The following is a 131,462-nucleotide window of genomic DNA, read 5'->3' on the forward strand; positions in this document are numbered from 1 at the left end:
AAGACCTGGAATTTACTGCTAGATCTAAATGGTAAAGGTCTAGGAGGATAGATGAACTTGAAATACACAAAGTAGGAGGTTATTTCCTTAGAAAGCTAGAACAAAAGCACAAGAACCTGAGCTCAAGGCTTTGAAGCTTTCACTTCTGTTGTTAGCTCTATCTCATTTCTTATTTATTTATTTACTTGTTTGTTTATCATATGTTTTTGGAGGGAGAGAGCAGAGTAAAAGGGCAGAGGGGGAGAGAGACAAAGAGAGAGAAAGAATTCTAAACAGGCTCCACACTCAGCCTGGAGCCCACCTTGGGGCTTAATGCCAGGACTCTAGGATCATGACCTAAGCTGAAATCAAGAATCAGAGACTCAACCAACTGAGCCACCTAGGCACCCCTAAATATTTAATTTTAATTCCAGTATAGTTAACATAAAGTGTTATATTAGTTTCAGGTGTACAATTTTTTTGAGTTTATGAAAGCCCAGATTCTCTTCTAAGAATAATAATGAATATGCTCATTGTACACACACACACACACACACACACACACACATATGGAATTTTGTGTGCAATAGAAAAGTACATATATCCATATACGGTTTTTACTAAACGTATATGGCTTTTATTAAAAACCATATAATTTGGGGTGCTTGGGTGGCTCAGTCAGTTGAGCGTCTGACTTCAGCTCAGGTCATAATCTCACGGTTCATGGGTTTGAGCCCCATGTCTGGCTCTGTGCTGACAGCTAGCTCAGAGCCTGGAGCCTGTTTCAGATTCTGTATCTCTCTCTCTGACACGCCCCTGCTCATGCTGTCTCTCCCTCTATCAGAAATAAATAAAACATTTAAAAAATTTAAAATAATATAAAATAACATATAATTTTTATTAAAATTACAATAAAATAGCACTTTGAATTCCGTGAATGGTTCCCACAGAAGTCTTTGACACTCAAATCAGTAATTCCTCAATTTATTCCATTAATCTTCAGATGAAAAATTCAGATTCTCAGGAGGTTGTAATTTAGTCCTTCTTGATGGCTTGCCTAGGTTTATGATAACAGTAATCCTTTACTCAGAATGCTGAATGATAGGTCAGTTGACTGTTAAAAGAAGCAAAGTCGGTGAACTTCATTTTCAGTACTAATATATCAATAATCACCTACTTGATCATCCTTTCTTTCTTAAATCTTTGGTTTTAAATTTTGACTTTTCCTCTTACCTATTCTGTTTTATTGCTGAACTAGTATTTATGTGATCTCTTTGATCTCTCCCATAACTCCTGTTTGCAAGCAAAACTTTCCTCCTTACCAGAATTACTGCAGGCTAACAGTTGACTCCAAATAGGAACAGTAACTTACATGATAATATATAAAACTAGATCTTAATTATTTAAAAATGTACATTGGTGGATAATGTGACCCCCATTATGCATCTGTATCACTCAACGTGGACTATCAGAACAAAATACTACAGATTAGTTGACTTAAACAACAGAAACTTAGATTCTCACAGTTCTGGAGGTTGGAAGTCCAAGATTAGAATGCCAGTGTGGTCAAGTTCTGGTGAGGATTCTGTTTTGGGCTTGGAGACAGGCTTGCAAACCTGCCTTCTTTCTGTGTCCTCATTTGGCAGAAAGAGACAGCAAGCTCTGTGATATCTCTTCTTTTAAGGGAACTAATCCCATCATGAGGGCTCTACCCTCATCACTTCATCTAAATCAAATTATCTCCCAAAGGCCTCATCTCAAAATATCATGACATTGGGGGTTAGAGTTCCAACATAAGAATTTTACGGGGACCCAATACAGTATATAGCAGCATCTCTGAAAGAGGAATATAATGAAAGGCATATAGTGACCAACTCTGCAAGGAAGACTGGGCCTCCAGCTTTGACTTGTGTCCCTACAAATGTAGGAGAGAGAAAGGGAGGATAAAAATCATAGATCAGAGGAAAACAACAAAGAAATAGAATAGAATTTCTAGGGGTAGAATTTTATGGGACACATATCAGTTTGAAGAATAATCTTTGTAAGAATCCAAAGTGGACAGATAGGGGACCCAACCAAGGAAAGACCCTGTTACGCTGGAGGTGAAAGATGTATTTTATTTTAGTAAATTGCTCAGTTCTGGATTTAGGGTAAAGGTAAGAGAGCAAATCCAAGCATTGGCCTAGAGTGCTACTTAACTAACAGACAGTAGTAAAGACAAGTAATATTTAAAAACTTTTGTTTAAGATTTCAAACTTAGCTCTATCTACCAAGATGAAATTTGCTTATAATTTGTTCTAGCATGATATATATATAGTACCCAAGAGGGTACCCTTATTTAATGAGTTTGCTTATACTGCCCTGTATGAGTTTTAGACCTCACTGGAAAGCAGGGAGAGTTCATGCTACTGAGAAAGAAAGCGGAGTTTGACAACAAGAGCACCCCAAACCCAGTAGGAGAAGAGAAATAATAAAAATCAGGGCAGAAATAAACAATGTAGAATTAACAAAAAAACAAAACAAAACAAAAAAAACAGTTGAACAGATCAATGAAAACCAAGAGTTGGGTTTTGAAAAAATAAACAAAATTGACAAACCTTTAGCCAGGCTTCTCAAAAAGAAAAGAGAGAGCACCCAAATAGACAAAATTATGAATGAAAATGGACTTATTACAACCAATCCCATGGATATACAAGCAATTATCAGGGAATACTGTGAAAAATTATATGCCAACAAACTGGACAACTTAGAAGAAATGGACAAATTCCTAAACACACACTCACTACCAAAATTCTCACGGGCAGAGGTAGAAAATCAGAACAGACCCATAACTCCTGAAGAAATTGAATCAGTTATTAAAAATCTCCCAAAAAATAAGAGCCCTAGGCCAGATGGCTTGCCTGGGGAATTCTACCAGACATTTAAAGCAGAGTTCATACCCATTCTTCTCAAGCTATTACGAAAAACAGAAATGGAAGGAAAACTTCCAGACTCATTCTACAAAGCCAGCATCACTTTGATTCCCAAGCCAGAGACCCAGCAAAAAAAGAGAATTATAGACCAATATCCCTGATGACTACAGATGCAAAACTCCTCAACAAGATACTTGAAAATCATATGCAACAGAACATTAAAAGAATTATCCACCATGATTAAGTAGGATTCATTCCTGGGTTGCAGGGCTGGTTCAATATTCGCGAACCAAATCAATGTGATGATACATCACATCAACAAAAGAAAAGATAAAAACCATATGATCCTGTCGATAGATGCAGAAAAACATTTGACAAAATACAGCATCCCTTCTTAATAAAGACCCTCAAGAAAGTCGGGATAGAAGGAACTTACTTAAATATCATAAAAACCATTTATGAAAAGCCCTCAGCTAACGTCATCCTCAATGTGGAAAAACTGAGAGCTTTCCCCTTGAAATCAGGAACACGACAGGGATGTCCATTCTCACCACTGTTGTTTAACATAGTGCTGGAAGTCCTAGCATTAACAGTCATACAACAAAAGGAAATAAAAGGCATCAGAATTGGCAAAGAAGTCAGACTTTCACTTTTCACAGACGACATGATAGTCTACATAGACAACCTGACAGACTCCACCAGAAGCCTACTAGAACTGATCCATGAATTCAGCAAAGTCTCACGGTGTAAAATCAATGTACAGAAATCGTTTGCATTTTTATACACCAATAATGAAGCAACAGAAAGAGAAATCAAGAAACTCATCCCATTCACAATTGCACAAAAAACCACAAAATACCTAGGAGTAAACCTAACCAAAGATATAGGAGATCTGTATGATGAAAAGTATAGAAACCTTATGAAGGAAATTGAAGAAGACACAAAGAAATGGGAAAACATTCCATGCTCATGGATCCGAAGAATAAATATTGCTAAAATGTCATTACTACCCAAAGCAATCTACACATTCAATGCTATCTCAATCAAAATTGCACCAGCATTCTTCTCAAAGTTAGAACAAACTGTCCTAAAATTTGTATGGAACCACGAAAGATCCCAAATAGCCAAAGTTATATTGAAGAAGAAAACCAAAACAGGAGGCATCACCAGCCCACACTTTAGCCTTTACTACAAAGCTGTAATCCTTAAGACAGTATGGTATTGGCACAGAAACAGACACATAGACCAATGGAATAGAATAGAGAACCCAAAATTGGACCCACAATTGTATGGCCAACTAATCTTTGACAAAGCAGGAAAGAGTATCCAATGGAAAAAAGACAGCCTCTTTAACAGATGGTGCTGGGAGAACTGGACAGCAACGAGCAGAAGAATGAAACTAGACGACTTTTCTTACACCATACACAAAAATAAACTCAAAATGGATGAAAGATCTGAATGTGAGACAGGAAGGCATCAAAACCCTAGAGGAGAAAGCAGGCAACAATCTCTTTGACCTCAGCCGTAGCAATTTCATACTCAAGCCATCTCCAAAGGCAAGGGAATCAAAAGCAAAAATGAACTCTTGGCACCTCATCAAGATAAAAATCTTCTGCACTGCAAAGGAAATAATCAACAAACTAAAAGGCAACCGATGGAATGGGAAAAGATAGTTACAAAGACATATCAGATAAAGGGCTAGTATCCACTATCTATAAGGAACTCACCAAAGTCCACACTCATAAAACAAATAATCCAGTGAAGAAATGGGCAGATGATATGAATATACACTTTTCCAAAGATATCCAGATGGCGATCAGACAGATGAAACGATGCCCAGTGACCCTCATCATAAGGAAAATACAATCAAAACCACACTGAGATACCAGCTCACGCCAGTGAGAGTGGCTAAAATGAACAAATCAGGAGACTCTAGATGCTGGTGAGGAAGTGGATAAATGGGCACCCTCCTACACTGTTGGTGGGAATGCAAACTGGTGCAGCCCTTCTGGAAAACAGTGTGGAGGTTCCTCAAAAAATTAACAGTAGAACTCCCCTATGACCCAGCAATAGCACTGCTAGGAATTTACCCAAGGGATATAGGAGTGCTGATGCATAGGGGCACATGGACCCCAGTGTTCATAGCAGAACTCTCAACAATAGCCAAAACATGGAAGGAGCCTAAGTGTCCGTCTACTGACGAATGGATAAAGAAGATGTGGTTTATATATATAATGGAATACTACATGGCAATGAGAAAGAATGAAATCTGGCCGTTGGTAGCAACATGGATGGAACTTAAGGATGTTATGCTGAGCAAAATACGTCAGGCAGAGAAGGACAGATACCATATGTTTACTCATATAGGTGGATTAGGAGGAACTTAATGGAGGACCATGAGGGAGAAGAAGGGGAAAAATAGTTGGGGAGAGGGGAAGGGGGGGGATGAGCATAGAGGAGGGCACTTGTTGGGATGAGCACTGGGTGTTATATGTAAACCAACTTGACAATAATATATTTAAGAAAAGAAAGGAATAAAAAAAAAGCTGAGTTTGATTTGGGATGCTCTCATTGTGATAACTTCGTTGCTTATTATATTGAAGTTGTTGACAAAAAGTGATCTCAAGATAGTAGCTGACTAGAAAGCACACTGGTATGATCCCAACTGAGATGTTCAATTGCATCTCAAAAGAATGGTTTTAAATGATGATATGATTCTAGCATTTTTCTTTCATGGGGATGTTTTTTGTTAGATCAGGAAGGGACAAGCCTAAGAAATGCACATCAGTGGTTTTGATCTTCTGACAGACTTTCTTCTAGTCTCCATCAATGGGGAGAGAGTGGTTTAGAGTATGAACCCTAGTACCAGACAACTAAGGAATGAATCTGGCTCTGTCATTAATGGGCTATTGTGACCTTGGACGAGTTACATGGACTTGTCTAGTTAAGCTTTAGTTTCCTAATTTGGTGTTTGTGAGGATTGGCTGAGAAAATATAAAGAAAGAGAGGTACATATGGGACTTGGCACCCTTAAGCTCTACAAATAATACCTATTATCACACTGATAATTCATCAAAGTAATGATTGACTATCAAAGTTGGAAAGAATTTAAAAATCACTATTAATCCTAGTTTTATTATACAAACTGCATTGCTGACTTGTAATAGCTAACTTCCCCTTTCCAACCAACTAATGGTTAGTCGTGACTTTTGAATCTCCATTCTCAGAAGGCCAGGGAACAAAATAGATATGTATACTTTCCCCATCTTTTCCTACAATAAAGATGCCTGTAAAATACAAAAAGTACCTGAAGTGGAATTCAGATAAGAAATAGCAGTACTCATTCACCTTTTGGGGGAACAGTCAATTAATTTTGGTTAAGTATGTTTTAATTGGACCTGACCATACATATCAGGGCTTATTTTTGTGTACATTACTAAAGTGATTCAAGATGCAGTCAACTCATTAGGTTTTATTATTCAGCCTATTACCTAAATAGGGTTCAGTAATTTGGGTTGTTTCTCGAATCAGGAATATTAGGCATAAATTGAGAAATATTTCTATATGTTGGTATATTAAGCAAATTATGTCTGATGGTATACTGTCCCACTGAAAAAGAATTAAAATCCAAGAACTTGAAGGAAAAGATCTCCATGCAGAGAACCTATATTTTTAATGGCACGTTTAGATAAAAGTTGTAAAGTTGGATTTTATTCTGAGAGGATGAAGTACCCGTGGCAGCCACTTCTAATAGTGGGTATTATGACCAAATCTGGTACAGTAGCCAGACCACAAGAGAGGCAAAAATGTTTTACTATGAATAAGGAAGGATAGTTCTGTTTCATTCTGTCCTTTTCCTATTGCTTTCTCACATACAGATGTGTGGCCTCAGATCAAAATTCTACTTCGATTATACTGTATATGAGTCTAATGAGACTCAATAGCTCCATTGTGCATGATTTTCTCAACATCTGTTAGCCACAGTTCTGAACTTAACTTTAAAGCTTTGTCCTTTGCTATTAAAGTACTATTCATTTTCGATTTTTTCAGAACCCAATAAAACCACTCTTTTGCAGCCCAAATTTAAGTTACTTTTGGTTGCCTGAGGCCGACTATGCAGACAAGCTGAGTGGTCAGCTAAAGTGTTAACAGGTTATTCTAGACTCTGGATTCATAGTAATTGCCTAAAAACGCTAGATGGCACAGGAGAGATATAAATGGATCAAGTAGAGCCCAGCCCTCAAACTTTTATGTGTTTTTGAAGTATTGTTAGGGTTAAAAAGAGGAACATTTTAAGATATTCTTATATATTCTTTTCTATTAACTTTTGTATGTTGTTTTGAGCTTTATCCTTGGATTTTCAGAACTGGGTGATGTAAGGTAAATTCTCCCTTTACCCTGAAGAAAGTACTTAAAAAATTACTGGTTGAGCATTGCCTTTATTTCTGTTCTTTAATTATCATAGAAAGTACACACATACATGCAATATGTATAATAATATGTGTGTGTTTGTGTGTGTGTTTATGTATATGTTATCTTAATGAGGAATTAAACATGTGCTGTTCCAGGAAACTTAGAGATAATGCACACCATGGTATGTATAAACATGCATGTGCTTCAACTTACTGTTTTAATTATGTGACTGACTAAATAGAGGCAAATTAAGAGAAATGCTTTTCCAAGAGAAAACATCTAACCAAAGAAATTAGTGTTATATAATTTCTATTTTTTCTCAGTTTGTAGTGAAAATACATTCATCTCACGAAGTTCCATATATGTTTTGTTTACTAAACATGAGGTTAATATACTATTTCCTTTAATGGAAAATGGTAAGGATGAATAGGAAAGTATATTTAGTAAGTACTCAATATTGGAATTCAAAGCTAGTATAGATTACAAGAGTACTTTTAGCCTTAATTATAAAAATTCTGATTCATAGGGAACATTTTCCATGTAAAACCATAAGATAACCAGTGGTTTGCCATTGAACAGTTTCTCAAATTTAGTGGAGTAAAACTATAAAAAGGAAGCTTATGGCTAGCTGTTCATGCTAAAAAAAAATCCTTATATAGAGAAAAGCTGACATGACTATCAAAGAATGAATAGATTCTCATTTAAAATAGATCTAGATTATATGAGGTTTTTAGAAAGTTCTTTGTCAATTATTGATAATTTAAAATCTATAGAAGCTGGGGTTTTTTTTTAATGTTTTTTCTTTATCTCTGAGAGAGAGACACACACACAGCATGAGCAGGGGAGGGTCAGAGAGAGAGGGAGACAGAATCTGAAACAGGCTCCAGGCTCTGAGCTAGCTGTCAGTACAGAGCCCCATGCGGGGCTGGAACCCATGAACCATGAGATCATGACCTTAGGCAAAGTCAGCCGCTCAACTGACTGAGTCACCCAGGTGCCCTGAAGCTATTTTTAACATGTTATTCCCCAAGCCTTTCCAGAAATTAGTTGATTGTTTTCTCTGTAATATGGAGAAAATAACACTTACCCTGAATGGTTGTTTTGAAGATTAGTGGTAATGCATGTAAATGTATATAGATTTAAATAACCTTAGGCTTCATAGATTAACAACTTTATTGCAGAATTAGGTAATTGAGAAATAAACAAAACTAACCAGAAACACAGAACTGCCGTATCATTTCTAATCATAATTTAAAAAAAAGATGTGAGTCCACATATTTCTCATAGTCATCTGTAAAGAATTGATCTGCAGCTGCTTTTAACTTTTCTGTATTTTATTTTGGAAGATATGATTGTACAATATATCACAAATCACATGTGAGATAGGTATCATTATATTTAAAAAATGATAGTTACTAAATATTTTGGTAGAGGTATCATATTGTACTGAGGAAAGTATGAATTTAGGGTTCTGCAGACATGGGTTCAAATTCTGGTTTCACCACTTATTAACAAGTAATCTTGAATACTTCATTCTCAAGGTCTTATTTTCTCATTTGGAACGTTAGGATTAATACCATCTTATCCTACAAGATTGCTCTGTGTTAAACAGGATTTTTCAACTTCGGCACCTCAGCACTATTAATACTTAGGGCTGAATAATTCTTCATTGTAAGAGCCATCCTATATTCATTGCAGGATGTTCAGCAACATGCCTGGCATCTACCCACTATTTTCTAGTTGCACTTCTCCCACAGTTGTGATAAGCAAGTGTCTCTAGACATTGCCAAATGTCCCCTCGGAGGCAGAATTGCCCTCACGTTGAGAACAATGGTATGTAATATTGCATAAAACTGACTAAACACTCAAGTAATGAAAACTATTAATTATTTTTTTTTTAGCTGAGCAGGCTCATAAGCTTTGACAGAAGTTTCCAGAGTTACCTAAGTGATCTAATTTATGGACCTTTGTTTGAATAGGAGCCCAATAAGGATATTTTCATAAAGTTACTGGTTTATACTTGTGGGTTAACTCAATGAGTCAGTCCATTCAATACTTTAATTTTTTTAAATGTTTATTTGTTTTTGAGAGAGCAAGAGCAAGAGAATGGGGGAGGGCCAGAGAGAGAGAAAGAGAGAGAGACTGATAGACAGTAGACAGACACAGAATCCGAAGCAGGTTCAAGGCTCTGAGTGGTCAGGACAGAGCCTGATGTGGGGCTTGAATTCACGAACCATGAGATCATGACCTGAGCAGAAGTCAGATGCTTAACCAACTGAGCCACCCAGGTGCCCCTCAATACTTTTAAATCAATCAGTTACAAAATGTAGATGGTATTAAATAATCGGTAGAGGCAAAATTATAGCCACTGTTACTTTTATAGAGCCAAATCCTTAAAGGACATATATTAAATAAAGTGACTACTCAGACCTCTTTGTGGATCAATCAACAGGATGCTAAACAGCTAGGTACTTAGGCATCCTCTTTATCTCTCTAAATGTATGGCAATCACTCACCAGGCAACTATGTATTGCCCTGTGAGAAATCAGTGCCATTTCTTAAGGAGTCTAATGGGAAAGACAAGACATATAAACCAACAATTCAGCAAGATCTGAAAGGTGGACTGCATTTTTTGGAGGGTTTCTGAATCCCTTAGGAAAGTCAGGGAAAACCTCTTGGAGAAGGTGAAATCTGAGCTAACTGGTGAAAGTGGAATAGAATTATGTAGGGTAGGAGTTGGAAGAATGGATATTAAGTATGTATAATAGCATGTGAATAGGGTGTAGAGAGTATGACATATTTTTCTTTCTTCAAGAAAATCAGTCCTTTAGGTGAAAGATGTGATTGAAGAGTCAGGTGGTAAGTTCATGAAATATTTCATACACATTTTAAGGAAGTTGGAATTTACCCATTAAATCACTATAAGCTATGCTTTGATTCATTTAATTTAATTTTTTAGAACATTTTGGTATTATATGTAGGATGGACTGGAGGGAGAAGGTAAATTAAGAAATAGAAAAACTAACTACTTAGAATATTGCAGTAATCTATATAAGAAATGAGGAGAGCTTAAAACTCAGGTAATGGCAAGAAGAATAGAAGGCAGAACTAAAACACATTTAGGAGGTAAACTTGAGAAGGATTATTTATCAGCTGTAAATGAGGAATGAGGAAAATGTACTTAGAATGAAAGCTGTGGTTCTGATTTGGGTGATTAGGGAATAGTAATTTCAATTTTAAAAGTAGAGAATAGAAGGGAAGATGCTAGGTTTATGGAGGTGGAGAAGTATGGAAGAAGACAGATGTTGGGTTCATCCTTGGTTATGAGTTGTCAATAGGACATCTGACTGGATAGTACAATCAGTTGATAGATGGCATAGTTTAGAGATGAGGGAAGGAGTCAGTCTAGAGATGGAAATACAGGAGTTTTCAGGATATAGATAGTAATAAATGAGATCATCAAAAGAATGCAGACCAAGACTTAAACTGAAGACAAATCATGGGCAGTATGAATGCTTAGGGTCAATAGAGAAATTGGAACCCCCAAAGTAAACTAAGAAGAATGGAATAGAAGACAGTAGATATCTATCAAAGAGTAGAATCAGAGAACTCAAAAGGAGGAAAAAGTTACCAGGATATAAGGGGAAGGATGCCCACTCAACTGATAACCATTTTTCTTGCTAGGGCAATTTGAATGAGAGATCTATAGTAGTGTGTGTTTGGGGGTGGGGGTGTATGGGACAAAATATGCATAGTATTCTTCAAGAGTTTTAATTTTGAGTATGTGTAACTTGGGATATTCCTTTTCTAACTTCCACATGTTTTATCACTTTCTACTGTCCTAGAGAAGGTAGAAAATGGGGTCAGACTTTAGGTCTCAGTGATGTTAAATAATAAATATACTGGTATTAGGAAACAGAAGGAAGAGAAGACCATATATTTTGATAATATCTAATACTAATATATGATCAAGTGGTTGTTTGTTGACTGAAACTAGTATCAGGCACATGAATACTGCCTAAACAGAAGTCAGTAATTTGAAGATATATGTAGTAGTAGAACTGGTAAACTGAAATGAAGCAGGTTGGTAAACTCTCAAGATGTCAGTTTAGAAAAGAAATTTCTGGGGAATTAATAATATGTTTTATTGTCTGTAATTTAAAACACTTAAGCAAGAGCAGTGTGGTATGTGTGTGAGGGGTGGTGTGTGGGTGGGATGTGATTAGTTAAAACTTAAAAAGAACCAGATAAGAAGTATATATGCTTTGGGGGGAAGTACTAGCTAGCATTTGAAAGGCTTCAATCAAATTCCCATACTTTGGAGGTGTTGAAGTCAAACTTTAAGCTCTCTTCATCTCAGATCAATACCAGACGGTATGGTGATTAGTGCATTGGGTGTAGAAATATTTTTCAGTTGTAAATTAGTTATGTTCAAGATGTTTATCTGTAATTGGATAGGTATATTGGGCTGAGACTCCTGCATAGAGAGGATTTCAGAATATAGTGTACTTGACAGCCTATATCCCTTAAAAATGAGCCCTCAGTTTAGGATCCCAAACCCATCTGATATAAGTGCATTCATCTGAAGGTTTTAGTTTGTTTTTTGCCCAGCTCCTACTGGTGTGGCGGAATTCTGCATCTAGGATATTGCCTTTTCTGCCTTGTATTATCCTTCAGTGCAGGATACTGTTGTATACTTAAAACAGTAGCTTTTGTGGCTTCTTACAGTTAAAATTTTGTGTGTGTGGCAGGATTTGGCCTGAAACTATGTTTATGGCATTACTGTATTCAACATCAAGGCTACAAATGAGGAAACCTATTAAAACCACCAATAACTACCCAAAATAATGCAGTGTGGATTACCAAATGAGGTCAGTTTGCAGCCATCTGATACTCATTCCTCTGAATAGGATAATGTAAAATTACTTGTTCCTTCATGGGTACCTGAGAAAATTTTGACAAGTCAATGACTGAGCTGTGATTTTCATGTATAATAGGTCAAAAATAACATTCACTTCATGAGTAATAATAGCTAACATCTCTGCTCTGAGAATTTACATACATACATTTGCATTTAATCTTAACGTCACCTGAAACTATTATTGCCATTTTTGGGTGAGAACATTAAGGCACAGTGAGGTAAGTAGCTTTTGTGTTCATGGTTATACAATTAGTAACTAAGGAACCTGAGATTGTGAGTTGAGGCAGTCTGGTTCTAGAGACCCTGCTCTTAAGCACAACTTTCCATTAACTTTCTCAATTAACTAAGATAATTTATGTGAGAAATAGTTATTAAGGTATCTGTCATTAGATAAACACTCAAATATTTGTCAAATATAAATTGGTCCTAGAATGATACAAACTTCATGTATATTTATGTACTTGTTTTGTCATAATGGACCTGCATTTATGAATTAATTAATTAATTAATTATGAATAAACTTAAAAAGATACTTATGGGATAATGAATACTTTCTTAATATGTGTTAGTGTACAACTTATGCATGTGTAACATCCACATTTTACTTGGCTTTATTTTGAACACAGTATTTCCACAGTTGAAAAATTCCAGTATTTTAATAGCACTTCTTCACTTGACAGTGATTTTTATTCCAAAAAAATTTCTAGATCAATTAAGGAAAGAAAAATCAACTTACCTTTTAGTTAGAAATTCCAAAAAGCAATCCTGACTTTTCCACTAATTGTTGATCAGACCTTGAAAAGTATAATTGGAAGCAAGGTTATTTTTTTCTGTATACTACTTTCACATATTAATTTTTACTGACTGAAGTATTTTCTTGGCTAGGTTTCATTGGAACTAGGCAAGAGATTAAAGAGCTTACTTTTCTTTCTATTTTTTTCTTTCTTCCTTTCTTTCCTTCCTTCCTCCACCACCTCCTCCTCCTCCTCCTCCTCCTCTACCTTCTCCTCCTCCTCTTCTTCTTTGCATGAAGAGAAAATACAGTGGTTTTTTTCCCCCCCTGGGTACATGTCAATTTTAGATAAGCCTTGTGAGATTAGGAACGCTATAAAGGAAGGTAAAAACATTGCTTCTCAGATTTAGAGTTTCCACAAATGTGTTCAATTCACCTAATAGCATCTCAATAGAATGGCCAGGGGAATATGGAGGAAAAATGGGATTTCATTCTGAGTTTTAGAGGCAGAAGGAGAGAATGTTTGTTACATGTGTTCACTCTTTGGAAAGCAGAGGATAGTCTGTTTGTCATTAATATTAACATGAATTAATGTCACTTACCTCCCATTGTAGTCCTCATGATATAAAGACACAATGGGCCAAACTGAGTCCCAAGAAAAATGGGTAAATATTCCAGAAGAGCTATAGACCTCACATTTGAAAAATGTGAACAGGTATGAAACAGCAAAGTCTGTAAGAATGAGGGAGACTTTCTTCATTTCTGCCAATGTGCATTCAGTTGAGATACATTCTCTGTGGGAAGCACAGTGAGGGAAAATAATAATGAGTTGGATGGGTTTTCTGTGTAAATTGAATTGATTTGCTATTTTTTTAAAACATAAGTCATTAAATGAATATTATATAATAATTGTGCCTATGTTTATAAAGTGGGATTTTAAAAACAAATTTTTTCTCCTTATACATGAATTGGATATGGTAAATTCTGTAAATTAATAAGGAGAACAGATCTTCAACAAAGCAGTCATTTAAAGACACAAAATCCAGGAATTTTAAAACTGTAGAAATGAAAATAAACAGTAACTTTAACAGTATATACTCTCATAATGATAGCAATATTTATGATTATAGTTACTATAGATTAGCTATTGTTTATAATTTTGCAGGAATTATTTCATTCAATCAAAGCAACTCTATTAATGTCCTTCTCACTTGCATTTGAAGGAACTGAAGGTAATAGTGATGTACTCTTCCAAGATCTCATACTAACTGGTGGATTTGGGACTTAACCAAACAAACATAATACTGGTTTCCTTTTACATAGTGTTGTTTTCTGACCTGGATACATTTTTATGAACTTTTTCTGTGTTTTTCCAGAAAATGTAGAACAGATGACTCCAAAAGACTGAATGCTCTGCTCTTGTATTAGAAGCTGGTCACTTAATTTCTATGGCATGTGTAATATATCAGGTAGAAACTTGACTTGTCAAATGTATTTTAGTAAATGTTGTTGGAGGATTATTGTAAACTCTTAATTCTGGTCATTTCAGGATTGAAACAGGTTGTATAACTCTGCCTGTTGAGCAACAGAACTCTTGTTAGACTCTGAATGTGAAATATGTTATGGTTAGTGCTTTTTAAAAGTTATTTTTCTAAAGGTCCAAGAGTTAAGGTGGAATGGTAGATAGAATGGGTTCTAAGTGATCATGGGATATGCTTTTGGGCTTTTTGGACTGTTAAGAGGCATAGCTTTCCTCTGGTCAGAGCACTTTGTTTTGATTATTTCAAAATAGAGTGAAAAACCTCTCTTCAGGCTAGTATCAACATCTTGAATTTGTCTTCAAATAAAAAAGCAAGGATGTTTAGGAGTGTAAGACAATGAAGAACATTAACAATGTCTGATTTTAGCTAGTTTTCAAAGTTAATATTAATCTTATTAAGTGCTTACTCCTTATCAGAAGCCAAGAAGACATTTTCTATTAACTTTTCCTATTAACTTTTAAAAACCCTTTTAACAACTTAGGAAATAGGTACTATATTTAATACTTCTTTTATAGAAGAAAAAACTGAAGCACAAAATCTTTTCTAAGGTCATACTTATTAAGAAGAAAGATCAGAGGTAGTTTGCATTCATGGGCAACAGCATAATCTTTCCCTAGGGCTGTATTAACTCTCCTGCCTTTTGTCATAATATAGTCCAAAGGATTTGGAGTGTCTGGACATTCCACAGATCATCTTACTATGTTTTATTGGTCTACTATACTGATGATACCATAGAAATTGAACCAAATGAGCAAGAAAAGGCAAGTATGTTGGAAGGATTGGTAGGGGGAGGAAGGGGAAGAACCCTATAAAGATTCAAGCACCCATAACATGAGTGAAGTTTTTTTGAATCTAACAGATTAGGACATGTTGCAACGTTCCCTCCAAAGTAAAGGACAGATTATTTGCATCTTGTCTTCCCCTAAGAAAGAAGCACAGTGCTTCATTAATCCTTTGGTCACTTTAGGCTCCTGTAGCAAGGAGGCAATAAGCAAGAATGGAGTCATCACATAGGCAGTGGTAAATGACCCTATTCATCAGGAAGAGGTGGGGTTGCTAGACAAAATGGGCGGGGAATAATACGTTTGGTATTTAAGTGATCCATTTGGACATCTCTTGGTGTTTCCATACCCCTCAGTTATAGCCTGAGGACAGCATAGTAACTAGGAATTCAGGCCCACACAGAGAGAAAGGCAAAGTCATTCTATCAGGCAGACTGTCTACTCCATACTCTTAGTGTCTCATTGTAAATGGCTATGGGATTATAGAGGCAAAAATGTGATTTCCTTCTAAATTTTAGAGGCAAGAGGAGAGACTAGTGTATTCACATTTTAGAAATCAAGGTGTTGTCTGACACTAGAATTAGCATGAATTAGAGCTACTGGCCATTGATTAAAGGAATCTATAAAAGGAAATGGAAAGGGGGATGCTGATTAATAGTTACAGCTTTAGTAGTTGATTCCAGTAACACCTCTTTGGTAAGTTTTCTCAGAACTTTCTCAGAAGACAAGACCAATCAGAACATGGTGGAAACTCTTTCCACATGCGGTGAATTTACAATGAGAAGAAATCAATCTCAGGAGTGCAAGTGGCAGATTCTAGTAGATTCTGTTGTTCTCCACGCAGATTTTCAAGCTGATGATTCACAGCCCTGTCCCTCACTGAAAATTCACCTCACCCCAGGGAACTTGCCTAGTCTAAGGCTATTGTATGGAAGATTTGGTTTGTTTCTACTTCACCCTATTTGGGCCTCTGCTAGGAAGACAAGAATTCTGGGGATGATTCTGTGGCTGGGATTTGGGAACCTTTGGAGGCATCTACTCACATATCTGGATGTTGATGCTAGTTGTTGGTTGATATCTTTGATGTACTCTCTGCTGAAATATCTACACTGCAGCCTCTCCATCAATCTCTCAGATTTCTCTAGTTTGAACTTCACAGCCTGATACATGGGTTTCAAGAATTACTATCCTAAGAAAATGAGGCGTAAGTGCTTAACATTTTATGATCTAGTTTTAAAAGTAACATACCATCAATTATGCTGTATTCTAGTGGTCAAGAAAGTCAAAAAAAGTCCACTGTGCTTCAAGGAAGAGAGGATAAGGAACACACCAATTGATGGAAATGTCAGTGACATATTGTAAGAAGACCATGGGGGATGTGAGATGTTGTAGCCACCATTGAAAAATACAATCTGCCAAGTCAAAGAGAAGACTAATTGCTTCTCTGGTCTGCGGATTCTACCTTTTTTTTTTTATCGCATCCTTGGTATGTTAATTTTCTTAAAATAGTATCTTGAACAAAGCCGGCTTTTGAAAAACAAAACAGAACATAAAACTATCGAATTCTCCTTGCTGCTTATTGAATGAGGTCCAAATTCCTTAAGTTAGCATTCAGGCTATTTGATAATGCTGGTGAGCCACAGAGTCACTATTATGAAGTAAAGTCAATTGGAATAAGTGGCATATTAATTTCCAGGGAATAATTTTCAAATGTATTATGCACAGATATAAACATTTTTTTTATTTCATAGAATTTATTGAAGACCATGAATTTAAACAGTTTAGGATTTTTACAGCTTTAATGTTGCTTATATGCTTTGTGACTCTCTAAGAAGGGTCTAGTAAGGCAGCATTTTCTAAATTTACGTAGTGCACCCCTATGAGATTATACGCCCAGAGCTCCCCCCAGGAATTACTTCTTACATAGAAAGAAGTGGCTATGTTACAGTGTGACTCTGCTTTCTGTTGCTTTGCCTGAGGGAAGACTAGACTCAGTAGGGCCAGTGAGTATTTGTTCCAGAATTTCTGAATTTGCAACTAAAAGATGATGGAGCCAATCTTGGTTGGGTGTTGGACTATGGGTAAATTATAATACTGAGGAGCTGTTAGTAGCCTTCCTTCCCACCATGTAGAAGTGAAAGGAAATTGATCTTTTCTAAGGAAGAGAAGAATGAAGCAGAGAGAAAGAGAATGTGTTATAAGAGCACTTGGGGCCTTGGATCTAGCTCCTTCTGAGTCTAGTCACATTTCTGACCTTAGGTTTGATGTGACATTTCATATTCTTTATAAACATTCTTTACTTTCCCTAATCTAGGTCTTTTTCTTTCCCTACTGCAACCAGAACTACAGTTAAGCCTTCAACAGCAGGCATTTGAACCGCATGGGTCCACTTATATGCTGATTTTTTACAGTACAGTACTGTAAATGTATTTTCTCTTTCTTATGATTTTCTTAATAACATTTTCTTTTCTCTAGCTTATTTTATTTACTGTCACAATACACAATTATAATATGTATATAATACATATAAAATACAGAATATGTGTTTTTTTAAATGTTTTATTTATTTCTGAGAGAGAGAGACAGCATGAGCAGGGGAGGGTTGGAGAGAGAGGGAGACACTGAATCTGAAACAGGCTCTAGGCTCTGAGCTAGCTGTCAGCACAGAGCCCGACGCGGGGCTCAAACCCACAAACCATGAGATCATGACCCAAGCTGAAGTTGGACGCTTAACTGACTGAGCCACCCAGGCACCCCCAGAGTATGTGTTAATTGACTATTTATGTTACCAGTAAGGCTTCTGGTCAACAATAGGCTATTTAGTAGTTAAGTTTTGGGGGAGCCAAAATTACATGCAGATTTTGAACTGTGTGAGGGTCTGTGCCCCTAACCCCTGTGTTATTCAAGGGTCAACTGTACTCCAATTAAAATGCCTTAGGGCCCTTTTATTTTTCCAGAGTATTTTATGTTAAAGGGTTAATGTTACAAAAAACTCACTTTGGATAATGTGGCTGTCAAATGGTAAAAATTAGAAAGAAAAGATGCAGCATGTGACAGACTGGACAAAACTCTGTTTCCTCTAAATTCTTAATCTGTAGCACATTATCAGTTTTATATTTACATGTCCACGTTTTAAACATAGTCATAAAATTTCAGAGCTGCAGGGGTCCTTGAAAATATTATTGAAATTTTATCTTTTATTTCTTTTAAAAAATTATTTCTTTTAATTCACTATAATAGTTTTTTAATGTTTATTTATTTTTGAGAGAGAGAGAGAGAAATAGAATGCAAGCAGGGCAGAGAGAGGGGAAGACATAGAATCCAAAGCAGGCTCCAGGCTCTGAGTTGTCAGCACAGAGCCCCAAATGGGGCTCAAACTCACGGTCTATGAGATCATGACCTGAGCTGTAGTCAAACACTCTACTGACTAAGCCACCCAGGCACCCCAGGTTTTAATAAATTTTAAAAAAGAAAAGAAAAAAGTATTATTGAATTTTAAAATTTTACACAGTAAGAAATAGAGGTCCAGAGAGGGTTGGTGTTTTACCAAAGATCACACAGATAAGCATCAGTGATTAAAATAATATATTTTCCATACATAGCAATCCAGGGTAGCCTTATTACTAAGGGCTCTCTGCAATCAAGGACACCTCAGTGAGCCTTTCTACATCTTGCTTGTTTGCAGGAAGTGATGTGTGCAACTTCCTGCATACTTTTCAGAGGCTTACTACTTGCCTTGAACTTTTCTGTTTCCTGTTTCATACCTGCTCAATCATGGTGACAACTTAAGCAGTCACTTTGGACACAGAGATGGAACCCAAAAGTTGAGATAAGTAGAACTGCCCCAGCAGCAGTTCCTGAAGAACCTCATAGAGTAGAAACCTTACCTGTCCTGGAATTTTACTTGAGAGAGAGATCAACTTTTGCTTTGAGTCATTGTACTTTGGCTCTTTGTTATAGCTGCTTATCTTATACCCTAGCTTATGTGTCTCCAAGAATAAGCCTTCATGAAGTGGTTGTAAGTTGAAACAAGTAAATAGAGTAAGAAATGAGTACATAATAGCTGTTATTATTTTAATTTTTACTGAATACCCGGCCTCTTTTTGTAATTGAAACATCAAACACTGTCTGGTTCCTAAGCTCATGTTTGTGTGTTTTCCTCAGTAACTCATTTTATCCATGCCAGTAACTGTAGACCAGGAGTACCCCACTCTAAACCCATCCTAGATGTGGGAAACCTGGTCTGAGTCAGAGTCCTAATTGTCAAGGAAGTAAATTTATGGAGTTACAGAGGTGATACTAGAATCCACATCTCATTATGTATTGCTCTCAGAGAGAAATTAGGTCATTTTGAAGACTAAAAGGTGGTACATTTTTTAAAGTTTATTTATTTATTTTGAGAGACAGAGAGAGTGAGCGCATACTTGCAAGTGGAATAGGGACAGAAAGGGAGAATCTCGAGCACTGACAATGGGGAGTCTGATGCAGGGCTCGAACCTCAGAACATTTCACCCACTGAGCTACCCAGGCACCCCAAGGTTGTGCTTTAAAAATTTTTTTTAAATCTTTATTTATTTGAGAGAGAGAGACACAGTGCAAGAGGGGGAGGAATAGAGAGAGAGAAAGACACATATTCCAAAGCAGGCTCCAGGCTTTGAGCTGTCAGCACAGAATATGACATGGGGCTGAACCTATGAACCACCAGTTCATGACCTGAGCTAAAGTCAGATACCTAATCTACTGAGCCACCCAGGTGCCCCCGCCCCCCAAAATAGTGCTTTTTATTTTGTGCTCATCGTTCAAGTTGTTGTGGCATATATTATGAGACAGACTCTATGTATTCATTTACTTCCTTGCCAGAGATCTTGAAATATGGTAAATCTCACATAAGGAGGTAAGAAAGTGATCTGCCTGCTTAATGTTCCACCAAGCCCCAAGAAGTATATCAATTAGTACCCAAATGAGCAGTGATTTTATGTCTGGAATGGTGCCCAGATGGTGATGGTCCAGGATGATAAACTCATTCAAGTTCCTGAAGTCTCACTAGTTTTCTTTTTATTAATGTCATTTTCAAAATGTGCAGATATTCTATCTCTGCCAACAAATCAGATTTCAAAAACGAAAGAATAGTGAAGATAAGAAAAGGGAGTGGGGAATGACAGTGTATATCCTGTAGTAAGTTAGGTCATATTTTATTTTTGAATTTTAAATGGGACCCAAAGTGCCTTTGTACTGACATATGAAATAATCTGTTCTTTTGTGAATGACTAATTAATATCACACAGTGGTAATGATCAGGAAGACACAGATACCTCAGAAATAGGACCTGTTAAATTAACCTCAATACAGAGGATGCTGGCTTTGCTTGAAAACTCAATGGTTTAGAGAACGATTACTGGAGAAATGCCTCCTAGTCTTGAGCCAATGCAGATCTGGATAGGGATATATAAAGACATTATTAATTTGGATGAAAGTTTTGTTTTTGCCAATATATCTTTTATTTGGCTCCAGATGAGAGGATTGTTCAGAGCTTTTCAAAAGACCTTTAGTATGCTATTTATTAGAGAAACATTCATTTAATCAAATAACACTCACTTTATAGAGGAAGAAATATTCCTCTGCTTTGAGGGCCATAGGTCATATATTGGAGTATGGCTTTGGTCACTGACAGTGCTGACATGATGGGGTTTTTTTTCCTTCTTCCCTTATGAGGATTCTTTTCTGTAACCTCTGGCTGCATTAGAAACTTCAGTGCTTAACAGAAACAATTGTTCTTTGTTCTTGTGGCCAAATGAAAGCTCTTGTTTTTTAGTCCAGTTCTGCCAGCAGGTTAGATGCAATCAGGGGTGTCATCAAGAAAAGATGAGAATATGCAGAATACAACCACTTGTTGTTTTTGGAGGCAAAATGCCCACTTTTTTGGCGAAAGTCAAGGCTAAACATATGTGAGAGCAAAGAAGGCTAAACTATGGATTTTTCAATATAATGCTTAATGCTTTGCACAAATTCAAAGTGATGGTCGAGAGCATCAAAATTTCTGAGCATCAACTTTCCTAACAAAGACAATTATACAGGCAGACTTAGACATTCTTACATGTCTCAGAAACTCTGAGCTCAAATATGAGGCATTAATTAAATACTTCCATAATGCCAACATCTTCGTGCTTATATATTTGCTCATAATCTTTCACTTGATGTCTTCAGTAAAAAAATCCTATAATAAAATGATTTGTGGAAGAAAAAGGACTAAAAGTATCTAGAGGAGTCTCATTTGTTGTAGGTTTAGGATTTTTAACTAGGTTGCTATTACATAGGGTTGGTTCTTTTCCTCTCCACAAACAGGTCATTTTTCAGCATATTGATTATCTTGTTGCTGAAATAGCTCTCTGGTTCTGTTGTCATTATTCATGAATTATCTCAGTTAAAATGCAGTGGTACCTACTTTCTTGTGGTAGGCAAAAGCTAGAGTATTGGGAAGATTTACCATTATGTTTGTAATTCCTTTTTTTTTTTTTTATGTTTGTAATTCCTGATTGTACCTAAGAGCTGAAAACTTGAGAAGCTAAAACCTGACTCAGGAAAATATCCTCATGACTGAGACATATTGTTAGAAGCTGTCTCTCTCACTAATGCCTTCAAAGATATGCAAATGCAGAGAGAAGACAGGGGCTGAATCAGCAGATGTTCTGGAATGCAGGCTGTCAAGGGACCCATTAGAGAGAAGGGAAAATCATTGAGGAACCAATGGAAGAGGAACTTTGAAGGAAAAGTGAATGGCCATCCTCCTTAAAGGCAGCAGTGTTTGAGGTCTTAGAAGAGACTGACTGTTAATGAGAATCCAGATAGAGGAGTCTCAGGGGGAATTGTTCGGCAGAAGAATACCTCAAGCAGAAAAATTTGAAAAGCATACATTTAGCCATCTGGGGTTCTTAAAAAGGAACATTTTATTCTGTATTTTGCAAGGAAGGATTTTTCTTTTAATGAGAAGTCTGCATTTCATCTTAAAGAAAGAACACATCTTCAACTTAATTATTCTCCACAGAAAAATCCTCTTTCTGTGTGTCTTTTATATGCTTAGTATACACTAAACACATATGTTTCGGCAGTGTTCTATCTGGCATGACAGATGTATGTATACATATGAATAGACAATGTCATGTGTGCTCCCAGGGGTTTTTTAATCTTAGGTCATGGTTGTAATAAACAATATTGAGTTGGACTGAACCAAAAATTCTAGTGGTCCTCAAAATGCTTCTCTGAAAGCACTGAAATATGATATATGTTGAGAGGGCAGTATTTCCAAATCTGCAAGTGCTGCTAAGAAAAAAATCAAGCTATTGTTAGATATATAATAGGCCCAGAATTCAGATTTAAGTACCTATCATGACATTTTAATCAGTTAAATTGAACCAGTGATGCTTGTTTTATAGGCTTGTTGTGAGGATTAATTGAAATAATGCGTATGAAAGTGCTTTTAGAATGATTAGATTTTTATGCAACTAAATAGCACAAATGAAAGTTGTGTATGTGGATATTATGATATGTCAAAGTCTCTGGGAGAGCTTATATATAGTATTTATACTAAACTTCAAGTTAAGGACTGAAAAAATATGTTCCAGGCACTGGCAGATGTTCTTAGATCAAATGATGTTTTTGTGAAAATTTATGTAAAATGTTCAGCTGATGGAGGATTAAACATGAAAGACAGTATAGTGGTTTTGCTTTTGGTAAAAAGACCCATTTATTCAAGATTGTGTGTTATTTTAGTCATGTGTTTTAGATCTGGTAATGGATGTAAAAGGAGTTTCAGAAGAGGCTACTAAACTATTTACATTTTGAATGTTTATCCTGGATTCTATTATGATTTCAGACATTTTACAATAAAAGTACAACCAGTTTATGGTAAACTACAAATAAGTTGAAAAAAATTATGTCCAAGAAAAAATAAAATAAAAAGTAGAAGTCTAAGGATAATGAATATAGTTAAGGCTTGTAGAGTTGTTATGGTTATGCTGCAATTATCTATCTGTCATCTATCTATAATCTATCTATCTATCTATCTATCTATCTATCTATCTATCTATCTATCTGTCTGTCTATCTACCTACCTATCTACTTACCCACCTACCTACTATCTATCTGTCATCTCTATGCAAGTGGGGAGGGACAGAGGAAAAAGGAGAGAGAGAATCTTAAGCAGACTCCAAGCCCTGACCCATACAGAGCTCAGTGCCAGGCTCCATCTCAAGAGAGATCATGACCTGAGCTGAAATCAAGAGTCGGATGCTTACTGACTAAGCGACCCAAGTGCTCCTGGTTATACTACAATTATTAGGAAGTTTTTTTCAAGTTATAAAGTAAATGTAATACATGTATTTTAATAGAAAATATGAAAACAAAGAAAAAATATTAAATGAAAGATAAAAATCTCCTATAATTTTTATAGCCAGATATAACTATTAACACTATGATATGTACCATTTCAGTAATTTTGCTTTCCATCAATATAAACCTAACTTTTATATACAAATTTGGGCTCAAATTTCACATACTGGCTTCTTCACACCACAATATATCTTACCATTTTCCATTCCCTTGAAAATTCTTTGAGAAATACTTTTTTGGCCTGCATATCTGTTATACAGATAACCATAACTTACTCAACCAGTATCCTAGTACTAAACATAAATTTTGTCTCCAAGATTTTGCTATTATAAATGGTCCTCAACATACTTGTATATAAATCTTTATGTCAAACCTTAATAATTCACTGGAAAAATTTTCTAGAAGACAGTAGAAATTTTTACTGGGTCACAGGTCACAACTAATTTTAAGGCTCTGAGATCCAATTGCATGAATTTGAATATAGGCTCTCCCACTTCATGTCTCTCTGTGACTTTAAATAAGTTATTTAATGTTTTTGTGCTTCAGTTTTTTGGCCTGAAAATTAAGGATTATGATAATACCTTCCTTATAGGTTTGCTATGAGGATTGCATTTGATATTAAATAAGAGTACTAAGTACTATTTGTGACATTCAATGAATGTTAGCAGTTATTGTAATTACTATATTTCCAAAGCGCCCTTTTGAAATGTTGTGTCACTTTAAACTCTTATCATTTATTTTGGAGAACACATTTTAAAAATTCTTTTTTTTTTTGCTGAAGGACAGTTAACATACAATATTATATTAGTTTCAGGTGTACAGCATAGTGATTTGACATTTATATACATCATAAAATCATCACCATGATGTCTAGTTACCATTTGTCATCATACATAGTTATTACAGTAGTATTGGCTGTACTCCCTATGCTGTGCTTATCATCCCTGTGACTTACGTATTTTATAAGTGGAAGTTTTTACCTCTTAATCCCCTTCATCTATTTTGCCAGTCCCCCTACTACTCTACCCTTTGGCAACAACTTGTTTGTTCTCTGTATTTTTGAGTTTGTTTCTGTTTTGTTTGTTGTTTGGTTTTTGTTTGCTTGTTTTTAGATTCCTCATATAAGTGAAATCATGTGGTACTTATATATTTGTCTGATTTATTTCACTTAGCACAGTGCCCTCTAGGTCCATCCATGTTGTCACAAATGACAAAGATTTCATTCTTTTTTGGCTGAATAATATCCCATTGTGTGTGTGTGTGTGTGTGTGTGTGTGTGTGTGTGTCTATCTGTGTGTCTGTGTTTGTGTGTATCATCTTTTCTTTTTATTAAGTTTTAAATTTTAATTCCAATATAGCTAATATACAGGTTATATTAGTTTCAGGTATACAATATAGTGATTCAGCAATTTTATATATCACTTGGTGCTCAGTACAAGTGTACTCCTTAATTCCTATCACTGATTTCACCCATCACCCATCCACTTTCCCTCTGGTAACCATCATTTTGTCTTCTATAGTTAAGAGTCTATTTCTTGGTTTCTCTTTCTCCTTTTTTTTTTCCTTTGCCAGTTTGTTTTGTTTCTTAAATTTCCACATGTGAGTTAAATCATAATAGTATTCATTTTTCTCTGACTGGCTTATTTCACTTAGCATTATACTGTTTAGCTCAATTGGTATCATGGCAAACATCAATATTTTATTCTTTTTTATGGCTGAATAATATTTCATTGTATATGTATACCACCTCTTCTTAATCCATTCATCTGTTGATAGACATTTAAGTTGCTTCTTTATCTTAGCTATTATAAATAATGTTACAGTGAACATAGGGGTGCTTATATCTTTTCAAATTAATGTTTTTTGTTCAGAAAAATACCAGGTAGAGTTGCTGGATCATATGTTCATTTATTTTTAATTTTTTAAGGAGACTTCATATTGTTGTCTGTAGAGGCTCCATCAATTTACATTTGCACCAGTAGTACACAAGAGGTTCCTTTTAATTTGCACCAAAGTTCATGAGTTCCTTTTTCTCCACATCCTTGACAATGCTTGTCATTTCTTATTTTTATTTATTTACTGATTTAATTTATATTTAAATATATATATTTAAATATTTATTTTGAAAGAGAGAGAGGTAGAATGTGAGCAGGGGAGGGACAGGAAAGAGGGAGACTGAGAATCCCTAGCAGGCTCCATGGTCAGCACATAGTCTGATACGGGGCTCAAACTAATAAAGCATGAGATCATCACCTATGCTGAAATCCAGAGTCAGACACTTAACCAACTGAGCCACCCAGGCACCTCTCTTATTTTTATTTTTTTTTAATATTAAGTATGAGGTGATATTTGACATGTATGAGGTAAGATCTCACTGTGGTTTTGATTGGCATTTCCCTGATGATTAGTAATGTTGAGCATCTTTTCATGTGTCTTTTGGCCATCTGTATGTCTTTTTTGGAAAAATGTCTATTCAGGCCTTCATGCCTATTTTTTAGCTGTACTGTTTATTTTCTTGGTGTTGAGTTATATACGTTCTTTATATATATTGGATATTAACTCTTTATTGTATGTATCATTTGCAAATATCTTCTCTCATTCAGTAGATTGCCTTTTTGTTTTGTTTCCTTTGCTGTGTAAAAGCTTTNGTTTTTAGCTGTACTGTTTATTTTCTTGAGTTATATACGTTCTTTATATATATTGGATATTAACTCTTTATTGTATGTATCATTTGCAAATATCTTCTCTCATTCAGTAGATTGCCTTTTTGTTTTGTTTCCTTTGCTGTGTAAAAGCTTTTTAGTTTGGTTTAATTTTAGTTTGTTTATTTTGCTTCTGTTGCCTTTGCCTGAGGAGATTAAACGTTCTTAATGCAGTATTTAAAGATTCTTAATATAGCCAATATGCTAATCTTTTGTTATATATGTGATTATTTCTACTTGCACTTTAATGTTTTTTGGATTTATGTTTTTATGAGTCAAATCTATCTCTACACAGTTATAATGAATGCTTGTCTACAAATACTTCAGAATCCAGGAAATACTATGAGGTTGACATTTCTTTGTGAAAATAAAGGACCCTCGACAAGCCTCAGCATATATTCATTTGTCCATGAGGTGGAGAAATACACTTCATCATGACCTGTGAGCATAGTGAGGATGTTTCCTAAGAAATATTTGTGAATGTATTGTGAAATTTTAATGAAAGTTTGCTTAAATCTCCAAAGTTACTTCAAAGAAGTTGTAAGCAGTTTCCCACCTTCATTAAAAAGAAAAAATTCTATCACTATAAAAGGTCAATTTTCTTTTGAAATCATTTATGATTTATGGCAATTACAACATTTTGACATAATTATGGAAAATATCTTCTGTAGTACAAAGCAAATATCTAAATTATACAAAAGCTATTAGGAAATATGTGCTTTTCCAAATTGTGTCCTGATTTTTCAGAGTTTGTGACCGGACCTGCTCTGCTTTGTGGTGTCAAAGAGCAAGTTTTGTATGAACATAAATAAACCAAAAATCCTTATGTCATACAGAATATACCACAAATGATCCAAGGCTGAGGAGAAATCAATAAAGCTTTCAGATTCTCTATATAATTCCGAACCAATTGAAACACCAGATTATAATAACTGTAATACAGTTAAGAGAGGAGTGGCTCTGCTTGAAGTCTTCTCCTTATAAAATGTTGGTCTCTAAACCCTGATATACTCTGGAAATGTTAAGGAAGAAGCTGATGTAAAATTTACATGTGGTGTTCAATAAACAGATTGATAGTTTGGGGACAGTGAAGATTGTCCCACAGATATGTCTATCTTTGAGCTCATATTGCATTTGTGATTATTTCTAGTCTGTTTAGGATTTAATTTACATAAGGCAGTTTTCTTCCAACTAGAGTGAATCTTCCATAGAATACTTACAACATCTTATGCTTCTTTTGTTTTCCTGACATTTTTAACCACCTGGGACACAAACTAAGTGGTTAATAAACTTATTAATTAAGTTTTTAAGTAATTAATTATTAATAAACTTATTGACTAAAATCCTTTTGCAAATGTTTACTATCATTTTAGATGGATGAGTAACCAGTTAATATTGGATTTAAATTACACAGTGACATCTTTATAATGCCTAAAGCTATACCAGTTAGGCCATTCTCCTATACTGACATCGGGCCCATGATAGGGAAGAAATTCTGATATTTTCTTACTGATGTTTGAACTTGTCTGAAAGAATGAGAAGAGCAGTGTTTTGGAATTCTTGAAAGCCTAGAATTTTAGCCTTAATAAAATTTATAGTCTGTTGTCTTGGAATTTACTCATTTCTCTTTATAAACTAATGTCTTTTATCAATACAAAATCTTAAATTATTAATATTTTAAATAAATATATCTTTTTTCTATTTTGGAACTTAAAAACCACATTATTTGAAAAGAAGAATTTATGCTAGATTAAATTTATCTTTTTTCAGATTGATTGAAAGAAGGAAAACATAGTGCAGAACTTGAGGTTTTTCTAGAAAATACATTAAAGAGCTGTAGCCTTAAGTAAGTGTGTGTATGTGTCTGTGTATATTTGGTGGGAATATGATTGGGAGATATGTTGAGTAATGCCTGTAAGTTTCCTTCCAGTGCTAAAATTTGAATTCCAGGATGACCTTAAGCCCTATAGCTGACTCAGATAACTTTAATTACTTGGAGATATTTCCTCATTTTAGAATGGAGAGACTGAATGGCTACTCTGTCTCACAGTTTGTTGGAAAGAGGAAAGATCGTACATGTACAAATTTAGAAAATGATAATGATGTAAATAACAAACTTTTGTTATCATTACTGTCTTTGTGCTTATGACATATGCACATTTATGTATATTTATAGTAATCATCTCAGTTTTTCCCAGAAATCAGGAGGGAGGCAAGATGGCAGAGAAGTAGGGAGCTTTGTACATTTCACTCTCTCTCATCTCTCAAACAGAGAGGCCTGAAGCCATAGGACACTGAACTGCAGGAGTTTGGGAGGAAAAGGGACAGAGTCCACTAAGAAGACAACCTCATAGGTGTGTGAGTGTGAACTAGGGAAGATAAAACTGGGCAGGAACCTGGAAACACGGAGGGACGGGAGGGAAACCTCCTTGGGGGGAGCCACAGAGAGTTGAGGGGAAGAGAAAGAGCAGCTGAAACTGCTCCTAGAACTATCCCTGGAGAAGAGAAAAACCTTAGCTCAGACAGAGAGTGATCCTATTTCTAGCTGTGATGCTGACTTTGGGCTGGGTGTCCTGGTCCCAGGAGAAACTGCTCTGCTGCTCTCCTGGCTCAATTCCCAGCTGAGAAACTGCCCAGCCTGAAACTGCTCCCCTGTTCTCCCTGCTCGATCCCTCGCTGAGAAGAAGCCCAGCCTGTGGGATTATATTTCCAGGGGTGTCAATAAACTGCATGGACTAAGATCTGGAAACGAAGCAGTGCTTAGGAAATAGAATCTTGGCTACGCCTTCAGCACTGGGAGATCGGACTCAAAAGAGTGATTTGCAGCATTTGGTTTGAGAAGGAAATGGAGCGCCGCCATTTTTTCTCCCCACAACCACCAAGGCGGGGCCTAAGGGAGCTACCCACGGGACTTCAGTGGAGGCTAAGACCTAACTACACCAACCCATGCCCATCCCCTCTAGAGACCTGCTTTTTTTGTTGTTTTGTTTTTGTTTTTGTTTTTTACCAGAGCTCGGAGCAAGACCAACGTGGATACACTGCCGAGATTTATTCTAGATCAATTCTTTCTATTCAGATATATTTTCCCTTATCTCATTTATATCCCTCCCCTCTGCTGGACTGGGCACTCTGGTCATTGGTTTGCTTAAACAGTCACATTAAATCCATTCTATACATGTTTGTTCTACACCTCCACCGCTACCTTTCTCTCTCTCTCTCTCGTAATCAGACTGTATAGTTCCTCTGAGTAATATTATCTCCTTTTCTTTCCCCTCGCCTCCTACCATATTCTCCTCTTTCTCTCTTTGAATTAAGCCTCTTAGTCTCTCTGCCTGGTTGTCCAATTTCTCTTTCTCCCCACCCTGTCATTTCTCTCTTTGTATATGCTCTTCCATCAGCACTACATACACCCTGCTCTTTATTTGTAGCTGGGAATTCTCATTTTATGCTTTTAGACTGTCCTTTGTTTTTTGGTTTTTGTTTTTTGTTTTTCTTTTTCCTTTTCTTTTCTTTTTCTTTTTCCCTTTTGGTTTACTTCTTTGTTGGATTTTTCAGTGTGTTTGCATGCCTTTGTTCCCTATGTGTTTGTCTGTTTTCTTTTCCAGGACTACACCAAGAAACAAGCCAAAGTACACAGGGTGGAGAGTCCCAAATACCACCATGTGTAGGGAAATAAAAAAACCAAAGTCTCAACAAGAGAGACCAAGAGACACCATTCAAAGAACACTTCCTGAACTGGACAGTCAATGAGCCTTCATTAATATAGCAGTACTTGCAGGTGCAGAGAACATAACAAGCTTTTAAAACTGACAAGAGACAGAAAGCTAGCCAAAATGATGAAACAGCAGGATGAAATGACAGCTAAAGAACTGCTCAAAACATATATAAGCAACATAACTGAACAAGAATTTGGAACAATGGTCATAACATTAATCATTGGGCTTGAAAAAGGCATGGAAGACATCACAGAAGCTATTGCTACAAAAACTATGGAACTTAAAAATAGTTGTGATGAATTAAAAATGCTGTAAATGAGGTGCATCGTAAAATGGAGACGTCCAATGCACAGATTGAAGATGCAGAGAGAATATGTAAATTAGAAGACAAAATTATAGAAAAAGAGGAAGCTGAGAAAAAGAGNTAGCCAAAATGATGAAACAGCAGGATGAAATGACAGCTAAAGAACTGCTCAAAACATATATAAGCAACATAACTGAACAAGAATTTGGAACAATGGTCATAACATTAATCATTGGGCTTGAAAAAGGCATGGAAGACATCACAGAAGCTATTGCTACAAAAACTATGGAACTTAAAAATAGTTGTGATGAATTAAAAATGCTGTAAATGAGGTGCATCGTAAAATGGAGACGTCCAATGCACAGATTGAAGATGCAGAGAGAATATGTAAATTAGAAGACAAAATTATAGAAAAAGAGGAAGCTGAGAAAAAGAGATAAACTGATCCAGGAACACAAAAGGAGAGTTTGAGAACTGAATGATACAATCAAATGGAACAATATCCATATCATAGGAATTCCAGAAGAGGAAGAGAGAGGGAAAGGCGCTGAAGGAATACTTGAACAAATTATAGCTGAGGACTTACCCAATCTGGGGAAAGAAACAGACATTGAAATCCAAGAGTCACAGAGAACTCCCCTCAAACATAACTTGAGTCGATCTTCTGCATCATTCTATCATAGTGAAACTGGCAAAATATAAGGACAAAAAGAGAATTCTGAAAGCAGCTAGGGGGAAGAGGGCCCTAATATACAAAGGGAGACCTATCTACTGAAACGTGGCAGGCCAGAAAGGAATGGCAGAAAATCTTCAATGTGATGAACAGGAAAAATATACAGCCAAGTATCCTCTATCCAGCAAGCCTGTCATTCAGAATAGGAGAGATAAAAGTGTTTCCAAATAAACAAAAATTGAAAGAATTCATCACCACTAAACTAGCCCTACAAGAAATCCTAACGGGGACTCTATGAGGGAAATGTTGCAAGGAACACAAGGTACCAGAGACACCACCACAAGCATGAATCCTACAAACAACACAATGACTCTAAACTCATATTTTTTATAATAACACTGAATGTAAATTGACTAAATGCTCCAATCAAAAGACATAGGGTGGCAGAATGGATAAAAAACAAAATCCATCTCTTTGCTATCTACAAGAGACTCATTTTAGACCTGAGGACACCTTCAGATTGAAAGTAAGGGGATGAAGAAATATCTATCATGCTACTGGAAGTCAAAAGAAACCTGGAGTAGCCTTACTTATATCAGGCAAACTGGACTTTAAAGTAAAGGCAGTAACAAGGGATGAAGAAGGGCACAGTATAATAATAATTACAGGGTCTGTCCATCAGGAAGAGCTAACAATTATAAATGTCTACACACCGAATATGGTGTGTAGCACCCAAATACATAAAACAATCACAAACAGAAACAATCTTATGGATAAGAATGTAATAATATTAATAAATGATTAATAATATTAATAATTAATTAATGAATAGCAGGGGACTTTCATACTCCACTTCCAGCAATGGATAGATCAACTGGACAGAAAATCACTAAAGAAACAATGGACTTGAATGATACTTTGGACCAGATGGATTTGAAAATATATGTAGAACTCTACATCCTGAGCCATGTAATTCACTTTCTTCTCAAGTGCACATGGCACATTCTCCAAGATAGATCACATACTGGGTCATAAANGGATAAGAATGTAATAATATTAATAAATGATTAATAATATTAATAATTAATTAATGAATAGCAGGGGACTTTCATACTCCACTTCCAGCAATGGATAGATCAACTGGACAGAAAATCACTAAAGAAACAATGGACTTGAATGATACTTTGGACCAGATGGATTTGAAAATNAAAGGCAGTCCTAAGAGGAAAGTACGTTGCGGTCCAGGCCTATTTCAAGAAATTAGAAAAAGTGCAAGTGCAAAATCTAACAGCTCACCTAAATGAACTAGAAGGAGAGCAACAAGAGCACCCCGAAACCAGCAGAAGAGGATAAATAATAAAAATCAGGGCATAAATAAACAATAAATAATCCACAAGACACAGTTGAACAGATCAATGAAACCAATAGTTGGGTTTTTGAAAAATAAACAAAATTAATAAACCTCTAGCCAGGCTTCTCATAAAGAAAAGAGAACACCCAAATAGACAAAATCATGAATGAAAATGGATTTATTATAACCAGCCCCTCAGAAATACAAGCAATCATCAGGGAATACTATGAAAAATTATATGCCACATAACTGGACAACTTAGAAGAAATGGACAAATTTGTAAACACACACGCACTACCAAAATTCTCATGGGCAGAGATAGAAAATCTCAACATACCCATAACTAGTGAAGAAATTGAATCAGTTATCAAAAATCTCCCAACAAATTAGAGCCCTGGGCCAGATGGCTTCCCTGGGGAATTCTACAAGACATTTAAAACAGAATTAATACCCATTCTTCTCAAGCTATTCCAAAAAATTGAAGTGGAAGGAAAACTTCCAGACTCAACCTACAAAGCCAGCATCACTTTGATTCCCAAAACGGAGACCCAGTAATAAAAGAGAACTACAGGCCAATATCCCTGGTGAATACGGATGCAAAACTCCTCAAGATACTTGGAAATCATATCCAACAGCACATAAAAAGAATTATCCACCAAGATCAAGTGGGATTCATTCCTGGGTTACAGAGCTGGTTCAATATTTGCAAATCAATCAATGTGATACATCACATTAACAAAAGAAAAAGGTAAAAACCATATGATCCTGTCGATAGATGCAGAAAAAGCATTTGACAAAATACAGCATCCCTTCTTAATAAAGACCTTTGAGAAAGTCTGGATAGAAGGAACTTACTTAAATATCATAACAGCCATCAGTGAGATGCCCTCAGCTAATATCATCCTCCATAGGGAAAAACATAGAGCTTTCCCCCTGAAATCAGGAACACAGGGATGTCCACTCTCACCACTGTTGTTTAACATCGTGCTGGAAGTCCTAGCATCAGCCATCAGACAACAAAAGGAAATCAAAGGCATCAGAATTGGCAAAGAGGAAGTCAGACTTTCACTTTTCTCAGACGACATGATACTTTCCATAGAAAACCTGACAGACTGCACCAGAAGCGTACTAGTATTGATCCATGAATTCAGCAAAGTCCCACGGTACAAAATCAACATACAGAAATCGTTTGCATTTTTACACACCAATAATAAAGCAACAAAAAGAGAAATCAAGAAACTGATCCCATTCACAATTGCACAAAAAACCACAAAATACCTAGGAGTAAACCTCAGCAAAGATATAAGAGATCTGTATGATGAAAAGTAGAGAAACCTTATGAAGGAAATTGAAGAAGACACAAAGAAATGGGAAAACAGTCCAAGCTCATGGATCGGAAGAATAAATATTGTTAAAATGGCATTACTACCCAAAGCAATCTACATATTCAATGTAATCCCAATCAAAATTGCACCAGCATTCTTCTCAAAGTTAGAACAAGCTATCCTAAAATTTGTATGGAACCACAAAAGATCCCAAATAGCCAAAGTAATATTGAAGATGAAAACCAAAACGGGAGTCATAACCATCCCAGATGTTAGCCTCTACTACAAAGCTGTAATCATCAAAACAGAATGGTATAGAAACAGGAACAGACACAAACCAATGGAATAGAATAGAGAACCCAGAATTCAACCCACAAATGTATGTCCAACTAATTTTTGACAAAGCAGGAAAGAGTATCCAGTGGGAGAAAAAAAAAAAAAGACAGCCTCTTTAACAGATGGTGGTGGGCGAACTGAACAGCAATGTGAAAAAGAATGAAACTGGACCACTTTCTCACACCACACACAAAAATAATTTCAAATGGATGAAAGACCTGAATGTGAGACAGGAAACCATCAAAATCCTAAAGGAGAAAGCTGGAAACAACCTCTTTGACCTCAACTGCAGCAATTTCTTACTTGAAACATCCCCAAAGGTAAGGGAATCAAGAGCAAAATGAACTATTGGAAGATTGAAACGTCTCTGCACGGAAAAGGAAACCATCAATAAAACTAATAGGCAACAGTGGAATGGGAAAGAGAGTTGCAAATGACATATTGGTAAAGAGCTGCTATCCATAATCTATTAGGAAATCACCAAACTCCACATCCAAAAAACAAATAATCCAGTGAAGACATGGGCAGAAGACATGAACAGAAACTTCTCCAAAGAGAACATCCTGATGGCATACAGACACAGGAAACAATGCTCAGCGTCCCTCATCATTAGGGAAATGCATATCCAACCACACTGAGTTACCACCTCATGGCAGGCAGAGTGGCTAAAATGAACAAATCAGGAGATTCTAGATGCTGGTGAGGATGTTGAGAAATGGGCACCCTCCTACACTGTTGGTAGGAATGTAAACTAGTGCAGCCCCTCTGGAAAACAGTGTGGAAGTTCCTCAAAAAATTAACAATAGAACTCCCCTATGACCCACCAAATAGCACTGCTAGGAATTTCCCAAGGGATACAGGAATGCAGACCCCAATGTTCATAGCAGCAGTCTTTTAACAATAGCCAAATCATGGAAGTGTCCATCAACTGATGAATGGGTCAAGAAGATGTGGTTTATCTATACAATGGAATACTACCTGGCAATGAGAAAGAATGAAATCTGGCCATTTGTAGCAACGTGGATGGAACTTGAGGGTGTTAAGCTGAGTGAAATAAATCAGGCAGAGATGGACAGATACCATATGTTTTCACTTATACGTGGATTAGGAGAAACTTAATGGAGCACCATGGGGGAGGAAAAGGGGGAAAGTAGTGGGGGAGAGGGAGGGAGCCAAACGTGAGACTCTTGAATGCTGAGAACAAACGGTCTAATGGGGGTGGGGGAGGAGTGAAGGGGGGAGATGGGCATGGAGGAGGGCACTTGTGTGGATGAGCACTGGGTGTTATATGGAAACCAACTTGACAATAAACTATGAAAGACAAAAAATTTTAGAAAAATAATCATCTCATACTTTGAGTTAGTAGTGTAAAAATCCTCATATTCTTCTCACAGTGACCTAGATTATGGTAAATTTTACCTGGAAATTATACATTCTGTTGAAATTTTAGTATGCTCACTTGTAAGGAATAACCCTAAAGTAAACCTGTTCCTCACTGTCTAGTAAATATTTTTGACCAGATTGTTGAGCTACTATCAACTGGAGTTGCTGACAATCATTAAGAGTATCCAAGCTCATTATGTGTTCAAAAATACAACATTTGGCACCTTAAGAACTATAATTATGCCCAGATCCCAGTCTTAATTTTCCAGTTTATTTTGATTTCTTCATTATGTTCTAACAGTCTAAGTAAGCAGCTTATCTCCCAATATTTCCACTTGCCTAACAGATGTTGTCTTTAAACAGATGTTAGCACTTCCGAGAAGGAGCCATTCCTGCTTAAAGAAAAGACATGATAATTTATTTAATTTTAAAGAGAAGACCACAAGGGGAAGTCATTGAGCCATTGTGACCAAACCCACTTCTGCCAATGAAAATCAAAACAAACAGATAAAAATTAGAAGTGGCTCTGATTTTCTTTCTGCCTTTAGTGTTTTTTCTTCCTATCTCTTTCATGTTTCCCTCCCTCTATTCTTGGTTTCTTTTTTTTTTATTTTTATTTTTTAAATTTTTTTTAATGTTTTTTATTTATTTCTAGGAGAGAGAGAGAGAGAGAGACAGCATGAGCAGGGTAGGGTCAGAGAGGGAGTCACAGACTCTGAAACAGGCTCCAGGCTCCGAGCCGGCAGTCAGCACGGAGCCCGATGCGGGGCTCGAACCCACGAACCGCGAGATCATGACCCAAGCGAAAGTCGGACGCTTAACCGACTAAGCCACCCAGGCGCCCCTCTTGGTTTCTTTTTAAAATGCTTTTTTGTTGTTGTTTAAACTAATAGAGGAATTCAGTTCTTAAATAATGTTTAATGTTTAATATCATAGGATAAAACAAATGTGACCCTTAGGAATCATCTAACTGCCTAATTCATGGATAGAAAAAACTAAAGTTCTGATAAATCCAGTGATTTACTTAATGATATGCAAACTAGTTGTTGGCAGATCTACAGGGAATTGACCCTTGTTTCTCAACTGTTTAAAACTTTTATTTAGAAATGACTGATTTAAAAGATTTGATAACAGCATTTTCCCCACTTCCTAGAAAGGTGTTCAGTACATGGTATATGTTCATTAAATATTTGATTTTAAACAAATGCTTTTGTTTTATTAACAGCTTTCTCATTAAGAAGTACTATTGAATCACAGTGATGGTTCAGGTGTCATTACTATCCAGGTTCAAACTCTGGGCCTTCACTCAACAGGTGTTATCTTGGGCAAATGATCTAAATTCCCTGTGCTTCCATTTCCTAAATTTCTATAAAATGAGGATGATAATAAGATTTGCCTCATAGATTTTTATGAAGAATAAATTAAAGTACTTGGAACAATGCTTGGCTAACACATAATAAACACTCAAAAATGTGAGTTAATTTTTATGAATCAATAAAACACATTTTTATGGGAATGAAGGTAATTTTCCTTTAATGAATGTGTCATAAAAACCTAGGCATAAGCATATAATGGAGGTTTGATGATGGGATGGAGTGGGAGTAAATTGCTTATTTATTTTACAAATACATCTTTATTGGCAAAACCATTGATGATAGGTTTCATTTAGTTGGAGAACATTTTTATGAGTCTGTTTGAGTGCCATTCTTGGCATTCCTAGTACCATAATAACATAATCCAAAATCTATAAGTGATTTTAGAGTTCCTGTTGCCGATTTCATCCTACAGAAATATTAGTTATGACCTAGTCTACAGAAAAGTTCATATAAAAAACTATTGTGTCAGAGTAATTATAAATTTTAAACTAGAGTTTCAAGCAAATTATGTACCACTATTACCATATTGCAGAATCTATGACTATATATTTACCATTACCAGTGAGATGTACACTACATTTATATTTTTATGATGTTAATTAGCACTATTTTACTTCTACTTAAAGAACACTCTTTAACATTCCTTGCAAGGCAAGTGTAGTGGTAATGGACTTCTCCGCTTTTTTGGTTTGGGAAAGTCTTTATCCCTAGTTTCAGTTATGAAGGACAGCTTTGCCAAGTATAGAATTCTTAGTTGGCAGTTACTTTATTTCAATATTTTGAATATAGTGTCCCTTTTTTTTTCTGGCCTGAGAAGTTTCTGTCAATAAATCTACCTTTATTTATGGCGGTCCTCTTGTACATAACATCTGTCTTTCCTCTTTCTACTCTTTAAATCTTTCTTTGTCTGATTTTTGTCAATGAAAGAATGTATCATGGTGTATCCTTATTCAGGTTTATTCTATCTGGAATTTTTTGGTCTTTATGGATCTGGATATCCATTTCTTTTTAGGTTTGGGAAGTTTTCAGTTATGATTGGTATTTTTCATGTCATATAAATTCCATAGCCTTTATTTACTCTCTTTCATTATTTTTCCTCTTTGCTCTTCTAGGTGATTTTTGATATTCTGTCCTCCAAGTCACTGATTATTTCATCAACCTATTATTTCTTCAGTCTATTTCTGAAACTCTGTTGAATTCTTCAGTTACTGTATTTTTCACCTTTAGGATCTTTCTTTCTTTCTTTCTTTCTTTCTTTCTTTCTTTCTTTCTTTCTTTCTTTCTTTCTTTCTTTCTTTCTTTCTTCCCCTCTCCTCCCCTCCCCTCCCCTCCCTTCCCTTCCCTTCCCTTCCCTTCCCTTCCCTTTCGTTGCTCTTTCCTTACTGAACTTTGTATTTTGTTCATGCATTGTTTTCCTAATTTTCTTTGGTTGTCTGTCTGTGTTTTCTTATAGTTCACTAAAACTTCCTTAAGAGGTTTAGTCTAATGCCTTTGTCTGATAGTTCTTCAAGGTCATATTGGAGTTTTATTAGTTTCCTTTGGTGGAGCCATAATCACCTGATTTTTCATGATCCTTGATTCCTTACATTGGTATCTGCATTTGAATAATTCAGATCCTCTTTCAGACTTTACAGATTTGCTTTGCCAGAGACAGTTTTTCACCAGTCAATCAGTTTGGGTTTCTGGATGTGTCTGCTAATAATGTCCTTGGGCTTGTGGGGCCTGCTATTATGGTCTAATTTTGGGATGAGGCAACTGTTCAAGCTCTGAGGACAGGAATGGGGGTTGTGTCAGTAGCTGAGAATAGTTGGGTATGATTGCTGGCTTGGTTCGCTGCCCGTGTCAGACTGTAGGATGGGCTTCACAGTTGCTTAGATTCTGTAGTAAGGCTTACTAGCTGCTAGAGACTGGGTACTATATTCACTAGTAGATGGGGGTATGAATTAGCAACCCTGTTCTGGAAGAGAAGCAGGATGGGACCCAAGGCCTATCTATCTCATTGTTTGGGGACCTGAATCAGTCCAGAGCAAGCACTGGATTCCCTGGTCAGGTGAGGTCACCAATTTTTCTCTGCAGATTGGAGAAGTCACAAGCCATGCTCTCTATCCAAGTGCTACTGACCATAAGATTGTTGAATGGACTATGTAGCTTCCCCTGTTCTCTGGTTAGGATCCCTGGTTTGATAGGCTGAAGGTTGTATTTACAAATGAAAAGAACTATGAATTAAATCCTTTGCCTGGGTGCAGTGGGAGAAGCAGCTCTAAAGTCAGTAAAGCTCTTTGTTGTCTTAACCCAAGTCAACCTGCACCCAGAGTGCCCTGAAGAAACAGGGCCACTGGATTTGATTTGCAAACTTTTGATTCTGCCTACGTCTTGGCTCTAGTGCCAGTGTTCTGCACAGTTTCTAAGAGTTATCTCCTGCTTTTCTGGTCAGATGGGGCCAGAAGATACTCTCCACAGTGGATGAAACTGTTTCAGCTTCTTGGGCAAACAAGGCTTAGGGGCCATAAAACTGTCTTTCTGAAGATCTGAATCTGGAAGATCTGTACCTGGACATATTCTCTGTTTGGAGTACGCCATTGACTTGGTTCTGCAGATGAGCAAAATTGCTGATTGGGATTACTGCTTGAGTACTGAAGTATAAATTTGGTCTGACAAGATCCATGTTGCAGGTTGTCTCAGGTGCCTCTCCCATTCTCCATCTTAGATTTCCAGCAATTGAGCACCACAAATTCCTTTGTAATCCCTGTAGTGCAAGATCAGATTAAGGGCTCTGGCAAAGTAATACACAGTGGTAAGGGGTAGGCTTATTGTATCCAGTAGGTTCTTTTTTCTACTGGAGGAGCTAGAGACTCAGGAGAGACCTCTCTGCATAGTGCTGCACTGGCCTAGAGGAGGAGCAGTTGGTCAATAGGTAGCCGCTTCTCTTATTGTAATGCACTCTGTCTTGGTCTGTGTGGTGCGGGGGGGTACTTCAGCATCATCCCTGTATTCTAGTATTCTCTCAGTAGTGTCCTGTTCTTGAATAGTTGTTAGTTGGTCTTGTGAGGGGGATTGGTCAGGAACAACCCGTGTCACCATCTTGGTGACATTATCCAAAAGTTTTAAAATATATTCTAGATTTAATTCTTTTGTCATATGTGGGCATTGCAAATATCTTCTTCCTGACTGTTGGTTATGTTTTAATTTTTTGTCTTAAAATTTTTTTAATTTTATTTATTTTAGAGAGAGAGGGAGGGAGAAGGAAAAGGGGCAGAGGAAGAGAGAGAGAATCAATCCCAAGCAGACTCCACATTCATCATGGAGCCCATTGTGGGGTTCAATCCCATGATCCTGGGATGATGACCTGAGATGAAACCAAGAGTCATATGCTTAACCAACTAAGCCACCAGGGCACCCTAATTATCTTTTGAAGAGCATAAGTTTATAATTTTTTGTGAGGTCTTATTTATCAAATTTTTTCTTTGATGTTCAGGTTTTTAAATGTAGGTGTTTAATTCATGAGAGTCAGTTTTTATATCAGGTGCAAGGTAAACATGAAATGTATTTTTCCCCTTTGGTGGAAATGTCCATTTGGTATGGGACAATTTTTAGAAAGAATATCCTATCCTCAGTGAATTATCTTGGCACTATTTGTCAAAAATAAAATGGCCATATCTGTGTGAGTCTATATTTAGGTTCTCCATTCCATTTTGTTGATCTGTATGTCTTTTCTTTATGACACTATCACAGTATCTTGATTTCTGTAGCCTTATATAAATATTAAAATCAGGTAGTGTGGATTCTCCAACTTTGGTTTTCTTTTTCAAATTTTCTTTTCTTATACTCTGTCCTTTTCTGGTGTACACATTTGGAATTAGCTTGGAAATTTTTACAAAAAATTCTGTTGCAATTTTGCTTGGGAATATGATAAAGCTCTTGATCAATTTGGAGAAAAACAATATTGAGTTTTCCAGTGAATGAACACAGTATGTCTCTCCATTTATTTAGGCCTTTTAAATTTTCTCTCAGATTTTTATAATAGTATTCAACATATAAATCTAACACTTATTTTGTTAGATTTATCTCTAAGTACTTCTCATAAACTGTTTCCATTTAATAAATACCTCATGATTTTAGAGTGTGGTGGTCATTATGTGTGTTCACCAGTACTCCAGTTCTCTTTTTATTAGACTTATGTTTGTCTTTCACTGCCTCCTTGAAGATATGACTTGCTTTGGCCACTAGAACATTTCTGAGTAGAAGTCTAAGAGGTAGTGGGTAATTTACCCCTTCATCTTTCCCCACCACTATGGAAAAAATTATAGGAAAAATGATGCATATTCATGATATATATACATGCCACGGTGACTGGAATGAAGTGTACAAGAAATTTGAGGAAGGCTAGAAAAGTAGTGATCAAGGTTATGGTGACATTCAGTGCTAAGCAGCACGGTTTGAGCTTTATTTGAAAAGCAGTGGAGGAACTTCTGAAGGTTTATGAACAGTGTAATGAAGTGACCTGTAGAATGGCAAGCCTAGGATAGGAAGGAGTAGATTGAAATGGAGGAAGTACTAATGATGGAAAGAATGTTTAGGAAGCTATTCCAATGGTTTGTTGAGATGAGGAGAGTCATCTACATTTGTAATGGAGCAAATGGAAAGGAAAAAAGAAGAGTCACTGCTAGAGAGAAGGTACAAGAATTAATATATAATTGAATGTAGTAAACAGAAGAGAAAGAACCTTTCAAGGAAGACCTTCTGTGGCAGTATCGTAGGTGACTTTTCTTTTGGGGACACAATTTGGGAAATATACATGTTACTATATCAATATAGAGTATCAATACAGAGGGACCTATCATGTAACAATCACTTGTTAGAATTTCCATTTTTTGCTGAAATGTGAGATGGGGTTCATATTTTCCTCATGGGATGGTAGCAGGGGAAGGAGAGAGAGTACTAAAGAGATATTCTAAATTCCAAGGCTCAATAATAAATAACTTCCTGACTTGGTAAATAAAAATAGTGAAGATGTTTTGTGTGATCTTTTCTTTTATGTGGCACTTGAAATACTCTGTGAGCTGTCATGAACTGGCTGTCCTTGGAGTATTTCCAACTTTGAATCTAGGACCTCTTCTGAGACTGAATTTCATTTTCCTACTTCTCTAATCAGAGCTAGAGGGTGAGTTTTCAAAGTCTTCATTAACTTGAAAACATAAGAGACAAAGTGTGGACATAAATGTGTTTATTCTCACTGGACAATTAAAATTTGGTGCTTTTCCAATCTTGGTTCCTCATGTGAGAGACAAACATATATTCAACAGTATAAATGTTCCCTCCCTGCTCTGTTCTGCTCAGACTCTGTAGAGCTTAAAGCTGGATTGCCTTTGAGAATGATTGTGACCCTCTGCCAGTTTTCTGAGCATCAGCTTTGCTCTCTGATGCATGGAATTTCCTCCCTAGATTTTGGAATTATAGAACTCTAGTAATCCCCCAGAGCAGAGTCTTGCTGCAATTACATTTTGCCTTTTAGGTCCCGGTGCTTTGAGATACATTCACGCACAATGAAGTAGTTTTCACATATCTTGTATTATTTTTCAGTTAGCCTGGAAAGCACACACTTCTAAAACATCCTTCATTACAGTTTCTGGCTTTGTCAGCACTGTATGTCCTGAGGACTGATCTGACTGTCACCAGTATGCTGCTTATATTTGGCTTGGGGAAACCATATCTGTGTTCTGCATTTTTGGAATAAAATCTTATAACATGCAACGGGTAGTAAAAAGTGTGCTTAGTCAGTAATGTAAACATACCTGTTAGATAGGAATATGTGGACACCAAAATCTGAAGGAGTCATGGAGCTAAATCTCGTTGCTTCTCTTCACTGCTAAAGAATGTACAAAGAATGACTTTGGAAGTACCAAGTACTAGTACTGGCTAAGAGCTACGAGTTTCAGATAATCAGTAGGATGTTTCTCATCAGAGCAAAAGGATGTTCTCTCCCTTGTATTTGCTCATACAGTTTAGTAAATAATAATAGTGCCTAGGTGGCTCAGTCAGTTGAGTGTCTGACTTGATTTTGGTTCAGGTCGTGATCCCAAAAAGTTGTGGGATTGAGCCCTGCATCAGGCTCCACACTGGGCAGGGAGCCTGCTTGGGATATTCTCTCTCTCCTCCTGCCCCTCTCCTCTGCTCACACCCACTGTCTTTCTCAAAGAAAAAAGAAAAAGAAAAGTATACAGTGAAAATAGTGTCCTCATCTGTGTAGTAAAATCTGTTGTAAATCTAGTATGTTTTAATAATTGAGAAGAGGACCTCATGTGCCTGCTGTGTATGTCAAGTGATATCCAGACACCATGGAGGAAAGTGGTATGGACCCTGAAATATGAATTTGGTATCAAAATATAGATCTAATATATGTATATATTTGTCAATGGAGACTGACAAAAGAAGATTGTTTTCTAGAGGTTATTGTGGTTATTTGACTAGTTAAGAATATTTTTAGACTCTGTAAAGTTATAAGTAATATAAACTATATGCATTTGTAGATCTAGAAGCCATGCTATCAGGTTTCAACTGTCTATTCTTGGGAAGAAATATGAACTTCAAAGGAAGCTTTCATATGAAGAGGGAATTTGATTGAACAGAAAAATGGTGGACTGGAGAAGGTTGAATTTAAGAAGGAACAATAATATACCACCATTTCATTTTCCATAAGGGATCATTAAGGGATGTTAAAAAAATAAAAGCGTGGAGTTAGAATTTCTGGACATCTGAATGTTAAATATTATTTGGTGACATAGATTCTTTTGGCACTGTCCTAGTCAGTGGGTAAGTTAGATAGCTATAGATATAGCCTTAACACTTACAAAGATACAAATATTCCTAATGCTTGGTATTTTTCTAGTAGGTCTGGTAGAGAATGGAAAATATCTCTTTAGGACTGAACTTAAAAGACTGTTTAACTTATATGAGGGAGAAGCTTAGGTGCTGGGAGGATCTGGTTCACATTTTCCCCTCTTGTTCCTATATTGTATATCAATATAGAGGGTATAGTTCACCACTCAATTGGATACAGTCCTTCCCCAGTTGGTTTAACACTAAAAATAACTAGATTTCCAATCAGAGTGTGGTGCTGTTCATACATAAAAGGAAAATAATTTCAAGTAGGAACATGTGTGTGTGCAATATATATATAGGATATATATATATGTAGGATATATATATATATAGGATATATATATAGGATAAGATATATATATATGATAGGATATAAAGGATAGAATAGGATATATATATATGCATATATATCTCACATATTTTTTATTGCCACACAGGGATACAAATGAGAAAATTAGGCTATAAGTCCTGATTAAAGTCTTATTATATCCTATATTATATGAACATTTTAAAAAAAAAAACAGTGCCCATGAAGCAATATTCTGACATTTTCCCCTGGCTTCACTATCCTTTTGGGTAGCAGCATGTTCCCTCTATAACAAACAAGCTTGCTGCTATTAGTGCCACAGGGCTCTTCCCATGTGGTATAGATCTGTCTCATTTCTCTGAAATGTATTCTTTTGCATTCCAAAGTCCTTCCTATATTTCCTCAAGAAATCATTTCTAATTTAGAAAACTTTGTAGATGGAATCCATATATCGTTTTACTATTTGGTGAGGAAGGAACTCTCTTCTTTGGATACTAGATAATAATAGATTTTGTGGGTATTTCAGCAATATGGCTAGATTCTATGTGAAAGAATTGCTTTCATGCTGTTATTTGAAAGAAGAATAACAGCCTTTTGTTATTGAAGGAATTGCTTCTTTTCAGCAAAAATCCTGATGTATCTAATTGACTCTGAGGGTATTCCCTTTCTGTCCATGCTGAGATTCTGCCTCCAGCACAGATGTTGAAACCACAGATGTCCACTACACCAGACCAGAAGCATTATTTTTCAAAGTTTCTTACTTTCTAGCATCAAAATTGAAGATATGATCACAAATAATAAGAACTCTTATCATAGTATGGTTTAAAAATGGAGAGGCATTTCTGGCAAAGATGGTATTCTACATTTTGAGCATTTTTAGGGGATATGAGAAGCAGATTGTCATTGATTATTCATAATACGTTCTTAGAGAAGAGTTTAATAAGCACAGTGTTCTCGAAAACACAGCTTTGGAAGGGTCACATTGCCTGGCCACATGTTACATATTAAGGAGAATTAATGCGATTGGAGATAATTTCTGCTATGGTGTTACTGCTGCTTGTTAAAGCAAGAGCTGGAGGGTATGTGAACTAAATGTTCCTTAGTTCACAGGGCAGTGCATGGTACATTTTCTTGGCTCTCCCCACAAAGTCATAAATTGGTTGAATGGGCTGAAAAGATATCCAAAAGAATTTTCAGAGGGCAAGTACTTATTGGGAGCTATCCTTGACCAAATGGCTACTTGGCTGTATTATCTGAAGAACATCACATAATCTCTGTTTCAATTACTTCATAGGTCAAATACGACTCAATCTGTGTCTATGTGGCACCAATGCAACTATTTAAAATCAAAGGATTGTCTCTTAAAATGAGTTTGACTGATTCTGTCTTTCCCTTGAGTTGACAAGTTTGTTTTTCTGCCGTATAGACAAAGCCCCATTTATCAGCAGTAAAATCTCATCCGTTTAAGCACTACTGATTCATAATTTGTATTATTTTGACTAGGGTGGACCTAAAGTTAATCTTAGTATGATATGTTAAAGACAATAAAATTAGTATGCTAATTTCATAAACTAAATGAGACTTTGAAAAATACTGGATCAAGATGGAGAAATGAGCACATGATCTTATTTTCTCCCCTACCTCAAGTTCCTAGATTAAATAAAGAAAATATTTAGATATTTTAAAATAGTAAGCCCATTATAATGCTATAAAACAAAGAGAATGTCTCTAATAAAACATAAAATCAGTTGACTGAGGAAAGTATAGCCCCAAAACTGCACAATAGGATAGTACAAAATGTATGGGGGCATTTCTGAGGGTGCTCTACACTTAAGAACTTCTGGTTTAAAGGACAGAAGGATCCCTGAGGAAAAGTCAAAGCAGTTAATTGGGATATCCTACTGGGACAAGCAGATGAATCATTCTACAACCAATTCCAGGGTTCTAAGCCACTGATAACTTTTTCCTGGAAGAGTATGAGGATTTGGGTCACAGATGAGGTCTGTTCATTGGTAGCTTATGATATCCAGATAGGATAGAAAGCCTTCACTCCTGTAAAATAGTTTACTCCTGGTACTTCTTTACTGGATAGATTGTCCTACTCCTTTACCATGGTGGCAAGATACAGATCACAGTAAATAGAAATAATATTTATAAACAGGTGAACAAGGATCATCAAATACAATCATAAGCATACATCTAAGAATCTTCATGCATCAGTGGCAGGGAACAGAACAAACACCTAAAAAAGATAGCCAGTCAGACCTGCAGAAAAGGGCTTTGGAATAAGATGAGAAACTATATATTATCCATGAAACAAGAAATCATGGAGATTGAAAATAGTATATTTGATAAAGAATTGAATAGATAGATTTAATGGCAGTTCTATATGACTCAAGCATAAACTAATGAGTTGTAAAATTAAGGAAAATAATTCCAGAGTATAACATAAAGAGACAAATAGTAAATATGAAAAAAAGGTTGAGATAAGCATACATTGAAATATATTATAGAAGTTTCTGATATTGGGAAGTAATCAAAGAAATGATAGGAAAAAATTCCAGAGATGAAGATAATTATGAGTTTTCAGAGGGCTTGTAAGTTCTAATCTAAGTGAATGGAAAAAGACCAACATGCAAATAAATATAATGTGGTGAAATCTCAAAATTAAGGAAAAATAAAATTATACAGATTCAGAAGGTAAAAAATATATTTCTTATGATAAATGGAAATCAGATTAATGTTAGTCTTCTTAAAATACCTTCAGAGTTAATAGAAGAAATAATTTTAGATCCATAATTCTGTTTCTAAGCTAGCTTACAATTTATGAGGATAAGGAGTTATTTATTTTTCAGATTCGCAGAGGCTCAGAATGTTTACTAACCACAGATACATTCTAAAAGACGTAGTAAAACATTGTTTAAGCAAAGTAAAAGAAAAACACAAATAAAAGGGAAATAGGATACAAGAAATAATGATAATAAATAATAATAAACTATATTTTTAAACATTTATTTTTTGAGAGAGAGAACAAGTAGAGGAGGGATAGAGACAGAGAGGGACATACAGAATCTGAAGCAGGCTTCAGGCTTGGAGCTGTCAGCACAGAGCCTGATGTGGGGCTTAAACTCATGAACTATGAGATCATGATCTGAGGCAAAGTTGGATATTCAACTGACTGAGCCACCCAGGTGCCCCAATAATAAACTGTTTAAATAGTGTTAAAATTGTAATCATAATTACTTAAATATTTATTTAGCACATGCTGTTTTTCAGGTACTGTTTTAGAACTAATAATTGATAGGATGTTTAAACATTCATGTTACAAATATAAGGAGGAACATTGGTTTACTCACATTAATATGTATATCTCCCAAAACACCAAAGGAAAAGAATAAGTTGAGAAGATTTAAAAAATCCAGCAATAGCAAGAAAGGTACATGAAAAACATCCAAAGGTATGATTTATTAAAAAACAATAACGGAAAATAAGATGGAAGGAACAAGTATATTAAAATATATAGTCATAATCACATTAAAGTTATAATCATTTTAAAACATTAAGTTCTCCCATTTAAAGGTATTTGGCTATAAAGAAAGATTGGATTATTTGATATACCTGATTCAACCTTATATTCCTTCTCAGAGTTTCTCAGATGCTTCCTTCTCTCTGAGTACCCCACTCACCTCTGTATTAACTTGCTGCTACTGCCTTTGTGGAGTCCAGAGAAAAAGAGAAAAAAACTGACATATCTGTTAATATGGTCTCAAAAAGAATTGTAGTATGACCTTTGCCAGATGGAATTGAATGTAGTCCAATACACAAAGATAGATAGACCAAGAAAGTTTTTGAGAGAGCTACATAGTATCATCAGCATGAATTAAAAGAGACAGTGACACTTTAAACTTTAAAAAGACCTTTTGATTCTCCAACTTTCTACAACCAGGAAGCAGGGTGAGAAAACTGTTTATCAGCACTTGGTGATGGTGTATTCCCCAATGCTTTCTTCAGATATGGCCAGGGGAAAGAAAGGACTTCCCAGAGAATGGACCATATCACTAAGGGAAATAATGGATTGGAAGTTTCTCCTATGAAGCAAGACTTAGGCCTAATTAAGAGACATTTTCTGTGCCAGGGGAAGGAGATCTGTCCAGAGTAGTTTAGAATAGCTATAGACCAGTGACTGGTATTTACTTTCAGTTCTTTCCCTTGTGAAATGATAATGCTTATAGCAGTTATCCTGTCCCAGTCCCACCATTTATGTTGGGTGTGTGGAGTAGGGCAGTATATATATTGACTTTATAGTTTCATAGGTTTTTAGATCAAGAACAACTACATGTGGATCCAATGTAGATCATGAGATCAAGGACTTTATGCCTAATGCTGTTATTGAGACTTGCTGGGATGTCTTAGAGGGATGAGGAGTTTTTTTTTTTTCTTTTTTTTTTCTGTGTGAGAGTCTAAACATTTATGACCAACTGGGTGGGCTGAGTACATTGGATAATTTCCCTCAATTTTCACTCCTCTGTATCATGCTACTTTGCAGTACCTCCCTGAAGCGTAGTCATTGATTTGGACTCAGTCACAGACTTAGTGCTTTGTTAGTACTATAGTAAAAACAGAGGGATTAAATGTGCTTGTATTGTTTTAATGGCTTCTTATATTTCTTCCATCTACCATGAGAAAAAAGTGCCTTAGGCAGGTACTGGTCCTAGGATGAGACACGCAGAATGATCTTTGAGCCCAAACCATAATCTTGTGGGTTGGGAATCTCCTACTTAAGAACAGAGATCTACGGCCAACCTTCAGACCAATGAATGAGAAATGAGAGTTTGTTGTTGAAAGGTGCTGAGTTTTGGGGCTGATTATTGTGCAACGTTGTTGCAACAGAAATCAAATAGAATGGGGATTGGTTAGGAGTAATTAACAGACATATCTGTTAAGATGGGCTAAGTTATGCCGTGACAAACAATAGCAGTGTCACAGTGGTTTATGGCCATCAAGGTTTATATATTACTCATGCTGCCTGTCTATTGAGGGTTGGCTGTGGCTTTACTTTTGAACCCAGGCTGATAAAGCCAGCTTCAGTCTAGAGCATCAGTAGTCTCATGGCTAAGGGGGAAAAGAGGATGGCAGAGTATATGCTAATTCTCAAAGCTTCCAGCCTAAAGTAACCAGTGACAACTCTGTTCATATTTCATTGTTATAAGAAATCATATGGCCACTCTTAAAGTCGATAGCAGGAAAATGTATGATCTTCTCATAGGGAAGATCAGCCATAACAGGTAAATAACAAGTTAAAAAAAACCTGTATTGTTGTTGTGCTAAATGCAGTCTGTGTTACTTCTGCATAGATTCTGTCAGTTGATATAAAAATATATTGTTTATTATTGTGATTAAGAGAGAAAACATTTATTATAGTGAAGTGATTCAACTTTTAAGGTCTTTCATGTACTTTCAGCATATATTGTGGCATGTTCCACATTATGTTGAATATTGGCAATTGAAAGTAAAACCCTCAGTATGCCCATTCGGACTTTAAATGCTTTCTGAATTCTTAAGATGTATCAATTGCTTGATTTTTATGATAGAAGGAATTCTAGTTTTCAAGTATTCAAATTCAGACTGCTTTTTTCCTGATGAATTGTTTGAACTCTTTGAATCTGTTTTCTTAATAGTAAAATGGGGGAGATCATATTTATACTTCTTTGCATATCTCTGAGAATGAAAAAGGGATACTTTAAAATGTCTGATGATTGGGGTGCTCAATAAATGATAAATGCTACTGTTATTCCTTTTACTGGTGGTAGTGTTTCTATCCAAAAAATTTCTTACATAATCAGCCCTTTGCAGATTAATACTTGGTTATTCTGTGTATGTATTCTCTGTGTACTATTCTTAGGAATAGATGATTGTAGCATGAGGCTTTTTTTAGTATAGTAGTACCCAAAGCCCAAATAATGGACACCAGAAACAAAAGTTTTGAACAGTTAATTGATGTATTGTTATTGCTGGTAAAATGAAAGAAATTTAAAATACTTTTCAATAAAAATAATTTTTATGGAGTTATTCATTTGAAAACTACATTATCATTGTTGATGAAAACTATAGAAACTTGCATTTTTATTTTTAAAAACTTATAGATTTTTAATATATATTTAACATATATATAAAGATTCAGATATATTTGGACCAGTCATGAAATTATATTAATTATCCAGCATCATTCCAAGGAGTGTATTCAGATATATGTCCTTCAGAAGGCAGCATGTACTGTTTTCACAGCTGGCATATGTAAAATTTTGTCAGATTTCTTAACAATGTTGTTTCTTCTTCTTTTTTTCTATTATTTGAGCTCTAGGCAATATATAGTATTCAATTCAAAATCCAGAATGTTTTCGCTCAAAAGGAACCCTTAACAGCCCAGCATGGTGAATGTATCTTCTTTGAACTCACGGAAGGATTCACATAGACAATGCAATGTGAGAAGAAATATCTATTTTTTAGGAAGGCAGAAGATTTTCCCAAGATTTATGAAGCTTTCCCCTTTGGAATAAGATGTGATAAGAACTGGGCTATCTCTAAAAAGACCTTTCATGAAATCAGCCAATCATGTACTATTCACCACTGTCCTGGGAGCTGTGGGGTGTACAGAATCATGAGACTTCATGGACTCCACCTTTAAGTAGCTTCCAACAGATACTAGAAGTTAGCATAATATATACTTACCCAAGACTGTGATGTAATACTGTGTCAGATTAAGCAAATGTGCTACAAAATTTTACAGAAGAGTACAATGAAGACTTGGATGAGAAATGGAATATATCAATTTAGCTGTGAACAATCCACAATGTTTCAAATTATGGGAAGATCATGGGTAATAATAGGGAGGTAGGGAAGAGCTTGCTTTGTAAAAAAGTAAGCTGATCAGAGTAGCTAGTACAGGGCTGGGAACTTAGAGAAGTTAATCTGAATTGTGTATCTTGAGAGTCACACAAGGATTCAGAATTGATTTAGAGATACATAAAGAGGAGAAAAGATGAACTGAAAAGTGAGATGATGTTGACGGCAGGAAACCTAGGATCCAATTTTTGTTCTGCCTTTAAGTAGTCTAATGATTATAATCTGGTTGCAATGTGAAGAAAAGTTGAGAGGGATATAAAACTGGATGTAGGAAGAATGGTTGGAATGCCACTAGAGGTATGTAGGGGACTTTCACAGAAAGGTAGAGAGTGCAACACCTACTTGATCCCACTTTACTGTGTGACCAGAGAGAGTATGAATTAACTGGCAGGCCACTAAGGCAATAAATATCACAATTTTTTATGATGTAGTTCAGTATAAAAGGCATCTTGACAGTGTTTGGAAAAAACAAAAACACTTTTATTCCCATTAGGTAATATGTGCTTACACTAATCATCGTGTCTCTTTTCCCCTCTCCAGAAGCTTTAGCAAATGATCAGAAAGTCTTCTGAATCAATATTCAGAATCTTTCAGAATCTTCAGGAAATAAAGATTTATTTGGAATAATGTCATGTTTCTAAAATATAACAGAAATTAAAATAAACCTGCTGGTATGAATAAAAAAGCAGACGTCCAAAGTAAGATTAGGAGTCATAGTAAGTCTCACATTTTAAAAATAGAGACTCATTATCATGCTCTGTCATACTCACATGTGGTACCAGGCAGTGCTATGATGAGTGGTCCCATCATGTGTGCCACAGCCTTGGTGGACACACACCAGACACACATGACTTTTGAATCAGGGAGTGATTAAAGAGGCCCATTAGGTCATTTTTGAGCATTTTGTGCCAGAGTTGCATTGTTCCTTAGTAAAGAGCTCTAACCTCCTAGCCTACTTGAGACTTAAACAGCTCCTGTTAAATAGCTCTTCCTTTCTTTTGGAGTCCCTCTTTATTCTAACTGAAGTTTATGAATCTTTTTTTATTCTTTTGGGCCTTTTTACTTTGTTTTCTTTTTCATACTCCTTACATAGAACTTAATCTAATACTCTAATATTTTGGATGTCTGAGGCTTAGGCAGAAAAAAGATATTGCTATTTTTAGTGAAGCACATCAAGGGAGTTTGCCTTTGAAATGTTCCATTTGCTAGGTGGTCATAGATTCTTGTCCATTGGATCAATATATTATACTAGGTAGTCCTTCCGAGCTACTCAGAAACCTTCTGTGTCCCTCCTGTTCGCCGCACACCCAGCGCAAGATTGCTTAGTCAAATTTTTCTCTCTTCAAAGACATCCCCCTGAACTGCTCTTTGGAAAGATGTTCTATCATGGGGAGCCAAAATAAAGCCATTTATAAAATAGGGTCCATTTATCTATTTTTCAGTAAGTGTAAAACACGACACACTTCAAAAATCTACAACTTCATCCTGCCTAACTTGATTTGCTTGGATAACTTTTATATTATATTCAAAAGAGATACATCTCTTGGAATAAAAATTCACCAGTTCATGTGTGCTAAAAAGAACATTGTACATTGGTGTGATGTTTATTGGTTTGAAAATCTGCCAGGATGTAAAGAATGTGGTGCAGCTTTCATGTTGACCATCATTTCTATCCTTAACAGAAAAGAAAATGTCATTTCTGCTCATTAGTACCCATAACAACAGGCAGTTCTGCCTTTAATTTTGGCTAATTACCCAAGACTATAGTTTTTTTTTTATATGCTTGTCTTTTACATAGTAGTATCATCAGCTTTTGAAAAGTATATAGAGATCCTATTCTTGTGTATTCCTGAAGCTTATCTTTTGGTCAACACTGGCATTTCAATGTATATATTTTCCAATATTTTTTTTCTCTAAAGTTGAAATGTGTGTGTGTATGTGTATGGCATAGCATCATCTTCCTGGCTCTTCTCTGTTCTTTTAGCTTTAAGGCAAATGGAGAAAGCACAAGGGAAAAATAAATATTGAATTGAGAGAGGCAGGAATTATTGGCTTCTTTTCTACACTTAGAGTGTTGATAAAATATATGTAGTTTTAGATAGGTCAAAATGTTGTAAGAGAGTATTTATTTTAGGACTTTTCCATGCCAAGTCAAAATCTAGGCAATTTCTATTTGCCAGTTGACCATATATGCCTGAATCTGGCTACCGGTTTAGATTGCACAGTAAGCCCTATGAAGGAGACCTTCTCCCTAGCACCATCTTCTCAAGAGTTATGGTGATATAAATTAGAGAATAAAGGATCCTTTTGGAAGAATTTTCTGTTGGATGACATGGAATATTATCAAAAATTTTGAGGGATGCTTGAAAGTGAGTTATTCTTCAGCCCTATGTTATTATGGTTATTGACATCAAATTGTTCAGACTACACGTGTTTGCTCATATGTACTCACTCATACATATACATTTGTATCTGTCATAAGAAATTCCCCAAAGAAGTATAGAACAGTAAGGAACATAGGGCTGAACTATTACGAGTGAGAAAAACTTAAGGGAAAATGAAATAAAAGCTTTCAAAAGGACAGAAGGCTTCAAGTTAGTATTGTTAGACTTATCAAATAAAAAATAGAGTTAAATTTGTATTACAGATAAATAATATATATTTTAAAAATATAAGTATGTCCCAAACACTACATTGAACATAGCTATAATAAAGAAAGTAATAATTCTTTATTTGAAATTCAGATTTAATGGAAATCTGTATTTTATCTGGAAACTATAGTACAAGGTAAGCATGGTTTGTGGATTATTTCCTCTTGGAGAGTTGAGGGAAGTGGCTTTCTCTGAGAAGTCAGATGAAGGGACCAGAAATAGTGTAATACTCCTAGGACAAATTCAAAAAAATCTTGCATCCTGGAGAGGTGGGTGAGGCCTAGTATGCTAGTATTTGCTGGTTTTGAGGAATTTCTCTGGATTCTCTTGAGAGAGAAATAAGATAGTGGGTTGGAGACCAGAAAAATAGGAGCTGGTTCTTAGAAATGACCATTTTAGAAGGGAAAGAAGAACAACAACCACCACCAAAAGTAAAGAGTTTTGAGAGTGATAGATAATATTATGTGAAGAATGAAGCAAAAATAGTGAAAATGCACATTTTGATTATTATTGAGTCCCCTTCTTAGCTTTCTGTTCCATATGATTTCTGGAGGACAAAAGGAAAGATTCAGATGGGACTGGACTTCCCAAAACTCTGCAAATAAGAATGAATGGGAGAGAGTCTTCTCGGTTATTTTCTTTGTATTCATGTATATTGATACTTAATACACATGTATACTCACATAGTGAAAAGTAGCATAAATGCAGCTTTTAGCTTGGCGATTTAAATAATAACTATAAGATTAGTGAAAAATGCAGAATGCATTTTAAATTGACTGTAGGCCAATATTTTGGTCATTTTATTTCTTAGTTGCATTTCCTTGTTCTTTTACTCTGGATTCTGCAAACATATAATTTACAGTAATAAATTTAAGTTTTCCTTTGATGTTGATCTTCATCAGCTCTTAGTTTAAATACCAAATACTTCACACACCACAGATTCTTGTTTTAATTCATGAATATAACCAGCATTTCATATTCCCCTTCATGTGCTTGCTATTAGTAAGCCTCCAAATTCTGTTCTCAATTACCACAGATATGCTGAGTGTATGTATAGCAGAAACCTGCTAATTTGTAACTTAAAAGCCTGGAAAACAATGGGCTTACATTAATTGGGTATCTGGTATTTTTTAAATTATAAAACAACTGAATGTTAACTAGGTTGGGAAAGAACAATTATTGTGCTTTATATCGTGCACTGTTTTATATGAACAGATAATGGCTTACATGAGACTTCTGAGTTAGCTCACAACTATGTATATTTGACAGCTATGTATTTAGGTAGTGATGGTAGGTCAATTTGCCAAAAGCCAATGCCAGAAGTCAATTTACTGAACGACCAATTCACTGAATTATAAGAAGAATTTCTTAGAATTGTACTTTTTCCTGTGTCCCTGCTCTTGCCCTGGCCCCTACATTATATGCAAATTGGCGTTTTCGCTTAAATGCAATGTGCTGAATTCTCCATGTGCACTTATGTTTGCTCTTGCCTCTGATAGCAAATGGTTAAGTTGAACTTTTATATTAAAATATTAGGCTAGGGGCGCCTGGGTGGCTTAGTCGGTTAAGCGTCCGACTNTTTTGGCACTGAGGAATGCTAAACAGAGAACTAGAAATTGAGCGGTTGAGGAGGTCTGGAATCTGGCTTTGCCATTAGGGAGCTGTGTGACCTTGACTAAGCAATTTATCTTCTAAAGCCTTCGGATTCCTAATCGCAGGTGTTATCAGGTGTCTTAACTGTGAAATGGATCCATGGGAAAGAAAGAAGTGGACTTGCATTGTACATGCAACAAACTGAGGAGAACTTGTGGTCTCCTCTACCTATGGGGAAGTATGTTACTCATATAAATAGTACCTGTTGTGTGTGTGCTAATGGATAGAAGGGTGAGGCCATGGTTCTCAGATCTCTTTCAGCTCTGAGAGCCTATGATTTCATGATCTTCTAGGTACACTGGAACTGTTGTTTTGAGTGTAGGTTTCTTTGCCTATAATTTAAGGGAATTTCCACTTCATAGTTCTCCAGGAAACTTACAATGCAGATTTGGATAACATGCTTCAGCTAATGGGATATAAAAATAGATACTTATAATAATTTTATTAATACAATAAACTTTTCTATGCCAAGATAATATTATTTAACCTATGTGTGTGTACTTTTAACTCATTCATGTACTCAGCAAACATTTACTGTGTGTCTGCTGTATTCTTACAGTAGGTCTGGAGCATAGAGGATAAAAGTTTTTACAAAGATCTCAGTCTTTTAGGAAGATAGTCATGCAATCAGATGGGCAAGTACAGAGTAAGTGATAAGTCACAGTGTAATAAGTTCCTTGTAAGCTATATGGAAGGTTATATTGGATATGCCAAGTCTCAGAACACCGGGCACCCCATAGTACTTTCAGGAGATTCCATCACCCTGGACCACATGCCACTGCCCAGTGGATTTACCACTCTGGCCTCAGCTGACTCGACCTCCCCTCACACAGCACAATTAGAGACTTGATCATGTCCTGTAGGGGCAGGGCAGCAGGAAAGAAGACCTCAGTAGAGATCATGGTGCTTAACTGGATTATATCTTTCAAATAGTTTGAACTCAATATACAGAAGTGAGGCAGTTGATAATGGGAACGGAAGCTGGAATACACTGTGGTGTAAATAATGACAGGATATGAGAAAAGGACTTAGCATATTCTTGCTTCTGAGGATGATAAGATGACAACTCATAGAGCTGCCCTGGGTCCTCAGAGCTGTTCTATTTCCTGAACAGCACATGCTGTGTCTCCCTGATGCCTGGCTGAGTGGGTATTGTAGCATTCCCTTGGGGCCTCTCTCTCGTTTATATTCCTGTACTTACTTACAAGTGTCCATGTATTTGTAGTCTGAGTGAATTTCTGCTTTTAGCAATGTGAAGTGCAGGGTATAAAGGTTCTATGAGATGACCAAAGAGAGAGTCCTGACTCTGCATCAGGCAGGACATCATAGAGGAGAATGTTTCATCTGAAACTTGATGGGCACGTAGTGGGACTAAGGGGAGGATGGGAGACCAATAGTGCAAGTACAGGGATGCAAGAGAGAACAAGTCAAGTCCAAGGAACAAATAGTAATTGACCATGGCTGGTGCTGAGGAGGTAGGATATGAACATGGGTTATCAGATAAGGATCTAGTATTGCATTTTATACTGTAGGTAGTGAGAAGTGAATGTGGGAATTTCCAAACAAGTACCTTGGTAGCATGTGGAGGATTTAGTAGATAGGAATAAATCTTGGGGTTAAAAGTAAGTTAGTGGGCTGTTTAATGGTATAGGTGAGCTTTCAGGACTTTGAATAGGGCAGAAACTGTGTGTGTATGTGTGGGGCGGGTAATTATAAAAGAGATTTTAAAGCAGTAGAATGAATAAGAATTGGTAACTGACTGGGGGGAAAGGAACGAGGATTCCTGGTCTGGGTGATTGGGCAGATCAAGGTAATGGTTTCTTGATCAAGAGAATATAGAATAGAAACAAATTTGATGGAAGAAGATAATAAATCCAGTTTTAGTTCTTTTGGATTTGAGGTATAAAAATGTATTATCATCTTTTGATAATGAGGTCTAAATTAATGATGGAAGACCCTATATCAAGCAAGGTGATACAGAAACATTATTCTAGATCCAAATGAATCTGACATTGCCCTACTTTTTCTTAATTATCATTCTTTAATTATGGGACTCTCTCAGCCTAAATTTATAGTAGTGAGAGACAGTCTCTCAAAGGATTTCTAATTTTGTAGTTTTTTGCTTTTAAGGTAATTTGGGGAGGCAGTTGGTTGGGGCACACTGGTTTCAAGCTACGTCTCCCTAGTGAATGCCATCATACACTGTGCAAGGCTATACAATGGTGGGCGAGAGTGGGGGTGAGGAGGAACCAAAACAACAGCAAACAAAACCTTCCTTGGTTTTTATTTCCTCTTGTTGCTCTCTCACTGACTCTAAAGGTGAGATAATGGTCTGTATTTTCCATCTTGTCTAGATTCTTTGACTCTCACAGAAGTCGAGCTGGTTTCTGAAGGAAAGGGTGCCTTATATAACTTTAAAGCATTTACTCTTGTCTTCTCAGCTTTCTTTGGCCCCTCAATGGTTTTTAGGTTCTCTTAGTGGTTCTTTTATTTTACAATGGTGAAATTGTTTACCATTAGAAGGAGTTCATTGGGTGAAATTCACCCAGGGCTCACTTAAAACTGATGCTGCATGCATGCATGAACTGCTTCCAGGGTTACTCACTTCTTTAGCTTTTGCTAAAGGATCTGTCAGTCAATGAGTAGTTGCTGACAGCAACTTTTTAAGACTCTTTTTTTCTTATCCATAACACATTAAACACTTTGAAAAGAGATAAGCAAACGTTCTCACAGTCTGTTGTGCATGTTTCCTTGCTGCACATTTTGAGGATAATGAAATTCATGTTGTGCACAGAGAATTTCAGTGAAATGGATCAAATATCATTCTTTACCATATGTGTATGGTTTCCTATAAATTCATGACATATAGAGTTAGTGTGATTGTAATTTTCCATTTTAAAGATTTAAGGTCCTTTTACTGTTCCACAGCTCAAGTTAAGCTCTACTTGTGAAGAATGTAATGTTTTTGTTTGCATCTATTGTCTTTTATTTTGCTCATCTTCTCCATTAGCACAAATCTAGCATTTTGAAACCAGGAGACCCATTAGTAGTGACTTTTTTTAGGGGAGTACCCTCACTGTGATGCAATACCCAGGAAAGTATGTGGAAATAGGCTTTGTGATGATGAATTACTGTTGCAAAAAGGACTCAGTGACACTGATAAATATTAAAGAATCCTCTTGCCCCCATGGAAACCATTTTATTTAGTTGCTTCTAAAATCTATTCTCTGTACTTCTCTTCCCTTTTATTTATGAGCTGATTTGCATGACAACAGAGTCTCTGGTCCTTGGGAGTATGTCTGCCCTTGCCACTGTTCTCTACTTTGAGTTGTCACCCTCTTTTTGCTGAGAAGATGAGTGACAATGAAGTGAGGAGTAAATGGCTACTGGAGCAGATGAACTCTGAAAAACAAAGATTCCCTTTTCATGCAAATGTCCATAGTAATTTAACATGAAGGAAAAAAAGAAACAAGGGTACAAGATATCAAGAGAACTAGATGGTATTTGAGGTTGTTCTGTGAAGCCTTGACATCTCTTTAGGAGTGTTATCTATCAAAGCATTTTTTTCCCTTTCATATAAAGTGAAAATGTGTTTCCATTTGGAAGGGGAACATGGAGGAACATAAAATCTAACCTCAATCATTGGGCCTGAGTGTACACTCACACCACCAGTCCCCTCAATGTCATTTATAACTTTGTCAGTCATTCCTAGCCAATAAGAACATATCTGTGTGTGCTTACTTATTGGCCAAATTATCTGCTCTGCCTAGGAGGCCTGCTCCTCTTCCATTCTTATTTAAACTTTCTGTACCTTTCAAAGCTTAACTCAAGCCCTGGTCTGTCATGCTTAGAGTCTTTCTCTCTAGACTGATAATTCTTTTTTCAGAATTCCTACTGAATTTTGAATTAGTATCTATCACATAATTACCAGTGTTTTCTATGAGCTGGCTTTTTTCTCACAAAAATTTATTGAAGAGAATGACCATATATATATATATATTATGCTACATTGTTCTTTATCCATAGCTCTTGATATAATAGCAGATACATAATATACAATTTTTAGATGGACTAGCTGCCATTTAAGAATCATGAAATGAAGAAGGATATATTTATATACACATAAATATATAAGATATAAATACATCTTATAAATACATAAGATACAAATATATAAGATATAAATATATAATAAAGATGTAGATAGATAAATCTATGATTGTTTTCTTCTAACTTTAAAATTCATGGTACCTTGCCTTAAGGATAAGACATGGCCTACTTTTGATTAGTCAACTACTCAGTGATGCCATCAATCCCAGGATGACCAATCTGTGAATTTCAGTTAAAATAATTATAAACTCAGAGACTTGATACCTACTCACATGTTTTGTGTGTGTGTGTGTGTGTGTGTGTGTGTGTGTGTGTGTGTGTCTTTGGTATATTATTGATAATAATATAATAGTAAATTCTTAGAACTTAACTTGTGTTAAGTACCAGCATGTTATGTATAGTCTTTTTAAATCCTCTCAGTAATGCTATGAGTAAAATTAGTTTTGTTATCATCACTATTTTATAGAAAAGGAAACTGAGCATTAAATAACTTGCCTGCAGTCATAGAATTTGGACCTCAGTAGGCTGGCTCCAGAGTCTGTGCTCGTAACCATTATTCTGTTCTGTTTCTTCTGCTGCCATTTGTCTTTCCCTGCACTGTCACCCTTTCTTGTGTATGGTGTTCCTCACTCTCCAAACTCAGGGACCAGAGCTTCTGAGAATGTTTCTGACAAACCTTTTATTTGATATCTTAATACTCACCACACCAAACTCAGGAATGGCTTTGAATTGGATTGTGGGGTTCCCTCTAAGTAAATATGGTAGCATATTGTAGTCAGAATTTGAACACACGTTGGCTGGAAACTTTAGAAGGTAGTGTGAGTGTGGTATTCATTAAAACATAAATGAAGGCCAGTAGGTCAGGTAGCTTGATTAGGATTCTTTTTAATCACCATTTCTCTCTATGAGTTATTTGTTAAATTATACAATGGATACATGAAGATGAGATTATATATAAATGTTTTATAAAGCTAAAATTAGAAACATATAAAACTGCTGGGAAAATATATAATATAAAGAAAACAATCCCTGGGCTTGTTTCTCTTCATGTTATAGGGAAAGATTTCTTAATTGAGAAGGACAAGATTCTTCTTCACTCTGGTACTTATTTATGGAGCCAAACTTACGTTCTCAGACTGAATCACTATTTAAGTAGGGTCTTCTTTAAATAACTTGAAGAACAAAGAGGTGTTTTTTCTTTAAACGTGTGTGTGTGTGTGTGTGTGTGTGTGGTTCATATAACCTTTTGAGAAGGTTATAGGAACAATTTAGCTATAGATGTATTTTCTGAAGTAATATATGGTGAAATTAAGGCTACACCTTTCTCTTGTCATCTAGAGGGATGGTAAGAATTACAGGTGAGAGCAAACCGACTCCATGTCCACAGTGCAAAAATGTGATTCTAAGGGCACTCCTTGTGGTAGAAGTTTAGAGACTTCTTTTAGCTGTGCACTGGATTATTAAGCCCAATCATTTATAAATCAACACTTGTTGGAGATGAGATGTTATATGTCAGCCAGTATTATCATCCTCATCAGCTGAGATATCTAAATATAAGAAACCATGAACGGTACAGGCCTAGAATAAATAACAAGTTGGTTATTATATCTGTCATATATCTATTGGGAACCTTCTGTTTGTCAAATACTGTCCTAAGTATAAGAGAAAAAGAATAAATCATACTCTGTTCTTAGGATCTCATAATCTGGGGCAGAGGAAGGAAGGAGGGACAGGATGAAGGGAAATTTGAAAACCAGTATTATGAATTACAATAAACATATAAAGTGATGTCTAGGTTGTTCAAACATTAAAGAAAAGTTTGAGCTAGGCACACAAAGAAAATTGCACCTGTCCAGTTAGAAGCATGGAGAGGAACACTTCCTCAGAGGGAACAGAGTACAGAAAGGCATCATGGTATGACAAAACAGGGTCATGTTGGGGAACTCTGCAATTAGGAAACAAAATACAGGAGTGCCTGGGCTCAGTCAGTTAAGCATATGATTCTTGATTTTGGCTCAGGTCATGATTTCACAGTTCATGAGTTTGAGTCCCATGTTGGACTCTGCACTGATAGCACAGAGCCTGCTTGGGATTCTCTCTCTCCCTTTCTTTCTGTACCTGCTGTTTGCACATGCACACATGTTTTATTGCTCTCTCTCCCTCAAAATAAATAAACTTTAATAAAAAGAAACAAAATACAGAAATGCTCTTCCATTTTGCTATGGCCTGTAGTTCTCATTAATGTAGAATGCTTGATATATTTTTCTTAATTCATCTTTAAAAATTGCCTCTGAGAATGTGTCTTTGGAGTTCAGCATCAGGTTTCAGCTGCTATGCACAAAAGGTTGGTCTTGGTGAAAGATTGTCCTGGGTGTTTCTAGGGGCACATGCTGAGCATAGGGGTGCCTATGTTGTGGACTACAGATAATGAAGAAGAATGCATGTGATTGTTGGATCAGAGCTATGGCTTTTGAGGGAGCTGATTGCATTGCTCTGTACGTCCATTGCTCTTTTGTGTTTCTATGCAATGCATTCCTTGTTCCATCTGCTTCAAATGTCCTTCTCCCCTTTTCTACATGAGAAGTCTCATTCTTATTTTGAAATAAAGTGAAAATTAAAGGCTACTATGTGGAAAAGGCTCTCTCCTGACCTGTGTATATTCCACACATTCACTTTTCTTGTGCATGGTGGAGGAATATATATAAAAGATTTTTTTCCCATTTTATAGTGTAAAGTGAATTTATTTTGTCTGAATTTATTTTAGTCTTCTGAATTAGTCACGAGCCAAGACAGCATCTGACTTTCAGAAACCACAGTCATCATGGTTTGGTAATAATTTCATCAGTATGATGTGTGTGTGTGTGTGTGTGTGTGTGTGTGTAGAGGGAGGGAATAAAAGAGTGGGTTTTCATTTACAAGTACAAAAAAAAAATTCTGGAATTTTATTTTGCAGTTTTCTCCCCTGAAAGCCACTGTATTCCCTCAAAATCATCCTCTGCTAAATGCTCGACAGGATGCTTGGTACCCTGCTATGAGCTCAGTCACTGCAGACACATTGTATATAGTGTTAACAGGCAAATAATATGGCCATAGCTGCTGGTTTAATCTTTCAATTGGCATATGAATATTGGCAGTTGTTTTAAAGTAGTGATTAGCTGAACGCTCTGGGAATTTCTTTCCAAAATTCATACTAGTCTTTATGCGTCTCATTATTTTGCTTATGCAGGTTGTCTTGTTCAGCTAAATAAATATATGTGGTGATTATCTGTTTTCTTTAGGAGTCCTACTTTTATTTAATAGACATAGAATGCTGGTCATGCCTGCAGTCGGCACAAAGGTCAAAGATAATATGTAACACTATGGGGATATTTATTTGGTTTCTGGAGTTTATTTCTAACTTATAGAAGAATAGAAATTCAGATATATTTTTACACTATAATGTGCCTACACCTAAGAAGATAGACTCCAGGGGTGTATACATGCTACCAACAACAGAAAAGACTGGTCTGAGAATCTGGTTGGCAGTAAATTCCTACTTTGATCCTATAATAAAATATATACTGAATTGATAGGCCCAGGACTATATGGAAAAAGCAAAACTGTGTCTTAACTCTGGTTTCTTCTTACTGAGAGGAATTATATGCATAATTAAATGGACAGTTCATAAAAATTACATGCATTTCTTCTTGAATGTCAACATTTTGAACTTCCTCGCTTTTTTGAATCATACTGGATTTCCACTATAAAATATGCCTTACAGTTTTCAATTCTTTGCTTATAGAAGAGTACTATGGAAAATGAAAGGTTCAAAGATATAGTAAATTTGAAACATTCTTTGCTCAGACAGTTTATGGTGAGAGTCACATCAAAATGAGACAAGCTGACCTTGAGCCACTTGGGAGTTTCCTGCTCACATAGTGGACATACCTCAGTGGTAAATTAGATTACTGTGTGGATGATCTGACTCACTCATTGAAGGAGTCAAATTAATTGATTCCAGTTTTTGGCCTTTGGGTTCATAGGGTAAATTACAAGTGGCAAACATTTGCCATCCAGACTCCCTCTCCTTCAGCGCCAGAGGTAATCCTGACCAAGCTCAGTAGAGGACAGTGGATGTCTTCACTGGTCTTTTAACTGGCTTGTCAGTTCCCCAGTGTTCTCTGTAAAACATACTGATCATGGCCCAGAGCATGTGCAAGCTTCCTGCAAGCTGGCTCCTCTGTGATAGTCTTGTGTACCTTTGTTCCTATAAAGTTTAAGTTATTTACCTATAATAAACAGTCAGTTACTTTATTCACAATTAAAGTGTCTGGAAAGCAGACTCTGAGATGGAGATTAGTCCACTGGAAGTTTGTTCGGGAATGCTCTTGAATTAAAATCTGTAGAAGGTGACGGAAGGAAGCAGGCTTCAAATAGAGTGAGAAGTTGGGCTACTACACAGTCTCAAAAAAGCACCTCCACAAAAAGGTGAATCTGGAATAGCCCTTTAGAGATTACTCAAGTTGGGGGCCAACAGGCCCAGCCAGACCTTATTGCTCTCACATTGACCAGTCATTCGCTGTGGACTGCCCTGGGAAGTAGCTTTCGTTTTAGCAGAGGCAATTCCCAAAGAGGACTAGTAGCTGAGGGACATTGGTACAATACTCCCAGAAACTGGAGGAGTAAGTCCTTTAGTCCTTAAGAGAAGTCTGAGCAACAAATTAAAGATTCCAGTACACCTGTTTATAGAGATTGCAGTCAAAAAATGCCAGCACATTTATTTAGTTAAACATTATTTAGATCTACATAAGATACATTTAGAAAGACCATTTTTTCCCTATGGAAAGTAAATTGTGTCTTAAAGAATCAAAATTTAAGGTGTTAAAAATGAAAGTATATAAATATTGCTATTTTTGTTACAATAAAAGGTTGTAAAAAGGTTACAATTGAACCTTATGAAATGACCATTTTTAGAGTTCATAAATGGTTAAAAATGGGTAATTCTATATGGAAAATATAAACTAGTATAAATGGTTGGGGAATGTTAGAATGGAGGAGTCCACAAGCAAGTTATTTTGTGAGAGCCTTCCAGTTTTAATTTTACTTAACAGAAAATGAAACTGAAAATTATACACTCAGTGTTATGGGTATAGTTTCTTGAAAAGATGTGGTATACCAATCAGTGACATAATCAGAGGAAACCCTTTGACCATACACTGAACAACTGGTCAAGTATGTACCCTTAGACATTTCACATTAAAATGGAACTGCTATTCCTAACCCTGCTGATAAGAAGAGTGCTTCTACAGGCCTTCGAGTCCATCTCAAGCCATCTGGTGGAGTTTGGAAGTAAGCTTACTACTCTAAAAATGGGATATCATTTGCTTAGGGTGATCTTGACAACAGAATTCTGCATTTTCTTCTCAAGTTAGAGGCTAATCTGAGAATCAGGAATGTATCCTAATTCCTGGGCTCCCTGTAGCTTTCTAGAATTCTAAGCATCAGTCATTGGTGAAGTCTGCTTACTCTCGCCTCCTTTATTGACAGTTTCTTCTTAGTGTCTGTGCTATTTTCTGTTCCTTCCAAGTTGCTGATTGATGTTCAATTTCAAAATAGAAATGGCTCCAGGATCTGTGCAGCCTAAAGTGCAAACAAGTTGGGGAATTCTTTCTAAGAAAAATACCGCAAATTACAAATCAAGAATTGGTATAAAGTGATTATAATTAAAATATCACAAAAAATCACTAACAAGAAAACTTACATGTATTAAAATCATCACCAAATTCAGAAAAATAATATTTTATTGTTTGTCATATCTCTGTAATACTGTTTTCTTACATTTTATGCTGGCATACACTTTGATCATTTTTTCAAATGAAAAGAATTTTGTAATACTTTTCATAGAGGGAAATAGAAAGGTAATTCGATCTTTCCTCTAGCATGGTTTATTACATATAAATTGCTGATAGTTTAGAAAAACTTCTTTCATCTTTACAAATCATTGTTGGTAGTCTTTGGTCAATTTTTAAGATTTCTATCAAAAAGAGGAAAACCTCTATCAAGTTTTATGTATAAGCTTTCTCAGAATACAACTTTTTTTTTTGATGTAGTGTCTAATTGTAAATCCTCTGATTTCAGAATCACCATAAACAGTTTATCACTGATAACAACACTGGAATCTTTTACATTATCTGAATGTCAGTATTTTGTATAAAATTAGCAAAAAATGTAAGTATTTTCCCTGTATTTCATTTGATTCATATGTCATTATCAAAATTAGAAGTTTGCATTGAAGCAGAGTTTACCTCCTATACTTGGCCCCATTCTTAGTTTTGTCCTTTTTTTCCTACTATTTTTTTTTTTTCCTTTTGGGATTTTAGCATACACTCAGCTGAGGAGACATATAATAGAAAGTTTGAAAACCAAAGAAAACTCAAGTAGATTCTAGAAAAAAATTATGTGATGAAAGTATATTTGTATTAAAATGAAAAGTAGTTGTAGGAAGAAAGAACAGCAAATAAATAATAGGTATTAGGAAATTATTGAAACTGGAAGAATATATCTCTCTATTTTCTTAAGCCAAATGTACTACATGGCATTACAGACTACTTATCTTTTAACACGTTAATGAAAATAAAAGTTGTCCTCCACCCAAACCTCGCTGATTATAATACATCTGGTTTTAGATTATTTAGTATGGGTAAACAGAGTTAATTTCTCAGAATACTGTCGGAAACTATTCCACTAAGAATACCAGACTCTATACCATGACAAATGGTTACTTTATTTATTTTAATTATTGGATGGCTAAGTCTTTATGTTGTGTGAAACTTTTTCTTTTATATTTCTTAGGGTTTCGGTCTTCTCCATTGGTCTATTTTTCCAATATGGCACACCTTAGGTACTTCAGCAGCTAGTATCATTCCTGATAATACTTTCAAACCTCTTAGATCTGTTAGACAATTGAATTATTTCACACATATGGTAGAAACTGTGGGAGCCCGACAGTGACCACGAGAAAGCATGGTTAGGGACGCAGGGATGTGCCTGCAAATGGGACTCTGCTTGGGCAGATCATGCCTGCAAACAGGACGTTCTGCCAAGAGGCCTGCACACAGTATCCAAGGTTAATGATCTGCTCACATACGAGGGAACATGCCCTCCTTAGAAATAAGGAGGAGGCTGGAATTGTGGGCAGGCCTCTTAGTAAACATGTTGTGGTCGCTTCCTCCCTTTGCTCCCCACGTCCTTGGAATGTGTTTGGCTACTTGCCCTTATTTGGTAAAGGAATACATCTTGTAGATTTCAGTTTGTATCCAGTTACCGGGGTATAAAATAAACTGCAAGGGGGGCTTGCGTAGAATTGTTCCTCCAGCCGGAGTTGTGTCTGTGTCTGTCTTTTGTGTGTCTTGTCTTTGTGTCATTTCGTCCGCAACAGAAACAGTTTCAACCAGCTAGAGGTGGGCTGGAATAGGGAACGTTGCTAAATGTTTTGTTTCACACATTTTCCTTTCTGTTTCCAGGATTCCAGAAGTTTTACTGACACTTACTCTCTAGTACTTGCTCACTGATGTGTTTAGAAATTGAAGACCATTCTCTGAAATCTCCCTGTAGGAACAGGAAGAATGTGGAACTCTTAACAGGTGAGTGGAGAAACATAACATCATTATGAATAAAAAACTTCCTCATATAAAATTGCAACTTGAAACTGAAGTGTGAGAGTCTCTTTTTTCTAATGAAACATGAGAAAATATTTGTTTAATTAAAAAAATATATTGCTTGGGGGCACCTGGGTGGCTCAGTTAGCTAAGCATTCAACTTTGGTTCAGGTCATGATAACATAGTTTACGAGTTGGAGCCCCACATCAGGCTCTGTCCTGACAGCTCAGAGCCTGGAGCCTGCTCTGGATAGTGTGTCTCGCTTTCTCTCTCTGTCCCTCCCCTGCTTGCACTCTCTCAAAAATAAATGAACATTAAAAAATATTTTTAAAATATATTACTCTTCAAAGACTCTTGAAAGTCTTGGAAAATTGGTCTAAGATTTCTGTTCTCTGCCATTTTAACAATTACATCAGGCTTCCAAAGAGTTACCTTAAAGATACATGCCTGTTCTTAAAAAACTGTAGGTCTGTGGTTCTAAAACCTTGGAATTGTGGATTAATCTTTGTATTTGGAAGATATGATTTTTTCCCTTTCCCCATGTTTTAAAAACAGTAACACCAAATACCGAGTGTATGTGTTTATGGTGTGCAGGTCTTTCCGATGAACCCATAAAAACTGAGGCCCCACGTTTCCTTGTGAATTGATGATTTATTACCACAGTTGAATAGTTCTTTTCATTGGCATGGGATTTTTTTTCAAGGTGTACTTGATCATGATTAATGAGCCTCACAAACTCCTAGAGTCTCCAAAATCCTAAGTATGTGACTTATCCTTAACAAGTGTTGATTACTTAAAAAAATTTAATGAAGCTTAATTTTTAAAACTCTTGTACAGTTTGTTCTAGAAAACATTTCTAGAACAATGTTTTATCTCGTGTAGATAAAATTAAAAATAAATTTCTTTTATTTGAATAAATGATTTAAAATGATGAATATATAGAAATAACTCATGTCTGATATATATGTATAGAAAATTATTTGTATGGAAATATCCATTAAATTAGATTATGTTCAAGAATGAATTTTCAAAATAACTTTAGCCAATTATGCAGATTAGTGTATTCCAAATGATAAAAGTTTTTGATATAAAATTTCATTTAACTTTTTTTGGTAGCAATTGACATTGATTATCAGTGAGAGCTTTTTGTTTTATTTTAGCCCAAAATGCTCTTATGATAGGTGTAATAACCAAGAAGAAATTGAAAAATCTCAAGGAAATTTATTTATAACTAAGTTTACTTTCTGTATTTCTCTAATTATATTAGTATGGATATTTCTTCATGGGAATATTTCTGTCTTGGAAGTGAGATAAATATACAGTGCTTAAAAAAAAGAGAGTGCTATATCCTAAGAAATGTTCCTATCATGCTAATGTAGAAAAGACTTGGCTGTCTTTCACTTACAAGCCAGGTACATAATAAGATATCACAACTGGTTAGTTTCCTTTATAGCTATTTAAATGGACTCAAATTAATAATACATAGTCACAGTCTAATGCTGCCATTGTGGAAATGGTCTGCTGTAGTGTATATTTTGTGTAATTGAGAAGAAATGTTCTTTGTAAAAATGACAAATATATAAAAATAGCACTATACTTGGGAATTCTTTGAAGCTTTATTTTGTTAAACTTTGTGATCCATCTGGGAAGAAACATTTTTCAGGGTTTTGAGGCTTGGTTCTCAGTGATTCTGCTGTTCAGTGATAGAAAGCAAATTATGTACCATGTTTGGATGAGAACATTAAGCTTTTAAAATTAGTAGAAGAAAGGATGGCAACAAGTTTGAAGCGTTCATGAGAACATGAAGAAAGTATTTTATAAAAATCCTTAGTGAGACTATTTAAATTCTACCAGTAATTATTAAAAAAAAATTTTAATGTTTATTTTTTTTGAGAGAGAAAGAGACAGAGAGACAGAGAGAGAGTGAGAGACAGAGTGTGAGCAGGGGAGGGTCAGAGAGAGAGGGAGACACAGAATCTGAAGTAGGCTCCAGCCTCTGAGTTGTCAGCACAGAGCCCAAGAGGGGCTCAAAGTCATAAACTGCTAGATCATGACCCGAGCCGAATTTGGACTCTTAATCAACCGAGCCACCCAGGTGCCCCAGTAATTCCGGAAGAGTCCCAGTGGGTTTTCTGAGACTCACTGGTGAGTCGTGCCCTGCATTGCGATCCTGTGCGCTTTTACCCTGGCTCTGACAGACCTCACACCGCTGTCTTCCGAAGGGAAAAAAGCTTCGTTTGTTTCGAGCAATAAAGTCATTCAAACGAAAAAAACAAAACAAAACAAAACAAAAAACAAAAAACAATCATCTTAGAGGTTGAAATTTAAGTAAACATTAATTAGTACAATTTTAAAAAAATGTTAATACTTTATTTTTGAGACAGAGAGAGAAAGATTATGAGTAGGGGAGGGGCAGAGAGAGGGAGACACAGAGTCTGAAGCAGGCTCCAGGCTCTGAGCGGTTAGCACAGAACCCGATGCGGGGCTCAAACCCATGAACCGTGAGATCATGACTTGAGCCGAAGCTGGACACTTAACCAACTGAGCCACCCAGGCACACCAATTAGCACATATTTTTTAGTTCCTGTTTGAAATGAACTGTTGAACTGGACATTGCAAAAATAACAAGAGTGGTATATGTTATTACATCTGCTTAGTAGGATTTTAACATCCACTGAGTGGGGCAAAACTAATCCATTTATAACCACCTCACCTTTTATGGACTATGTTATAAGAATACATTTTATTGGTCAGCTCTTCTCACAGAAACCTCATCTTTCAAAACATCAGATCATATGAATGCAAAAACAAGTGATTAGTTGAGGAGATGTATGATGATACAATAGGAACAATCTGGAATTAGGAGTCAGAAAGACTAGCTGTGTCAAATTCCTCTTCTGCCCAGTTAGTTCTTTCAGCCTACATTCCACACCCCTTCCTCCTTCATTTGTTGCTATGGCAACCAGCTGGGCAGAAGTAACCTGACAGAACCTCACCTGATTGCATTGAGTATCTGTCACCATGCAACTTCTCAGATGCCTACACACGGGAGATTAACAGAATCCATTCAACTACTGTGGTGAGGGTACAGCCTTCAAAATGTAGGAAGTTAAAACTAAGTGGGGAACCTTTGATCAATGGGGAATGTGAGCTACTAGATAAATATTTCCTTCTGCTGTCCCTTGAGTAGTCAATTCTGAGATGCATTCTTTACACTCCTCAGAGGCTATCAGTGGGATGAAACCCCTGTTGTTATCATTGAGACCAGCTTTATGAGGCATCCTTGAACTTGTTTTTGCCTTTTTCACTCCTTCGTTACTATTACAAGTTTTTTATTCTTGTCTCTTAGGAGCTATACATAAAATAAATTACCTGCATACAAACCTTCCTCTAAGGTTCTGCTTTCTTTGGGAAATACAGTTTAAGACACTGTTTTTGATATTTAGTAAGTGTATCGACATGGAACAAAAAACTCACTTCAAGTCAAGAGGTAGCCTAGATTGCTTGGTTTCAGGCTCAAGGCTTCTTAGTCAGTAGTTGTTAGACCTTAGATTAATTTCTTTAATTCTTTGTGCCATGGCTTCCACACTTGCAAAATAGGAATAAAGTTAAGGCCTACTTTATCAGGATTGTTGTGATGATTAAATATAATACACATTCCTTAGTAGTACCTGGCTCATGGTAGGTGAGTCTGACATTATTTCATTCATGCAAAGCACTTAACAATAATGCCAGGCATATTAGTGGTTTAAAGTAATGCACATTTATTATCTTACAGTTGGGAGGTCAAGGTTCCAGAGGGCTCTGTTCCTTTTAGAGGTTCCAGAGGAGAATCCATTTCCTTGCTCTTCCAACTTCTAAAGGCTGCCCACGTTCCTCACCTCTTGGCCCCTTCCTCCCAACTCTTTTCCTGTTGTCACATCTCCTGTAAGTCTGACTTTCCTGCCTTCCTTTTGTTGGGTTTACCAGGATAATCCAGGATAATCTCCCCATGTCAAGATCTTTAACTTAATCACATCTGCAAATTCCCTTTTGCCTTGTAAGGCAAAGTATTCACAAATTCTAGGGATTAGAATGTGGATATCTTTGGGGAGTAGTTATTCTGTCTACCACAGTACTCAACAAAATTGGCTTCATAAATGCCTCTGATCCCTCTCCTATTGTTTATTACAATCAGAATGGTTATAATCAGAATGACATGATATGGTAAAATTAAACAAGAACAGTCTATATTTATTATATTAATTTCTATCATTATAAAATTATGCTTAAGAATTGGGCTTTCAATAATGTCTCTTAATCCGTATACTGCTTCATAGGTAGCTTTATTCCTCTTCATGTTAAGTCTGAGCCCTGGTCATACTAAGAGATTTGCAGTTCCCAAACTCCCATGGTGTTCAACACTAGCTCTTACTGTGCTGTATTTTTTCTTCTGTTTCTCCTTAGAAGGCTGTAAGCTTCTTGAGGGGCTGTGTCCTGTTTTTCCACAAATGTCCTGTGTGCCCAAGTCTAGAACAAAGTAATGCTCATTAATTTCTGTTGAATGATGGAATGTCTTACTGAATGTATTATGTATACATGAGAAAAAGTCCAAACCATAGAATATATAAAGGATAATTATTAAATCTGATATTGTTTATAACTGTTGAAAGAGTTGATCATAAATATTTTGTATTGAATCCACTAAATAGCAAAGATACAACAATCAATATTGTATTACATTTGTTTTAAATATTTTAGTGGTAATATTTTGATTGAGCGTGCTAGAGAAAGTATTTTAAGAAAAGTATATGCTACAAATCAGCCTTAATCGCTGTGGGCAGAACATTTAAATTAAATACAAGCCAAGGTCAACTTCTCCCTCAGAAAGCAAATACAGAACTGATGATTTCAGAATTTGATTGTGTGAAGGATGGAAAAACAAGCCCTTTGAAACTGCTTATCTGATAACATGTAAATGCAAGAAAATATCAGTGCTACACTCTTTATCTTTGCAGCAAAAATAAGCATCTGCATAGGCAAATTAGGTAGTGCTTTTGGCAGTCTGGAATTTTGCCCAGATTGCCTCAGTTGACGTGAGATTTTGAAGGTGCCCTGAAACTACATGCCAGAATGCTAGGAGTTTCCAGTCTTAATTTTGTAATGAAATTAGGTGTGAATGTGATGACTGATGTAATGTATGCAGTACTATCAGATTTATACTTGACATTAATGTGTTGCTTCTGGGTACAGTAGTGACTCTCAATTTTCCCTGTCCCTTGGTCTGTTGGAAGGAAGCCATAAGAACACTATGATGTCAGACCAAGGCTCTCTTTCTAGTTGCTGAAATGGCATTTTGTATAGGACACTGAAGTATTTTGTGTGGTCTACAAATTCAAATTCAAGCTCTGAATGTCTTTCCTTTGCAGATTTCAATAGAATTGTGTTCATTATGTGGAAAGAATTTTTGTATAATTACTCAAGATTTGACATGCTTAGATTTACAGAATCATTGAAACTTTAATATATGCCACTTAAAATTTAGAATAATAAAACCAGTTTCACTAAGATTGGTCTTCTGTGATGTGCAGAGTTTCCAAAATTTGAAATTTATATGTGAACAGCTATGATGGTTAATTTTATATGTTAACTTGACCAGGCTACAGCATCCAGTGTTTGGTTAAACACCAGTCAAGGTGTTGCTGTGCAAGTATGTTTTAGATGTGATTAATGTTTATATTAGTAGACTATATTCAGATGAGTGTATAGATATGGGAAGAATTGTGAAGAACTTTGGAAAATAGTGGCCTCTGTATACTGGGACTTTTGTTCTAAAATTTCTACTTTTCAATTTGATGTTTTAACTGAGTAATATATACAGATTTTAAAATTTAAAAATGTATATAAAAGAAAACTATGAATTGGATGTCAGAGTGTTAAATATAGTGTCTGGCAATAAGATGACTATGCAAGATTATTATGAAATATTTAGAGAGCCACCTGGCAGACTCAGTTTGTAGAGCATGTAACTCTTGATCTCGGGATTGTGAGTTTGAGCCTTGCATAGTATGTAAAGATTACTTAAAAATAAAAATAAATGAATAAATAAAATAAAATGTTATAAACTTGTGGTATAGCTATAGTAAAGGAATTAATTATTAAATTATGTAAGTCTCAAAGCAATTCTTGTTGATTCTAGTTGGAGGGATGAACATCACTACACAAAAACACACCTATACACACATATATACACACATACATATTCCTTCCTTCCTTCTTTCCTTCCTGCCTTCCTTCCTTTCTTCATTCCTTCACTCAGTTGTGTTTATAAATGTACAGAGAATAGTTCAGTGGGTAATCAGGATACTTCACTCATTTTGGTCTAGTAAGGGAAATGGTTTCAAAAGAGATATTCTTTAGTTTTAGATAATGTAGATGAACAGGTGAATAAACTAATCAAAGACAAAGAATATTTCAATAGGAAACTACAGGCATAGATCCTTTACTCATAATTGGCAACATCTCACATTTGTTAGGAATTACAGTAGAATATTTATGGATGTTTTAAGTATAGAAAAATAAAACAATGTAACAGTTCTGTGAATGAATTTTGGAGCTAGATTTGGATTCCAGCTCTGCTACTTGAGTCTATTGAAAGCTTACATAATCTCCTCATCTATAAAATAGGGATAAGTAATGGTAAATAATTTTAAAGGATTCTGAGGATTAAAGGAGCTACTATATGTGAAGCCAATAGAGTAGTGGCTAGCACATAGTTAGTGCTCAATAAAGTAATGATTCTCCAGTATTTTCATCTTCATATAGATTTTTTAAAATTATTTTTTAAAAATTTTTAAAAATTTATTTCTGAGAGAGAGAGAGAGACACAGCATGACCAAGGGAGAGGCAGAGAGAGAGAGGGAGACACGGAATCTGAAGCAGGCTCCAGGCTTTGAGCTAGCTGTCAGCACAGAGCCCAACTTGGGGCTCAAACCCACGAACCGTGAGATCATGACCTGAGCCGAAGTCAGACACTTAACCGAGTCACCCAGGCAACCCTCTTCTTCATATAGCTTTTAACACAAAATCAAAATTTTAAAAAATGTTGGGAAGGAGTTATTTTATCTTATTATCTTTTAGGTGTGACTAAAACTGATAGTCCCCATATACTTTGTGAAAGTCATCATTGTGCTATGTTGCCTAGAATGAGAAATGCAAGTGTCAAAAATGTGTTGCATAAATCCATTTTGATGAGCCCTTAAATATGATTTTTTTAAGCTGTTGTTGAAATTTTATAATTTCAATTTGGACACCCTAACCCATGTTATTGTTTTAAATGCTTAAGAAATGCAAAGAATTTCCATAAGGAAGGTTGAAATAAAAATAAAGGAGATTGACTAGAATTTTCAGCATTAGACCTCAGAGACACCTAAAATAAATCAGTTCAAAGATAGAAAAATAATCTGGGTGTTAATAAATACATTCTTCTATACTCAGCACACATATTCTGAACCTTCATTCATCCTTTCATACCATGGTCATAAACCCATGAATAGTATAGCTCTGCTGGAAAGCTTTTACTTGTGACATATAGGAGTCCACACAGCCTTTGAACACATGTCCTACTCAGTTCATTTTTGTGGGAATTATTGCATGCAAATGAGGATGAATAATGCACATTCTGTTTCCATTTCTTGCTAGAGACCAGAATACCTTAATATGAATTATATGACAAAAAGTAAACTTTAGATGTATTTTTGCCTGGTGATGACCACTTATTGGTTAGAATATTTCACTTCATCTTTCTTCTTGACCATCTTTTGAATGGACCTAGTGTTCATACCAGAATTTCTTTGGTCAGATCATCTATGCATGTATAATTCCTCACATAAGGCTTCCTGCCATCTGTTTCACATTTTATTTCCCATGTATGCCTTCTTGTTCCATCATCTGTATTAGTTTGGGACTAATTCTTGAGTAAGAAGTAATGTTCTTTCCTGAGTCTGTTCTGAATTGCCAAGGGTTTGTGTATTTGAAAAACCTCTTATGTAAAAACAGTGAACATTATGGGTATTAGTGAAAATTATCCTACTTTGAATGTTTTATGCAGAATTATTTTTGAGATTTAGGTTCAACTAGTCTTAGTGTTTACTAGCTTTAATTTAGAAGTCAGTGTCTTTTGAAAATATATGGGAGAATTATGAGACAGTGTGATTTTTAATGGCCATGATAACAAGTTCATAGAGAGAAATTTGGAACTTGTGCCTTAAGTTTATTTTCATAAATAATCATGTTACATAAATAAGCTGATAAACAAGATATTCCTTCAGCCTTCCTATAAAAGAGAAACATTGGTGGTATCTTCTAAGCACAGAGGTGAGTGGTTAACTGGAAGCTTCCTCACCTTTGCCTGGAGCATTTGCATTAAGAAATGAGCACAGCCTTAGTGTTTAACCCTGAATATGCAGAGTACCTGGGCATTAGCAACATCTTATTGAGTCATAAAGTATGTATTATATATACATTTAGTTATGGAAGTTTCCAGGTCAGTTTTCACAGTCTGTTCTTCCTTGGAGACTTTTGGGGAAGTTTTCAGAGATACTGATAAATTTAAGACTTAATGCCTTGATGGATGTCTTGTCCTGTCTGGGTAGATTGGGAAATAATGGAAGCCAAAGACAGCATGTCCGTCCTTGTAATTAACAGAAGCACTGATGGCTGCATGCCCTGGGGTTTCAGGGAGTAAGAACAGGAAGAAGAACATGTGCACACCTTTAATCTTCTCTCTGAAAGGATGCTTTGGGCTTTTGAAAAGAAGACAGCTCTTCCTAGGGATAATTTATTAATGTTTTATATCCTACTTTCACAATGAAAATTAAAGATAACTTACTCTCCAGGAGATGTTAATTTTTGCCTAAATTGAACATTCATAGAAAAGTTGTCATTAGCCTGGGTCAGCTTTTCTGGGAACTGAATAAAATCAAAATGTATTCCACGATGTTTAAGACCCCTGGATAAGATAGAAATCTGAGCAGTTTGGGCTATTTGTGAGCCCTGGAACAGCAGAGTGCCGGTGGAAGGGATACTTTAGGCAACAATCTGAATGCCCCATGAAGGCATAGATTCTGAAATATAAAACCCTTACATTTTAGAGGTGTGAGCAATTTAGAAATAAAAGAATCCATCCGTGTCGGTTTCCATGAACCATACTGTGATGACTTAAGTGCCATTTTTTTCCTAGTTAATTATATGGATTTTCAAGAAAACTGGATTATAAAGGACATATATTACACTAAATGGTATGGTCTTGTTCATGCTGTTTATGCAATAATAGAATATAAAATTAACTTTGTTCTTATCCTATATAAAGATGTCTCATTAGGAAAGTCACCCACTCCAAGAAATGTTTAATCATTTTTCTGTTGAGTAAAGACTGCCACATTACAACCCATTTCTATACCCTTGACTGCTCCATCACTGAAAAACAATTTTTTTAAAGTCTTTTTCTCCCTGGTGCACATTTTTCTAGATTGTTATATTAAATCGTCCCTTTGTCATAACTGTGCTGTCAGGTGATGGTAAAATAATAAAACTGCTCTGTATAATTCAGCAAAATGTAATCCATTTATGTTTGAATGAAGAGTCTTTACTGTAGAATAAATCAACAAGACATGCTACATATGTAATTATTTCAGGAAACAAAGTGGCCTTAAATACTGTCTTTTCCATTTACCTTCTTTCCTGTACAATTTCAATTGTTTCCAAGTTTCATGAACTGGCAAGAGTAAACAGTTAAGTGCCTCCCTGCAGAGCTATGGTCTTGTTGGAACCCTCAAAACTGATGTGTATAGAAAGGTTCCCAACTACTATCTGCTGCTAATGGTTGTGACCCAGAGGAGTATTTTAATAAGATTTATATGTATGTATATATACATATATATGTACACATAAATATTATATGTAAAGATATATCTATTTTTAAGCTTTGTTGAAGATATTAATGACACTTGTGATGTGATGAAGGGAGAATATACTATGTGCTGTTTTCCATAATGGCTGAGATAAATGACTGTTACTCAGTCCTCAAATGCAAACCATCCCAATCTGAGAGCAACTCTGCAGAAGAGGAATGTGCACCTCATTTGGGGGCAAAGAATTATGCAGAATGTGTCCAAGACACCTGCAGAAAATTAAAGACTTTACTTCTCTGTATGTGAAATTCTCATGAGGTAATTACCCTCAGTGTCAGACATAATACTGCTCCCATTAGACAGAACACATTGAAGGAAAATTGAATAGACTTTTTGTCGGTAGTGCTCCTAAGGATTAATAGGGCTGTCTAAAGCAGTAATTGGGAGGTTTTCCCCCACTTTGCATGCAGCCATCCTCACTTGTGTCTTTCAGGTTTATTATTAGGCCATTGCCATTCTATTTACCATGGAGGCACAAGCATCTTCCTTGTTAACATCTCCTGCCAGCACCTTTGTTTCTTTGGAATGGGCTGCTGCCTTTAACCACTTCCCCTTTTGTACTGGCCTTGCCTTGCCTCCCTTTATTTCTCTCCCTGGTCACAGTGCCAAGAGCTGGCAGGAAAGGGGCTCCTTTTCCATGCATCGCAAAGATGAAAGTGACCAAATAGGGCTTGATCAGCTAAAGCATCTCACTTTGTTCCAGGGCTCTTTCATCCTTCAGGGAACTTCCTCAGCGGGAATGGAGCTGAGAGCTAATCTTTCTGTGTTTTGGCATCTGTAACACCAATATCCAGTTTATAGATCTATACAGCAAATGGTCTCTTTATTTGGCTTTTTAGTGTGCCTTTAATTATTGCATGATAAGATTTCTGAGCTAAAAGGAGATTCAGAAATCTGTATCATATTATTTCCTCTGCTTCTGTAACATATGGGGCCATATTAAAGGATTCATACTAAATTGCCACGAATTATATTCTATTTATCAGTAACGATGTCCTGGTTTAGGTTAAAGTAAAAGTGAACTTAAAAGTATTAGATGTACAGTCAGGATTTTGTATATCAAAAAGACTCACTCAGGTTGTGTGTTTGTGTATGTGTGTGTGTGTTGTCAGGAGGAGGGAGGGAGGTTGGGGTGGGAAATGAGGAAGAATATTTAAGTAGGCTAATGATTTTGAGATTCTCTTTCTTAGATACTGTATTTGGAGCAGAGGTTTTAGTTTATTACCTCTGCCTTTTCGTGTACATTTGAAGTCTTGTGTACTGAATGAAAAATACTAGAATGAAAAGTTTTATTCTGGTCACACAGACAAATGTAATTAATTGTACTGAAATAAATCAATGAGAATGAAGAGACACCACCTGTCCTTCATCTTTCTTTATTCCTAGGGGTCAATTTTGTGACTAAATAATGACATTTCAACTGACTCTGAATTGATTTTGAATTGACTCTTTAAGGACAGTTAGATGATTTAGAGGATTACTACTGCTTGAAATGTTAATTTTAATATATATTATGTTAACTTAAAATATACTGTTTTTCTATTAGAAGAACTTAAAGACATTAAATATTTGATTCTGCTCAATTCTCACTACCTTCTACTTGTGTTTCTTATTCTTACTAGAGTATATAGTCCTTAAAGATACATACTGTCTGATCTCATTTTTGCATATCTCCTAATTTCATAACACGGTAGACTTTCAATAAGTATCTGTTAAATAGAACCCTTTATTGTATTTGTGATGGTTTTTATGAAATGAACACTTTTAATTTAGATGGGGCTTTGCCCTTTCACTTTTGCATCAATTATGCGCCCTGATACTAAGGTTAGTATCAGAAAAAATTTAGTTTTTAAATATTGATCTTTCAAGAATTTCCTTTACAGTTTAGTAAAATGATCAATCCCTGTCCTTGTGGCCAAATTCATATATATAAATATGTAACAATTATAATATGTTATATAAATATAAAATAATATAAATAAATATTAATATAATATATAATATATATTAATCATATAATTATATACTTCATATAATATCAATACAGTTATGCTCCAGTTAAAGATAGCAAAACATAGATATTTAAACTAATAAAACTGATAAGAAATCTTTATTGTAATAAAAGGATTCAGCATAGGCAGGTCTTCCTATACATTTAAATATAATTCAGTATTTTAAATTTAGACCAGAAGTATCAAGTGCATAACACAGTGCCTCACACTTAGTAGGTACTCACTAAAAAATGGCAGCTGCTATCACTATTCTTGTTAATAGTTTTAGGCATCCGTGATGTAGTGGATCCAACACGGGACTTTAACGTATGCTCAGAATATGTGTTGATTCAGTCCTATGTTATCTGAGTGTGTACAAAAATTCTACCCCTAAAATTAAAATCTTTCATCCCATGTGATATGTGAAATTATTTGCTACATTGTAAAATTCTATATAACTAGAAATTATCATCATTTTGAGACTGTTATTTTCTGGCTTATTTTTAAAGACTAAATCTATAGTATAACTCTGCTATTTATGAAGCACATTTGCCTGCTTACCTACCATCCTAAGATTATTCTGATCTGTGGCTGATAGATTTTTACTAAAATGTATCACAGTGAGTTGTATGAGATGTCAGATGTAAAGTTCATGGGATGTCAGTTTCTGGGATTGAGATTTTCATAAGGGCTTATTTAGATAGAGGCTTATTCAGCAAACACCTACATTTTTGAAATTTGGCAGTGACAACTGAATGCTGGTAAAGGAGCCAGATGGACTACTCCACAAGGTAATACCTCCTCTTTATTACACCAGACATACTACATTTACCAGCTAGCGTTGGCCGGGAGCCTCTGTACCAACCTGGCTGGGACCCCCGCAGGCCATGAATGGGCTGTTCTGTCAAAAGACCTCCTTGATTTCTGCCCTCCCCTGCCCCGGCCAGATTTTAAGCAAAAGCCCAATTAGTGGTGGTAACACCTGCCCACCAAAGAATGATGGAAGACCATCAGCTCGTGTCTGAAAGATCACTGAATGTCTAGTAGGTTGTGAAAATATTTGGTCATGACTCATTCACTACTTGGACTAGGTTCAAAGTGGGGAAACTCATTTCAAGTTCCTTCAAGTAACCAGCTACCTCCTGTGAAGAAAATACATAATACCACCTAAATATAATCTTACACTCTTTAGGATTTTGGCTCTTTTGCAGGTTGATAATTGTACAGCCACATGAATAAATATTCTTACTATGGCAAATCTCTTTGTATGTATTTGTTACATGACATTAGTTTAAAAGATGAGTTAATTTTTAAGTATGTTCATGTTGAAGTATTCCTTTCTGCTTGCCTGTATTTTTCACCCTAATGAAACCTGACTTATGAAAACAGAGGGTAAACTTTTTCCCTCATGAATACTTACAAAGTAAAGCTAGTAATTTGCCTCAGCTTTTGCTAGAAAAATAGTCATTTTATTTTTTTTTTTCTGTGGCGTTTGAATCTTTAATTCATTATATTTTTGGGGAGGTGACATAAATAGAGTGACATGCAGAAAACATTGTGCCAATTTTTGGTAACACTTTGTTCAGTATTTTTTAATCCCCCTGTATCTCCCTTGCACTTAGTCCATTTAGAGTCTTTTCTTTTAGTTTGGTAATTTTTTCCCTAATGACCATTTTTGTTAGACTATTATATTTTTTTCTTAGCTATTTACTACTTCCTTATCTCATGTTAATGGATTTAAAAACAAAAAAAAATCAGTCTCAAATGTTCAAAGGGGCAAATGAAGTCTGTTGGTTAATTTCTTTTTCTCATCAAAGATTTTGTATTTTTAAGATATACAATATGTATTTAGATATTTAGAAAATATATTATACAAAGCGGTGCATAAATTCATATGTACTGTAAAATTATAAAAATAAAAAAAAGCCATATATTCATCATCCATCTTAAGAAATAAAACATGTCTATGTACTCCTCCCAGATCACATTCTCTTCCCTTTCTGTATTTTGTATCTAGCTACATGTATACAACCTAACAGTATGTTTAGCTTACTGGTATTAAACTTTATGAAAGTAGAATCATAATGTGTGATGTATGTTTTCTATGCCTGACATCTTTTGTTTAACATTATTCAAGATTCACTTTTATTGTTTTGCATGGTATTATATTACACATTTTTATTGCTGTAGAGAATCTCAATATATTAATATACCACAATTTATTTCTCCACCCCACAAAGCACACATAACAATGTAGGAACAATAGCTTAACACATTTTGTTGAATGTTTGTTTTGATAAACATTTGTGGCTGTTGTTAGGAACAATGCTGCTATGCATGTTCTTATATAAGGCTCCTGATCTGTAATGTAAGATTTTCTCTTAGTAGAATTATAAGGCTGTAGCATATGAGTATGTTCAGCTTTAAATGCCAAATATTTTCCAAAGTGTTTTTACCAATTTACATATGAACCAGCAGTGGCTAAGTGGATAAGTCCTCTTGTCCTACATTCTGGCTAAAATCGACATTGATTCATTTTTTAAATTTTTATATGAAATTTTACTTCCTTGTGGTTTTAAATTGTATTTCCTGATTACAAATGAGGATGGACACAGTTTCACATGTTTATGATCATGGGTTTCCTCTTTTGTAAAATGCCTGTTTATGTCTATCGCAATTTTTACTTTAGGTTGTCTTTTTCTTTTTGATCAATAAAACTTTTACATATCCTAAAGGCTATCCTTGTTTACAGATGCTGCATATATTTTCTTTCCACTTGTCTGTTTATTCTCCTTATGAAGTATTTCAAGGAATAGAAATTATTTTTAATGGAATAAATTTATCATTTTCTTTATGATGTATCTTTTTTAACTTGTTAATGATTTTGTTCCTACCCCAAGCTTGTTAATTGTCAACTAAAGGTTTATAGATATTATTTTATACAATAGAAGTACTTAATATATCTGGAATTTTAGATTTGTCTATAGTGTGAAGGAAGGATCCTATTTTTCTCCTTGTTTTTTTTTTTTTCAAATGAATAGCAATTCTTCCAGAAGCTTTATTGAAGAGTCATGCCTTTCCCCACCAACCTGCTATGTCTCTTCAGTTAGAAGTTATTTACATATGTGTGGATTTATTTCTTTTCAATCTCTATTAACCCATATTCTTTATCATGATGCTTTACATCTGTTATATTTATGACATGTTATAATAAATCTTGATATATGACAAGTTATTTTATTACTTTTCATGCATGATTTTGTTGTTTCTAAGCTTTTTTAATGACATGAATTTTAGAATTAGTTTGTTACATCCCATTAACCACTCTATTTGGATTTTGACTGGAATTGCATTTAATCTATAAATCAATTTGTGAGAATTTCCATCTCAACAACTCTTGATATCCCTGTCAAAAAACATGATATGCCTTCCAAATAGAGAGGATTTTAAAAATAACTTTCCATGGAGATTTGTAAATTTATTCACACAGACTTTTCCCAAGGTTTATTATTCTTTTATGTTTCTTTTGTAGTTTTAAAAATATCTTTATATATATTTTAAATTGGCAAATATCATAAACAAAAAATGCACAAAACATAAAGTTTTGCTTAATTATTTGAAATACAAACAAACCATCCACCAGTTAACCAAAAGAATATTGGAAACTTTCTAGAAGCCTCGTTTATGTGCTTTCCTGATCATAACTTCCTCCTAATGCTTCACTCTAGCTACTCTTTTATCTATCTTTTCTCCTTCATAGTTAAACATTATCTAAATTTGTTGCTCTACTTTATTTCTTTGTTGATTTCTCAATCATCTGCAGCATGGCTTCTGACCCTCTCCTAACCGCTGTCACCTTAATTGTCAATGACAGTAAATCTAAAGAACATATTATAGGTTTTATTGTAATTTTTTTTCCCTCAGGAATATATGATATGATTGGCCATTCTTTTCTTCATGAAACTCTCTCTTTTCACACTGATTCAAAACTCAACATATTTTCTCCTACCTACCTAGGTTCACTTTTTTACCTACCTCCCCACCCCCAAATTTTCATGCTCTACTCAGTGGATTCTGTTCTGCGTTCATTCACTCTAAATATGCAGGCTGGGTAATCTCATCCATTTCAGTTCTCGCCATTATTATTGTTAGGTATTGACAACTCATCCTTATTTCCAGTCTTCTGAGCCTCAGATGTGCCTACCCTACTGCATATTCTACAAGTCATCTGGATGTTCCCCGGGTACTAAACACTCATGTCCCAAGTCGAATTTACCATCTTTTCTCCTGTCCTGCCATCCCTCTGCAGTCCTAATCATAGAAAATGCACAACTCAGGCAGTTGTCCAAGGCAAAAAAACTAAAAGTCATTCTTGATTGCTTCTTTTCTTTACTCTTCAAATCTGATAAATTATTATCTCCTGTTGATTTGAATGCCTTTTGGATCTCTCTACTTAATTTCTTTTCCTCTAATATCACTATAGATCAGCCTCCATTATCTTTTCCTTGAATTTCAATGTGTGATTCCCAGCTTCCCTCAGTATTCATTCTTCTGTCATTGTCTTTAGTATGGTCATGTGATCTTTATGAAGAAAAATCGGATCATGGTACTCCTTTTTTAAGTCTTCTGATCACCTCCCATTTACTCATACAAACAAAAAGACGAACAGCAACCCAAATTCTTTACACATACAGAGACATATTCAATTTGATATCCTCTCCTCTCCCCATTGACTCGTTTTAAAAATTTCCTACCACCTCCATCAATGAACACTTCTCCCCCAACTTTTTACCACATTGTTTCCCCAGTGCTCTACATTTCCCTCTCCTAGAACTCATTATACTCTGTTGTATGTACAGGTTTACTTTTCTGAATCTCCATTTCATTAAGCTCTGTGAGTAGGATTACCAAAGGTTTTAACAAAAATACTAACAAAATGTTTTTGATGACTATTAAAAAAAAAGTCATGATGTGGAAAACTTAATGACAGTAATCTATATTATTATATTACAAGCTGATATTTTGCACCAAGTTGCATTGCCTGATTATATATCAACATAATAATATACTGAATCTGGGAAAATATGTTTATGAGTTTGATTTTTCTTTTCTTTTTTTTTAAGTTTAACTATATGACCATCTGGTTTAGGATTTATAGCTAACAGGTCTTTCTCTGAAAGCTGACCCGTGTCCATTTGTTCACATTGTATACTAAGTGCCTGGCACAGGGCTTGGCATGTAATAGGTACTTATTAAATAATTGTTAGGTGAATAAATGAAGAAAGCAAGAAGAAATCATTAAGTACTGGTATTTATCTGGGGAAATTAGGAGGGCTATTACATGTTTATTAAAATCAAGCATATAGCAAGAATGACAGGTGTAGTACTTGGAGAAAGGTTTGGGATATAGTGCTTCCCTAGTCATTATTTTGTCTTGGTCATCTTGACTTCCTTTTCAAAATAGCAACTCAGTGAAATCCTCACTTTTGAAAGAAATCATTTTGTTAAGAAGAATAGACATTGTTTTGGTGATCAAATTATGTTTCCTGCATTAGTATTCAGGTAGAAATTCTCCTATATCATGCTGAGCACTCACCACTTCTGCTTCTACCTACCTCACTTGATAAGAATCGCTACTGAGGCAATTGTAAATAGATCAGTAGTAAGCAAGCTTTATTTGTAAAGGACAAGATAGTAAATACTTTTTAGCTCTGTGAGTTCTAGGGTGTCTCTGCAACTACTCACCTCTGACTTGACAGTAGTGGGAAAGCAGTTATAGGTGCTATGTAAATGAGTGAGTGTGGCTGTGTTCCAATAAAAATTTGTTTACAAAAACCAGTTGAAGGATGTATTGGCCTATGGGCCATAGTTTTGTAACCCCAGCTCTAGAGAAAATATTGAAGGGAGGTGGAAAATTTATGGGAAAGATTAGAGCTCAGCTCTTTATTTGCAGTTATTTTTCTTCTTTATAAGGAACAGGAGAGGGCAAAGAACAGAGCATATGTCAGTGGGAAGAGGAGGAACACAGTTACACCTCCAGTCCCTCTTCCATACTGGCAATTTCACCAAACACATGACTTTCCAGCTTCCACGGTGACTCGTTTGACTTTCAGTTTGAAACGCAACTGGTTTAAAAAAATAGTTTCTTTGGAATAATGGTTTCAATATTTATTTTACATGAGCAAGATATGTTTGAGATAAATTTGGGCTACTTCCAAGGCAGCTCCAGGGACTTCTGCGGTATATCTGTAAGTGTTTACAAGGCAGAGTTTGCAAATTATTTTTAAATCAGCAATAGCTTGGTAACTGAATGCTTCCTCACTGAAAGGGCACTGGATTTCCCCAAGAAAAAACAAGCATGCTAAGAACAGTCTGACCACTTCAACAGAATCTTAATAAGTTCCAGGATATGTGGCAAGTATGGATATGGCAAAGAAAGTAGCTGTTTTTCTGCCATTTTCGTCTACCCATGTACTATATGTGTATATCTTAATACTGTGTCATCAGCAGTAATCGAGTTTGGGAAAGAAATGTCAGTAAGAAATCTTAAGCTAAATTCATACTGTATGTTATAACGTGACTTTGGAAAATTCTATTCCATGATTTATCTTGATGCAATAAGAAAGAAACTATTTCATTCAAATTTTATGCTTGACAACCTACTGGGACATTTTTCCATCATTCCTATACCTACCCTACCCATTTGGGTTTCATGACAACATATAGTAAGACACTGGTCCAGCTAAAAAGCACACTTCATAAGTCTTCTTTAAGGGAACATTATTGGAGACTTGAGAATTATATAGACCTAAGATTTCAAAATAGGGAAAAAACAATAGTAAAGTGGCTTTTTGCCCCCTTAGGGCAGTTTTAGGTTCAAGGGATCAGGGAGCCTAGGTGACTCAGTTGGTTAAACGTCTGATTCTTGATCTCTGCCCAGGTCATGATCCCACAGTTTGAGTTTGAGCCCCATTTCAGGCTTTGTGCTGAGGGCATGGAGTCTGCTTGGGATTCTGTCTCCCTCTCTCTCTGCCCCTCCCCTTATTGTTCTCTATCTTACTCTCAAAATAAAAAAGAAATGTAAAAAAATAATTAAAAATTTAAGATCATCAGGTGAGCTTGTGCAGATGCTTGGGATTTACATCTATAAATGGTGGTAGTGCAAATCTGAAGAGGTACCCAGGAATCTTCATCTCTTATTCATCATTCTAGATAATTCTGAGGCAGTTTGTCACAAACTGCACTTTGAGAAACATTGTTCCTAAAGCTTACTTCTTTTGTCTCTCATGGTCTGTAGCAAATAGCTCATTGGGATAGAAATTGTATTTCACCTTTGGGTTGCCTCCAAAGTGTTCTCTGGTGTATGAAAATTTTTATGATTTGAATTGTGCACTTCATTCAGCAAGATCCTACTGGCTCACACATTCAACAATAATACCATGGAAGCTACACCAAAGAAGCAGATGCTTGGACCCTGCTGTTCATGTGATAGAAATGATCATATTCAGCAGCAAAATCCAGAGAGACTGGATGAAACCTAATCAGTCAAGTCAGTTTCCAGAAATATAATTCATTTCTAGGAATGAAGAACAATAGTATGCAAGTCATTAAAATCATTACATCAGTCTAGCATTTGAAGAAGAGATTTTTATGTTTCTGCCTTGTTTTATATATAGCCAGTGCTCTTAATCCTGTACATTTCTCCACTGACTGCCAAGATGATATTCTAAGAATGAATGGAAATGACATTTCATGAGTTTCACACTTGAAATGATTAAGCATATTTGGTGATAAAAGCTGAATTATTAATAAACAAGTAGCCTGGGTATATATACTTTTGTGGGTGAAGAGCTATAGTTATTTCCCTAAAAGCTTCCTTTAATTCTTTGAATAATATCTAGTAGTAAATATTTAGGAGAAATTTAGCTCCTCAAATTATAGTTTCAGATGCCTGCCTTCCTTTCTTCCTTTCCCCTCATCCTCTTACCCTTCTGTCTGTCTCTTCCTCCTTCCCACCTTTCCTTCTTTAAAATGTCCACACTTAAGGAACAGCTTTGTTACATTTTATAATGACATGAGCTGGCTAGTGAAGTTCGTTCTCTGATTTTGAGCCTATATTGACAACATAATTTTGAACAAATATTTTAGCTTGTTCATGACTGTTTCTCTTTTTTTTTGTCAAAAGTAAGATGATATTGACTGTGCAGGTCGAGGTACATAGGCAATTATAATAACAGAAACCTTTGCTTATCCTAAAGTACTAACAGGTAAGCACAAACATTCCTATCTTTTCTAAGAGATTATGTTGAAACAATTTTTTTGAAATTTACTTTTATAGATTTGTTTAAATCACCATTATATTCTTGAAGAGGAATATAGCATGTGCCAGAGAATAAGCCCCTTTCTGGAGCTTTATGTTGACTGTAATGGCTCCTGACCCTCTGGTGAACAACTGCTCATAAAAATGAATTGTTGACACTCATGAAGAGAATGCCTTCTCTCATGGCTCTGGCAAGCTCCATAACTGACATCTAATCTACCTGAAAGCTGGATCTCTGTTTGCTCCACTATCACAATTAGTTCCTTAACAATATTTAGAAATATTTATTGTACATCACTCTAAAAGGATAATTTCATTTTGGCAGCAGTTTGTGCTTATTTATTTATTGAGAGAGAGAGCATGAGTCAAGGAGTGGCAGAGGGAGAGAGAATCTCAAGCAGGCTCCGCACCCAGAGCAGAGCCCGAGGTGGCATGGCTGAGCCAAAATCAAGAGTCAGCTGCTCAACTGACTGACCCAACAAGGTGCCCCTAGTTTGTGCTAATTTAGATGCAAGCCATAAGAACTGTCAGTTCCTCTTTGTTAATAAGACCCCCAGCATTTCTTTCTGATGCTCTCAGGAGACCAACACATACCATCTTCAGAAGCTGCTTTGTGAGTCTCACACCCTTCCTATAAATTTTGCTTTATAGCCTAACTATGACATTGAAGTTCTCCTAGTAATTTATTGTCAAAAATATATCAGGAGGAAAATAATGTTTATGTGAAGAAAACCTAGCCTGTAGAAAAACATCTGAATATTGTCAGATTTACCTTGTTAAAATTGTATTAATTTAATGAAATTAATATTAACCTCCTGGAGACAGAGCAAAAGAGACTAGACCAAGAACCAGAGGCTTAGGAATGTCACTGACTGACCAGGGCAAGCAGTTTAATCTCTCTGAACTTCATTTTTCCTGTTGTAATTTGAGATAAGAAATGTATTTTTGTGGCATCAAATGAGATAATGTGCTTTGTAGTGTATTGTGAGCTGTGAAGTGCTACACAATATATGGAGTTACTGTGTTTGGTGTTGAATTCATATTAATTAGATTAAGAATGTTATGAATTAGAAATTTTAGTCCAAAAATTGAATTGACTGGTTTTCAGTGAGTGAACCTTTACTTTAGCAAGAAGGTTTTTTTTTCTATTCTCTAGAAAATAATTTCTGCACTTTTTTTTTTAACTACCAATAGAATACTGAACAGTCTGGTAATATGAAATATTTTATGGTCAGATGGGTTATGCTGAGAATATTCTTTTCTTCATATGGACCAAGTCCTAACAGTTGAAAAATCCAAGCCAATTTAATTTGATCATTGTGATAGTATTTCTCTGGTCTCATACCACATTCCCAGAAAATGATTATTCCTCTGGTAAATTGAAATAATAGCCAGATTAGAGCTTTGCAACTATCAAGGATAAAGTGCACTCAGAGACCTTGTAAACTGTGGTTAAAACACTAAGTAGTCTTCCATAGGTTCTTGACAAGAGATGATAAAACAGGGAACACTTTTTTTCTTTTTCCCTTTCTTAGCCTAGTCCATGTGAAAACTGTGTCATTCACAATTGGGAACGTAAGACAGAGAAAGGTGTAAATATTTTGAAAAAGCTCCCCTGATCTCATCGTGATCCTCTTGTTATTTTCCCCTCCTCCTCCTTTTTATTGTTCCTCTATTCTGTGGTTATATTTCTATTTCATAAGTTTATAAGAAATAAGTTTGTATCATAGATAAGGACATTCTCTCTTGTGAGAACAAATGAGATATTTGATAAGCATTTAAGAAACTGAAACTTCTTAGAACCTTGGTTTAGTACAAAGAAAGTAGGCAAATATATTCCTTCTATTAATAGAAGTAGTTAAACTTAATACAAGTAGTTTTAATTTTTCTGTGATGATGTTGAAGATGAGAAATGCTGATGCTGGGCTATTAGAAAAGACTATTAAGGAGGAGATATACAAAATATGGATTTGGGCAGGATATTGTATATGACAGGTTCAGAATTTGTGAAATTCATGTTATTAGTTATTTCCTTCCATCCCCAAACACTTGCCAATCAGAAAGCAAGTGATGTATAATCAGATAATTCACAGGATACCACCACAGCTATGCAGACAAAGTTTGTGATTTTCTGTTGTAGAAAAGTGCTTCTGAGACTAGAAGAATAAAAATTAAAGAAGAAAAAAATGGTATCACTATGGGAAAATAGACAAGAGGTTTCTCCTTTCTGTTCATGACAAATTGTATACATGTACCTATGTCAATTTCAATGATCAGGTAAGTGTCATGAAATATGGATTCTGACAAGGATTGGTGGTTTGCACCATGATGTTGAAAGCAGGATTCATTCCTGAGATTTTGGGCCAGTAAGGGGAAAAGAACGCTTTCTGAATCCCTATGAAGCATGGACATGTGCATAGCTGTTTTATAAAATGGAATGTTTCAGAGAATTCTGTTTCTGTAGTCATTACATGAATTTAATGTTTGCTTTGTTGATCATAGTCTCATTTGAAACTCTTTGTATAATCTTAATTTGGCACAAGAGCACGGTATTGGCTATCCTATAAATTTTATTTTCTGGATGTCTTGTACAAGGCCAATATAAACTGAACAGAGAGAAACTAAGGGAGTGATCAGGGCTGTGATGTTTTATTGTGAAATTCTATAGGAAGGATACAAATAATTACTTGTACTCCCTTTTATTTTAGATCACTTAAAGTGGCTTGAAAATTATGTACAATAGAACAAATTAGAATCTGAAAAAATGTTTGCAAAAGAAGAGAGTAAAATAAGGAAATGACTTAAGATGGAGAGGGAGTTGGCACAGGACAGAAATACTTAAGTCAGAAGTTACTCAGTTGTTTTGAGTGATAGCTAAATGTGGCTCTAAAATTTATAATAACCGATAAGAAATGTTTAGTTATTCAATTTCAAGTGTCTACTAAATAAAACATAAATTCCTCAGGAGAATGTTAGATTATAATACAGCAACAATAAAAGAATGATCCTCTATAATTACCTTTTTTAAAATATAAAATACAATATGTTATAGAACTCTAGTTTTCAAATAGTCTAATATTTTATTATTTGGAAATCTGCAAATTTACTATGTGAGGTTATGATGCCAAGACAGTAGAGCAACAAACTCCAAATCAGAAACCCAGAATTTCATCCACATGTTAATTCTGAGCTCTATCATCATCGTTTATTACTAGTGAATGACTTAGTTGTTCCATGTTGTTCTGAAGTGATACAAATAAAATAAGCTAACATTCATATTTGAAGAAATTAGCTTTCATCATCCAGAGAAGGCTCATAATATTTTATAATCTCTTCTAACCTGGAATGATACGCAAATTTTTCTTTTCTTTTTTTTTTTAAGTTGGTATTTCTTACCTGGAGAGTTTTTTTCTACTTGATATTCCATACTTTCATTTATGACTCTTTGCAATGAAGGGCTGCATGACATCTGTTTCAAATCAGATTCTCCCTAATTTTTATGTATGCCCTCTTGTTCCATCATCTGCATTAAAATTCACAAGCAGACATGATCTATTCCACGTTGGATTTCATCTTCTGTACTACAGATCTATAAAACCTATCTTTACTGCCTTGTTTCACAGGTCTCTTCTGTAAGCATTTGTCTTTTTGGCATTTCTTTCATTCACCTTTGACCTAAAATCAAGCAAGTTTTGGGTTTTTCTTTTGGCATGTCAATGGCTAAAGCATCTTTCCGTAAAAGAGAAGAGCTAATCAAGTTGGCAATCCAAGAGAGGTCTGTGTATTCTCACTTCTCAGATTTGCAACACCTTCTCATCATTCTCTTAGTGCCTTTTCTTATTTCTGTGGCATTTTAAAAATCATTCCCCTACACGGTGAAGACATCTGGACATTCTGAATAAGTGTCTGATTGTATGTTGTGTATGTGTTTTCCTTTAAAAAGAGGCAAATTCCAGTCCTCCTTGTGTTCATTCTTATAGGATTGGTAAAATTCTTACTTTGAATGGAGTCATTCTTTCCTAGCAAGGTAAAGCTTTTGGAAATTTAGTTGGAAACATCTGTGTGACATCTCTTTTATCCTGGAAAGCAGCCTGCTCATGCAGTGCTGAGGGATTTGTTTAATTAAGAGGGACAGGAGCCTGCTTTGAATCGCCAAATGGTGCAGCTCTAAATTCTCTAGTCTTCTAGTAAGAACTCTGGTCTTTGCAGCACATCATTGAGAAATAGAAGACAGAGCTTTACACTTTCAGGGAATATCCTGCTATTTAGATGAATGGATTTTGAGATAATAACATTATGAGCAACTGTGTGACATCTATACTCCATTAGGGCTAGTAGATTATTAAATATACTTGAACAATAATTTGCTTAGTACCTACTATTTTTTATTTTTGGCCAGTATGGTATACCTATATTACTCATAGCTTATGCTTACAAAGATGATGAATAGTACACTGCTGATGACAGTGAGTTCACAATTTAACAAGAGAACTTACTGACTAATTAGAAAACATGAGTTGATGGATTTGATGTTGATCTTTAGAAAGACCATTAGTGCAGTGGAAGAAAACTATTCAACCATCTTCACATAACAATCTTTTACTTTTTTTAACTTTGTTTTCAAGTTCTATGGTTTGAAACATGCTTTGTGGAGGAGGATTACCAAATGTTTTGCAGTATCTTTGTTGTTTTTTCCATTTGTTCAAATATCTAAAAATTCTTTTGCATTTGTAGAACAGTGATTTATAATGCTTTGGCTTAATTCTGTTGCAAGTGGGTGGACAAATTAAAAATATTTCGATTTGGTTTTTCATGTTGATTCCAGCTATTGTAGTTACCTGGTGACAATATTCTGTTGTTCTTGCCTGGTTATTGGCATAAATTGTAACTGGCATACCAGTTAATGATAGATTATTATTTGGAATATTCTCTTGATACTGGAGCCTTAAACTATGGCCTTTGGGATTGGAAGAAAATGTATTATTTATTTTTTTTTTTTTTGCTAGTTAGGAATCTTGCTACTGGTTATAAATTTAGTTGTCTTCTTTTCTTGGTTCACTTTTCTATATTTTTCTTTTTTTTAAAGAAGAATATGATTAGAATTTACACCTAATTTTCAGTATGCAGTTGTTCCTTAATATGTTCTCTAAACCTTTACTTATAGTCATGGCTATCTTACTGGCTAATAGGAAATATCAGGAATATAGGAAATCATGTAAGTGATAATTGAGTATGGAGAGGTCATCAATATTGAACAGGGGTTTAAACAGGCTGTGACTTAAATCTAGTCCACCACCAATTTTTATAAATAAAGTTTTATTGTAATACAGCCACACCATTTATCTCTTGTCTATAGCTGATTTTGTACTATGAAGGCAGAGTCTAGTAGTTGCAGCAAAGGCTATGGAAAGTAGAGCCTAATATAATTATCATCTGGTCTTTGCAGAAAAAGTTTGATGATACCTGGTTTGAGAATGGCTCTGTTTATTGATATGCAACTGCCCAGTGCAAATGGTGAAGTCAGAGTTCATTTTTCTTAGAGTATTCAAACCCTTAATTGTGTTGGGCAACTGAGGACATAAGATAATCTCCTAATATAATTTAGGAAGTCACTGATTTCACATAAATGAGTATATTTCAAACTTGTTATAGCTTTTTGTGACAAGATGGCCAACCCTTGAGTGATTTAGTATTTTGATACTTTTAGTGTAGGTAATGATATAATGATATAATTAAGTCATTAATTTTAATGACTTCTCAGGAAAGGGAAATAAAATCAGTTGAGTACCTCCTATAATCCAGACTCTATGCTAAATTTCTGTCCCCAGGTGGCATTTAAAATCTAGGAAGTACAATATCAGCATCACAAAGAAAAAAGGCATGCTGGGATCCCAGGGAGACATTTTGCTTCTCATATCCTCTTTCACCCAATTCTCATTTTACCAATGACAAAATTAAATTCAGTGTGGTTAAATAGCTTGACTGAAATTAGAAATTAGAAAGTTGCAGAGTTGACATTTGAATATAAGGTCTGCAGTGTTCCAAAGCCCATGCTTCTTATGCTAAAACCACATTACCTAATATATATATATATAGNAAAATCGACTTGATTTTTGCAACCTTTTGTATTTTATTGTATTTTATTGTATTATTTTAATGTTTATGTATTTTGAGTGACAGAGAGAGAGAGAGCATGCATAAGAGAGAATCCTAAACAGGCTCCATGCTATAAGCACAGAACCGGAGAAGATGCTCATATCCACACACTGTGAGGTCATGACCTGAGTCAAAATCAAGAGTCACTTAACTGCCTGAGCCATCCAGAAGCTGCCCCCACCCTCCCCACCTTTAAAATAGCACTAAGGGCTTTCTCAAAAGTTATTAACTACCTGCAACACCTTATTAACCCACTAGGTAGGAAGGTATTGAGCAGATCTAATGTAATATCTTCTGTATAAGGGGAAAGGAAGACAACAAAATCATACCCACTTCAAGAAACCAACAAAGTTTTATAGGAGAAGGGGGCCTAGGGCTAAAAGCACTCTCAATTGTGACTAGATACATTGTGTCCCTTTGGCACGTGTGGAAAAATGTTAATTTCTCTCCTAATGTCTTCTGTCTAGGCCAGTCTTTTCCAAAAGCTACTATTTTTATATGAGCAAAGCAAAGAATGGTGGTAAGCCAGCAGGACAGTCAACAAATTTTTGAGCTTATTGTCGCCCCCAGTGTACAACATATATATCAATCAAAACGACCCCCTATCCTGCCATATCCCTTGATGCTAGTTCCTTTTGGTTCTTCATAATGGCAAACTTTTGCTAGAGTCCCTGTTGTCTCATTGACACTAACTTCATTTAGAGAAATTAGCAGCTACACAAGAACTCCAGACTTGTAGAAATACTTGTAATACTTAAGTTCTTTTGTGACAAATCACTGACTCTCTTTAACAAGCTGAAAATGAAATGAACTTTTCTAAGAATTGCAAAATTTTCAGGGATGACATATCTGTGGATTGTCACTTTTGTCATCAATTTTTTCCCCTGTGTAATAGGCTTTAATTTGGCTGACTGAATTAAACCCTGAAGCAATTATAAACTGTTTATAACTATTTGAAATAAAATTAAGTCTGCATATATATATAGCTTAGGATTCAAAATGGTTGATTCTAGTGAATTATAATCCTGAACTATTTTAATTATATTTCTTTTTTTAATATAGACATCAAATAATTATGGCCAGGGGAATATATTTATATATTTATGGTTTATATAAAGCACATTAGGTGAAAAGAAATCAGGGAGTAAATACTTTGTTTACTGATTTCTATAGGTATAACAAATTCTACCTTATTTATGTCTTCAACTGCTCATTGAAATCTGGTGGTCATGAAAGTACAAAAATAAGAGAATGGATTGTTTTGACTCAACTCTTTGGGTAGTGCTAAGCATTAAGTTGCATCAGTGGGTTATAAACTTTAGAGGATATGGATAAAAAGAGTTGAAAAAATACATATATTCCACCATATTCTACATGTAAAATTGTAACCATATCGTAACAGAAAGCATATGTGGTGCCATTAGCTTGAATTACTGACCATGCACATAGGCCCTTTTCTTGCATTTTAAATAAGGGCATACAATTCTAAACGTTGTTTTAAGAGTATATGTCAAACCAACCTGATGATTAAATAGTATCAGAAAACAAAGAAGTTTGGGAGAAAAACACTGTCATACAAAATTTGTACTTTAAATTTATAAACAAGGAGATGAATTTCAATAATAATTAAACTGGCATTTAAGTACTTTTTTCTAAATGTACAGATCATACTAATGTTGTCTGGATATGATTAGCTTATTATGACAGACTGTGAGGTCATTAAAAAAATTAACATATTCCAGGTGCATTATTCTACTGGCATGATGCCATGGGGAAAATGTGTTTGTTCATCTGAAACCAAGGAAAATATAATTTAATTCAGATGTGCAAGATAAAACTCAGTTCAAAACTACTAATGGCATCCCCCCTTCCATTGGCACCAAAAAGCAAAATCTGAGCTTTTAACAGTATGTTTTAAGAAATCACAAATCGATTTTTCAGGAGTGTTTTCAACCCCAAATCACATCAACATAGTGAGTGAGGGACGTAATACATGTTTGAGGGCTGATTTGAAATTTTTTTTGCAGGGAATAATTATATAAAAAGTTTTATGAAAAATAGGTTAATGAACATATAAACACATAAATATTTGGTTTATTCATTAACTTAGTAAAAAAATCTTGAGTGCCTGCTATGTGTCATACTTTGATTTTAGGTATTCGTTGATGAAAAAAAAATCTCTCAAATTAAAATACCTTTTATGTTCAGTTTGCTCTGGAATAATAATTGTTTTTTGTGAATAAAATATTAAAATTTAAATAAATTACTTACTTCCCAGTTATATGACTTTTATTTAATTCATAAATTGGTTATTTGGAGTACTTGAACAGACCCAAATATTTAAATATGAAGTATAGTAAATGTTTGTTTTTGATATAAGATATGTAGGAAATAGTAATATTCTTCCTAGGAAAAATAGCATGAAATTAAGAGTATGTATATTTTGATTTAATATGGATTTATTCATGAGCCCCTCAAAATAGTTTTAGCTTGTTAAGTCTTTTCAGTTTCAAAACTGAATTAGTATTTTTTATTAAAAATGCTTCTTAAGATTCTCTTTTAAGCTGTTTTCTCAATTTCTCACAATAATACAGGAGAAATAGATATTTACAGAATGGTACAGTGTTCCTGACAATATAGGAATAAACCATACTTTTCTGTAACACAAATTTTTCTCTAGTGGAGTATTCATGGGAGTACTAGATTTGAATATACCTGAATTATTTTCTTTTCCTAAAGCAAGTCTATTTTTAATTATGTTAAGTCATTTCTATCTGTTTAGTCTAATACTAGTGAGTGGCAGTTGGAAAAAAAGAGATATCCAGCTGGAATTTAACTTTCAGTAAATTACATTGAGGGGTAGGGTCAGAAATTTTCTTGTTAGAAACACAGGCGTCTTTTAAATTAGTATTTTTGCACCACAAGATGTTCTTATGTCATAGTGAAGCCTGAAAACTGTAATTTAGAACTATGGTCTGGGATACTTCCTTACCTGTCTCATCTTAAAATTCTTGATTAAATCCATCAGATCCTACTTCTATTCTGTTTGCAAATTCAGGGTAAAACTATTGTTTTTTGGAATATCAGCCAAACCTAAATATTCATTGTCCTCCATCTCCCATTTCTTCATAAAATGTGGTGAAGGTGAGTGAGTGAGTTCTTGAATAACAGTTCAATTTGACTCTATTACAAAATAGTTTGGAAAACTGACATTTCTGCTCTCTAACCTAATTCACATCTTTTTAATATTAGGTCTGGTATCCTCAAATTTTATCTTTTTACTCTTAATTCAATAGTCTGTGTGGAAAAAAAACATATATGTAGTTTACTTTGAATCTTCAGTGTTTTTAAGTAAAATTAAAAAAGCTTTCTTCTGTGTAAAAGCTTCCACAACTATTTAGAAAGTATAAGGTTACAAAAATTAAAGAAATCTGAAATGTTATCATGAAGATTGATAACAATTGAGAGCTAAGGAAAATGAGGACTTAATACATGTGGTTTGAGATAAGGGGTCTTTATTCATTTATTTTGTTCTTGATGATCAGGAAATTAAAACTGGACCAGAGGAAGTCATTGCAGGTTTCCAGTGGCATTTCATAAGGTACATCTGAACAACTACTACAGCAGTTATTTCTAAGTGGTTGTATTCTTGGCAGATAGGCTTCATTAACCAAAACACAGCTAGAAATGAAATTGAGTAATAGGCCACATTACATTGTTATCTCCACAGCTCTTATTCAGGCACAAGCTAGATCTCATTAGCTATGACCTTGGCTATGCCTCTGGAATCTACAAATAGGGATTAGATGATTATTTTTCCATACAAGAAACAATGGCAACCGAAGGGAGCTAATGTCTGCTAAACACTTACCATATGCTTTTGCTCTGCAAGTATTTCTTCTGGCAGGAAAAAAAAATCCAAAAAACAAAAAACAAAAGAAACCTGCCTTGAGGAAACCAGGCCTTATGACGGCTGGTCACCATTGCTCTAGTCAATGGGTCCACAAGCCTGATTGTCCAGGCTTATGAAATAAAATGCTTAGTTGGTTGAGTGTAAAGTAGACGTGTGAGATTTTGTCAAATTTTATTATTTATTTAGTCAAATTTTAAATTGAGTCATTGGCTACCATTCTTTGTATTTTTCTAAAAGAGGTGTTATTTTTTTAATGAAAAAAGTTCAATGTTTGTTTTTGAGAGAGAAAGAGAGAGAGAGAGAATGGGAGAGGGGCAGAGAGAGAGAGGGAAACACAGAATCCAAATTATGTTCCAGGCTGTGAGCTGTCAGCACAGAATCTGACACAGGATTTGAACTCATGAACTGTGAGATCATGACCTGATCTGAAGTCAAAAGATTAACTGACTGAGCCACCAAAATGCCCCTCTAAAAGAGTTTAATAAGCACATGTAAATTAAAAGGTATGAAAGTGATTTATCTGTTTAGAAGGAAAAACCATTATCACTCTTATTTGCTAAAGCAGTTGTGTGGGGAAACTTCCTAGAATGGTTCCAAAAATGTATTTTTGCATCTGATATAATCTGACTTTATAAATTTCTTTTAAAATAACCTTAGGATACTGAATTTGTATTTATTCAATAGCTTTAGCTTTTTCTCCATTTGTTTTAGTTATATTTTCCTCCCTCTGGCATTACAATGGTCTATGATTTTTTTAAAAATAACATAAATAGGAGTCTTTGACCAATATTTTCTCATAGTTATGCTTAGTCTATATAATTTAATTCTGGAGAAGACACTTCTTTCTTAAAATTTTTCAGTGTCCTGAACAGAAAGAAATTTAGAAAGTCATGAGTCATTCATTACATGATAAGAGATGGGTCTTTTCTGGATTTGCGCTCCCAAGTGGGGAAATACCAATTTTGTTTTTTGTTTTTTGGGTTTTTTTTAAGTGTTAGTTCAAATCAATTGAAGCCTTCTTATCAAAATTTTATAAAGAGTAAACAAATGTGAAATAGGAAATATTGGCCTAACATAAAAGTATTAATAGCATAGAGATAGAGATCTAAACTGTTTTTTTTTTCCCTGCAGAGATACATGAACTTCTACACATTTTCCTGTTTTCTAATACTAAGTAGATTATATTCTGTCCCAAAGAGACTAGATATTGTCTTTTGGAGAAATTCAATTTATACTTGCTTTCTGACTATTATGTTGGTAAGACTAACCAAGGTACCAGTGTCTCCTTACATGTTTAGTATCCTTACTTTCTTACTGTAAAGAGAAGATTCTCCAATGATCGTTTTTTGTTTCTCAAAAAATATTGACAAATAAAATAGAAAAATATTTCAGTTAAGAACAAGAGACCCAGTTTGAGTCTGTCAGAAAACTTTTAGTGTTTGAGGCCCAGATTATTCTCCCTGTCACTTTAAATTTTAAATTTATATACATTTATGTATATAATTAACCCAAGTATATACTTAAATGAACTGTTTGAATAAGAATAATAGTGAAATGAATATATGTACCTCAGCAGCTTAGCTATATCATTATTTGTAATATTTGCATTATTTTACTTTGTACATGTTTTGATTCAATGCCTTGACTGATGAATTATGCTTTTGGTGATAATTTAATTGCAGACTTAAACAAATAATTTAATGATAGGACTAATATATTAACACATTGGAAGGTGTTTCCTATGCTCAGTAAAATGAATTTTAGAAATATCATGTACTGGGAGCATCTGGGTGGCTCAGTCAGTTAAGCATCCAGATTCGGCTCATGTCATGATCTCACAGTTTGTGGGTTCAAGTCCCATGTCAAGCTCTGTGCTGACAGCTCAGAGCCTGGAGCCTGCTTCAGATTCTATGTCTCCCTCTCTCACTGCCCCTCTCTCACTCATGCCCTGTCTCTCTCTGTCTCTCTCAAAAATAAACATTAAAAATTTTTTAAATTATAAAAAAAGAAATATGTACTGAATGATCACTTCTAAATAGGTTTCTAAAAATTATAATTACAAGTGATAAGGACTTCACAATCAGAATATTTTCAGTGCTGACAAAAAATAATAGAAAGATAGTTTAGGATGGCATGCATATAATACTGTGAATATAAGTTCTCTGTTGAGTAATTGTCATATGTTTTCTGACTCATTTAAAATTCATTATTTAATAGTGTAAATAACTTAAATGAATTCAATTTAATTAATTATTTCAGAATTAATGAGTGTTTGAAAGTTGCTAGGTAGAGAAGTTGAGGCCCAGAGAGTCTCTACGATCTGTTTGATCAAGATCATAAAATTTATTTGTTGTAGGGCCAGAACCAGAATGAGGTTTAGGTACTCCCAGTATTGTGTTCTCACACTTAACTAGACCATACTATTTTAACGTAAACAAACTTTTGACAACTCCCCCTTCCCTCACAAGATGATTTTATCCTCATTCACAGAAGCTTGGAATATATTACATTAACTAGCAAAGGAGAATTGAGGTTGCAGATGGAATTAAATTTGTTAATCTGTTGAATTTTAAATAAAGAGTATCTCCTGTATCATCTAGGTATGCCCTATGTAATTACAAGGGTCCTTAAATGTGGAAGAGGGTGTTAGAGGAGTCAGAGTCAGGATCAGGATGATGTAACATGAGAAAGATTTAATGGCCTGAATATGGACCAACAGGGTCATGAGTTAAGGAATGCAGACAGCCTCTAGAAAGGTGAAAAGCCCAGAGAAAACATGCTCCCCAGAGCCTCAGAAAGAATGCAGGCCTGCAGGCAACTTGATTTTAGCTCAGTGAGGCCTATTTCAGAACTCTGACCTCCAGAAGTGTAAGATATTAAATCTGTGTTCTTTTAGGCCACTAAGTTATGGCACTTTGTTACAGCAGTTATAGGAAACTAATACACTAGAAACAGAGATAGAACATTTTTAAATTATAAATAGAATTCCATGATTTCCATACATCAGCAATGAAAGATCTTGTTAAAGGAAAGTTAAGAATAAAAAGGATACACATGGATATTTTCTCTCCTTTGGGCTTCACAAACCAGTTCGTTTTCTCTCTCCATTCTTTCAGATCAGTAAGTGTCATATAGCTGGCATATTTTTATCCACAACCGAGAAATAGCACACATTTGAGCTGTTATCTTCTTAAAGTTTCCTTTAGAAATGGTGTGGCCTGATTTGTTAGATGAACATAAAAGCTTCCACTCATGATTGTGCCTTAGGAACTTTATTATTTCTTATTTTTTAAAATATGTGGAATGGGAGTAATGCTACTCATACCCTAGATAAGGTTGGGATTTTCTCTTTGAAGACTTAATGTGGTAGAAAAACTCATTTGCATGTTTATTTTTTACAATAAAAAGGGCTAGTCTATAAGAAACTCCTGATGCTTTGATCTTGTTCATTGACAAACTGGTTTTCAAAAACTACATTGTTTTTCTTTTTCTTTGTTTTTGTTCACACACTTAAATTTGCTTTGTTTGGGATTATTTGGGTTCACTGCTATTTTCATGACAGCTGAAGGACTGTAGTAGTGACCTCCTGATTCCACTGTGGCTATAATAGCTTCCATCCTTTGTTTCCTAGGTCCCTCCCAGCAGTCATGCTGAAAGCAGTTTTATTAAGACCAGGCAGATTTGATTTCTTGGAAAGAATCCTGGGAACACTGTCGTATGAACTTTACCAAAGTTTGTATCTGATAAACAAGGATCTTAGTCACATTCAAGCAAAAGGGTTAGTAAGCTGGCATAGCTGGAAAATTGGTTAACATCACAAAACAATATGTTCTCTCGTTATTAACCCTTCACAATGGCTGATTAGTTTTCTTGCAGGAGTTGTATCAAATGGTGTCACTAGACTAAGGGTTAAGGATCCAGTGGTTCCTTGCAATTGTGCTTTTTGTCTTTAGGGTATCATGGTGTGCACCTTTTAAATTGAACCTTAGCTTTACCCAAACAGACACTTGCATTCCTTTTGTATTGACATGAGGAAGAGAAAACTTAAAAACTATAGAGTGTCATTACTTTCATGTTAATGGATAGATTTACAACTGATAGAGATTAAATTTCAGTAAGAGTTGGTGCATGGACATATGACATTATTTATAAATATTTATACATAAAAATTGTTAATGACTAGGAAATTCTACTACATAACATGTCAATAACTTTATTTTGATTCCTTTCAAAGGTATGTTGAACAATTTTATTTAATGCTAGTGTTGTAAAATAAAACAATCGGTTGACCTTTGGTCCTGGAATTTTCCAAACTCTAGGATTGTCTTTGTTATTAATAGTGGACACCTGGGAATACACCTGAGTTTATGTTAACAAGGTGACTCATGGTGGGCCCCAGAGAGTTTCAGCATGGCGGAATTAGATGATTGAGGCTTTGAACCTTGTAAAGCTGGACTCCTGACGTTGAGGATGAGAGATTGAATCCAATGATTTAATCAGCTATGTCTATGTAATGAAATTCCAATAAAATTCTGGACATCTGAAGCTTGGATGCTTTCTGGTTGGTGATACACATCAATGTGCTGGAGGATGATATGTTCTGAGGACATAAAAGTTTTACATTTAGGACCCTCCTAGATCTCATCCTATGTACCTTTTCATTTTCATGGTCCTTACTTCTATCAATTATAATAAAAGTATAATTATAAATATAGTGTTTTCTAAGTTCTGTGAATCATCTAAGTTAACTATTGAACCTGATGAGGTAGTGGGAATTCCTGAATTTGTAGCCAAATGGTCAGAGAAGTACTGGTAGCTTGGGAACTCTAGACTTGTAGCTGGTATCTGAAATGAGGGGTTTCTTGTTAGAGAGGATTGTGCCCTTAACCTGTGAGATTTGACTTAATTCCAGCTAATTTGTGTCCTCGCTGCATTATAGCCAATTAGAACTTTCATGCATAGAAGTAAATATCTATTTATGTGTGTCTGCATCAATGGGTTAATTTTTCTCTTTCAATTTAGAATGATATTTATTTTTATTTTTTTATTTTTTAATATTTTATTTATTTCTGAGAGAGAGACAGACAGACAGAAAAGGTGAGCAGGGGAGGGCCAGAGAGAGAGAGGGAGATACAGAATCTGAAACAGGCTCCAGGCTCTGAGCTGGCTGTCAGCACAAAGCCCGACGTGGGGCTTGAACCCATGAGATCATGAGCTCCGCTTGACCGTGAGATCATGACCTGAGCTGAAGTAGGACACTTAACCCACTGAGCCACCCAGGCGCCCCAAAATGATATTTATTTTTATCCTGATACATAAAATAGAGAATTAACATGCTGTAAAATCATTTTCATTTAAAGAATCACTTTCATTTCAATGAATTTTATAGAGTTCTTCTGTGATAAGGCATGTGGAAAGGAATTATCATACTCTTTTGATGAAACTAAAATTAATTGTTCTTTTTTGTTATTAAAATATTAAAATACCTGCTTCCATTCTATACAGAATTGGGCTAAGAATGTTGGGATGGTTGCTTGGTAATTCTAGTAGGGCACTGATAAACATAGTGTTGCTAGGTTAAGGTAAGTCACTTACCTAATCATACCCTACATCATGTCTGCATCTTGGACTCAGGACTATTTGGGGAACAAATTTTCCCTTTGGTCATTATCCAAACGCATGCTACCATCCATTATAATTGTTACAATTAAGCATTAAAAACTTACCTAATACTCTTTTTAATTGAAACAAAATGGTCATGATACAGATGTTAATACTACCTTTATTATCGATGACAAAACTAAGGAATGGAAAGTTTATGTAAACCATGAAAGTTACATAAGTTGTGGTGGCAGAGCCAGTATCAATTTCAGTCTGCCTTGCCCTTGTCTTTGACCACTAAACATTCATTGGCCAATTGTGTTCACACCTCCCATCCACAAGATAATGCTGATTTTCAGACACTTGTAATTAAAATACAATTGGATACATTAAATTCAGTGGTAATGATTCACTTATTAGTAATATTTACAGACCACCTATCATGTGTCTGGTACTGGTGCTCTAAATAAACAGAAATATTTCACTTTACTTCAGGGCAGGGACATCCGGGACTGATTGCCCCAGGTGTTCCTCTCAGACCCCGCCTCTTCTGGCACATCCATTGAGAACATCCTGGGATTGGATTGGATTTTTTTGTGTCCTTTGTGTCTATGGGTAAAAGCATGAAGAGTTAAAAGAAGGAGCTGAAAATTCCAAAATCAATTCAGTCAGACTAGGAAAATACAGTATAAGAACTGCATAAAACTGATGACATTTTGTTCACATTTTCACGTCCTATTATTTTTAGTCCTTTTCATTAGAAAATTTTTACAGTTCTGAGATTATGTAATCAGAACATTTTCATATTGAAAGTTCCTAAATGTTACTTGCCCTTATATGTTTCTTTCTATTTAACTTTTCCTTCCCTTACGATTTTGAGATAGCTGAAGTCCCAAATTATGATTCTTCCATTACCCCCAACTTAATTAATTACCATAATCTATTAGTTTTGACTTTCTCACCCTCCATCCCTCTCTGTCTCTCTTTTTAACACACACACACACACACACACACACACACCATTGAGAAGAAGGTGAGTTTTCAGATAGAGACAAAAATATAATACTGTTTCACATAAAAATTGCCTTTAAATCTCTGTGGGGACTCAAAGTTAGACTTCTGTTACAGGAAGACTGGAAAATAAAAACCACTTAATATTTAGTGAAATTACAGTATAAATTTTATGTAAGTTTTTGGGGGTGGTGTTATGTATACTTTTAAATTTTGTGCCTTGTTTTAACCTAAACATTGTACTCATGTCTGTCATAGTGATTATTACACACATTATTCTAATTTGCTCATTAGATTTTAATTTACTTAAAATTTGTGTATTTGCTCTATATTGTCATAGAGGAAATTAAAAAAACAATTTTTATGTCATTTGGTTCAAGAACTATTAAGGTATTTCAAGAAACTATTTAGCTGGGATCTGTGTTTGTTAACTGAAGGAGATAATTGAGAAAATTACCTGAATTATTTCAGAAAAACTATTTCAGTCAGTTGTATTTTTACCTGTTTGGCCTTTTCAAATTATTTGGATTATATTTTCAGCTTTAATATCAAGTTCTATATGCATAAACATGCCAACATACTTTTTTGTATCATGTGGGACTGCAGTTAAGTATTATTATTGAATAATAGGAGGGGAGCTAAGATGGCAGTGTAGTGGGAGAACCCCAGGCTTGCCTCATCCCTGAACACAGCTAAATACATATCAAATCATTCTGAACACCCAAGAAATTGATTGGAGGACTGACAGAACAAACTGCACAACTAGAGGGAGAGAAGAGGCTATGCCATGGAAGGTAGGAGGTGTGGAAATATAATTTAGGGGAGAAATGGATCGTGTGTGCTGTGGAGGGTAGGGAGCCCGGGTTACACAGTGAGAAAGAGAGAGGGAATGAGAGAAAGAGAGAGAGGAGCACAAGGAAAACACTTCCCAAAGCCATTGACTGGGAAAAAATGAGAGGGGCTGATTTTGAGTAGTTACAAACAGCAGAGTTCAAAAACAGGAATTTTAAAAGTCCTCAGCTTGGCTTGTATGGATCCCTGAGGGTGCTGCAATGCTCCTGTGGAGGAGGGCAGGTAGCCTGGGAGCACACAGCATGATTTGAAGATCCCCTGGAATGCACTGGGAGAGATGGTTCGTCCTTCTTGGGGTGCATCTGGGAGAAGTGGCATTACCTCTCCAGGGACAAAAGAGCCATTTGGCACCATTACTCTCTCCTGCCCCTTCAACATAGGTACAGAGACACCTGCTGAGTGCCGCTGACCTGAACAAGGGCTCTTTGCTGTGTTTTCAAATTCCTACCCCGGTGCTTTGGTGTGACTGCCCTTCTGTATCAGATCCAGTGCGATGAGCCCCTCCCCCAGAGGACCAGCATGAGTCTGTGCCACACCAGGTCCCAAGTGTTTTAAAGTTAAAAAAAAAAATGTTTTTTAACGTTTATTAATTTTTAAGAGACAGAGCACAAGCAGGGTTGGGGCAGAGAGAGAGGAAGACACAGAATCCGAAGCAGGCTCCAGGCTCTGAGCTGTCAGCACAGAGACTGATGAAGGGCTTGAACTCACTAACCAGTGGGATCATGACCTGAGAGGAAGTCAGACACTTAACCAACTGAGCCATCCATATGCCCCAAGTTTGAAGTTTTAAAACTCAGCCAGTCTGCCTGGCATAGAACACAGGTGCACTGTACTTCCAGACATGCAAACAGCCTGGACAGAGCGTGAAAGCAAGGGCCTAAGGGATGCCTGGGACACATGAGGGGAGATAGTGTGCTCTTCTGGGAGGGCTTCCTGGACATTGGCACCATTTCTCTCCCCTGCTCCTCAGCATAAACTAACTTCAGTAAGCAGCACAGAGCCAGAAGTAGCAGTCTAACTGCTTACACCACGCCCCAACCACCTGAGCTCTGCAGATACTGCTTTTCTTAGGCAAGTGTGCCTGAGAAACAGAGCACTGGCCTCCTCCCCCAGAAGACTAGCAGAAACCCTCCAGCATGTGCCATGACTACTGACCATAGAGTTCTGCAGAGCTTCAGCTCTAGTGGAAAAAACATTGGGTTTCTTATTTGTTTGTTATGTATTCATTCATTCATTGTTAAAGTGTATTTATTTTGAGAGAGAATGTTAGTTGGGGAGGGACAGAGAAAAAGAGAGAATCCCAAGCAGGCTCCATGCTATCAGGACAGAACCTGATCAGGGCTCAGACTCATGAATTGTGAGATCATGACCTGAGACCAAATCAAAAGTCAGATGCTTAACCAGCTGAGCCACCCAGGAGTCCCAACATCAGGTCTCTTTTAAGAAGCAGACCAGAGCACACCCAGTTAAAGCTTGACACACTTGGCTAAGGTCCAAGAACTCCCCCTGGCAGGCAAGGAGAAACTGCAGGGTACTTACCTGAGGAGACAGTAGTCAAAACACAGCAGCAAAGCGCATGAAGCAGACACCAGACACACTTCCTGAAGCTCCAGGTCCTGGACAGCATATGACCTCTTCTTAATTTTTTTTTTAAGGTTTATTTATTTATTTATTTATTTATTTATTTATTTTTGAGAGACAGAGAGAGACAGAGCACTAACGGGGGAGGAGCAGAAAGAGAGATAGACACAGAATCTGAAGCAGGCTCCAGGCTCTAAGCTGTCAGCACAGAGCCCAACACAGGGCTCGAACTCATGAACCATGAGATCATGACCTGAGTCAAAGTTGGATGCTTAACTGACTAAGCAACCCAGGCACCACAAACTTATTACCAAACCATTGTAATTAAAAAGCAATGCATTGACACTGGAATAGCTAAGCAGATTAGTTTAACACAATAGGAACCCAGATATAAAATCAAGTGCATAAAAACAATTTAAAATAATGTGAAGATGATATTACAGTCTGGTGGATAAAGAACAAGTTATTTAATTAAAGATGCTGACCTTGTTGGTTATCCACCTGGCAGAGACTTTAACAATGCTGAGATTTCAAAGGATCAAAGGTAAAATCTAATAATCAAAAAATGTAATTATTAGCCTAATATAAAAGAAACCATGAAAGACTCTTGAATGCTGAGAAACTGAGGGCTGATAGGGGTGGGGGACAGGGGAAGGGGAGTGATGGGCATGGGGGAGGGCACTTGTTGGGATGAGCACTGGGTGTTATATGTAGCCAACTTGACAATAAACGATTTTAAAAAAAGAAATCTTTCTAAACAAGATAGGAAACTACAAAAAAATAGATATATTTGATTTGAGAAGGAAGAGTGGAAAATTTGAATGACAAGACTATATCAAAGCAAAAGGCAAATTGTTGTCTGGGAAGAAAAGCATTATCTGTGGCAGTCTGATGATCAGTATTTTTATTTTTTTTAAATGTTTTTTTTTTATTTATTTCTAGGAGAGAGAGAGAGAGAGACAGCGTGAGCAGGGGAGGGTCAGAGAGAGAGGGAGTCACAGTCTGAAACAGGCTCCAGGCTCTGAGCTGGCTGTCAGCACAGAGCCCGACGCGGGGCTCGAACCCACGAACCGCGAGATCATGACCTAAGCGAAAGTCAGACGCTTAACCGACTAAGCCACCCAGGCGCCCCTGATGATCAGTATTTTTAATATGCAAAGAGGACTCTTGTAAATTGAAAACATGAAAATTGAATTTAAAAAAATGGATATGGAATATGTATATGCATAATATTGTCTCTGAAGAATTTTTCAAAACTTATTCACCATATTAGAAATCATGTTACAATTTATGGTATTGAATACATTAACATAATACATCTGCATATACATTTGTTTAAGATGAAATAGCCATTATTTTTATTTACTTATCTATTGATTTACTTATTTTTTTATTGAGGTATAATTGACATATAGCATTATATTAGTTTCAGGTTTACAGTAGCCCTTTGGGTTTTGTGGATATCAGTCCTATTGGTTTTCAGAGCTGGATATTTTGGAGTCTCCTTTTTCAGGTGCAGGTCTTAAGTGTTGGGGTGCTTAATGTGGAGAACAAACTCTTTGGTCCTCAGGGAGAGGTTCTGATTTGTGAGTTCCCTTCTGGTTGTGCATCCCTGTACCAGGGGTGGGGTTTATGGTGAGACCCTGTCTCAGCTTCTCCTACCTGACTTGATATGGTCCTTTTTCTCATTTAATGTGAAGGAGCTATTTGGTAGTTTTCATGTCTTTTTCAGAGGGAGTTGCTCCATATGTAGCCATAGATTTGGTGTGTCTGTGGGAGGAGGTGAATTCAGGATCTAAGTTCATCATCATCTTGGACCTCCTCTTTTCATTTATCCATTATTTTAAAATGTCAAATATAGAGAAAAAAATATTGATAATATTTCAGTTGAATATCGATATTGGATTTTATGACACTGCTTACAACTGAACAGTTATTGAATGCTTACCCTGCCAATGCATTTTGTTTCCCTAATAAAGCAATGAAGTAGTCAGGATTAAGTGAAAGTTGTAGAAGAATACATGTTGGTAAATTGGGAAGATATGTAAAATATTTCATTTATCAGTGGATTAAAGATAATTCTTGGAATGTTTAAGAAAATCTTCTAATCAGAAGGATGAACTATGTTTCTTATAAAATAGCTCCAAGAATTACATATTTTTACATATTTTTCTTTCACCCTCCCCCATCTGATACCTCAAGAAATCTTACTGGCTGTCTATTTAGAATCCAACCACTTCTCACTATCTTCATAGCCACTATTCTGTTCTTCTAGGGTAATTTCAATGGACTCCTAACTGGTCTCCCTGCTGCTACCTTTGCTGCCTGACTCTCTCTTCTCAAAACAGGAGCCAAAATTACCTGGCTCCTGTGGTAAGTCATGTAAATTGGATCTCCTGTTCAAAACTCTGCAATGGATTCCAGTTTCATGGTGGGTAAATCCAAAATCTCTGTATGATCCTAAGTGATCCGGCTCCTCGGTGTTAATTCTTTCACTTTCTATCTCATTCCCTCCTCTTTCTCGTATCAGAACAGCCATAGTAGATTTCTTGCTGTTTGTCCAGTAGGCCTGACAAGCTCTTACCTTAGTGCCTTTGCTCTAGCTATTACGTTTGCCTGGATAAAAATCTTTCTCCATGAAAAGCTTTAATTTACTCCCTTATCTCCGTCAGGTCTTTGGTTAAGAAGTCCTATCCATACCACTTTATTTTATTACAACAATCTCTCCTCCTTCCTCCTTTATAGTTATTTTTTTTCTGTGTATCTATTGCCTTATAAGACACTATATATTATTTTCTGTTTATATTTACTTTCTCTCTCTCCTTCCTAAAATATAAGCTCCACAGGAGGAAGGATCTTTTTCTGTTTTGTTCATAGTTCTCCCTACCAAATAATGACTAGAAATGTGTAAAAGGATATTTTAATCTTTGAAAAAATAGAATTAATCAAATATTAAGTAAGTAGAGACACCAGGATTTCATTGCATTGGATTAATACAGGGTTTTAAAAACTGTTTCATATTATTTTAAACTTATATATTTAAATTTTTATAGCACAATGGTAAGAAATTTATGTTGTGAAAATTAGATATAAGAATAATTTGTTTACTAATGGCTTACCCTCTGTTTTCTAATCTTATTCTGATACTGTCCTCAGAGGTTTACTGTGTATTATTTCATTATTGGTTCTTTTTCCAATCCATTCTTTATGCCTTCATCACTTGTTGAAGGATGCATTCTTCAAGATCTTTTGAAGTTCTAGATGCTGAATATGTGTTAAATGTCAAGATAAGGATTTGTTTTCTGTGACTTTTTTTAAAAAATGTTTATTTACTTATTTTGAGAGAGCGAGCGACCAAGAGTCTGCATGTGTGAGAGGGGCAGGGGCAAAGAGAGAGGGAGAGGGAGAATCCCAAGCAGACTGCCCTGTTTTCTGTTATGCTTAATCAACTACTCTATCTTATGTTGTGTTGGCCTTCTGATTATTCCATAATAATTTTAGAGGCTTAAATCAACCTATGTTTATTGTCCCACAGTTTCTGTGGATCAGGAATCCAGGCACAAGTTAGCTGGGTACTCTGCTCAGTGTCTAACAGAGTGTTGGCCAGAGTCTGGCTATCATGTAAGGAGTGGAACCCTCCAAACTCATGTGGTTGTTAGCACAATTCATTTCCTTGAAGCTCATAGAACTCACAGACTTGCTTCTTCAAGGCCAGCAATTGAATCTCTCTGACCTCTGTATTAGTTTTAGAAGCCTCACCTGATTAGGCCAGGCCCACCCAGGATTAACTCACATCTAACCAATGAGAGACCTCAATTACATATGCAAAATGCCTTTTGTCTTGTCACATCTCATGTAAATGATACTCTGTTACCTTCCTTATATGACACTGGTGAGTAGTAAGTTATAGTTTTCATTCACAGTCACACGGAAGAGATTACATAAGGGTGTAAGTCATTGTTGAAACTACCTACCACACATGTCATCCTATAGGAAAGTACTTGGACAAAAACCTCATAAATGAGATCCATTACACTTGCAATAATTTGATATTTCTTTTATTTCTATTTCAATAGAAGTTATTTCCTTCTTTATTTTATTATTTATCTTACAAATAAATAAAATACTACAGTAGCTGCCCTGCCATGACATCTCTCAAGGCATTTTGACCAGCGCCATCCTTCCAATGGCCTGCTTCTAGTCTGTCACAGCAGAGCAGAGGCACCTGAGGTAATGATGCCTCAGACGTCCTGACAGTCTTGCTGAACCTGCCTTGAACTTCATGGAAGTCTAGAGTGCTTCCACCCAATCCCCTTCACTTGAGTCAGGCTTGTATCAGGTCTTGGTGTCTCTCTTGGCCTCTCTGGTTCCCTCCCCATTTCCTCACACAAATATTTTCCTTAATAAAATCTTTACAAGTTTAATCCTATCTTGGATCTGCTTCTGGGAGGACCTGAACTAATTTCCTCTTCTTTCAATGAAATGGAAGATTAGAGTCATCTTATAAAGGTCTTTTTGAGTATTTTTAATTTCTTTGCCTCGTAAAGTAATTATTTCAGGTGGTAGTTTTAAGCCTTTGTTTATTCTCTAAAGGAATCTAATTACATCCCTGGGATGGCAGTCTCACTTATGATTACATGTTTTGGCTTAGCATAGTGGATTGTATTATGTTTGGGTTTTTTTTTTCTAAAAGTAGGGGAGCAGTGTCTTTTTTGGTTACTAAAGCCATTATCTCCATTCATTACATACACTGTAGTTTACATAGTTTTAAGTTGCGTTGTGGGTATTAGGAGGTTTTTATGATGATTGCTTTGAAATGGAAAATTGGGCTATAGGACGTCATTATTTTTCTCAAAGCAGTTCAGGTTAGCACTTCATCTGATGGGATATCAGGAGCCATCAGTGTGGATTTAGTTAGAAACAAAAGCCAGAATGAGGTAGATTTATTTACAAATAAAAATAGTTTCTCTTTAATTGAGAAATTCAAGCAATTTTCATTAGTCTGTCTGTAGTTCTCAGGAAAATTTTGAACATGTTTAAGACCAAATCCCCCATTCTAATATTTTTTCTCATGATTGATACTTATATTCCCTTCATTGTCAGTGGAACATTCTCATTTTTTCTTTCTTACCCAATAAATATATGTGTTAGAAATACTGTGACAAATCTAAGCAAGAGGGTAAATGGGTATTTGAGGGCATGTAAAGTGAGGAAAGTCCTGAGGGCTTCATTAGGTTCAAGAAAGATAACCATTGATGAGAAAGAATTCATGAAGTCAGTTTTAGTTCTTTAGTTATCTAAAGTCAATTTCTAAATTTATTGTCAGGGTATAAGAAACTGCAAAATGAGAAATCTGTATGGTATAAAAGAGACAAATGGCTTTACTTCCTAAAACTAGCTGCCAACCACTCAACCTTTGTGAAGTCATGAGACATAGCTAAAAGGAGTGAGACTGTGTTTTAGGTCCATGTGTCAACAATGTAGTTATGTGATGTTGGAGTAAATCTGATTTATTATTTCTTATATTAATATCATATTGATTATTATAGACAGACCCATTTGTGATCTGATAAAATTATATCCATTAAAGAATATAAATTTTAATTATGAAAAATTATGTGATTCTATTATGTCAATGGTATTGTCTATTGTTTTTCATGCTTCTTAATGTCTAGGTTAATATTAGTGGTGTAAATCAAGTGTAAGATCAGCACTTGAGAATGCATGCCTTATTAAGTTTTATACCCTGAACACCTTGCTTGCCTCACATTAGTCCCAGATCTTCTTTCTGTCAATTATGACACTTCTTTGTTGGGTCAACTTCTTTAAGGATGGTTTATCCTATACCAATGCATCTCTGTTCCTCAATTTGACAGACATGTCTTCCAATAATCTTTCTTTTAATCCCCTTCCATTTTTAATCGTTAAACCATAGACTTTGTTATTACCAAAGACTACCCCACTTCCAATGCATACATGTCAATTATCCCACTTTCTATTACTCTTACTAGTTTCTAGTTTTCCACTAGATGAATTCTTATGCCTAATTGAGAAATGTAATGTTATTTTCTCCATAATGCTCTCCTTCATATGCAAATTTCCCCTTTACCATGCTTAGGGCCTATTACTGAAATCATTCCCTTGGATGCATCTACATTTCTCCATTATCTAAATTTACCAAACCCCTGTCCTGGTTAAATCCAAGTCTTCTCCATATCTGTAATACCAGATGGACATACTTAAAAACCAACCAACCAACAACCAGAATCCTCAGTGGACTGGTCCCAGTTTTCACATATTTCAAGCTTTCCCTGAGCTCTGTCCAGTTGTTCTATGTTTTCCTAGTCATTTTTTCTCTCCTTTGCTTCATCTATTTTGCAGTTTCTCCTTCTTCTCAAACCTTTAACATCCATTCTTATTCTTCACTTATAGCTAATAAAGCAATCAGGATACAGAACTCATTAAAATGTAGTATCTTCTAATTTGTCAACTCCCCTGTATTTGTGCTCATATTTTTAGCCTTCCATTATGTTTGATGAACTGCCTCAGAATCTGTTTAAGACCAAGCCCTTGTTGAATCCCCATTTTCTTACTCAAGGACTTAACATCTGAATTATCTCCTTTCTGTCCAGCATCATCAATTTCTTCTTTTGAATTAATTCCACTGGCATACCAAAATGCCATAACATTTCTGATCATAAGAATTAATGAAACCTATTCTTGACTCTGCATCTGCATCCAGCTGTTTCATATTTCTCTCCTTACCTTTAGAAGAAAACTTGAAATGTTTTATACCTGTACCAATTTTATACTTGTACTCAGAGAAACTAAATGAATATTATGGAGTAAGGGACTAACTATAGAAATTATGAGTGAGAAGCTGGGAAGTAAGGCTACATAAAGGTGAATTGGAGGATCATAGAAAAGTTACTAATCACTCTTTTGAAACACTGGGGTGGGTGAACAGGTCAGAGACTTCTGGAAAACCAGGCATGTTCAGCTGCCAGAGTTAGGCCAGAAAGCAGAACTAAAAGAGAAGTCTGTAGATGGCTGCTGGTCTGGACCTGGTTGGTGGGGTTGGGGTTGTTGTTGGCCAGCAGGGCTGATATTAAGGAAGAAGAGCTACATGTGGAATGAGAGCAGAGAGAGGTTAAGCTGGTATAAGGTGATGAATTCTCTCACTACATCCAACTTTGATAATCTTCAAGAGTGGTGGCTACTCCTTCATTCTACATTCACTTTTCTCTTTTGTCCATCTCTAATCTAGAGACGTGGAGAAGGAATTTTATAAAATTTAGTTCTAGTTTACTCAAATCATCACAGTACAAAAGTGCCACAACACTTGTTTTATCAACTTCTCCTGCTTTCCCTTATTGCTTCAATTCATTCATACTAAGATTTTATGCCCTTCATATCATTAAATGAGTTCTTGTAAAGTTGACCTGTGAATTCATGTCATGAAGTTTAATACTTTTCAAACATTGTGTTAATTAACGTTTCAGCTACATTTGATGCAGCTCTTGAAATAATTCTTTGCCTTTTGCCAGGGACATGCAGTCTCCTGTATTTTTTCATGAGCTACACCTTTCCACTTTTCTTTTCTTTTTTTCTGACTTCTCTAGGTTAGGGTGCCCTGGAGCCTGCTTAGTCCTCACCTTTTCTACCTACTGTCTCTCTACTATCTCTCTACAGATGAGCTCACTAGTTTCGAGTGTTTAAATATCATATATATCCTGATGACACCCATATTTATATAATTAGCTCTAATCTCTCCTCTAAACTCGAGTCTTATATATAGTTTCATACTTGACACCTCACTTTTGGTGTCTAATAGACACCTCAAACATAATCATCCAACAAGAACTCTTAATCAACTTCCTTAAACCTGATATTCCTCAAATAATTCCTCACAATTAAAGGACACTATTATTTATCCAATTGTTAAGACCAAAAATTTCCAAATCATTTTTATATTCTCTCTTCTACTTACTCTCTATGTCTAGTCTTTATAGTTTTACTTCAAAAATATTTCCCTTAATTTGATAATTTCTTACTCTGTTCTCTTCTATCACCCTAGTATCAAACCAGTACTCCCTTTCAACTAGACCCATGTAATAGCTTCCTAAAATGTTTTCTTGTTTTCACTCTTTTCTTCACAGAGAAATCTTTCAGTCTTTTCTTCACAGAGAATGCAGAATGTGCTTTCAAAAATGTATATGGATTCCCATAACACTTACTTTGCTTGTAAGAGTACATAATCCAGAGATTATAGAGATAATCTTAGAGATAAATTTCCTACTATTCTGTTTTGCATCTGTGTCTCCTACCATTCTGAACTACTTGTTGCTTCTCAAACATAGCAAGATCATGATTATAGTTTGGTTTTTGTCCTTCTTGAATTTTGATACTCTTGCTCAACCCATCCTTCTTGAGTTTTTTTCTTTCTTTGGACTCTGAGATGGCATTTATTCCAGTTTCCATCTATTGTTTTAGCTACCTTTTTAAAATTCCTTCTGATCACCTAAGTATGCCTGTAGTGGGCCAAGTGCAAAAGATGTTGGAATGGTGTCCATCTGGGACAAGGTAGATTCTTTTCTAGTGCTGGAGGCATTACTTTTATAGGGTAAAGTTAGATTGGATGAGGAAAGGCACAAGAGCAAATGAAATTCTGAGATGTTAAAATTTTAATGTTGTAGATGGTATCTCCCACTTATACTGGTTTGCTAGTTAGGGTAGAAATCCTGCAATATCAAGTGAGCTCCAGAAATCATGAGAAATCTTGGGTGACCTACTAAATTTATGTTCCAGAACTTCTACAGTATATAGAATACGGCCTAGGAAATGAAGTGTACCTTAGGGCTTTTATAATATTATCCAAGGCAGTGTGCCCCATGTGCCAGGCAAATTCTCTTGTCCTCCTTCTTCCATAAAAGCCATCATCATGACTGCTATCTTTCAAGGGCTGTACTTTTGGTAATATAGTTCAATGTGAGATATTGTAGCCTGGATAATGGTTAAACACATTAGCATTAAAAGCAAGTAATTGTCTTAAATTTTATCATATACTTCCAGGACTTAGCAGCAAGGAAGTCTAGCAGCAAGGAATGAATGATGTGAGAATTTCATTTACTGTGACAAGACTGATAGAGGGGTTGATGTTTTTAAAAAACATTTCTTATAGAATCTTGTGAGTCTAAGATTCACCTTTTTTATTATTGTTGTTGTTATTTTAGGTTCCCAGAACCAAGAGGATTATGCTATTTGGCTAGTCTATGGAAATAAGCTTGACTTTAGAATTGGAAAAGAGAAGCCTCTACAGTAGCAGCAATAGCCAGGGCAATTAGATACTCAGGTGTAAATGAGATTATTTTGTTTTCATATAACACTGGTAAATATTTTTTGTCATAAATATAACATGTTCTAAAAGATAAAATATCATTCTCTGAAAAGATGATTGCTAATCTTAGAAGTTTATTCAGGGGCACCTGGGTGGCTTAGTTGGTTGAGCGTCCGACTTTCACTTAGGTCATGATCTCATGGTTCATGGGTTCGAGCCCCGCGTCGGGCTCTGTGCTGACTGCCAGCTCAGAGCCTGGAGCCTGTTTCAGTCTGTGACTCCCTCTCTCTCTGACCCTCCCCTGCTCATGCTGTCTGTTTCTCTCCTAGAAATAAATAAAAAACATTTAAAAAAATAAAAAGAAGTTTATTCAATAGACTCTCATAATGTGAACTATCAGAAAGTATATTCCAAACATTCAGAGTTATGTCTGAAAATGCATCTCTTGTAGCATTTTCCTAACCACCATGAGAGCAGAGGCAGCAGAGTCTTTCACAAACCCTCTACTCACTTCAGAAAAAATGATGTACGCTTTGGCTTCCTAAACTCAAGTTGTTTCTGCATCAGATTACTGCTTTGCAAATGAGCAGCATTTTTTTCTGCTGTGGTCTTGTGGTCTAATATTAATACATTTTCACAATGGAAACCCGATGGATTAGATCATTTTCCTAGGTTTGTATCCCAAGGGATATCTAACCTATGTTGCTTGTTTTAATTAAATTACCACATTTTCCATATGATTAAATGCTCGAATAATGAAGACTTATGGGACTAAATTTTAATATACCATACATGAGCAATGGGGGAAGCATATGATTTTACTTTACGTAAAATCTTTCAGTAGCAAATGTTTCACCTCTTCCTTTTTTTTTTCCTAGAGCGAATGAAAGTTTCAGCTCTGCAGAGCACCAACCAGTGGAGCCACCTGCAGTGACACTCAGTGAATGGGAAAGAGCATCTTTGAAATTTTCTTTTAGACCTTGGAATATGGACAGAGAGTCTGGGCACAGGCCAATGTTTTTGGAGTAAGGATATTGGCTGACTTCTATTCCTACTGGAATAGGACCACTTGCCATTTTTTTTCCCGCATGTCAGATATACTTTATGTCAGCTATGTAGACCTATCAGCCTGTCAATATGGATAGTCATGGGGTATCTAATAGGAAAATTGCATACAACCACTTTAAATTTCAACGCAGAAGAGTTTGTGAAATCTTTTTCCTTTTCCAGTATCATCATGATAGCCTCAAAGTCAAAAATAATTAGGTAAAAACTGGAAAAGAATATATCTTGATTGGTACATCAGAAACTTTCCCTAAACTATGGTTATTAAACTAAAAATAAACCCTCTAAAACTAGTAAATGTTGTGCATACTTTAGCCAGACGTGATTCTATTTAGTTCCATCTGAGATCACTTAGGTGTTTTATTTTCTATTTGACTGTTAAATGATAATTTTAATTTAAATTATATATTTTGTTAATGTAACCAGAATTTAATTGAGTAGTCTATGACAGGCACTATAAATATATTGACAAGGTTGTTTTTCTTAGACTGAGCTTAAAGAGAGAAATAAATTCTTTGAAGAGTTCTAACACAGTGGATATTTTTTTTAATTCTTTTTATTTTGGACTTCTCTGAGAAAAATAATATAAAAGGAAAAAATCAGGAAAATACCTTTTACAGTTTTTTAGTAATTGAGAGGGTAGAAATTGGGTAGTAATATAGACTTTTTGCGTTCAAATTCTGGTACTTGTTAGCTGTATGAGTTGGGCATCATTTTTTTCATCTGTATGATGTGGTTGTAGGTACTTACCTCACACCATTATTCTGGGTAAATGAAATGTAACTTTTGAAGGATATAGTAGGTGTCCTGTAGTAAATTCTCACTAAATGTGAGGTCCTCTTTTCTTTTCTCTCTCTGGAAACTTCCACCATATGTGAGTGAAAGAAATAAAAAAGAAAATTCTTTTTTTTATTATTATTTTGTTATTTCCCCCCATTTAAAGCCATAAAGTATTTAAGGAAAATACTGTACTAGATTCTGAGATGGATAAAACACATGCATTTGGTTTATTAACTTTCTAGTTAAGAGATTTATTCCCTAGCTCGTTTAAATATTTTGAGAAACATACTGTTACATTTAAACATGAAATCTGTCTCCCTTACACTTCATGAAGCTTTTCCAGTTTCCTGTCTTCAAGTTAAGAAATGATGAGGTTGAAAGCATTCTGGCCTTAAGACACTGACCACGAAAGTTCATTCAACTTCTCATAAATGCCTCAAGACTTTCAAATGTAAAACATTTGGGCAATAGACTTAGTCAAAGGACATGATACCAGTCTCCTTTGTTGTGCCATTTATCAGACCCTGATTTGTAGAGTACAAAGTTTCAAAGCTTGACTTCTTAGGTGCTGCATACCATTCGGACTGTCTCATTCCCTGATGTTTGTACTCCTTTCTGCCCATGATTCACTTCCCATTCTGCCTAGCTTCATATCGTCATAGTTATTCTGCTTGTGGTTTTTCTCCTCCTTTAAGACATTTTTAAGAATTTAGAGTTGTGGGAAGGAAATACAAATTTTGACTCATTTAAGGAGCTTCAATTTATATTTCTGACAAATATTTGCCCAAAATAATATCAGTAGAGTGCCATTATCTTAGTGTGTCTCTGGTCAGTAATAGCCTCAGTCTTGCCCTCTCAGGATAAATAAATAAGGTCTCATAGTTTGTAACCATGGAGAAAGCAAGCATTTACAAACATTTATACACAGTTATAAAGCTTCCCTGGAGCGAAATGGATGCGACTAAACGGAAGATAAATTGTCTTTAAAGATGTTTCTCAGATTGGATTGTTCTTAATAAATAAATAACTCCGTTCTACACATTTTCTCTCTTGGAGCCAAATTTTGCTTTTGGTTTGTTGGCCTGTTCTGTGTGTTCACAGAGGGAGGTCCACATGGGAAAGCATGCTGTTGCCTCAACTCTAAAGAATGTAGAAAAGTAAAAACATGCTTTGCTGTGAAGGTTTATTTCAATCCGTGAATATTTCTTGAGCTCCTACTATGTGATCATCATGAATAGGAGCTTATTAGGGAAACAAACAGGTGGAAAAATTAGGCAGTGACACGGGACAACAGATATTAATGTACCAGTTGACTACACAGTACTGTGGAACAGTAGTTTTCAGCCGGGATAATATTGCTACCCGCCCCCTCACCCCACCCCAAAGACATTTGGCAATGTCTGGAGACACTTTTTAAAAAATGTTTATTTTTGAGAGAGAGAGAGAGAAAAGGAGGGAGGGAGCCGGGGAAAGGCAGAGAGAAAGAGACACACAGAATCTGAAGCAGGCTCCAGGCTCCAAGCTTATAGTACAGAGCCCAATGCAGGGCTTTATCTCATGAAGTGAGAAATCATGACCTGAGGCAAAGTCAGACACTAAGCCTACTGAGCAACCCAGGTGCCCCTGGAGACATTTTTGATTGTCACAAGTAGAGAGGAGATGCTTCTCACATTTAGTAGGGGCAGCCTTTGTACGATGTCTAGTAGCATCCTACAGTACACAACAAAGATTTATCTGGTTTAATAATACTGAACTTGAGAAACCCTGTTGTAGAAATGTCAAGGGAGAGAGTCTGATAAGTAGTATAAAGGCCTTTCTTTTGCAAAATTCTGACACAATATGATAATTTAAATAACACTTTAAAATGCTTATTTGTTTTATTTGAAGAATTTGGAAAATATTTGTTGGTTATATCTTTGTTCATGAGGAGTTGAAGTGTCTTATAGCTGTTAGCTATGTACCAGAGTACTTCCTGAGTATAAAGGACCATGTCCTGTGTGCCTTTGAGTGTCAAAGGTTTTATGGAAAATGCTTCTTGAGTTTTTGGTTTATAGCCTTTTGCTGTCTCAGATAGGAGTCCATGAGACTTGGTGAGGTAACCATTATCTTTGACACACAGAATTAAAGCCAAAGCTTGGATCTCTGCACTTATTTGGGTGCTTTGTAATCAGAGACAAGATGGATGAGAGATGGAATAGGATATGGAGGGTGGGGAGACAGGCAAAGAGAGAGGAGGTAGAGGGAAGACGAGGGGTCAAGAATGTACAAGGGATGATGTTTTTAACTGTTTTAGTGTCCTGGGTTTTGGGGAACATCTTTGGTTTGGGCACGATTGTTCCTCTTCTTCCCCATCCTCTTTAGAGAAATGTTCATTAACCTTCATGGAGATTTAGAGGACTTTTCTATATTCTCCCATATAGTCTCTGCATCTTCCTATCTATATTATAATCATCTTTTTAGGGGTTCATCTTCCCTAACAGGCTGAAAGCAACTGACGGCAAGCAGTGTGCTAGCTCCCTGTTTCTAGAACAGTACCTTCTGCGTAATAGTCACAGAAACCTGTGCAATTGATGACAAGGCCATACCTACTATAGTGTTTAATTAATCTGAAAACAAGAGCATTTATGAAGTTTCCATTTTCTGGGTTTGTTAGGGCTCCAGTTCTGCCTGACACCTCTTTCTTGGGGGACAAAGAGATATATGGCTGTTTTCTTATTTCTATCACATATCAGCACAACCATAGCATAGGCTTTGGTTTTTTTCCTCCATCTCATCTTGAAATTTCTTATTCTAATTCTCTTTTCAGAATTATTATTATCTTTATTTATAATGATTATGTGTTTTATCCCTTTACTGAATTATTGGCTCCTGGATGACAAAGATTATGACATATCTTTGGTTTTTATATCCATGTGCTAGGGCACATGGAAATGCCTGAAGCTGCTGTAAATGTATTAAGATGACAACAACTAGGGTTGAGTCTTTGTCACCTGATGCAAAGCACTATGAACTAATGTGGGCTTTTTTGCATTATATATATATACATATGTATATATATGTGTGTGTATATATACACACATATACACACATATATACATATATATGTATATATATACACACATATATACGTATATATGTATATGTATACACATATGTATATATGTGTGTATATATATACACACATATATACGTATATATGTATATGTATACACATATGTATATATGTGTGTATATATATACACACATATATACGTATATATGTATATGTATACACATGTGGAAAGGCAGAGAAAAATGAAATATATATTGTATATATTATATAAAACATATATATTATACATATAATATATATATTTTATATATATATTACATAAAACATATTCATTATATATATATATAAATGCGTGTGGAAAGGCAGAGAAAATTGAAATGAGGAGGATTGAAGTTTTGGTGGGAGGGGAAAAAATAAGGTTTCAATGGGAAGTGAAAGAACAATGGGCTACAGCTTTTGTTAGAATTGAGATGTAAGGGGCAGGGGCAAGATGCAGAAAGTGAGTGAGAATGGGGACTAGATGGCAGGAAGCATATGCCCTCAATATGAGTTTGTGCAAGGAATCTGAGGTTTCTGTTCATTTTCAATTTTTGTAGCAAATGATTAGCAGACTCAAAATAGATAACATGCTAAGGGGCAATTATCTCAACTATTTAGTCTCACTGCTAATCTGATGGAGAAATTATTTCATATAGGGAAATAATTATGCCATTTTTCATGTACAGCTCTATAGTGCTGAATTATATTTGTTTAGGCAAGGTCTAATTTTTCTCAGATACTGTGGGGAATCTGAAGTGTGGGGTTGACAAATATGTTACTCATATTTTCATTTTGTGATAAGCTTAATTATTAAGTAAACTTAGAGATAACTGATCTCTCTTCTCTCTTTTCTCAATTAGTATATCTTGGCAATTAGAGTGAACATTTATCATCTAATTTCAGATTAAAATGTAAAGACATACAAATAATTTTCCTGTGGCTCAACCTTTGCTCTTACATTATAAATTGGTAGACACACTCTCTTTCTTATTACAGAATTGTGAATTGTAAAATATATGCAACATACTTATACAGTTTATGATGAGCAACTGACAAGAGGGATTAAATCAGGAGGCAAGATGCTCTGCTGGAATTAACTAGAGTCACTGCTGTTGAAATGCCAGAGCACGGTATGTGCATATTTTCCCTCTTTTCTCACTGCTTAATTGAGAGAGGCGTTAATGCAGTGAAGAGTGCTGAAAGCAAAATGCCAGCTTTGTGAAACAGGAAACAGATATATCCAATTATTTTTCGGTTGGACTACCGTCCATGATAAAGCAGAACAAATGTTGCTGCTTTGCCTGTATTGAAGTTATGAACAACAGAGAAATTTGGCATGAATTTGACAGTTGATAGCACCAAAAAAACACCAGCAAACTCAAGGTTCTGATTATTTAGATGATAATAAAGACCTAGGTTGATAAATATAAGAGTTGAATAAAACATATTCATTATACATTTAGTCTTTTGCATTGGCTGAATATATTGAAGGAAGAGAAATATTGATCTCACATTTCGCTGATGCCTTTAGGATTGGGAGAATGAGTTTTTCTCATTGACTCAAACTGCTCTGGATGAAGCTCTCTCTAAAAAGATAAATTGCAATTATGGAATAGTGTTTAGTGTTAACATGAAAGAAGATTGGATAGGCCAAAGTATCATCATTAAATACAATGCACGTAACATACTGGCTCATGTTAATTAGTTTGTTAGTGAAAAGCAAGGAGCTCCAAGTGACTGTGGGAAAGTGACTTGGTGATTTGCTATTGCTGGTCAGTCTCACAAAAGGAGAATTGTCTATTGTGAAAAAGTAGAGAATGGGAAATCAAAGAATCTGATAGAATTTTGAATGGTTGTAGTTAGAGCAATAAGTAGGAGGAAATCTAAAACTGATCAGATTGATATCCTGAAAATATAATTTGAATTTATCTCTGGAGTTCCAAAGGAGTCAAATGGTTTAGAAGATTGGTATGTTATCTTGTAAACTGTTTTTTCATAGTTATTCATATTTTTCAGGTCAGTAAATTCAAAATCTATTAAAAAAGGAAAGAACACACATTTTAGATACCAGAATTTATCTTCAGTACAGCACACAAAAAATAATGCAGAGCAGAATCACAAGAAACTGAACTTACTATGCAAATTTTTTATTAAGGCTTTCAGTTTCTAGGTGCTGCTGCTGCATGAACATTACTTCCTTCTTTTGGCCACATGAAGAAATTATAATTACAAATACAAATTTGAATTATTCTATTCTGAATAGAAACCATCCTCAACTAGTATGTTGTTACTTTTATTTATAGTATACAAAAAGCTTAAAAGAAAAGGTGGCAGACTGGAATTACCACATGAATGATCTGCCACAGACAACATTCAAAATAATTATTACACAGGTTTATTTTTTGTACAGTTAATATCCATTCAATGGCTAATGACCAAGGTATAAAGAAATAAGTAGAGTACAATCTTATTTGAACAAATATGAATAGCTTACTATTAAACAAAGAGCGAATAATTTTGTCAAATACTTTTATTCTATTCAATTTATTTTATTTTATTCATATTCTACTTTATCCTCCAAACAACTTGAAATAAATGAGTTGATGAATTCTTTATTAGGTCAAATTATTTATTCCTACCCTCCATCCCATCCTCCTTCCCTTCCTTCCTTTCTTCCTCCCTCTTCCTTTCCTTCCTTTGTTTCTTCCATATTTATTGAGCAGTTAACCAATTCCAGGCATTGGGTATGTGCTAGTGACACCATGAGGATTAGGGCTGAAATCACTTTGCCTGTATGCACTAAACATTGATTGAATAATCTTCAACATATCCCTTAGATACAAACCCTTGACATTGTTAAGATTTAACATTATGAGATAAGTTTCCATTTCACAGGGGAGAAAAGGAAGTATTTGAACACAGAAAGGGAATTCGGACATAAAAAATTAAAACAAGGCCATCAACATATTTCATTCCTTGAGATGTTAAAATAAGATTTTGAATTTTTCCTCTTATATATTATTTAAATAATAGAAGAAAGTTCTTTTAAAATCAAATAATATAGTGTGGCATTCTTCGATATAATCTTATAAAATAGTCCCTTCTCCTTCATCCATTTCCCTCCCCTCCTCTCCCCTCCCCTCCCCTCCCCTGCACTCCCCATGGGAATTTATTTCCTGAGGTCATATTATATGCTAGAGGACTGATCAAACTGAATATAAATTATTGAGTTTGTTTTTGGAGTCTGTAGAATTCCTTTATTGAAGATATAATGCCTCTATTCTAGGATTGGTCTTTTTTGGCTACCAATTCAGAGGGGTTATGGGATAGATAGTGTTACATGATGATTCTGAAAAACTCATTCTGGCTCCTCCACACATTAAACATGAGACTGGCCAAATCTCTAAGTCCTTTGAATTTTAATGTTTATTTATTTTTGAGAGAGAGAGAGGGAGGGAGAGAGAGAGAAAGAGGAGGGGCAGAGAGAGGGGTACAGAGGATCTGAAGCAGGCTCTGTTCTGACAGCAGAGAACCCAGTATAGGGCTTGAACCCACACACCAGGAGATCAGACCTGAGCCAAAGTCAGACACTGAACTGACTGAGTCACCCAGGTGCCCCACTAGTCCTTTGAATGCCAGATTCCTCATGTTCCTTTGCTTTCTTACAGATTATGAGGTATAAAAGAGATAATGTATATGAAAATATCTTGACAATTGCAAAACATCATAAATGTGTAAAGCGTTATTTTAGTATAAACAGAAACCATATTCCTGACATATTTCTAAATGTTCCTCATATTTTAAGGTGAACCGTAAAGTTCAGAATTTCTTTTTTATAATAGAAATACAGATATGCAGTATGAGATGCTCTTGAAATTGGTGTAAATGAGTACATCTTTCTTCATGGTTACAGTCAACTATATAAACAAATAATTTGAATTTGATATAATAAGCCTTATAATATAAACAAGTACAAGTTTCAGAGCTAGCACAAAAAAGAATAAGACAATAAAATGCACATTTTAATTTTTTAATGTCTTTTATTTGCTTTTGAGAGAGAGACAGAGACAGCGTGCGTGAGCAGGGAAGGGTCAGAGAGAGAGGGAGACACAGAATCCAAAGACAGGCTTCCAGGCTCTGAGCTAGCTGTCAGAACAGAGCCCAACATGGGGCTCAAACCCACGAACTGTGAGATCATGACCTGAGCTGAAGTCAGATGCTCAACTGACTGAGCCACCCAGGTGCCCCAAAATGCACATTTTAAATAAACGTTTTCCTCAGTATACTTTCTCTAATTAAGTATTTTTTCTGTTAACGAACTGACTTAAGATTAGTAATAGAGTATGTACTATGTCTAAATGGCAGAATCCACATTTTATATTGAGAGTAGAATTATTTAATGGAGTGTTTCAGACTGTTGTATCCTGGTTATAATAGTCAACACTTTTCAACTAGACATAGTGCATGAGATAGATGAGAATCAGATAAAATGCCTCTTTTTACCTTTTTTTTTACACTATTTTACCACACCACTTTTGTGTGAAGTATCTTAATACCTCCTTCCAAAATATCTCCTACTCTGTCTTCCTTTCCACTCTACCCTCATATTTTCCCTTTTTTGCAATCATTATTTTTTATTTTTTTTTAGTAAAAACTAAGACAGCTTTTATGTTTCTTTAGCTTAGAGTCTCTCCACTTTTTACATAGCTTTGAGGCATATTTAATGGGTAAAGAATCAGGATATTTGTCTACAAGCATAATAAAGAGTCTTCACCCAAAAACAACAACAACCGCAAACATCTCAACTTGATGACAAGTAGTTAAGAAAATCAGAGAAACCACTGCACTCAAGAGATGGTCTTTGTCTTTGTTGGGAGTTATAGCAACTGTTCTTAAGGAAGTAGTAAAAGGTTATGGGTGAGACATCCAAATTTAAAAAAATTTGCCATTATTTGTAATGGTCTTCTAATGCCAATTTTAAGACACCAAGCGTAAACTGCAGAAAGAGGAAAGGAGAAACTGAATATGCATGAGTAATAAATGACATGAATGTTCTGCTCTAGGACCCCATCTATTTTCAGGAACAAAATTTGAGTGAAGTGGATGAATGCAGTCTTATTCTTTTTCCTATTTCTTATTGTAAAAATTTTTTGTGGGGTGGGGTGGGGCATTTTAGACAATGGAGTAATCTAAGGACTGAAGTGAATCTTTTCAGTATTGCCTTGTGAACTTTCTATCAGTTTGGGTCACTATGAGGGAAGTGAGGGGTGGTTTCTAACTACATGGACATTCTCTCTGAGAACTGGCACAGTGAGCAATTGGGACTGTATGCGTGGAGGGTTGACTATCCTGGAGTTCAGTATGGCACATGTGTGGTTGTCTACGCTGCTGTCTTTCTTGCATTTTTGTGTGTTTATAGTCAAGTGTTATGGAAACAATGGAGATACCAACACATATTTGCTAAGGGAGGTATGATCACTCCCAAACATAGTATGGGGCTGGAAGTCTTTGTATTAAACTATAATCAGAGAGAAGAATTATTTATGGGTGTCACTTTCAGGGATAAAGCACAGAGCTTCAGAATGTTTTAGTCTCAGAACTATAGGGAGAAAAGAGAATGCACTAGGTAGGCTAACTAGAGAGTATCTGACAGCTGTATTTTTATTAATAAATTGACTTTCTAGTATTAAAAAGATAAGAAAATAAATAAGGCTTAGTCTGTGACTTACCAGCCATGATATTATGGTTGACTGAAAGATTTGACCTTCTGAAAGACATACTGATTTTGAAAGTTGAAAAGACTGACTTAAGAGGAAGCTATCCAAACTGTGCCACATTTTTCTCTGTGATTCATAATTAGATGAATAGATTCAAGATAATCTTAAAAGAATTAGTAGAATTGTAATAGCAAAATAAAAAAAATAATGCTCTTTATTGAGAGTTTTTATTCTAAGTAGCTGAAAATGCTTTGACACCTATTTTTTCCTTCAGCTTTAAAAAGGAGACAGGGCAAGGTTCAGGCAATTTTGGAAAAAAAATAATTTAAAGAGTAATATAAGAAGTAGGAAATAACCTAAAAATAATCTAGTAATAGGAAAAGGATGGGCCTATTCCAGATTAGGAGGGAAGAAGCAATCTTTGGTCCACCTTTGCCCTTCCCTTTGTTTCCCTTGTTCCTTCAATATTTTCTCCTCTGAGGCAATCAGAGTCCTCCTGCAGTCTTTTAGATGGCCAGAGAATTCTAGTGTGGTTTCTAAAGGGCTAAATTACTGTGTTTGAGAACTTTAAAATCTCTCCAGTTTCTGGTCTCATTTATTCCATTTCTCTGGAACTCTGACTGAATGAATAAGGTGTAACCTTCTTACAAATAGTGCCTTCTCATGCAGGAGGTGTGAGTCCTGAGAAATGAATGTTCTGTTGTATGGAAGGTAAGCATTGGCTTCAACTCAAGTGTATATTGGAGTCTGTCTAATTCTCAGAGTACATGTTGGCCTGATACATTTCTTCAATAGAATTGATGAGTAATGAGTATGTAGAAGTACAAATTTTACTGTTGTAGGACCATCTTTACCATCCATGTCACATTGTACTGATCAATAATTGGTTTCATTCGCTACTGAGTAGTAGCCTATGAACAATGAATTAATTAATTTTTGAATAGCTTGTTAATATTTATAAATTTTTTGTTACTTTACTGTTTTAAAGCTACTTTCAACAATAATGTCAAAGAACATATATTGTATAAGCCATTCAGTTTTGTCTGATGCAAGTTTCAGAGCTAGTCAATAATATAGGGTTCTGATATTACATGAGGGTTACTAATAGCCAAGTTATTCTTATAAAACTCATTCAAAAAAATAAATGACATGTAATATATCATACCTGTTAATACCTATTTGAACATATTTTTCAGGTACACATAATCTGTGCTTTGTAGAATAGTGATTTATGTGGTTTGATTAAGAAAAGGAGGTTGTTCAGGGCTTAAATGCTCCTGTGGGTTTATTATGCATAAAATCCTGAGATTTAAACATTTTACTGAAGTTGTTCCATGATCATGCAAAGCAAGTTATTCTTGGCTGCCTAAAAAGAAAGTAAAACACATTCTTGGTCTTATTTCTGTCTTTTATCCCCACCTGATGTCATCCTCTAATCGTGCAATATCCTCAAACCGGGAGGTTACAACTAATTCCAAACAAACTTTATTGGGGACTTTCCTTCCTGCAGACATTTCCTAACACAGAAAATACTATAAACATTTTCAGAGATTCCAGACTGTCCTAACGTTTGGTTTTCTCTGCAAACCCTCAGCCTTGGTCTGCTACACATGATTGTCAATCAGAAACCTTCCTTCCCCCAGCTAAACGTTGCATGGCATACTGAAAGACTTCCATTAAAGCAGACTCAAACAGATGAATGCTGATATACTGGGGAAATAAACAGAAGGAAAAATGGCACGTTTTCTGGGAGGCAGTCAAAAGCAGTTGGGTTGCTAGGCAGGAGGAAATCATATAAACAATTTTAGATCCTAAGCTCTATTTGGATATCTGAATGAATCCAGTTGAATTCATGGCAAAAGTGTAAAGTGAAAGAAAAAAATTAAGGGAAAAAGAAATTATCAATGCATGTCAACCCCCTCCCTCCAAGTTTTGCTTTCTTTTGGTTTCCAAGTTTGGATTCTCCTAAATCAAACTATATAATCGCTTCAGATAGTTTGCATTTGAGATTTATTTTGATCTCGAGAATAGTATAATTTACATAAAAAGAAGCTGCAGTTGCACTTTAAACTATTTTTCCAATAAGGATTTAATTTAGGTTTACTAGGACAGTTATCATATGTTAATGAAGTACCGATGGATTGTGAGAAACATATTTACTCTGGTTTACCAACAAGGTACAAAAATATGTTTTTAATCTAAGTTTGGCAGTTAGCTAGTTTGTAGATTCTTCTGTAGAGAGATAAAGTTCTTCAGAGTTAATAATATGTTATTTTACTGAGATTAAATTGTACGTGACAGCTAAAGTATTTGTATTTACTATTATGTTTATAGTTACATTACAGAGATATGTTGGATATGACTCTTCCACTATCAATTATATATTTAAAAATTAATTGATCTTTTTTATAGCTACATTTGTATTTTTGGAATTTGTCTCTAACACATAGTTACAAAACTCTGCCCAATGGAATCTCTTCTTGTTATCATTTTTTCAATATATTATTTATTAAGAAATGATATATTTTAGGACTATTTTCTTCACATCAACACTTGTCATTTATAGGACCAATTGTATTCTCTCTAATTGAACTCATTTTCCCTCACCATAGTTTTGAATACACTTGATTGAATCCACCTTATTTTTCATCAGAGCCAATATTTCTCCTCTCTCTCTCTCTCTCTCTCTCTTTCTCTCTCTCTCTCTCTCTCATAAGTGATTATAACCCATGTTTTTCCCCTGTCTCCTCTTGTATCATTTTATCCCTAAAGTCTCCCCTAAGGACTTAAAATCTGGCTTTCCACCAAGGTACATTGTCTGGAGTCAGAGATCTTAAGAGTGCTGAGTTAACTTATCTCCTGAATTTCTAGGCACTTTATAAAAGATGTAAAACAATGGGAGCCAGTAAAAGTAGAAAGTTGAGGAATTATCTGAAAAATGTGACCAATATGCACAGCAAATCTGGATCATTTCATCTCTAATTTTTCCCCCTCAATAACAGGATTATGTGGGTCTTGACACTTGCATTAAATTTCCACTTCTTTGTGCATACAGAGTTACAGCCAAAGGCAAGAGGTGATTTTGAGTTTTCTTTTTATTAAAGCAAAATATCTGAAATCCTTGACGCATGGGCTTTTATAACGTATCTCCTTGTACTAAAAAAAAAAAAAAAAAAAAAAAAAAAAGTTAAAATGACTGGTGTCCTTAGGAAGAGAACACAAGGTGGCAGGGCCAGAGCAGAAATAGCACTGATATTGTGAGAATACACCTACAGGGTAGGTCAGAGATGTGAACAGCTTTAAATTTGCTGTGAAGTGCATTTTTCAAATTCAAATTTCACACAGTGTATTATTTTCTTTACCAATAGCAAATCACTAATCCCTTTAGAGGATAGGAGAGATCTTTGTTTCTAAGTTGAAATTTCATAAGGACAACAAACAGACACACTTACTATTGTAAACTACTTACCTGAAGTGTGAGTTGCATTATTTTTATTAGCTTGTTATGACATAAGCTTCACTCTAATTAAAAAATGCTGTAGGAATAATTCTGTAGAACAAAATAATATATTTTTCTATGATCCAGAGGATGTGAATATTACTGGTCTCTGTTACATTTCAGAGTATTCTGTTTCTTTGGCATTTTCAGTAATTAATGAGATAGGTCAGTGAATTTGCCTCTGTTCTGTTCAGCCAAGAGATGTATACAGTAGAGACAGATATTTCAAGCTTTTGGTGGTAATAAACTGGGATATTTATATTATGAAAAAAATGGAATGTGCTTGTGCTAGTCAAGGTACTAGAACTTATGTAAAATATAAATACAATTTCAGTAACTTAATGCAATGGAAGTTTAATTCTTGCTAATGAAAAGTATTAAACAGCCATACCTGAATGCAGACAAATTTCCCAAAGCATTGATTTAGTAACTCAGTTTCTCCCTATCTGTTGGCTCCGTAACCTTCAACACCTTACTTCTAAAATTAGCACCGAAGAGAAAGAGCATGGGAGATTGCAGGTGTTAGGTTGTATGGGCAAAGCCTGGAAGTAGTCGTTAGAACTTTTACTCATATTCTGTTGGCTAGAACACAGCCATATGCCCTCACCTAATTGCAAAGGAAGCTGGGTAATATTGTCTATCTGTGTGTGTAAGAGGAAGACGAGGTAGGTTTGGTGATCACCTACCCTGTCTTTGCCAGAGTGCCATTTGTGATTTTAACTAAATTACTACAAAAGCAAGATTAAGAATCATGGCCTCAAATAGATATTTGGGAAGATTATATGAATCAGAAGGGATCAACTAGAGAAACAGAACCAAGAGGAGATCTATATTTAGAGAGTTGGTTTAATATGTGAGAACTGGCTAGGTAAGTCTGAAATCCTGAGAGCAATCAGGAAGGGCAAACTGGAACTCTCTGCTTTGGATAAAGCTACAGACCATAGGTAGAATATCTTCCTCTTCATGGAATCCTCAGCCTTGCTCTAAAGGCCTTTCAACTGAAGGAATCAGGCCTACCCAAATTATCTAGAATAATTTCCTCATGTATAATCAACTGATTATGGACTTTAATCACAAATACCTTTATAACAATGCCTAGATTCATGTCTTATTGGATAATTAGAGACAATAGTCTAGCCATGTTGACACAAAAATTGAGCATCATAGATTTATATATACATGTATATAGTTATAATATTTGATTATTAATATAACTCAAAATTGTTTTTCATTTGTTTTTGACACTTCATAACTGTCAGACACATTTCCATATATACTATACTTTGGAAGCCAAATTTTTTTTCTTCTTTGCATTTATACATTTAATTAGGAAATAAATAAAATGCAGCATGATATAAGTAAGATAAATCCTAGCTTTGAAGTAAAACAGACTTTAGTTTGAAACCTTGTTAGTATTTTTTTATTTTTATATTTTTTTACAAATAGTTTATTGTCAAATTAGTTTCCACATAACACTCAGTGCTCATCCCCACAAGTGTCCTCCTCCATACCCATCCCTCCTCCCCCCCCACATCCATCAGTCCTCAGTTTTTGTCAGCATTCAAGAGTCTCTCATGGTTTTCCTCTCTCCCTTTCCCCCACCATTTCCCCCCTTCTTCTCCCCC

The 131,462-nt window shown here is 35.5% G+C and overlaps 1 long non-coding RNA gene across 1 annotated transcript; it reads left to right on the plus strand.

The window, feature by feature from the left end:
* The first annotated feature begins 65,458 nt into the window (after positions 1-65,458).
* LOC144245652 (uncharacterized) lies at positions 65,459-117,120 on the plus strand. The gene is made up of 3 exons (XR_013339374.1): positions 65,459-65,542; positions 66,838-66,957; positions 116,564-117,120. It is a non-coding gene; the product is annotated as an uncharacterized LOC144245652 (long non-coding RNA).
* The last annotated feature ends 14,342 nt before the right edge of the window (positions 117,121-131,462 follow it).

This window comes from Crocuta crocuta, unplaced genomic scaffold (genome assembly GCF_008692635.1).
Source record: "Crocuta crocuta isolate KB4526 unplaced genomic scaffold, BGI_CrCroc_1.0 scaffold191, whole genome shotgun sequence".
Lineage (NCBI taxonomy): Eukaryota > Metazoa > Chordata > Mammalia > Carnivora > Hyaenidae > Crocuta > Crocuta crocuta.